The 116356-nt window shown below is 60.2% G+C and overlaps 1 protein-coding gene across 1 annotated transcript; it reads right to left on the reverse strand.

The window, feature by feature from the left end:
- Nucleotides 1-10027: 10027 nt before the first annotated feature.
- BMP7 (bone morphogenetic protein 7) lies at nt 10028-78222 on the reverse strand. Its single transcript, XM_028524116.2, has 7 exons — nt 77246-78222; nt 49403-49595; nt 30255-30403; nt 18476-18673; nt 15228-15304; nt 14907-15017; nt 10028-12096 (listed from the first exon to the last, which is right to left on the reverse strand). The coding sequence occupies exons 1-7, from the start codon at nt 77661-77663 to the stop codon at nt 11947-11949; spliced, it is 1296 nt and encodes a 431-aa protein (XP_028379917.1). The 5' UTR covers nt 77664-78222; the 3' UTR covers nt 10028-11946.
- Between the last annotated feature and the right edge of the window lie 38134 nt (nt 78223-116356).

A 116356-nucleotide genomic window follows, 5' to 3' on the forward strand; every position in this document is an offset into this window, starting at 1 on the left:
GGGCGCACCCGGCGTTCGGGGAGTTAATGCCCCGGAAGCTCTCCCCCTGTGATGGGTGGGGTGGGTGGATAAACATCTTGCCTCTCTGGAGTCCCAGCTCCACGCTGTCCCCCAGGGTCCCCACCAAACTGAGGCACAGAGCTGTCCCTCTGCTGGCTGCCTCCCCCTCTGTTCCCTGCCTGAAGCCCCCCTCCCCCGCCCCAGCCCAAGCTCCCCACGCAGGGTCCCGTGTCTCTACTTCTGCCCCGTGAAGGACAGCGATGGCAGCCGCCCTCGAGTTAGTGGTCCATCTCGGTACGTTCTGCGGGCGGCGGGTGTAGCCTAGGCCCTGCCCAGGGGAGCAGGGACCAAGTGTTAGCTGCTGTCACCGCAGCCAGAGCCTGGGGTAGCATCCCGGTGACAGAGCTGTGCAGTCACGCCGGTCCCCTCCTCCGGTTTATGCTCTGCTATCCCTGTCTTGACATCCTTTCTTTTTAAAAAAAATTTTTATTTATTTATTTTTAGACAGAAGGGAAGGGAGGGAGAAAGAGAGGGAGAGAAACATCAATGAGTGGCTGCCTCTCACGGGCCCCCCACTGGGACCCGGCCCACAACCCAGGTGTGTGCCCTGACTGGGAATCGAACCAGCGACAGTTTGGTTCGCAGGCTGGCACTCACTCCACTGAGCCGCACCAGCCAGGGCTGTCTTGATATGCTTCATGCTTTTTGAACAAAGAGCCACATTTCCACTGTGCTCGGTTAAGACCGCCTGGACCTCGCTGTCCGGTCCGGAGGATGTGCGCCACCAGCCTCCTGGTGCTGCTGGTGCCATCCAACTAGGGCGGTGGCCACCTGCGGCAGGTGCGGGTCATCTCCACCAGCAGTCAGGTGGGCCCCTTGAAAAACGGCAAAACAAGCCTGATGACTCTAATCACAGTGATGATAACAAGTCCTCGTGCACTCGTTTTGTTCCTTATTATCATAATGAGCTACACACGTGATATTTCTTTTTATTCTTCACAACAGCCGTGGGAGGAGGGGCTGTAATTATACCCATTTTGCTGATAAGGAGACAGAGGCCCAGGGAGGCCGAATGACGCAGCCAGTAAATGAGTGGGAGTGGGACTTAGCCCGAGGGGGCAGCGTCCAGTCCACGCACGTGTCCCTTGAACCGACAGGCTCCCCCCTGCCTCTGGCGACTGCCTCGTCCTGGGCTTCCCTCCCTCTTGGTGTAAACTAATTTATTCTAAAGTGGGAGTGACTGCTGAGCTCAGCTCCTCCTAAAAATATTTGCCTCTTTCTTGAAGTGCTGGTTCATCCACACACACAGCTTCATTGGTGGGGGTGCAGAGAGATGTCACCCAAATCAGGGTGCCTCCCTTATGCGCCCCCATCCCCCACAGGGCAGACTGGGGGGTGCTGAGGGGGACCCACTGACTCCCCTTCCGTCTACAAACCCCCGTGGCAACAGAGACGGTGAGAGTATCACCCGCAGCCGGGCTCTGGGCCATGAGCAAGTCCTTCTGGGCCCTTCCACGGAGGCCATCCATCCCCAGCCCCGACGCCCGGCCCGCTCCCTGCATGTCCAGGCCTTGTTTGGGCTGGAAGCATTTAAAGCGCTTTCTTATAATTACAGAGGCGGCGCGGGCGCGGGCGGGGGCCCCGCGGGCGGGAGGCCACTGGACATGCATGTCTCCGAGGCAGCCAGCAATTTCAGTAATGATAGCCGTGCACGCCGTTTATCTTTGGGGTTTCCAGAAATACAGGGACTTTTCCAGACGCTGTGAGTGTCTGTGAGGGGAGTCGGGCCGCGCCACTTGCCAAGGCTGGGAGGGCTCGCTCCCGGGACCAGGGGGGTCCCGACTGCAGAGGCCGCAAAGGAGTCTCCGAAGGGACAGCTGGGGGAAGAGGCTTCACCAGGACTGGGAGGGGCTTCCGGGGACGTGGGACTCCAGTTTCAGAACCAAGACTGTCCCGGACAAGCCAGGGCGTGTGGGTCACCCTGCTCCTGGTGAAGCTACACGGAAGGCTTGCGTTTCTCTTTGCTGCACCCCGAGGCCCTTGGGAAAAGGGAACACGTGAACTTGTCAGTAAGGACATACACCCCAAGAGCAAGAGGGATGGAAGAGGGGACACCAGCACATGAGGGGGCCCACGGGTGGGAGAAGGAAATGACCCGGATGCGGACAATCCCCGGAGCCCAGCAGAAAGGGGGCCTGGAAGGGGCATTCATGGGGGGAGGGGCACGGGCCCCCGAACTCCATCGCCTGCCCGGCTGGAACACGGGAGGTCGAAGAGACGAAGCCCAAGTCGCTCCAGAGGCAAGGACGGACAGACAGACGGACAGGGCAACCCTGCTGTCGAAACTGGACTCCTGCGTCCAGGTGCGTGAGGGCGGTGGGGAGGCCCCGCCCTCGGGCCATGGCAAGGACCCACCCCCACGGCCAGGCCAGGAGCAGAAACGCCGGAACGAAACCCACAGAACGTGGGAAACGAAGACAGAGCAGAGAGCAAAAGACAAAAACCACGGTTAGGAGCCTCACAGAGACAGAAGGTTAAATTTGTGAAACAAAAAGAAAATGCTATCTGTAAAAAAAAAAAGAGGAACCGCCCTGGCTGGCGTAGCTCAGTGGATTGAGCGCGGGCTGAAAACCAAAGCTTCGCAGGTTCAATTCCCAGTCAGGGCACATGCCTGGGTTTCAGGCCACGACCCCCAGCAACCGCACATTGATGTGTGTGTCTCTCTCTCTTTCTCCCTCCCTTCCCTTGAAAGAAAAGGAAAGGAAAGGAAAGGAAAGAAAGAAAGAAAGAAAGAAAGAAAGAAAGAAAGAAAGAAAGAAAGAAAAGGTTCTAAAAAAAAAAAAAGAGGAACCTTCAAGAAGCAAGAATGGAGTCTTACAAAACAGCGATGAGCCAGTAGAATAACTGAGATCAAGGTGAAGAGGGGTCCCCAGATTTGGCATAAAAACCAGGAGATGGAAAACTAGAAGGAAGAGGTAAGAAAACAGGAGGTTCCATCCTGGGACACAGCTTCCAACTAGCGGGAGTTTTAGAAAGAAAATCGAAATGAGGGAGAAGTTAGCATAGCATTAAAAAAATAACGGGAGACTGGAAATAAAAAGGACACACGTGTTTGAGGGGTTTTTTTTTAAGATTTTATTTATTTACTTTTAGAGAGGGAAGTGAGGGAGATGGAGAGAGAGAAACATCAATGTGTGGTTGCTGGGGGTCATGGCCTGCAACCCAGGCATGTGCCTTGACTGGGAATCGAACCTGCGACGCTTTGGTTCGCAGCCTGCACAGCTTCATTCTTTATTTACCGCTGCACAAATAAAGATTAAACCTGAAAGGTAAGAAAAGGACAGTTTCCTATGGGGAAGAAGAAAGGAGCAAGGGGAATTCGCTGGCGCACACGTCTGTGATGCCTCGGGCGGCCAGCCCTCAGAGACAGCTGGGTGCAGCGGCTCAAGGGCATCGCCAAGGGCGGGAGTGGCCGCCCCGCCCCAGGCGGCCTGGGGCTTTCTCAGCATCAGCACAGCAGTGTCCGCACTCCGAGGAGACCCGTTGGTCGGTCCCGGGCGAACCAGGACAGCGGGTCACCCTAGCAAGGGGCCAGCTTTGCTGTCTCTCTGGCCTGCCTCCCCTGGGGTGGGCGCCGTATCCCCCAGGCGGCCCCTGGAGCACGCGTGGTTGTCCCAGCCCAGGCACCCGACACTAACTCCCTGATCCCCTTTTCTTCTAAAGGGTTATTTATTTTTAGAGAGAGGGAAAGGGAAGGAGAAAGAGAGGGAGAGAAGCATCAATGTGTGGTTGCCTCTCATGTGGTCCCCACTGGGGACCTGACCCGAAACCCAGGCATGTGCCCTGACTGGGAATTGAACTGGTGACCCTTTGGTTCGCAGGCCAGTGCTCAGTCCATGGAGCCACAAGAGCCAGGGTCCTGATCCCTTTTCAAAAGCCCTTACTCCGATTTTATTTGCGATCTCCCTGGTTTTCACGTGTTTGAGTTTCCTGTGAGGCCTCCCACAGAACCTTTGGTGGGGCAAGCAGTCCGTCTCTTATCCCAAATAAAGAAATGCATCGCTGTCCTCCCCACAGCGGTCCTGGCATCGGCAGCCAGCCGCGGCCCCCTCCCCACATGCCCCGAGGAGTCGGGATCCGTGGGGCAAAGGGACTCCTTTAGCCTGAACGTGGGGCTGGGGCCTGCTCCTGCAGAGGGGCTCGTGGGCGGAGCCACTGCTGGTCCTCCCCCCCACCCCCCCACCCCCCCCCCCACCCCCCCGCTGCGCTCGGTGGGCGAGCCATGAGCTCACTTGTTTTTGTTTTCCTTCGTCCACGTACAGGTTCAGGCAAGAAGCCGTTTGCCTGGGTGCCGGTTCAGGTTGGTAGATGGTGGGCGCCCGCGTTGGTGAGGTTCAAGGTCTGGGGCAGGGGCCAAGGAACAAGAGGCCGTCGCTGGTCTGTGGCAGACGAGTCAGCCTGGTCTCCCCCAACCTGGGCAGCAGGCAGCACCTCGTGGGCAAAATAGCGCTGGGATAGGAGCAGGGTGGGTGTGGGAAGGCCCCGGGTTCAAATCCCTGCTCCTCACAAGTCGCTCTCTCTGGGCCTTTTCTCCTGGGTTCTCTCTCCGCCTGCCCAGGGCCTCCGTGTGCGTGGGGAAGAGGTGGCCTTGGGTACATGGGGCTCACTCAGAGCTTGGGTGACAACCACAGCGCCCCCTACGGATGGACCAGGTCAGGGATGGAAATGCCCAGACCAGCCCCCCTGGCCCACAGGGGATTGCTGTGCATGGACCCCCAACGGGGGGGGGGGGAGAGATTCCTCTGGTCTGTGTCTGGTCCTGACCTTGTCCCCAAGCCCCATCATGCGGTTGTGGATCCGCCTCAATAAAGGGGCGTTAAATGACAGAATTCAAACTTCAGTCGAGTAACGCACCAGACCCTGTGGAGGCAAAGAGACCGGCCGTGTCACATTCTGGTGAGGAAGAGGCGGGGCCCACGGGACCCTCGTCTGGGGAGCGTGTGGGCTTCAGCCGCCTCGGAGCCCCGTTCGGTAGTGTCTACTCGAGGGGACAGCTCACATGCCCTGTGACGAGGCCACGCTGTCCGCTCCCAGGAGGGGACCCCACGAAGGCGCCTCCGTGTGCTCACCGAGACACGGGCGAGGGCACGGGCAGTGGCACGCGCCCGTGAGGCAGGACCCGGGAACTGCCCAGCGCCCATCGACGGAGCGCAGGGCAGCCCGTGGGCGGCATCTACAGAGCAGAATTCGACATGGCAACCAGAACGAATGGGGTGCCACCAAACCCAACGAGACGGCGAAATCTCGCCAACGTGGCTTGGGGAAGAGGTCCGACCTCCATGAACGCGTACACCCCTGCTCGGTGGCGCAGCTTTCTGAAACAGAAAACAACCCGCGGGGTGGGAGTGCAGGGCACTGGCTACCCCGGGCCGGGGTGGCAGCTGGGAGGGGGCACAGGGGACCCCCGGGGACTGCGATGCTGCTTCTCCATTTACTCCAGGGGCAGAGTCCGGCATTCCAGACTTACTCTGTGAGTGTTCACTCTTACACGCCTGTGCCTGTTCTGCACGGGTATTGTTGCTCGGTGGAAAACAAAAAGTAGCCCTGGCTGGCGTGGCTCTGTGGACTGAGTGCCGGCCTGAGAACCAAAGGGTCGCCGGTTCGATTCCCAGTCAGGGCACAGGCCTGGGTTGTGGGTCAGGTCCCCAGGTGGGGGCGCATGAGAGGCAACCACACATCGATGTTTCTCTCCCTCTCTTCCTCCCTCTGTTCCCCTCTCTCTAAAAATAAATAAATAAAATCTTTTTTAAAAAGTAAATGGTCACACAGTCTTGACCAGAGGAGCTGCCCCTGGAAACTCATTCTGAAGCAGCCACGGGCACCGCCACACCTTCGGGGACTCATCGCTTGTCCCTGTCATCTGCCGTCTGTCTCCCCTACCCGCCATCTTCTCCCCTTGATGGGTGTCGCATGCTCGCTGGGTTCCTTTGGTTGGCTGTGTCTAGTCTCTTGCCGGGGGCACGGGAGAGCCTGCCAGTCTTGCTCCCTGCTGCGTGCGCCCCGTTTCTGGAACGGGGCTGGGGGCCGTCCGAGCTGAAGTCCGTGAGAGGCCCGGTCCTGTGCGTGGTGTTTACACCCGGTGAGGGGACGAGGTTGGATTCCTGGGGAGCGCTTTACCTTTTCCTGTGCGTGTGTGTGTGTGTGTGTGTGTGTGTCGGTCCTTATCTCTGAATCTGGGCTCAGGAGTCATCGGTGCTCCTCAGGGGAGCGTCCGGGTGACGAGCCAGACCGGGGCTGGGGACCTGACAGTGACGGACGGTGCGCACCCCACAGCCGACGGCAGGCTCAGGGGGGCACAGCTGGGCCGAGCCTGGAGAGGAATGTCGAGGCGAGTCCACTGGTGGCCCCCCCCCGCCCCCCTGCCACTCACAAGCCCCCCCCGGCGGAGGACACTCGGCAGGAGCAGTGGCAGGACCCTGTGCACACGGGAGAGTCAGCGGGTGTGCAGGACCGGGTGTGCCCGGCCCCGCCACTCACGTCACACCTGCACACTCAGGCTTGCAGTCCTCGGGCTATTTATACCCCCGGCACGTCACCGGGACCCTTGCACGGTGCGAGCGCCCGGCCCCCTGTCTCTTCTGGGCGTCGGCGGCACGTGCTCAGTGTTATCAGCGGGCGGGCTCTGCAGATAAGGAGTCTCCGCGGGGCCCCACTAATGGTGTTATTTTAGGGACCACTCAGGAGGGCCGGCGCGGGTGGGGGCTCGGGTCGCCTGTCACCCTTTCCTTCGTCAGCACACTCAGCGAGGGCCGGACAAAGGCCAGCGCCCGCTTGGAGGGCCGGAGAGGCCCCGTGGCGCCGGAAGGCCATTCTCCCCAACGGTGGCCAGGGAGGGGTGCGCTCAGAGGACTGTCCCCACCCCCTCTTGGCCGCCCCACACCCAGCTCACCCCCCACCCATGGGCCGAGGTGTGGGGTCAGGGAGAGGGTCAGAGCCCTTGCTGTGCAACTCTGCCCTCAGCGAGGGGGCGGGGTGACATCTGCTAAAACCTCCTAAAATAGAGAGCTCCTGCGTCTGGATCCACTTACAGAGGGTCAGAGCTCAAATGTGTGATTTCTCTGCTGGCGTTAGCGACTGCAACCATTTTTATGTGGCGTTCTGTAACTTAATTAAGTTGGATATGCACCCCTGGGGGTCAAGGACAAGGGCAGGGGCCTCTGAGCACAGGGCGGCCAACGTCAGCATCCCCCGCTCGTCCCTCACTCCCCGCCCCGACACACACGAACTTTCCCTGTGGCATTAGGTAAGGATGCGCTTCGGGGAGAACACGGGTCTGGTGTCAGCCCCATCGCCTCCAGTCCCCCCCCAGCCGCGTCCCTGCCTGGATCAGGAACTGAAACGTGGAGGAGGCAGCTGCCGGTTCCGGGGGTCTGGGGGTCCGGGGTGAGAGTCAGCAGCCGGTCAGCAGTCAGCACCTGCCACGTTCTCCACCTGGGAACCTGGGTCCCTGGGGGTCCGAAGGCACCGCCCGGGGGAGCCAGCAGAGAGCCCCCAACTCTGCCTGCGATGCGGGACCGGGACGGGGTGGGGGGGGGGGGCGCAGGCCCCTCCGAGGACGTTCACCCCCCCGCAAGGCAGGGCCCAGGTCTCCCGATTCGGGGCCGTTAGTAACGGGAAGGACCCTTCCCGTCAGGCTTGTGGAGGGAGCGCTGCTGTGGGCGGGCCCTGGGGGCAGCACGGGGCCAACACAGGCGAGAGCTCCCGTTCCCTGCAGGGCGGGGCGGGCCCCAGCCCCATCAGTGGGTGAAACGTTCCGTCCTGGGGGTGGCGGTGAGCACGGTGGAGAGAAGGCAAGGGGAGTGAGGGCAGGGACTGCCGGGCAGGGACACCATTAGCAGCGGGGGCCAGAGGACACGCCCACAGGGCCCGCCGCTGCCGCCGAGGGAACGCCCGCGGCTGTCTGGAGGCACAGCGCTCCTGGCGAGGGGCAGGGCACGTGCACAGGCCCCGCGGCGGGAGGGTGCGGGGGTGGGGGGAGCAGCGCGGAGGGGCGCGGCTGGAGTCGAGTGCGCGGGAGAGGAGAGCGGCCTCGTTGCCTTGAGTTCGGTCTCGATTGCGGGTTCTCAACTGAGAGCGACTGTGCCCCCCTCCGCGGGGACAGGTGGCGATGTGAGTGGCTGTCACCATGGAGGGGCGCTGCTGGCACTTAGTGGGCAGAGGCCAGGATGGCTGTATAGTCTACAATGCATAGCACCCCTCGTGACGAAGGTTTACCTGACCCCGAATGTCTGAGTGTCACGTCTGAGAGCCCCTCTAACTGACCACCCTTTGCCGGTGACAGTCCCCTGCTGGCCTTGATGCTGTCCCTGGGTGGCTGTCCTCAGCCCTGCGGGCCCGGCTGTGACACAGGGGACTTCTGAGCACTCTGCCCTGCTCCTTCCCAACACCCTCCTCAGCCAGCCCTGACGGGTGCCTCCCGTCTCCTCCGGGCCCTGGGTTCACCCCCTCCCCAGCTCCACAGGGTGCCCCCCCTCTGGGACGGCTTGCGGGCTCGCCCGCTCTGCCTGGGGTTGGACATGCACCCGAGACAGCGGGGCCTCCCCTGTCCCTTGGTCACAGTGTGTCTTCTGTGCCCAGAACACTGTTTGCAGGGCGTAGGTGCCCCAAACGGCCAGCGGTGACATGGGGCCGCATGGTGGGAGCAGTGATCCCTGATGCAGGTTCTCTGGGAGCCGTGCGAGAGAGGCGGCAATGAAAAAGGTGCTGGCCATGAGCAAGAGACAGGGACAGCAGCAGGCGGAGGGGTGGCGGGCAGAAGATGGGGCTGGCCTGTGGTGCTGCAGCCACAGTCCCAACGGCCCACGGGAGCCTGGCTGGGTGTTAAAGGGGGAGGGAGCCGGGGCGAACGGGCCGGGCTTGTTGTCAGCCCATCTCCTTGCGTGTGTGGGCCTCTTGGTCTGGCTTTCACTCTCCTCCTCTTAGGAGGGACAAATAAATAGGTATCGACAATTTTTAACATAGCAACTGACATTTGCACCTTTGTGAGAGGCAATAGGGAGTAGTGGAGACTGCGGCAAGAACTGTTCTCCGGCTCCAGCCCAGAGGTTCCATGCAGGAAAGGGGCCCAGCATGGCCAGATGTGCCAATATCTCGAGAGAAGCCAGAATTTGGGATTTTTTCCCTTACCCCAATCTTCTTGTTTTCTAAAGCATGTTGGCAATGAACTCGCTTTTTAGAAAAGATGTGTAAACACCAGGCAGGGCCGCATCTGGCCCTCTGGTGTGCACTCTGGGCCTGAGCCTGGAAACAGGACAAAAGCAAATTGTGTGTCAGGACGATGACAGGCGGGTTTGGAAATCCCAGGCGCTGGGACTTGTTAAGAGCCGCTGCGGGTTTGAGGCACCAGGGAAGGGAGAGCGGCCTGGCCAAGGAATGGCCGGCATCCTAACACCCATCAGGTGACCTTAGTGGACACTTCTCAGTGAGGAGGAGCCCGGAGGCGGTCTGACGCCGTGTGGCCGCTCTGTGCGTGCCGTCAGGGCCGTCCTCGGCTGGGGCCTGGAACACGCAGCCCCCAACCCGCCGCAGTGGACAGTGTCGGCTCTGGGGCCTGTGTTGCTTTAAAGTTTTGGGTGTACCCTCCCCTCCCACCTTTTTTTCTTTCCTCCTTGTGCCTCTGTTTTATTGGGATGACTAAACCTTTCAACTATGTTCGCAGTAAACAGAGCTAATTTACCCCCCGCCTCTCCGAAACAGCTGCTGACAGCTGCACTCTGGGTAACCCAGGCAAGGACCTTTGTAGTCGAGCCTACTGAGTCCATGTTGGTTGTTGGGCCCCATCGCTCCTGCCCCGAGCCCCACACAGCTGCACCGCATACTCACGCGTGCCCATCGCCCCGGGGCCCGGAGGGTAAACAGCGTGTGAACGGCGGGGGCCAGGCAGAGGGCTCTCAGCAGCCCGAGGGAACGCCAGTGTCCGGAGTTGAGGGAGAAAAACAACACACAGAGACGTACACAGGCCCAAGAAGCAGAACCAAATGCCTCCTTTTATTGCAAAGTCAAAACCCTTTTTATTTCGTCTATTTATACAGAATTCTCGCTGAGGACCGCTCTATGCAACAGCTGGAGGTACACCGGTCCGATCGTTAATAAATAGTCTTAAATAAGAACATAAGCAGGTTGGGGGGAAGCAAAAGCATCGTCCCAAACAGGCGACTGGTGGAGGGTCTAGAAGGAGCTTCCGATGGACATAAATAACTTCTTTGCTTTATAACAACTATTTACACATTTCAATGTACAAACGATGCTAACCAGAGGCTGTTCGGCATAACGGGGGAGCAAACTTGCACCAAGGGGGGATCGCACCCACAGGGAATCACAGGAAAATCCTCAGATCTGCCAACAGACAAAGCACAATGTAACCCAAACCGCAACTCTGCCCTGTGGGCCAGGCAGAGGGAGGCGGCAGCCCACGCTACTGGAGAAGAAAACACAAAAGGGAGTAACAAACGTTTCCCCAAAGTTTCCAGCGACCCACTGAGTCATGAAGGGACAACGGTTCCCACTACGGCAGGCTCCTGGGACCTGCTGGGGAACCCTGGCCTTTGTTCACAGGCAGCCCCCTGTGCTGCCAGCCCTGCGCTGGGGCTGGGGGCAGAGTGGGGTGCGCACAATTTAGGGGGCCCACTGGCCAAGGGGAGGAAGGCCCTTGCCAGGAGCCACGCCAGAAACGGCACCTTTAAAGCAGGACACTAGATTAGGACATCACTCTCAAACTGCTTCTAGGTCCTTCCGTCTGAGATTCACACCCAGCACACCCGACACCTAGCATCCTTCCCACGAGGCTTCAAGGAGCCCACTGCGTGCAGAACCCACAGTAGGGGTCCTCCAATGGAAAGAGGGGTCCTCGCAGGCGCAGTCCAAACCCAGACTTCAGAACACGGCCAGGAACAAACCACAGACGAGCCTCCTTAGGGCACGGAGGGCAGCCCTAGCGAGAGCTAGGTTTCCTTGGTGCTTCTTTAAACAGGGCCACATGGGCCAGTCAGTGGTCAGGGTCAAGTTGCAGGTTCTGGCTGAACGCTGCCCTTCACACTGACGTCCTGGCGTGGAGGGGTGCGGGAGAACCGCTTGCAAACATCTTCCGGGGCTTCAGTGTCTATTTTTAGTTTCTGCCACCCCACACCCCGCTGGATGACCAAACGGGTTTCCTTCAAGGCCAACACGCCCCTGCCTCTGAGCAGAAATTTGCCCTTTCCCTCCCCAGCCCCGTCTTGGGTCTGGGCGAGTCCACGTGCACCCCGGGTCTCTGGAAACCTCAGACGAAACCCAAGTGGGATAAAGAGGGGGGCCTCTCCCCACGCCCTCCGCCGGCCACGGCTTCTGTTTACGAAATCAGAGCAAACCAAGAAATGGCAATCAATTGTTTAGGAAAATATATCTGTAACATCCTAACCATTTTCATTCATTCGTTTTATTGGGACATTTATTACAGGAGCTTCCGCGTCGCGCTTCCTTCGGCACCGACGCCCGCGGGCCCACCCCCTCGCCACGCCCCCTTCCGCCGCTGCGGCGCGGCCTGGCCAATGGGCGCCCTCAGTCACCCGGGGGGCGGGGCGGCTCCCGGCCAGGCGTCTCCGCCCACGACCCTGCCCCCTGGCGGGCAGTTTCTCTTCCGGCATTTTTCTCCCTGTTGGGTTTGGCCTGCAGCAGCTGGAAGGACCTTGTCCACGGGGTGACGAGGAAACACCGATCAAAAGTCACTTGCGGCCCCAAGTCCCTGATGCTTCCGCTCCGTCCAAGTCAAGTCGGCGCGGCCGACGGGAGGGTGCGGCAAAGGGCGGCCGGTCTGCTGGCTCCTCGCCGCAGTGGGGCGGTGGGGCCGTGGGGCGGTGAGATGCGGGGCCCAGGAAAACGCGGCCCCACGGGGCCTCACATCCGGTGGGGCTAGTGGCAGCCGCAGGCCCGCACGACCATGTTGCGGTATTTCTTCAGGATGACGTTGGAGCTGTCGTCGAAGTAGAGCACCGAGATGGCGTTGAGCTGGGTCGGGGCGCAGCAGGGCTTGGGCACCGTGTCGGGGTTGATGAAGTGGACCTGGAAGACACACCGGGGTGTCGGCGGCGGCGAGACGCGGCCCCTCCCCGTGCCTCTCTGGCTTCCTTACGTCTACAGGGGGCGGGTACTGCAGCTTGGGTGAAGGACCTCGGCGACACTCACTGAGCGTGCGCAGAGCCGGTGCTGTCTCGGGGTGGGGGAGGGGTGGCACTGCCCTGGGCACTGCAGGGTGTCAACAGCACCCTGGGCCCCAGAGTCCAAAACACGCCACCCCAGCCCCACTCATGACGTCCAAAAGGGCGGCTAGAGGTCAAATATCCCTGAGGGACAAAACTGCCCTCCCGTGGGGAGCCACTGGGCTGGGCCAGGGTCAGCCTTCGGGCCCAGCCCTGCCCTGCTCCCGGGTTTTGTGAATAAAGCTTTATCGGCACCCGGCCACGCCCATTCTCACAGGTGCGTCTGGGTTCGAGGGCAGAGGGGAGCAGCGGCAACTTGCGACTCTCAAAGTCAAAATAGTTACTCTCTGGCCCTTTTCAGAAAGGGGTTGCTGCTCCTGCTCAAGAAAAACGTAATGCAAATCCCACAGGTAATTTTCAAAGTGCTCGCAGCCACAGTTAAACATGTGGGGAAGAAACAGGTGAGATTCGTTTAAATATCACACAGGCCAAGGCTCGGGAGCTGTGTGTGAACTGGCCACTGAGTTGGATGGCGCCGGCCTAGACCCCACTAGGCTACTCTGCCTCCTGAATGACAGCAATAGGAGGAACGGCAGGTGGGCAAACACCAGGGAGATGCCCATGAGGATGGGGCAGGTGCTGAGGCAGGAATGGAGAAAGGGGCTGGCCAACTACTTGGGTTTGCTGCTCTGTCTCACCCCGGGGCTCTACGAGCCTCATGGAGGATGACCAGGGCCCGGGGCCCACAAACTCTATGCCTCCAGGGGCCTTAGGGACGTTGCTGAGGAGTGAATGAGGCCGGGAGTGAGACGACAGGGAAGAGTGAGGACTGGGGCAAACTAAAGCTCTTTCTTCTTCGGCCACAGACCGACCCAGGCTGGCCGAAGCAACCAAAGCCCATGCGATCAGACAGGCTGGGGGATGCGGCTGTTTGGTTTCCAGGGGAAAGGCCTGGGTTTCCAAAACACACCACGTGCGCCCAGTGGGAGCGCTCAGCTCACCGGCCTCGGCCTGGGGCCTCTGACTCAGACCCGCACGCCTTCTGAACGTTTTGTCGCGGACAGTTTCACAGCCTAACATCGAAACCTCCCCCCAGCCTTTCCACCCGGAATAATTCTGAAGCAAACCCCGGATGTCGGCTCATTTTGCTTGTATTTTGCTGGGGATCCCTGGAAGATAAGGAGTCGCCCCCTTTGAAAATACGATCCTTGTTTTGGAATAATCGAGGGATCCAGTCTGACTCTGGGGGTCTCCGGTGGAACTCGGATTGAGTGGGTGGTCACAAGCCCACGAAGGCGGGGTCAGAGTGTAGAGGGCTGCCTGCCCTTGGCAGCCTGGGAGACACTCCCTTCACCTCCCGGGGTCCTCAGAGCGGGACCTGAGTGAGGGGGGGGGGACAGGGGAGTCGATCCAAGCCACAGAGCAGGCCGGGCAACTGTTCATTTCTGGTGCAGGGTCTTGCCACCCTAAATAAGCTTCGGAGTTTGCTGCTGGGGGACGGGGGGAGGGGCTGGAAGAGCAACGTGAGAGAGAGAGAGGGACCCTCCCTCCAAGGGTGGGGCCGGTCCAAATGCCAGGACCAGAGGGGCTCTTCCTGCGAGACAGGACCCAGGGGCAGGGATCGGGGGGAGGGAGGCTGATGACCACACAGAAGCAGCACAGAGCTCCGTGACACACTGGGCCATGGGACAGAGGGGTGGCCCTGGGCAGTGAGCTGCCTGTCCTCAGGAGCGTGCAAGCCAGCGAGGATCACCAGTGGTCAGGAAAGGCCCAGACAGTGTTCGTGGCGGGGAGCCAGGTAACCGGGAACCTTGAACCTCAGATTCGAAGCTGGAGGACGAAGCCCCGAGCTCAGACTGCCGTTATGGCCGGTGGGGCAGGAAGAGTCGCCCCTGCTGTGTGTCCTCGGTGCTGGGCGCCCTGCAAAGAGCTGTGATCTCATCGCCACACTGACCCCTCCCAGGACCCCATGAGGCCCCACCTGGAGCAGCCAGCCCGGGCTCCCCGGCCCTTCTCTTTAAAATCCTGGTACCCTCCTGGCACCTTCCGGCCCTCCCTCCCTCTCTGGTTTCCTCACCTGTTCACCGATCGTTTCCCCCCTTGGAAAACCAGGCCCAGAGGCCACATCAGTCCGTGCGGTCGCTGCACTGTCCCCTGCTGCCCAGGCCATCCCCACAGACGAGACCCTCCACAGGCAGTGAACACCCCTGCAGGACTGAACTGCAACATGCAAGGCCAGGAGGTGGACACAGGAGCCGTGGTGGGGTCAGGTGGGGGGCCAAGCCCTCAAGCCCCCCACCCAGGGGGGGAAACCAGGCACCATGGGGCAGGGACAGGCCTACCGACAGGGAGCAGACAGACTGACAGCCCAGCACGTGTCCCCCAGACAGGCAGGGCCGGGGCCACTGCTCCAGCAGGCGCAGGGACAGCTGCCCACCAAGCGGTGCTAATTTCTTTTAAAATTAGAAGAAATAGATAAACTCTAGGGACCTTGGGGTCAAAAATCAAACACATCTTTGTGTCAACACAGCAGTAAAAAATAACGGTCAACCCTTCTTTAACGGAGGAAGGGCCCTTGAGATCTCCCCCGGGCCCAGACAGAAGGAGCCGCGGAAGGGCGTGGCGGCCCCGCCCCCCGGCCCCCCCGCCCCCGCCCCCAGCGGCCGCTCTCACCAGGGTCTGCACGATGGCGTGGTTGGTGGCGTTCATGTAGGAGTTCAGGGGGAAGGCGCACTCCCCCTCGCAGTAGTAGGCCGCGTAGCCCTCGGGCGCGATGATCCAGTCCTGCGGGGGGCGGGGGGAGGGCAGCGCGTGGGGCTGTGGGGGCCGCGGATCCGTACCCTAGATGCCCCACCCTGGTTAGGACCCTGGACGCCGGAGTCCTAACTGACCTGGATGCAGGGGAAAGGCGACTCCCTGCACATCGGGGTGCAGCCCACAGCCTTGGGGGGGCCGGGGTGGTGGGGGGCAGGGGGGGGTGGGGGGACCACTGACCTGCCAGCCCAGGTCGCGGAAACTGACGTACAGCTCGTGCTTCTTGCAGGCCTGCCGCTGGTCGGCGCTGCTGTTCTCTGCTCCGCGGGGCGGGCGCGGAGAGGGGCAGGAACCACACGGGCGTTAGTCTCCTCGCAGCCCAACCCCCATAGCTGCGGGGCAGCTTTTCAGCCATAAAGGCCTTCAAATGCATTTTCCCTCCCCCCGCCCCCACAATGGTCCCTCAAGGGAGGTGCCAATGCCCCCTCCCGCCCGCACAGCCTCCTCCGCTCACAGAGCCCTCGGGACCCTTCTGAGGACACTGGTTTCTTTTGTACACAATGTGGTTCAGACGCTGACAGCTGCCCGGATTCCGCGAGGGCGGCAAAGCCATCCACCTCCCAGGCCGGCTGCCCAGAGGGGTTTGGACCCACCTCGCTGTGGGAGGCCAGCACCCCCCCCCCCCCCCCAGCACAACGCCCACAGAGGGTACCAACAGGGCCTGGGACAAAGCCCCCGTCACCACTACCACCGAGAGCGAACCGAGGGCACCAAGTCAGATCCCACCGACCTTCCAGAAAAACCCAGAGCTGAGGTCTCCGAGGCGTGAAAAGGATGCCCTGGGCCTTTCCAGAAGTGTGTGCGGTTTGCAGACTTTGGGGCTGGGGACTGAGCGTTTGTAAACGTGTCGATATTTCTCTCTCTGTCTCTCAGACCCCCCCCCCCCCGCCCCGACACACACACACTCAGCTACCCTGGGCCTCTGGGCCTTGGGTTTCCACGTGAGCCCAATATCGCAGCTTTGCTTTAAGACAGGGCTGGAGAGCCACGCTCAGGCCGCTGCCTGCCCCGCCTCTGCTCCCGGCAGACATCGCTAATCAATTGCCGCACGTTCTGCTCCCCGAGCCCTCCTACAGCTCTGGATCCTTCTTTACATGGTGCCAGCACCAGGCAGCTGGTGCTGCTGGTGCAGAAAGGGAAGGAAAGGGACGCTCAAGAAGTAGGCCCCAGCGCCGCTGCCCCTCCAGTCCTGCCCCTCCCGCCCCAAAGGCCGGGGCCAGCGGGCCAGGGGAGGCGAGGCTGCTGTTTCCTCCGCCCCCGGAGCCCCGGCCTGAGCAGCCAACAAGCTGTAACTGGTGCTGGGGCTCAGCCTGCGCCCCAAGGGTCCCCTGGTGAAAAGGGCCAATTACCAGGGAGCTGGGGCCAAACGTGGGCGGGGAAGGGGGGCAGCAAACCCAGTTTCTCCGCCCCAAACCACAGCCTGTGCGGAGCCCTGGACGGCCTGGGGGTGGGGGAGCCCGAGGGAAAGAGCTTCCGGGAGCGGGGGCAGCACGCCCCAGCTTGTCTCCCTCCAGCGCACAAAGGGCTGGCTGCCTCGAGGGCGGGGCCGACGTGTGTGGCCTGCAGCGGGACTCCCAGCTTTTCACGCAGGCAAAGCCCTTCACACGGGCATGTGCGTGCACGCGTGTGCAAGCACACGCAGGGTCTGCCTTACTGAGCCCGTGGCGGGGGGGGGGGGGGGGGGGGGCAGGCCTCCGTATTCCTTTCCTATTAAACTTCCAGGCAGGGTCTCGGTGAAGGTCAAACAGGGCCGGGAAGCAGAAATCCACAGGAAGGAGGCAGATGCCAGGCAAGGAAGAGCAGCTGCCCTGTGAGGTAGTGAGAGACCCGTCCTGGGGGTGATGTAAATGGAGACTGGCCAGGGGGTTGGTGAGGATGTGGTGGGAGAACTGGGTCTTGAATCCTAAGTCTTTGAGGAAGCCCTGACGGAACCCCAGGACCCGGAGTCCTTGCTGGGGTGGGATTCACCAGCACTTCCTGCCTGGCCGACAGGGAAAGACCCTCCCCGCCCTGCTCCCCACTGTTCTCGGAGCAGCGGAAGGAGCGAAGGATGGTCTGACCACCCACACCCCACACCATAGCTTGAAACTTGGCAAAGGCTTCCAAATTTGCTTTGGATGAAGTTCAAGCTCAAGATGTGGCTCTCAAGAAGACACTCCCATGTGCTCCTCTCACCATCCCGCCCCGCCCCTTGTCCCAGCAGCCGCCACGCCCTTCTCCTCGCCCCTCACAGGTGCCGCGCGACCTCCCACCACAGGTGTGCGCACCCACAGAGCCTGCAGTCTTGAGCCCTGCTGGGGAGCCGACCCAGCCTGGCCTCCTGGGCACCCGCCCGCCCCGAGCTCTGAGCTGGGATGTCTTCTCTGAGCCCCCAAACTGTGAGTTCCTAGTCACCACCCCCCAACTCTCAGGCCTGTCAGCAGTGTGGCCGTCAATGACGGCCACCTCCCGTGGTCCACCGTCCCCAGGGCACCACGGCTGGCTTTCACCGTTCAAGCCCAGCTCCCAAGAGCCTTGCACGGAGAAGGTGCCCAACTGAGTCAGGGTTCGGTTGGTTTCAATGTGTGGGGGGGTCCGCAGACCCCTTTGAGAAAGGGATGACGCACCTGCCAGAGAAGAACCCCTGCAGGGCCCTGCGCACCAACCCTGAACCCCCACACCCACTGAGCTCCACCCACCCGGGCCCCTGGGGGCCAGGGACTCCCGGCAACCTCCCCACCCACAGCGACTAACTTCCCTCTCCCTCGAAGAGGAAAATGAGCAGGAAGTTCAAAATCAGCTAGGTGAGGCAAGGGAAGCTGCGGACAACCTAAGGCAGATTCGGGGGGTGCGGCTGCTTTGCATAATCTAGATATGCCCACGGCCCCCTTCTGTGCTCCCTGGGACCCACCCCAGGCCTGGGAGCCAGGAGAGCGGGTAAGCTCTACGGTGACCTCCCAGCGCTGGGACACGGGGACTCCGGCTGGGGAAAAACACGTATGTAACAAGTATCCCAATTTGCCAGGAGTCTCCAATGTTTTTCCCTTTAAGAAATAAAGTTAAAGACACAGCACAGGCCCCCACTTTTCCTGCTCCCCACGGGGCTGGCGGCAGCAGCCTGCCTCCATGGGGGCTGGCGTGGTGTCTTCCCACCCCTTCGCCCGATCCCCGCCACTCATCTGCAGCCACTGGTGCATCAGTTTGGAAGCACCGGTGGGCGCCCTGTCACGCTCCCGTTTTGGTGCTTGCATTTCTGAGTGAATGTATGACATGTGCACGGTTCAGAGGGTGCACTCTGGGCAGCAGTGGGGGTCTGTGGGTTTTGCCTCCTGCTGCATTGTTCCAGAGCCATCTGCGGAGCGCGTGACTTTGGGTCACTCCTCGCTGGGCTCCCCCCCCACCCCCGGGTCCCTGGAGTCAGTGGTTGGACCCTCCCGCCCCGGGCATACCTGCCACGTTGGCCATGCGCAGGGCCTCCTGGTTCTTGGGCGTCTTGGAGCGGCTCTGGCCGCGCTGCCTGCCCCCCGTGGAGCGGGTGCTGCGGAGGTGGACCTCGGTGGCCTTGAAGAAGGCCACCATGAAGGGCTGCTTGTTCTGGGGCCCGTGCCGCCCGATCAGGCCCGCCAGCTTGGGGTTGATGCTCTGCCCTAGACCGGAAGCAGCCAGATGCGTAGGAGACGTGGTTAGCGGGGGTCTGGTGTGCGCCTCACACCTCATTGTCCATCCACCCAGCCCCGGCTCTGTGCCCGGTTGTGCTAGGAGCTCAGGACACAGTGGGGGACCCCACAGAGAAAACTCCCTGGCCCGGGGGCAGGCTGGCAGGAAACCACCAGGGTCCCATGGTGAAAATTGGAAGCAGGGGAGGGCGGGGAGCTGGGCTGGGGTCTGCAGAGGGTCTCGGGCTGGAGGAAGTCCCACTCACATCTCCACGGGCAAAGCGAGTCACGTGACCCACCTAACATCTAGAGGTGGGGCCGTCCTAGGCCGGGCCAGGGAGGGCGGGAATGGCCCCAGGCTGCCCTCGCATCTACCACCCTCTGCACGAAGGGGCCCCTTGAGCCGAGAACTGGGTAACCGAGGAGGGGTGTCACGTGGCTATTTGGGGAGAGGCCATTCCAGGCAGGGCACGTTGGGAAGGCGAAGGCTCGGAGCTGGGAGCCTGGGGGGCGGGGGCGTGTTCCACAAGACTGGCCCCTGGTTGGAGCAGAGACTGGGGGTGGGAGGGTAGCAGGGGGAGGTCATTGACTGGGTTGAACAGTGTCTCCTCCAGAGCCTCGGGGTGTGACCTCATTTGGAAAGAGCATCTATGCAGATGAAGTCGGTCAAGACTAGTTCACACTGGATTAGGAAGGGCCCTAAGCCAATGACTGGTGTGCTTAGAGGAAGGCCATGTGAAGGCAGGCAGACACACACACACACACACACACACACACGAGAGATGGCCAAGGAACGCTAAAGAACTCCAGGAGCCACCAGGAGCTGAGAGAGGCAAGGCAGGACGCTTCCCCGGAGCCTTGGAAGGAGCAGTCCGGGGACACCTTGACATTGGACTTCCAGCCGGTGAGGGACTGGAGCTCTGTGGTTCTAAGCCCCCCAGTGTGTGGTGTTTTGTTACTGCGGCCGCAGGGTACTCATACATCCCCATGCGGTGGCAACCACGGGCGTGCGGGGCCTGAGGAGTGGGGAGCCGGAGCTATTGGCCAAAGGCCACCTCAGGCTGCCCCGGAAGCTGCGCTGTGGGGTCCAGAACCAAAGCCGGAGGGCGACCAGGGCCAGGTGTCCTGGACGGGGGCAGATGGGGAGCCAGAGGGGGTCAGATCTTCCATAATTTGTTTGTAACGCCGTCTTCAGAACGCATTTTTAATGTCTCGTTTTGAAAGAATTACGGAGTCACAGAAGTTGTAAAAACAAAAAAAGGCTTTAGGGAGGTCCCGTGTACCTTTCCCTCGGTGTCACCCGAGGGTCCTACCACTGGAGTCCAACGCCCCCACCTGGAAAACGACCAGTCTCGGGTCTGTTTTGAGAGGAGAATGGAGGGAACTAGCCGAGGAATCGGATGTAAGAGGTGAGAAAGGGAGGTGTCATACCTGACTTCCGAGCTCGGGGCCTGGGCACCTGGAAGACGGGTGGGGCCCTTTACTGAGGAGGGGAAACCGAGGCAGGGGTGGTGGGGAGCACAGAACAAGCCGGGAGGGGAGGGTGGGTGGCGGCGGGGCACTGCAGCTGGGTTTGGCTCGGTAGCCAGGGGAGACCGACTTGGGGTCAGGCCCCGCTCTGGCCCGGTACCAGCCTTCCCGGGCTCACATCCTGTCTCCGCCGGCGGTGATAAGGTTCCGGAGAAAGGGGAAGCCAGAGACAGGACAAAGAAAGCCTGTCCTCGGAGAGACACGAGAGCCCGCGCAAGGACGCATCACCCCTGGACCAGGTGCGGCTGCCCAGCCACCGCGGACGGGGCGCCCCCTCCCCGGGCGGCTGGGGTCCGAGGCGGCGGAGTCGGTGCCCCAGGATCCCTGGGCCCGTGCACATCTGGAACCAACTTCACCCGGAGCCCCCCGGACGGGTGGAAGCCAGGGAACCTGGCCTCCCAAGGACCGGGCCAGCTCCAGGGGTCCGCTTTGGTTTTTTTAACAAGCAGCGTTTCAAAGACCAAACTCCCCGTCCACCACTGTTTCCCCCTAAATTAACCCCTTTCACGCTCGCCCTCCTGCATTCTTGAGCGGGGTTTCCCCGAGTTCACCGGCTATAATTGGAGCGGTTCTGCAAAGAGAGCCATTAAAGCTGAGCCCCTAGGATCTGCGCTCCCCCCTGGAAGGCTTTTAAGGGCAAAATAAAAATGCTTCGTCTGCGAACGCTGCTTTGGATGCAGCAACCCTACCCTTGCAGCGGTGGCCGGGGGTGGGGGCGGGCCGGCAGCGGTCAGGATGGCCAGGGCCGGGGGCCCACGGCCTTGGCGGGGAAGTGGGCAACAGGGCAGAACGAGGAGGGTCTCCAGGCCTCTGCACCCACCCCCGCCGCCTACCAGCCCGTGCAGGGCAGACAGGTGAGGGTGCGCGCTGGGCACAGAGACAGGCATGGGGAGTTCGGGCTCTCCGGGGGCCGCAGGGGTGTTGTAGGGTGTGCAGCAGCATTTCTGGGTGGTCCCAGAAATGTATCCAAGTGTCCCCTGGGGGGCACAACGTTCCAGGGGGAGAGCCACGGCTTTCCTGTACCCTCCCCAAGGTAAGCCGGGCCACAGGGCCGCGCACAGGTGCGTCGCTGTGGCCAGGTCTCTCCCGGCAAAGCCTGATGTCATTAACTCGGGATAACTCAGTCCGGGGGCACGGCTGCCCGGGCGCCTGAAGGGATCTCAGTGCAAGTATCCCGGGCACTGTGTCGGGCCAGCACTGCCCTGCGCCCTGTGGGTCGGTGGCCCTGGGAACCCGCAGGCCCAGGCTCTTGGGGGCCCACAGAAGGACGGGCCCCCCAGGTCCTCCCCAGAGGGAGAGGCCAAACATGATACAGTGTGATTTACAAGTGGGAGGAAAGACATTTGAAGCCCCTACGAACATATGTGGGTTCGTTCGTGCATAAAGTTCACTTTTATTGTAAAATCCCCCCAAAAAGGGTCGGGAAGGATTATCCTGGGGGAGAGGACATGTGGGCTGGCTGGGAGAGGAATTCCTTTTCATTTTACGATATTACATATCAAGGTTTTACTTTGCACGTGCAAATGTTCATTTGGATTGTTTGGATTTAATGTCCAGGGCAGCCCTGACCGGTGTGGCTCAGTGGGTTGGGTGTCACCTTGCAAAGCCAAAGGTTGCTGGTTCGGTTCCCAGTCAGGGCACGTGCCTGGGTTGCGGGTTCGGTCCCTGCCATCGGGGCGCGTATGAGAGGCAACCAGTCAATGTTTCTCTCTTACGTTAATGTTTCTCTCCCTCTTTTTCTCCTTCCCTTCCCCTCTCTCTAAAAATAAATAATAAAATATTTGAAAATAAATGTCCAGGGCAAGTCACACTCAGTAAGGAGCCAGGACAAATGTCTTAGGCAGATAGACTGAGGGGACTGAATTAATTGGAAAAAAAACCCGAAAACAAAAAAATATGCATGCTATTTTAACAAAGGTCTGTGTCTTTAGCAAAGCTGAAAAAGATTTATATTACAGCCCAAGGGTTAATAGACTTTTTTTTTTTAAACCTGAAGATTTTTCCAAGAATAGGGTTGTCAGGTTTCCCAAATAAAAATACAGGACACCCAGTTAAATTTGAATTTCAGATAAAAGAATAATGTTTGCAATATGTGAGATGTACTTTTATTAAGCAATTACCTGTGGTTCAGCTGAAATTCAAGTTTAACAGGGCATCCCACCGGTAAGCGAGGATGGAGAGGTTTACCAGGTGGACGGTTCCAGCCGATGCTCTGCAGGCAGCAGCCCGGAGTGGGGGACGGGGGTTGGGGTCCCTGGATCCCCTGGTTTCTTCTTCAGAGCCCGGGGCCTGCCTCTCTCTGCTGTGTTTTGCTTCTTTTGCATTTTGCCTTTTTAAATTTTTACTTTTTAAATGAACACACAGTGAAGTCAACTTTGTACACAGATTTATCATTTTTTTAACCCGTGTGGATTCATACAATCCCCTCTTCCACCAGAGCACAGTGCAGCCCCAGCACCCCTGAAAGGACCCCCTTCTTCTGCCTTTTCTCTCAGTGCGTCCAGCCCAGGGTCACCCCCTGCTCCCCAGGGGACCGGTGGCAGTGTCTGGGGACATTTTTGTTGTCACAACCTGGGGACGGTGCTCCCGGCATCCAGGGGGTGGAGACTAGGGGATTTCACACACAGGACAGTCACCACCACAGAGAGAGCTCCGGTCCGAGACGTCAGCCGAGGGGCACAGCCTCTGCTCGCCACGCCACCCCCCTCCGCCAGCCTGTCCGGCAACTGCTGACCCGGCCTCATCCCTCTAGCTCTGCACCTTCCCGGTGTTTCGTGCACAGGCATCCCAGGCTTGTGCTTCGGCTTATTTTAGTCTGCAAGCCTTTGAGGTTCACCTGCGGGGTCCCGGGTCTCAGCCGTGCATCCCTGTCGTTCACAGGCTGTTGATCTGTCCGCCCCCCACCTGGTAAAGGACCTCAGAGAGGAGCCAGCTTCCAGGAATACCATGAGAAACGCCCAGGACAGGGTTTTGTGCGGCCCGTAGTTTCATTTCTGCGACCAAAGCAGAGAGAAGCCCATCGTGGGGCCGATCCCCCACTGCACGCTCGGGTGTCCGCCTGCCCCAGAGCCAGCACTCCTGCTCCCTCCCTGCAGGGCCCAGGCAGCCGCTCCAGAGCTGAGCGGGCAGGGCCCGCCCCAGGAGCTTACAGCGAGGCAGCGGCCGCCGGGGCAGGCCCACCGCCGCGCGCAGAGCCCTTGTCCCTGGTCCTCCACCCAAGGAGGCGGCCGCTCGGACCCTTCCCAGCCTCACCTGCAGCTCCTTCCGGGATGGCTGCGGCAGGCACGAGGAGAGAACATCCTCCCTCCACCCTCAAGGACGCGGACACCGTCAGCAAGGCCGTGATGAGCCTCAGGCCACAACGCCAGCGCTCGCCGCGTGCAGGCCCAAGAGGAGAAGTCCGCACTGTGCCGACCCTCTAACCCGGCGGGGGGGGGGGGGGGCCGTCTGCAAACTGTAGCCCCCGCCCCCAGCAAACCCAGCCCACCAGCTGTTTCTGCAAACGGTCTTATGGGAGCCCCGCCACGTGCGGTCCCCCACACGGCCTGCCTGCTCTCACACGTGGCCGCAGACGGCGGGGCTGCTGCAGACAGTGCGGGACCCGCGACGCCCAAACACTCACTCGCTGGCTCTGGACCCGGAAAGTGTGCCGGCCGCTGCTCTCACCAACCCCAGTGCTTCCGGGCTCGTGCAGAAAACCACGCGTCTCCCCAGGAGACAACACATCCCCGTCTACTCCTTGACGCGGAAAGTATTCCCGACGGAGCTGGCTCTCTCTCCGTGACGGGTTCTCAGCCAAGACAAGAAACAACCATTTCGGAGCATCTGCTCTGAGCCCAGCTCCGCGCCGAACCCGTTCCGCGGGCACGACTCCTCCGCCCGCACTTACAGCGCAGGAAGGTGAGGTCTCAGGCATGAAGCCACCCACCGGGGACCCACCGCCAGGGAGGGCAGAGACGGAGTCACACCGCGGCCTGGCTGACGCAAGCCTGAGCACTCCGCCACTGAGCCACGGCCGACCCCGGTGGATGCCCAGGCAAACTCGGTCAGGGGAGTCTGCCGGGCATGGCTGTGGGCCGCCACGGGTGCCTGCGAGGGCAGGAAGGGCTCCCTGAAGCACAGGGAGGAAGGCCTTCCACGAGGCGACCCAGATGGGTGGTGGTGTGGGTGCAGGACTCTGGGAAGGAACTGATGGCAGGGACTGGTGACAGGAGTAGAATCAGCAGGCCCAGCCCAGAGAGCACTAGCCCGGGGGCAGCACGGAGCACAAGGGGGGGGGCTCTCAGGAAAGGGGGGGCACAACCCGCCCACGGGCAGGGTGGCGCCTTGGTTCCCTTGTGGCATCTTTGTTTTCCAGGCCCAAGGACATTGGCTGCCCCCAGGAGGCCCACAGCGCAAGAATGTTCCCTGTTAATTGTGCAAAACATTAATTCCAGCCACTTGTCTCGATGGACCGAGGCCCAAGTGACAAGCGGGGCCACAGTTAACACTGGTGACATCTGCTTGGCCCCGTCCCGTCCCGTCGTCCCCGCCACGACGCCCGCCCCAGCTCCGGGAGGGCCCGCCCCAGCCTCTGGGGCGTCGGGCCTCCTCGCCTCCCTCCCACTGCAGCTTCTGCACAAACAGGATGTGAAGCAATCGCCAGGGCGCAGGCACCTCGGGGGCAGCTGCTCGGGGGGCAGGATGCTCGCCAGCCTCGGCTGTGCCGGGCTTCGCCTCCGCGGCTGCCGTGGGCGAGCGGCTCACCCCCCGGGCCGTCCCCAGCTATTGCTGGGGCTTGACATGGCCCCTCAGCAGCAGAGGCACTCGGTTCCTTGAGGGCCCTGCGGTCCCATCTGGTGCCACCTGGGGTGATGAAGAAGAGGGACCTGGGCCCTCGCACACGAGGAGAGAAGCAGAAGATCGTTGCACGCAGACACCCGGAATGCGTCCAACTCCAGGGGGCAGAGACGGGCCGGTGGGGAGGCGTGGGGCCCTCCTGGGGTCGGGGCGCAGGGCATGGCAGGCAGCGGCGGGAGGTCCGCTGCAGGAAGTGTGAGACGGAGAAACGAGGCCACCAGATGGTATTCTGGGATCCAAGAGGTGGGGCTGATCCAACGCTGCCCTCCTGGGCCTCCCGGTTGTTTCTGCTGTGGTCAAGGGGGCGGCGGGGCGGGGTGGGGAGACCCCGTGAACTCGGCCAAGACGCCAAGTCCTCACGTCGGGCACAAATGGCCAGATGCTTCCGCGTCCGTGAGGAAGAAAGAGTCCCCAGCCCGGGGCAGCGTGGGGAATGCTGAGCGTGTGGACCTGGAGGGCTGCCGGGAGCCCTCCTGGCTCGTCCTCACCTCACAGGCTCGCCCTGACCTCCGGCACGTGGTCCCCCCACCCTCGGCCTCTTCCTGCGAGAATCAGAACGACCGGACAGCAAAGCCTCCTGCTGTCTGGGCCGTGGCCCGGGGCCGGTGGCTGGCCCTGGCTCACTGCAGGTACCAGCCAGTGTTGGCTGCGTGGATAAATGTGCTTCCTCGGCTGGCGAGGACGCTGCTGACCACGGGAAGCCGGTCCTACCAGCCAGGGCTGGGGCGGGGGGAGGCCAGCATCCCTGCCCGGCCTGGGGTGCGGGGCCCAGGGCCAGCTGGTCCTTCAGGCACGGTGCCCAGGCCCACGGCTCTTGTAGGGGCTCGTGAAAATGTTTGAGTGTCTCTTAAAATCAGAAGACAAAATATGAACTGTTTAGGGTCAGAGAAAATGTTTTCATTTTTAATCCAGCCAGGATTATATTTGTTTTTATATCAACTCGGTCATAAACTATAACTTCCAGTATTTCTTTTATGGAAAGGGGAGCCGGTGAGTGTCAGGCGCGGCCCCGGCCACCTCCGCATCGCGGCTGCTTTGGTTGGTCCTGCCGGACGTCCGCTGGCTCCTGGCTCCTTTTCCGAACTCCGTCCTTCCCCGGCAAGCGGATGCGGCAAGAGCAGCCAGGCAGGGGCCGGGGTGCCCTAGGGTCCCGCCCAGCCATGCACCCTAGGGCTCATCACACCTGGCCTGGTCCCTGGTGACCACATTCCTCGGAAGGCTTTCTAGCAAAGAGCGAGTCAGAATCCACGGTGACACGTAGGGGTCCCTACAGCTGAGGGACTTCAGTCTAGTTGCTTGGCCTTCTCACTTCGGTTTCTCGCCTGTAAGAGGTGTCAATGACAACGGTGCTCCCTGGGCAGGGTCACTGGGAGAATGTGACATAGCAACAACCACAGGACAATATCTAACACCCAGGAGCACAGAGGGGCTGCTGGGCCCAGGACCCAGCATTCTGCATGAATTCACTCTTGTCTTCTTCCCAACCGTTACGATGAAGCCCGTGGAGCAGATGACGGGACCAGGCGCCTCGAGGCTGGACCAGCAGCCCAGGCTCCCACGGGGCTGCCTGCAGGGGCACCGGTGTCCGTCCCACTTCCTGTCCCGTGCAGGAGCCCGGCCCGGGGCCTGGCCTGCAGTGGGAGCTCGGCTCTCCGCAGCAGCGCCCGGACAGCCCTCTCCTCGGGGGCACGCTGCCCACTCCAGCGGGGCCCTCGTGTGCCAGGACCCCCGCTCGGGGGTGCGAGTGCAGCCCGTGTGCTCGGACCAGGAGGGGCTGCCTTTCCCCCTCGCTTCTGTGCAAAGGGACAGACGAGCAGATGCCAGCCCTCCCTCCGGCCGCGTCCTGTCCTGGAGAGGAGATGACACTCCCAGTTGGCTCCCGATGAGCCACAGGTGCCCGGGAGTTTACAGGCTCCACGCCCCCCCACCCCGGCGCCCCCCCGGAGCCGAGGCCCAGCTGTGCCGCTGCAGGGGGGACGGGACTGACAGGAGGACCGCAGCCACAGGAAGCGGCAGCAGGCGCGCGCTGCCTGGGTGGTCTCCGGCGACATTTGGAGAGCAGGTGGGCAGGCGGCTCACCTCGCGCCGACACAGGGCTTCTGAGAAGAGGTTTGCGCCCCCTTAGGGTGGAAGGGAGCCCGCCTGCATCGCTGTCCCCGACAGCCCCTGCGTGGGTAGGAAATGGAGGCCCCGCCAGGTGACAGGGCTGCCTGGTGGCTGCAAGATGCCAGCTAGGTCTGGACAAGGATTAGCTGCTCTACCCCCGACTCGGTGGCCCGTCTCCTCCCCTCCTTGTTGGGGACAGGAACTGGGCACCCAGAGACGTGGTTTCTCCAGGCGCTGCCCGAGGCAGCGGTGCCCATGGCGTCCCTGTGCATGCCGGTGGGTGGTCCCAGGGCCGGGTCCGGGCTGTCGCTGCCGGCAGCCCAGGCTGGCACACATGTGGTGGGCACCAGACTGCCCAGCACATAAACTCTGGAACCCACAGGCTCTGCAGCGGGCCCTGCGGAGCTTTGGCCAGTACAGACATCTAACAGGGGAAGGCGGAGACCCAGAACCGGAAGGAAGCCCATCAGCCCGTCTTATTAGTGAGAGCACCCCAGAACCCAGGGCACAACTTCAGCTGAGTGTCATCACGGACCCAGGCTCCAAGTCACTTGAGGAGCTTGTGGAAAAGGCAGATTCCCAGGCCCACCCTCAGGGACGCGGCATCAACTGGCCTGGGGTGGAGCCCAGGAATCTGTATATTCACCATGCCGCCCCCGGAATCCTGGTGGGTGCCGTGCTGCACGAACTCCACGGAAGGGAGAGGAAGAATTTCACAGCTGCGAGCCTGTGGTCCTGGAGACGCTGGGCTCACTTGCTTCTTATCTTATTCCCCAGAGGTCCCAACACTCACATGCCTCGCTGGTCAGACTGGCCAGCTGGAAAACTTTGCCCTCTCCCTGACCCCGGCAGCCGCACCAAACAGCATGCCCAGCACCTGGACGGGTGAGTCCCAGGGAGGGGCGCTGGGCCGGGGGACAGCGCCCAACCCTTGCCCCAGCTCTAGGCAGCGTGTTGCGAACACCCGGCGACACTCCCCTTGGCCCCTGATAGGAAGGGAACCGGGCAGAGCCCAGGCGGGGTAAAGGGAAAGGTCATACAACTCAGTGACATGGTCTAAATCCACTTGGCAAGACCCAGCATTAACCCCAATAAAAAGAAACACGACAAACAGGGAAACTATTTGCAGCTCAAGTTGCAAAGGGCCACCTGACTCCAGAGTATAAAGAAGACAAAGACCAGCACCTCGTGACAGAGAGGAGCAAAGCGAACCCGCGAGATCCCGCCCGTCATCGGCTGGATTAGCAAGCGTGGTGGTGGAGGAGAACCCGTGCTGGCAGGGACGGGAAGCAGGGGCCCTGGGGGGGTGCTGCTGGGGTGCCGACGGAACGACCCCGACGCAGGGCGAACTGACAGGATCTATCAAACCCACAAACGGATGCCACTTGCAGGCATCCGTCCTGGAGCCGCACTCCCTGGGGGGGCCACACCATGTGCACTGAGGTTTTCCACCGCGGCCCTGCCTGTACGAGCGAGCAAAAGACCAGAGAACAGCCAGCCAGTCACCCCTCCCAGGGGGCTGGGTAAGTCACTCTCGGTAGCAATGGCAACTATAATAATAATAATAATAATAACTGCTCTCATCCAGGGCGAGGACCGGGAGTCCAGTCCTGTTCCCAGCCCTGCATAATTAAAAGCCCCGCCCAGGGACCAGCAGCCTCTCCATCGCCTGGGGGCTGGTTGGACATGCAGACTCCCAGGCTCCGCCCAGACCTGCTGAATCAGAATCTGCATTTGAACAAGATGCCCGGTGCAGGGGGGTGGTTCCCTGCATGTTAAGACACTGCATGTTAAGACACTGTTTTTAAACCCTTCCTACACTAATTCCTTTAATCTCGGAGCAACGGAACAACCCAAGGGCCCAGGCCCTCACTGCCTGCCTGCTGGGGTAAGTCCCACGGCGAGTGAGAGGCAGAGACACGCCCCACACACGTGCAAACACACACCAGCCTCTAGCGAGCGGGGAAGCTCTCGAATCGCTGAAAAGGACTAACCTTCAAGGTTAAGTTGCCAGATGAAAAAAAAAAAAAAGCAAGGTGAAGACACTGTATACACTCTGCCACTGCTTGTAGGGGAAAGATGAAAAAGGAAAGCAGAATTTATAGGTAATTGCTGAAATACCCAGAGAGCGTCTCTGAAGAGATACCCAAACGTGTGAAATCAGCAGTTGCTTCTGGGAGGTGGAACTCAGCAGCTGGGGGAAGGCAGCCCGGGGGGCACTATTCACTGGGGCACACATCTGCAACCACTGAATTGGGAGCCAGGGGCATGTGTTAACCTACTTTGCAGTAAGTGTTTTTTTGTTTTTTTTTTCTTAAAACTGGTGCAGGAAGAAGCTACACACCCCACACCATCCCCACTTAATAAGAAATACACTTTGGGGAAGAAGAAATCGGCACAGCCGGGCCCACCCCAGCTCCCCACTCACCCTCCCGTCTGCCCTTCTTGGAGGAGACGGATGTGTGGAGGGGAGTGAATGGTGCTGGGGGCGGGGGGAGGCGAACAGCGAATTCTCCAAGTATCTGTGACTCGACCACGTGTACAGTTTCTTGGAAGGGGCGTAATGCCCTGCACCAGCCAGTGCAGTGGTCCTTAACCAGGGGCGATTGTGAAACGTCGGGAGACGTGTTTGGATGTCACAACTGGGAGCGGCTATGGGCTCTGGGTGGGTAGAGACCAGGGATGCTGTGAAGCACCCTGCAGTGCATAGGACAGCCCAGGAAGTCCTGTGCCCTGAGGTGCCGGAGGCGCGTCAGTGTGTCGCAAGCTGTCGTGTGATCACCAGGGGCTCTCGTTCAAGTGCAGGTTCTAATGCCGCAGCCCTGGGGTGCGCGAGAGTCGGCACGCCGAACCCTGCTGGGGTGGGACCACACAGAGCAAAGAGGCCTGACCCCACACAGCAGGGGCCTACCCTGTAATCATCACATGGGGGCGGGGAGGGGGGCGGCTAGTGGCTGCTTTCTGTCGGGACCAAAAGGCTGGACAGTGAGGACTGGCTGGGGAGGGCCAGGGGCAGCGGAGCATGGTGGAGACCCTGCATGGGTCCAGGATCCACAGGCTGCCCTGGAACCAGCAGGGGAGGTGGCTGGGGACTCACCATCCAAGGTCTCCACGGAGAGCTGCAGGCCCAGGTTGTGCCGGGGGTTGACCACCCAGTGGTTGCTGGTGGCCGTGATGTCGAACACCAGCCAGCCCTCCTCCGAGGCCCAGAGGGTGCGGCTGTCGAGCAGGAACAGGTCCGAGTCCCTACGAGAGAGGAGGAGGCGCAGGCGCTGGGTCAGCAGGTCACGGCTCAGTCACCCCGTGATCCAGCCAGATATTGATGGAGACGAGGACCATGCAGGGTGGGGAGGCAGGGGGAGGGCTGCTGGTCCCCAGAGCTGGGTGCATCAGACCAAGACCCAGGCATGGAGACCCCTCGGTAGCTGTGGTGGGAAAAGGGACCGCGGGAGAGGTGCAAAGGGATGCACACAGTGCACACGGGGCGGGTACGAGGCAAGGTCGCCATTGAAATCTGTGAGTGGGGTGCCAGGAAGGCAGGAATCAGGCAACCTCTGTGCTGCTGGGTGCCACAGGGACAGGACTTCCCACTTGCCGAATGACTCGCCGCTGGCCAGGTGACAACTGTCCCAAGCGGTCTACACACATTCTCTCATTCGTTTCTCTCAGCCCCAAGGTGCAGGGACATTATCATCTCTGTCCAGTATGAGGTCAAACCATGACTTGCCCCAGGAAACTGGGCTCCAGCACAGACTCCCTTCACTTCCAGGCTACGTCGCCTCTTCCGAGACCACCCGACGTTAGGCGGTGGACCCCCAGACTGGTGTCCCTGATGGGGGCAGCCCTGTAATTCTCTCTTCCTCACACGCTGCGGCGGCAAGATGGGTCGGACCCGACTGACCTTGTAGGGATGGAGGGTGGACAGACGGATGGACGACAGATGGACGAGTGGGCGGGTGGGTGGATTTTACACTCCTAGACAGAATTCTAGTGCATAGAGTGTCACGACATCTCTTTTGTGCTTTTAACTATAAGGATTCCAGGTTTCAGTATGTTGAAGTCTCTAGATCGTCAATGAAAACAGTGAGCCCCTGCACCGGGCCAGGCACTGGGGTTACAATGAGGGACGACACCCGACCAGCCCCTGCCGTGGGCCATCTCTGGCTCCTCACCTGGAGTGACCTAGCTTTCCCGGAGGTGAGGCTGAACGTTCCCTGCTCACCGATGAAGCCGTCGCACGTAACAACTTTCACTGAGTGCTCACCGCGTGCCAGGCCCCGTGTGCCTGAGTCCTCACAGCAACCACGTGAGGTGGATACGCTCCCCGGGCCATTGTGCAGACCTCCACGTGGGCTCACAAAGGCAGAGCCGCTCTCCCGGTTACAGCGCTAGGAAGTCGAGGCAGGACTGGAACCCGCCCAGGCCACCTGTAAGCCCGAGTTTGCGACCACCACACAGGAGGACAGGTCTTCTGGCCACGACCTTTGCTCGGGGGTAGTTGACGGCCACTCAGCCCTCGGCTGGAGCTGCGGGGCAGGTGCCCCTTTAGATGAGGCCCGTGTCTCCCACTGGCCCCGTCCCCCACTCTCCCTTCTGAAACGACGGCCAGCCATCCCCACTCACCTCCCCCGTGCGGCCTGGGGACCGCAGGGTGCGGGGTTGGCCGCATGACGAGTGCGCTGCGTGCCGGACACATCAGGCCTCGCCGGGCGCGTCAGCCAGCACTCGGCTCACGGGGAGCCGCCCAGACACTCGGCCCGTGGTGTCTGCCTGTGTCTCGAACCCCCGCTGGAAGTGCAGCAGGGAGGGGACAGGTCCCTTGGGGAAGCCGACACAGGGTGGAGAGCCGGGCTCGGAGATAGACAGCAGCTGGGGCCCGCGCGAGGGTGCGGGCGGGCGCATCGCGACGGCCGGAGGATGAACTCGAGCTGCACCTCCCCCTGCGCATCTCTCCCCCCAACGGTCTGGAGGCCCCCGGGGAGTCTACTTGGCCTAGTCAAGTCCATGCCCGGCCCTTGGCCACGGGAGGGCGGGACACTCCACAGTGACGGCAGCATCACCAAAGCCACAGGACAGGAACGGGGGGCGGGGTTATCCCTACCACAGGCTCCCCGAAATCCCCATCTTTAAGCGAGGCTCACCCACGTCCAGAACCCAATTCAGAAAACGCTGATGTACACGATGCACGATCTATGGAATGGGATATAATGACTGAAATAGGCCTTCCGATCCGAGACCGAGGAAACGTGGCCACAATAGAAGCTAGTGATTGCACCGTCTCGCAGCCAGCCCAGCCGAAGTCCTCTCTCTGACGCAGAGACAGGGTAGAAGCAAAGGAGCGTTTTCAGCCCTGGCTGGCGTAGCTCAGTGGATTGAGCGTGGGCTGCAAACCAAAGCATCACAGGTTGGATTCCCAGTCAGGGCACATGCCTGGGTTGCAGGCCATGGCCCCCAGCAACCACACGTGGATGTTTCTCTCTCTCTTTCTCCCCCCATTCCCTCTCTAAATATAAGTGAATAAAATCTTAAAAAAAAAGAAGTGTTTTCAGAGACACAAGGGGTTTTGAAGCCCCTAAGTTTGACTTGCATGTCCGAACTGAATAAAAACAAGGAGACGATCTCCCTAACCCATCCCCTGACCCCCTTCGCAGCAGCAGCCTCCCAGAGGCGGTGGCAGCGCCGGCCTGAGGGGTGGCCGCCCAGACTGGACACCGCACAGGAACGTCCTGCCGGCTTCGTCGCCGATCCGCCCCGATGACTTTCCTGGCCACAGAGGGCCCCCAAGGTTGTCAAGAAGCCGGTCAGTTGTCCTCAACAGCCCGATGAGAGGAGACACGGCACTCGGAACCAAAACAATCCCCCTCCTGAGTCAGGCTCCCGGGGCCCCTGTGCAAACACCCACACCACCTGGGTGGTGACTCTGCTGGGAAATTGTTCTTTGTAGGAAAATGTGACCAGCTCTCCGGACGGGCCCTTCTGGGCAGCGGAACAATAAATAGTGACTTACGGAACAGGACCAGGCCTTTGATGAGCGGAGGCCCTGCCAAGCGATACTCAGCGTTCTCTCGTTACAGGCCGTGACTCCGAGGGCCAGCTGTTTCGGGCTGGCGTTGACTCACCCGTGAGTCAACACGGACGCCCCGGCTCGCCTCCTCCGAGCTGCACAGTTTGCGCTTTGTTGCGGTCAGGCCTGGGAGGGCCAGGCCTCCCTTTGGAGGCACCAGGCCAGGGGAGCCTCGTTGCGGCGGGGAGAGTGAGGTGCCGACACCGGCTTTGCTTTCCCAGGGAAGGACCCGGCGAAAGGTGGGCCCACGTGGACGGGATCACGGAGAAACTGCCCAGCAGCCAAGTCCAGACAGACAGGTGGCGAAGTGGGATTTGCTAGCTGCCACCTGGAGCATCTTGTTGGAACACAGTATGTCTGAGATGCAGGGACTGAACAAGCCCTCTGTGACACGTGTATTTACCTTGAACGCACTGGCTGCCCCGACCCAGCCCGGGGGAGGGCCGAGGGGGGAAAGGCTCCGCCCGGCCCACTGCTCAAATCCTAGGGGCTTTCCTGGCCCCGGGTCCCTGGAACTCCCCAGCAGTGAGATCACCGCCCCCGTTTCACAGACGAGCAGAGCGAAGTGCGGAGGTGAGGCCGCTGGTCCATGTCCGTAGACCTTGTACGTGATCTCGACGCTCGAGCACTGAAGCCCCTCCCCTCCCCAGCTCCCCTCTCCCCAAGGGACGAGAGACACAGGGAGCTGTTGGGTCCTGCTGTGCACATTCTTGTCTCGATAGTGCATGAGGCCGAGAAAGTTCTAGAGGGGATGGGAAAATTCCAGGTGGAGGGAAATAGAGAAGGCAGGCAGGTCAAGCCAGCTGCCCCCTGCGCCTCAGTTTCCTCCTCTGTAAGGTGAGAATAATGCCACCTTCCCCAGCGACCGGCACGAGACAAGTGGGGACCAGCCGGGGCACAGACGGTCCGGGCTCCCTGGGGTCCTCTGCAGCCCCGACCAGTCACGTGGGGGTTGGCGCGAGTTCCCGCAGGGACTGCAGGAAGCTCTGGGGACGCGTCTGTCTCAGGCTGGGCGTTATGTGACTTCCAAAGGCCCCCGAGTCAACAGACTGTACATCCATTCAAAGGAGGGTCTTCGACCCCAACATTCGCCAGACAAGTGTATCCGCACGTCCACAGCCGTAGCTTTTCTGCAGCTCCGACCGCTAATGACCCCGGCCGTCGCCGGGCCGCACGCAGCCCTGCCATACACCGGCCCCGTCTGCGCCACCTCTGACGTCTGGGCGGGCCGTACCGCTTGCTGTGACCGGTTGAGCCCGTGGAAGGGGGCCCCGCCACGTCCAGGGCTGGAGTGGACGGGGCTCAGCCCTTCTCTCCGGGAAGCCAGCCGCCGGGTGAAGGGTCTGACCATGCCACTGCGGACCCGGACCGCAGGGAGGGGAAGGAGGGGCCACCTTGGGCGCTCCAGCCACCCCCCCCCCCACCGAGCGCCCCACTTCACTGGTGACGCAGCAGCCACCGCAGAGTAGGACTGCCCGGAGGGAGACTCAGCAGGTGCCCTTCTCCCTGCCTGGAACGTGGGTTCCCCCGAAGCCCTGCTCTCTGTGAGGCACCAGAGACCCCGAGGCCATGGCGCTGGGGGGTGCTCATCTTTAACCACTCGCCTGAGGACGGCGTGTGTCCGGGGCCTGCAGACTCCTCCTCCCAGGGACACCATGAGGCCCGGTGGGACCTCCCCCACAGGGAGCAGGAGGGCCACAGGTGTCACCGGGGCTGGCTTCCACCCCAAGTCTCAGCCCATCTTCCCCGGAAAGTGCTACCACGATGGAAAAAAGTGGGTATTTTAAAACCTCTGACGTGGGAAGGCGGAAAGTGGTTCTTCTCCCCCTCTGGCTCCTTAGAGACTATTTGGAGACCATGATCTCAGGGGCCCTACCCAGGGTCCGCTCCAGGGGCAGGAAGACCCCCAAGTGGGACGCAGGGTGGGCGTCACGCCCTGGACCCGGGCCTTGGAGACAGGACGGCTCTGCACACACACACACACACACACACACACACACGGCCCCAGGGAATCCAGCCCTGAGGCAGCAAAGCGGGGCTGAGAGGGACGTCTGAGTGTCGCTCCGGTCCTGGGGCCCTCCAGACGGGAGCCAGGGGACCCACGGGCTCCAGCTGGGCCAGCCAGTGCCCCTGCCTCTGCACCTGGGACAGCCTCTGTGCAGTCCCAAGGGCTACCCCCGCCTGGCCCCAGCAGAGGGAGGGACATGAACTCCAGACGCTGTGGTCGGCAGAGTAACAACCCCCGCCCCGAGACCCCGAGTCCTGACCCCGGAACCTGGGACCCTCGTGCTTTCCGTGGCACAGGGACTGGGTGGGTGTGACTGAGCTGAGGATTTCTGAGGGGGAAGACGGCCTGGGACCACCCAGACGGGCCCCAAGTCATCACGCGGGTCCTTATGCGTGGAAGAGGGAGACAGGAGGGTCAGAGACGGGGCCGTGAGGACAGAAGCAGGGGTCAGAGTGACAACCCTGCTGTGGGGGGTGGGGGGGCAGGAGCCCAGGACTGCAGGCAGCTCTGGAAAATGGAAAGGACGAGGGCACAGACACCCCCCCACACCCCCCCAGGGACCCCAGGAAGAATGCAGTCTGGGGACGCCCTGACATGGGTCTGAGAAGATCCGCCAGGACTTGTGGCCTCCAGGGTGGTCAGGCAGCCCACCTGGGCTGCCCGAAACCGCTAAGTGTCTGGTCGTGTGTCACAGCAGCAGGCGGGGACGAGTGGAGTCGGAGTCCCGAAATCCCCGGAGCGCCTCTCGTGTCTCGGGCGTTCTGCTAGAGTGGGGGCCACGGCCGCCGGAGACGGAGCCCCGGTCCAGTGGCTGTGGGTGTGCCTCAAAGCAAGGGTCACTGAGCCCTGACTCGGGGCCGGACGGAGAGGGATGGGTCCCCTGGGCCAGCGGACGGGGGAAAGAACTGGGTGTTGGGGGTGGGGGTGTTCAGGGAGAACACCCCTCAGGGGGGTCCCCTGAGGGAGGTCACCGGGATGAGCAGGGCTGAGGCAGCCAGGAGGGCAGGAAGGGCGTTCCGGTGTAGTGGGCGGGGCTGCCGGGGCGAGGGAGCCGGTGCACGGAGAATGCGGCGGGGGTGCTGGCTGGAGCCTGCAAGGCCTCTCTGGCCACGGGAAGGTTCTGGCCCTAAGAGAACTGGGGCCTGGGGAGAGCATTGGGCAGGGGTTAGAACCCTCCCCTCCCCCCACGGGGATTGGCCACCACTCAGGGCCACCCCTGCTCTGACCCCTCGCCCTCACCCTGTGGCTCTCTGCAAAACCGCGCGCCTGGACGTTTTCAAGCAGCGCGGCTGTGAGCCCGCCGCACGCTCGTCAGAAGGCAGAGAGCGGGGGGGACAGAGCTCGGGAGAAGCCAGAGCTTCCCAGGCTGCTACCATGATGTCACGGAGGAGGGCGGGCTGTGCTGCCGCCCCGGGTGAGTCAGGCTGGGGAGCCAGCACCGTGCACCTGGAGGCAGACCAGCCCGCGAACACCGGCCCTGCAGGGCAGCCGGCCAGCCAGGGAGGAGATCAAAGCGGCCCGGGAGGAAGTGGGTCCAGGCAGGGCCCCTCCTGAGCCCCAGGCTGGGGAGGGCCCAGCCCTGGCCCCAGCACCCCAGCTCGGGCTTCAGGGAGCGCCCTGCCCCTGCCTTTGTGCCCCAAAGCCAAACAGTCCCTGGCGTCCACCGGGCGGGAAGATGAAGTCAGGGAGGTCCAAAGCTTTTTTTAAACGCACTTGAAGACGGCATATCCAGGAAGACTAAAATTAAGTCGTCGGGGAGAAAGGTGGAAAAACACACAGACACATGGAATCCTCCTCCCACGGGCCGGCGGCCCACGGCTTCCCTGCCCCGTGACCCTCCGTCTACCCGTCTCCCTCCTGCCTCCCACCCCCGCGCCTGGGCATTCGCAGAAGGTCAAGTACACGCCTGTCCTGGCTCCGGGAAGCCCCTGCGGTCAAGGTCAGAGAGCGAGTGAGCAGCCATCAAGGTCCGGGCTTCAGTTTCCCCATCTGCACGGAAGGATTGGACGTTTATCGAGGTCTCGAAAACCGCCTCCCCGAGAAAGGACAAACAAGAGAAGAAACTGAGAGGGTGGAAAATCCAACAAAATGCTCTGTATTTCACCCCGGCTGGTGTGGCTCAGTGGGATGAGCTCCGACCTGCACAATGAGAAGTCACCGGTTCAATTTCCAGTCAGGGCATGGGCCTGGGTTGCGGGCCAGGTCCCCATTTGAGAGGCAACCGATCCGTGTTTCTCTCCCTCTCTTTCCCCCTCCCTTCCTCTCGCTCTAAAAAATAAATAAAATCTTTACCAAAAAAGAGAGAAAGATCTCTGTATGTAAGTAAGGCTGGGAAGCACCCCACGATCTCTGCTCCTTAGAAATAGCACCGTGCACACTCGCTCCTTCAAGCCTCTGGGAAGTCCTGCCACAAAGAAATGTCCACCCCGGCAACGGCGAGTGAAGAGGCTCCTGAACTTGTGGGTCCACGGGGCCCGCAGGGGCTGGCGGGGAGAGGGAGGAGGAGGAGCACAGCGGGAGGTGGAAGGCGCTCCCCCATCGGGGTGCCCCGACCCGCAGGAGAACGCAGCCTGGGGGTCTGGGCGGAGCACAGGATCCTCTTTGTGAGGACGGCCCCAGGGTGGTCCTGGGTCCCACTTCGGGGTGGTCAGGAGTGGAGGCGTTACCACACAGGGCTCCGGGTCCTCCGGAAGTTACAGTACAATGGGTCCCAGGGGAGGGGCCCTGGGCCAGCCCACCTCTGTCCTGGAGGTTCTTTGGTCTGTCTAGTGAATGGGGTGCTGCAGGGAGACGCCAGCACAGGGCCCGGCCTCGGGCTGTGGGCTGGAGCAGACCCCGGCGTCAGCCTGGACCTGCTCCCACTGAGCTGCAGCTGCCCAGATGCTGAGCAAGGAGCGCACAACCGGGCCGGGCGACCCTCCTCCAGGACACGGCATCCTAGCACAGGCCTGGCTCCCTGCCATGGAGAGAGCTCGCGGAAGCCCACGGCACCTGGAGGGGGGTGTTTCTGCTCCGTCTCGGTGGGGGGAGGGGGTGGAGAGGGGTTCAGAGCAGCCTGCAGGTGCTCCCGCGGCGGAGGGAGAGCTGCCGCCTCCCGCCCCGTGCACCCCACCCCCAGCAGCCCGCTCCCAGCTTTCAGACCCTCAGATCTGAGCAGGTAACTGCCCCGCCTTAACCCCTGATTAGCTCTTAGGATAAAAAGCCCAAATGCCCTAAAGTCTTCCGTGACATGTAACCGAAGGTCTGAAGTGGGAAACTTTTGGGAGAGGAAGGAGGCACTATTTTAACTCCAGGGGGGGGCATCCTCCCTCTAAGGCCCTGGGTGGCCCACCCCCCAACACCCTTCTCACGCCCCTCTCCTCCCACTGCAGCTTCCTTTCAGACGGTCAGCTGCCCCGACTCCAGCCGACCACAGGCCTTTGCACATGCTGTTCCCGCTACCTGGAACACTGTTCCCTAACCCTCTCCCTCTGTCACACCTGTTCGCCCTTCAGCTCCCCAGGGAAGCTTCCTCCAATGCCCTGATGGGCAAATCCTCATTGGCAGCTGGCCCTCTGAGACCCTCCTTCCTGGCACTCGGGCTGGTGTTTGAAGGGGCTTGCACGGTTCTCTGGGTTTTCCTTTTCCCCACGAGATGTTAAACCCCTCCTGGGCAGGAACCCGTCCTACTTGGCTCGCTGCTGTCCTAGCCCAGCGCCTAGCAAACAGCACAGCCTGCAGTGGGTGTGAAGTTCATGGTGAGCGGACACGCCGGCGTCCTCAGAGCATTCTGACCGGCCGAGGAGGTCTCCTGGCGTCACGGTCTGTAGCTCGTCTTGGTGAAAGGGGAAGGACGAATGAAGGACGAATGTTCTTCCAGAGCCCTCGGGTGCCTCCAATTCCCTGGGGCCTCAGCCCACCGCCCCGGTCTGTGCCCACGGGTCACAGACACTGGCCACCGTGCGGGCACCTCCACGCCCCCTCTTCCACCGGCCTGCTTGTGCAATCAGGGGTCTGCCACGTGACCCCCAGCAGAACCCCCAGTGGGAAGTTGCCAGCTGTGTGGGGTTCACCTGGGCCACTCTCATGCTGGCCCAGCCTCAACGCCAGCTCCTCATCCACGCGTGTCAGGAGGAACCCAGAGGGCGCGACAACAGGGAACTGAGGCTGGGGAGAAACGCCAATCTCGGATCTGCTTTTGAACCCAACTCCCATCCCCCCCCCCCTTGCTTACAAGCCCCAGGACTGGGCCCCAGAGTTCCTAGAAGCTGGGGGCCCTGTCTCCCTCGCCCGACCTCCCGAGTGAGGAGCGCTGGTGAGTCACGCAGGGGGCGGCAGTGCTGGGAGACAGGTCTGTGGTGACACGGAAAGACCTCCGGGGTCCCCCTGGGAAAAAAACGGGCCTTGTGGGGAGCCCTGCAGAGCTCCCGAGGCAGCTCTGGAAACCCCAGGCTGCTGGGCAGCTGCGTGCGGCTGGCACGGCGGCGGCGGGCGGGCGGGCTGCCAGGGACAGAGACTCATCTCCGAGACTTTCCCTGGTTGCCCCACTTCCTCCTGCCTCCAGCGCCGGCCCGAAATAGAACGAGGTAAATTCAGGCTCTTCACGCACATTCAAGGAATAAACAAACCAACACAGGCACAGTTATCGGGCCGGGGCATCTTTCCTACCTTTTTTTTTTTTTTTTAAAGAACCACAGGCTGCTTTAGGAGCCCAAACCAGAGGCAGCAAAGGGAAGAGCAGCGGCCGGCAGACGGGGGGGGAGGAAATGAACTTAACAGCGGCGCTTGCAGACAGCAGCATGTGTCTCGATGACCAGGTTCAAGGTTTCCGAGAGCCCAGGCGGATCAGAAGGACGCGAGGTGCGGTCAGAGGGGTGTCTGACTCATCCGGGCCGTGGCCGCACAGACCGGAGCGCGGTGGCGAGGGACAGGAGAGGCAGGGGCCACGGCCCCCTCAGGAAGCGAGCCAGGTGCCACGCCTCCTCCTGCCACCCCCGGCCCGCCACAGGCCTTCCTGGTGGACGCTCGTTTTCCGTCGTCCTTCGGGGAACCCCAGGCCCAGACTCCGAGTGTAGAGCTTGAACGCCCGCAGTCTGTCTGAGAGGTGACCCCGAGGGCCACCGGGAGGGGGGGCAGGGATGGAAAACAGACAGACAAGGACACCGTGGGCATCTGGACTCAGCCTGGTGCGGGAATGCCTGGGCCACAGGCCTCGCCGAGTCCTCCCCTGGGCACTCAGGGCTTGTGCACACGTAACGAACGGCCCAGGAGGGTCCCCATTTCCTCTCCTGGGAGGATGACGATGGGTTTCTCGGGGAACCCCTCTTTCTAACCCAGCCCCATCAGCAACGCTGACTCTCACACCACCAGGCCTCCCTCTCACGGCCCCGAGCCGTGGGCCCAACCCCAGGAACGAGGGGGGGGCCCAGAGCCGCAACCCTCGGCGTCGAGGGAAGAAGGAAGCCTCCTGCGGACCCAAGCGAGAGTCCCCGGGGAAGAGCCGGTTCTTGCTCCGGAAGCCCAGCCCGTGGGGCCCCGGGAAGCCGGGGAGCGGTGTTTCAGGGGGTGCAGTGCGGGAGCCACACAGGCGGGAGGGCAGGAGGACGCAGGGATGGTGGAGCAGGGGCAGGGCCCGCAGCCGTCCCCGGGGCTCGTCCAGGAGGGCAGCACCTCCACTTCTCCTGCCTGGCCCTCAGGTGCCAGCCCCCACGTCACCTGAGAGCATCCGGGGATCCACACCTGTCCCTCCACCCCCGTAGGGGAGGTTCTGCCTCCCGGGGCGCAGCTGGCAGTGTCTGCAGACGCCCTGAGTCTCCGAAACTGGCCGCATCGTCTCGTGCGTGGAGGCCGGGGATGTGCTCAGGCCCCTGCCGAGAAAGCCCCTTGGGAGGAGGGGGCCTAAGTCACCCTCCGGGGGCTCCGAGTAGCCTGGCCCCCTTGCCTGGCTGCCAGCCCTTGCCTGGCACTCTTCCCCGTGCTCTGCCCTTTATCAGGAAACATTTCCTGGCCAGTCCCTTGCAGACGCAGCCCTCCGCTCAGGGTCAGCTCCAGGGACACCTGACCTGAGCCCGGAGGCCAGCAGGGTCCCCTCGAGGGCAACCACGCTCGGTGGTGCGGCTGCGGCCGCGTCCAGGTCTGGCGGGAAGGAGTGCTGCAATCCATTAGCGATGCCTGCCGCGGGTCCCAGGCGGGAAGCGATAGTGCAGTGCGCTGGAATGCAGGCCAGGGGTCGGCTTTCCTCCCGACACCCTGGATGGGCAGAAGGCAGAGCCGTGGGTATTGTGTGTGGAGGGGGGGGGGGGTGCAGGGGAGAAAAGGGAAGAAAGAAAAAGCTCCGGCAGAGGCTGGCGGCGGGGAGACAAAGGGAGGGCCGGTGCCGGGACGACCCGGGAGCGGTTGGTTACCCAGAGGCCTGCCCCTGCTCTGCCCTGAACTGGAGATGACCAAGCACTTCCTTCCCCGGGGTGGACTCCTGTAAAACATTATCTTCTGGGGGAGCCTGCATTCCCCCATCCCCGCCGAGAGCATGTGTGAGCAGCGCTTTCCTCCCCGGCCACAGATGACCGCCCGTGACCAAATTGAAAAATATTAATTCTCTTTGTCTCCTGCCAAAAAGGCTAAAGCAATTACAGGCCCTGATATGAAACACAGATGTTAATACATTTGGAAAAACAGGCTCCTATAGGCGAACGCAGGTCCAAGAATGAAGTGCTCTTGGACTCAAAGCCCCGGATCGAGTTATACGGCCCGCCCCCCAGTGCCGACGCCCATTCCCCCCAAATTCGTCCCAGCGCAGGGGACCTGGGGCCATGGCCCAGGCAACGCTCCCCCTGTTTGCAGACCAGAACCAATCCACCCTCGGGTACCCACGGGCACACTAGCTCTAAATAATGTAATTATAATCATCACAGGGAAACGGCCCTAAGATCGAAAAGTATTATAATTACGGGCAATTTTCACTTGTTGGAAATGGGGCTCAGATGCCGGAGAAAAGACCGAAAACCAGGCGTGCTCAGGTTTCAGTTCTGGAGGAGAGGACACCGGGACGGGACGGACCGGCCCCGGGCGGGAGGTGCCGGGAGGGCGAGGGGCAGGGCCCGGCGCTCCCTGGCCCTCCCTGGCCGACAGGTACCTGCCGTGCACGCACCTGTGCCGGGCACCAGAAGGTGGTGGGTGCTGGAAGAGCCTGGGTGGACTCAGGAGGCCCAAGCTGGAAGGCCAGGTCCTTCCTCCGTCTGTTCACGCACGTGTGCTTTGCAAAGTGCCTACTGTGCGCCAGGCTCCAGGGACAAAAGAGGCGCCAGCACTGCTGGGACGAGCCTCGCAGGCCTTTAGTCTTCTCTGCCTCAGTTTCCTTGGGCAGGAAAGACGTGTCCCCGCCGGTGCCGATCCCCGGGGTGCGTTAGGGGAGTGAACATACATGTCCACCCGCCGAGGGTGGCAAACGAATGGGCCTGGGGCGGGGGGTGGGGGGTGTCCGCTTCCTGCCCTGAGCCCCTCCCGCTGTGATCGTGTGCCTCGGTTTCCTCGTCGGCGGAGCGAGGTGGGTGAAGGCGCCCCCCCACCCCGGGGGGGGGCGCTGGGCTGGGGAGGACCACAGAGTGTCTGCTCACTACATGGGGAGTGCTCGCTACAGCCGCCTCTGCCCCTGTCGCCGTTCACGAAGGCAGCCCTCTCCTCGCCAGGGTCCGGGGAGGTGGTGCCGAAAAAGAGGGGGTGACGATCACACGGCGAATTCGGGGGACGGCGGCCAAATCAACTGAGAGGTAAAAGGAGCAGCCCTTTCCCACCGGGCGGGCCTGCAAGGGGACTGTTGCTTCCTGGGGACACGGCTCACCGTGGCCTTCGTGGTCGAGCGCTCGATCCACGAGAGGGATGGGCGCAGAGCGGACACGGAGGAGGCGAGCCCAGTACACGCACTTGGTGCCACCCCTTCCAGAAACACATCCAGACCCCCATCCGCTCACCGTGGGGAGTCCCGGCCCCCCCCAGCGCTGTCCGCCTGCACAGTCCCAGGAGGAGTCTCAGGGGAGGCGTCTCCCGCCCTATGAAAGGGGTGAAGGGACCCATCCAAGGTCCCCCAGATCCTGGAAGGAGGAGAACAGAGCAGCAAGGGTGTCCGCTCTGGGAGTTTTAAAAGTCCTCAGGGCCAAGGTGGTTCCGGGACCAATGCACCCCAGTTCCGAAGTTCTACTTCTTAACTGGTTTTGAACTTGACCTCCAGCCCGTGGCCTCGGGAGGGTCACCTGACTGCTCTGTGCCCCAGTGGCCTCACCCACAAATCGGGGGAAAACGGACTTCCCGAGGCCGTTGGGAGGAATGCGACAGGGCGTGTGCCCCTTGCTGAGCACCGGCCTGCTCCTGGCGAGGTCTCAGCGAATCAGATCTGTCACCACTGACTCCCTGAGCCCCCCACCCCCCCATTCTCCCCTGGCAGCCAGGCTGGGGACGGCTTATGGAAGGAAATAAACGGCACAAAAATCAAAAACCACCAAGCCCCCCACGCCCCGCCGGCCTCAGCCCGCAGGACAGGAAGCCAAGGGGCCATTGGCCCCGGGGTGCCAAGCATGGCAGGCCGGCTGCGCTGTGACCAGCACTAACTGGACTGGACACAGGGTTGCCACCGCGGCCAGCGACAGGCCCAGAGCAGCAGCCCCAGAGCAGCAGCCCCCTGCGGACTGGTGACAGGACCCCACTGGGGACCGAGAGACGCCCTCAGCCCTCGGCCGCTGCTCCAGCTGCTCCGGCTGCTCCGGGCGGGGTCTGGAGTGGGGCCCAGGGGCGGGCAGCAGGGAAGCGGGCCGGGGCGCCCCTGATCCGGAGACTGCTCCCTGGCGCGCTCTCCTCGGACCTTCCAGGCCGTTCCGGCGGGGCCCTGGCAGCCGCCCCCCCCCCCTCCCAACCCAAGGAAAGGCTACTGGGGAGCTGTCCGGGAAACTCCTTCGGAAGCGGCTCCAACCCAGAGCTCACACCCTGGGGCTGAGGTGTGCTGGCGAGAGACAGAGGCCAGGAGGCATGGAACTGGGCACGTAGGCCTTCGGGGACAGCAAGAAGGCTCCAGAAGCTTCCAGAAGCCTCCAGAACCAAAACCCGTAGGGCCCTGGTGCCCTCAGCCGCCACCTCCCCGTGCCGTTCAGACTGCCAGTCGGGGCCTGGGCCACAGCTGGGGCTCAGCCCTGCGGGGGGAGAACAGTCACCTTTGGGAGACCAGGCCGAAGGGCGCCTGGGGGCCTGTTACTGGGAGAAATGGCTCCCCTGCCATCTCGTGGGCACAGGACGGCTCCCCGAGGAGGGAGAGGAGGGACCCTAGCCACCTGTCCCTGGCCCTGGCCACCCAGGAAATCACCTGGGAGCTGTAACAACACCGACGCCCAGGCCCACCCCCAGCCTGCGCTGGGTGGGGCGGGGAGAGGGGCACCCACCTGCTGCCCTGCAGGAGTGCCGGGGAGGAAACCGGCACCAGGGGGCAGAGAACAGGAGCCCGGAATCCGGGACCCAAGCTCCCGTCCCGACTCGGCCCCTCGCTAGCTGCGCGACCTCCGCTGAGTGACTTCCCCTCTCGGAGCAGCCGCCACACCTGGGAGTGAGAGGACAGGTCTCCGTAGGGTCACTGACAAGGGGCACACAGCCAAGGTGCAGCGTCCAGCAGGACGCGTGAGGATGAGCCCAGGGCCTGGGGCGGGCAGGCGGTGGGGGTGCTCTGGAGGGTGAGCGTGTCCCTCGGCCCAGACATGCCCATGGGGCCAGGTGTGAGGCCCTGCCGCCTCGGGGCTGCCCTGGGGGACACTGCAGGGTCAGCAACACCCTCCCAGCGACCATCCTCCACACCCAGCGCCCCTGAACCTTCTCCCTGTCCCCTCGGACCTAACCCTGAGGACATCCCCGGGCGGTGGGGGCAGAAAGGCCAAAGCTCAGGCGCCACCCCAGCCAGCTGACCCCAAACCACATTTCCCCCTGACCCCCCAGAGCCACGCGGCTGAGCTGAGCTGTTAGGTGGCAAGGATGTCCCCAGACTAGGCTCCCCAGGGTGAGGGGCACTGCTGAGGAGCCCAGTGACGCCTCTTCCTTGTTGGGGGAGCTAAGAGCCTGGGCTGGGCTGCGGGGGGCTGCCCGTGGCAGAGCCCCCCACCACCCTGGGCAGCACAGGGGCCCAGGGCTTGCCTCCTCACTCCTCAGGGCCTGGGGGCTACCTTCCGGGCTGCAGGCAGCCGGCAAGCCTGCACCGGGCCCCTCCCAGCCCGTTGCAGGGACAGCTCTCTCGTCCCCACAGTGACTCAGGCTGCCACCAATCCCATCTTGGCCCCGGAGACCACTCTGAGGTCACCCTCCTGGCAGCCAAAGTCCCTGGGATGGACCACGGGACATTTTTTCATCCAGCTGCCCACATTCTCTAGACCTGGGCAGTGGCCACCGCCCGGTGGGAGGGTCCTGCTGCCCTGAAGGCCTGTGCCGGCCTCCAGGGTGTATCTCCCAGTGAAACCAGATCCCCTACAGACAGGGCGGGGGGGGGGGGGGGGGGTGGAGAATGGGAAGTGCAAAGTCTAGTTTCCAGGAATGAAACCAGTTGTTAACGTGTGCAACCCTGGCCCCCAAACACCCTCACCTCCAGCTGAAACTGAAGTTTAAGCCAATGGGGACAGACAGGCAAGTGAGCCCAGCTCCAAGACTCAGGGCCCCGGCTGGCCAGGTCCTGGGCGTGGGGACCGGAAAAGGAGGGCAACACTCAGATGCCTTGGCCCCTGGTGCCCCCCCGCCCCACAAGGCCACTGGAGCTGAGGGCACGGACCTCAGACCTGCCTCTCAGCCTCCCCCCCGCCCGGCCCACAGCCCGCCAAGGGCGGTCCCAGCTGTCTGGGGCCATGCTGCACGCCGGGCCCAAGGGCCGTGGAAGGCCTCCAGCTCGGCTCATTGTTGGAATTTGATCTGGATTCCGAGAGATCAAGAGGCCTCGGTGGAAAGTGGCTGTCACAAGGGGAGAGACTCGGAGGCCAACCCACGCCAGCTAATCCCCGGCACCCTGGGGCTTTCCTGGAGCTCAGGCTGCGGCTCACCAGAGAGCCAGATGTCACAGCTCCGCACAGCTGGGCAGCCGCGGCGAGCAGGCCACACAGCAGGGCGGCCGGCGGGCAGGGTCCTGGCTCCTCCCTGGGGATCACCAGATCAGCCACAAGCCCTTCGGCTTACGGGCTGAGGAAGCACAGACAAGGGAGTCACCCCCACACAAACCCAGGCCTTTGTCCCCACGGAGGGTTAGCACAGGGGGGAGGCAGGGCCACAGCTCTCCACGTGCCTAAGGAGGTCTCTGCACTCCTGGGATGATGGCAGTGATGGTGATGGTGGTGGTGATGGTGGTGATGGTGATGGTGATGGTGGTGGTGGTGATGGTGGTGGTGATGGTGGTGATGGTGGTGGTGATAGTGATGGTGATGGCAGTGACGGTGGTAAAGGTGGTGATGATGGTGATGGTGATGATGGCAATGATGGTGGTGATGATGACAATAGTGATGATCCTAATATTAGTGTAACTTTACTGAGCAGTTGTTATGTTATGAAGATATTGACCTGCTTTATCCTCACCACAGCGCTGGGGGGTGGATGCAGTCACGATCCCTGCCGTAGAGAGGAGCCAACCGAGGCTCCAAGGGGCCGGGGCTTCCCAAGACCGCACTGGCGCGGAGTGTTGGGACTCACGCCCACACTCTTACTGGCTGGGCTATGCCACCTGGGGAACTACCTGGTTGGATGGTCTTACTTCTGGAATAAAAAACAAAACAACCCACTATGGAAAAACACTAATTGTTTTTTTTTTATTTATTTTTAGAGAGGGAAGGGAGGGAGAAAGAGAGAGAGAGAGAGAGAGAGAGAGAGAAATATCCATGTGCGGTTGCTGGGGGTCATGGCCTGCAACCCAGGCATGTGCCCTGACTGGGAATCGAACCTGTGACGCTTTGGTTTGCAGCCCGCGCTCAATCCACTGAGCTACGCCAGCCAGGGCTAACTGTTTTTGTTGTTGTTGTTGTTGTTGTTGTTGTTTGTTTGTTTGTTTTTAAATGCAACATTTTAATGCTACTGAATGAGGGCCTTGCTCCCTTCTTTCACGAGAGAAGGGAAATTTAGAAATCCACAGGGAGCCGCCCCTTCTCCCTACCCCCTGCACTGCCTCTCCCTGCACCCCCCACTCCATACTCTGCACCCATCATGTCACTTTCTGGCCTTGGACGTGAGCCCCTGGAGGGCCAGGACTGGCTCCGTGGTGCATGGTATGCAGCAGGTGCTCAAACCATGGCTGACAATGGACTTGGCCTCCCAGCAGGCACGGAGAGCTCAGTGGCTGCTGCACCAACAACCCACAGGTCTGCCCTGCTTCCCTCCATGGGCAGTGGCCTCTGCCCTCCGTCTTGCCCACCTCGGGGGTTCTGGCGCTCTTCCCAGTGCGAGGACCAGAGTGGGTGTGCCCAGGGGCCGTGGGCCCTACGGGCTTGGCGCCCCTCCCACCCAGAGCGCCCACTTGCGGCACGAGGGGACAGTGCCAGCTGCACCCGGGCCGACCCCGGCGCCCCATCGACCAGCGACCACTGGCCAGGAAGGGAACCCAAGGCTGCCTGGAGAGCTTGCAGGAGGAGCGGCCCAGGTGACACCAGGTCTGTTCGGCCGGCCCCAGTCGGGGCGGCCACGTTCCTGAGGGCAAGCCCCCTGGTAAAGTTTTGGAGGCAGGTGTGGGAGCCTGCCAGGGCCCGGGAGTGAGCAGGGCTCCGGGTTTGCCCAAGTGCTACCGACAAACAGCTTTGGGCACCGGGTTTGCTCCCCCCCCCCCCTTTAATCTGCCCTCATGAGAAAGGTCAGACACAGGTTCTGGGTCAAGAGTCCCTGGAGATTTGTCAGAGCACAGAGCACACATATGGCAACGCCCCCCGCCCCCGCGGGTAAGGGGGGCACCTGAGTATTTTAGTAAAAAAATTCGGGGGCAGCTGCCGCCTCCCCTGCACCCACACCCAGGTTCCAGTACCGCAGGGGGCTGCTCCAAAACGCCAGGTTCACCCAGTGAGGTCCCATTTGTCACCCGTCAGACTGATACAAAGGTCAGAACGGTTGGACGCGAGACCTGTGGGTGAGCACGGGCGGGGGGCGGAGCAAGCCTTCTCCGTGGCGGCTGCTGGGACCGTACGTCGTCACAGCCCCACGGACGGCCGTCAGCCCCTGTCAGCGTCGCCTCTGCGGGGTCCGCCCTAAGGGCTGCGCAGACATGGAACGAGCCAACACACGCGAGACCCGGGAAACACCCGAGACAGGTGTGGTTCTCTCAGTATTTAAGGCGACCCCCCACCCGGCGGCGGCCGGCAGGCAAGGTGCTAACGGTCCCCACAGCCCTGCTGGGGTAACAGGTCCCCCTCCCGACTGGAGACGCTAGAGCACCCCCCATCAGGAGATGCCCACCACCCCGCCTTCCAGTAATTTCCGAGGAACAGGGTGCCGAGGTGGGGGTGCAAGTCTGATCCCTGGGATGCCCCCCAAACCCAGCCGATGGCTGGGACGACCTTGGCCTTGTGCTCCGCGGGACTGAAGAAAGCACTTGTTACGTACGTGGTCCAGCCCACCTGGACCTTAGCCTTCGTACCTCGAGGAAGACCACGAAACTAAAGAGGCTCAAGACATGAATGTCTTCCAACGCCAGCTTTCGGTCCCTGGCCTGGCTGGCGGAAGGAAGGCTGAGAGTCCTCTGTTTCTTTTTGGTTTGGGGGTTTCAACACCCTCACCCCATTCCACACGGCCACTCCGGCTGGCTGCCTGACATCTCATGCTGGGGCACAGGGTGAGGAATGGGAGAGAGGTAGACCTTCAAAAATGGTCCTTCCTCTTCCTCATCCACCCCACCCCCCCCCCCCCCGCCACTTCCAGGCCCCTAAAACGCACCAGGCCCAGGCCACCCAGGAATAATACCCCCAAGGGGCTACCCAACCTCAGGCTCAACCTGGCCATCCCGGTTCCGCACAGGATTCGTGGATGGGGATGGTTTTAAGTACCAAAGGCACGCACCACAGGCCTTCTGGAACGGAGAAACTCAGTCCCGGGCCTAGCCCACGGGGGGTGCTTCTGGGGGCGCGCAGCCATGACTGCCCCCGCCCGTCCCCACCCGGCCCCACCCAGGGCTGCCGCGCCCTCCCTCCTCTGCGCGGGGAGGCGGCGCCGCACCCACCTGCTCGAGTGCTCCTGCAGCACCTGGTACACGCGGATGCGAAAGGTCTCGTTGTCGAAGCGCTCCCGGATGTAGTCCTTGTAGATGCGGAACTCCGCCGCCGTCACGGCTTCCCCCTCGGGGATCTTGGACAGGTCGAACCGGAACTCCCGGTGGTGGTAGCGCGGGTGGAAGAACTCTTTGTCGTGCTCCACTGGGGAGGGGAGAGAACACACACGGGCCCCGGGGGCGCGTCAGTGCCTGGGGGTCCCCCTCCCGGCTCGGAGCCCAAGCGCGCGGACGAGGCCGCGGGGGGAGGCGCCTAACTGCCCATCCCTCGCTGACCCGTGGCGGGCGGGCGCGCCCCAGGCTCAGACCCCGTGGTCGCCTGGGAAACAAGGGCAGTGACTCCGCACCCACCCTGAGGGGTACAGGGGGGCCCCCGGCCTCTGCTATCCCAGAGGCCCTGCACAGACTCGGGTCCCGGGAGGCCGGGCCCCGGTTGGAATCCAGGCCCGGCCACCGACGCGCTGAACGGCCAGGACAAGGAACCCAGGAAGCTCCATTTCCCCATCTGAAAAATGGGGTAACAATCCTCCTCCGTTCGCTGCCGTCTGAGGTAAGTGATGTGATTCACAGAAGCAGCTTGACCTCGGGGAGGGCTGGCGGACCGCCGGCCGAGCTGTTAGGAGTGACCATCAGCCTGGCCCCGCCCCGCGGTGCCTGCCTGTGCCAATCACCCGGCAGCAGCGCTGGGAAAGCGCTGGTGCCCTGGGCCCCTCGGGGGGCTGGCACGCATTTCCCGACCGGCTCTCCGGGCCCCTGTCTGCAGTGTCTGCCCGTTTCCACCTGGGCGGACCTCCGCTGCCCTAAGCGGGTGTGGGCCAGCGGGCACCCGGGGCGCTGGTGGCCTGCGGTCCTCACCCCCCACTCTGCGCCAGCCGCACCGGCATCGCTGGGGAGGGGTTCGGACACCTGCATGTTTTAAAGCACCCAGATGTTTCCCATAGCAGCCGGGGTTTACACCCACCATTTTGGACTAAAAGCAGGAGAAGGGATGGGCGGGTCTCGGGGCGGCGGGGAGCTTTGGGAAAGGACCTCAACGCGAACTGAAGCACAGAACCTCAGTGCGTCTCCCTGACGTGGGCGGTGAGCCTAGGCTGAGATCCCGTGAGACGGGCACACGCCCAGGAACAGGTTTCCGGGCGTGGACCTGGGGTTCCCGAGGGCCCTGCGTCCTCTGGACCAGAACGGAGCAGGAGTGAGGCTGGGACTCATCAACTGCAGGGAGGATGCAGCCAGGGGGCCAGGCCCCGGGGCTGGCAGCATCTGCAGCTCCTTTCATCTCCTGGGAGACGCGGCCCGTCTGCACTTCCCGCCTGGGGGCGGGGGCTGGCTCGGCCTGGGGCGAGGAGCAGCAGCACCCACGAGGAAGGAGGGACCCGGCACCAGGGGCCCCTATGGGTCTCCGAGGGAAAGATACTGGGGTGAGGGCAGCGGGCACTGGAGAAGGGTCCACTCATCGGGCTGTTCCCTCCTGGGCAGAGGGGCAGGTGGCATCCTCATGGCTAGGGGACCTGGCTGGGCACAGGCGTGCCCCTGCCTCTGGGACCCTGGGCTCCACAGGAGAGCTGGCTGGATGTGCAGCCAGACTGCAGCTGTGCTCACACACTCACACACTCACACACTCACGCTCACACACACACACCCCTTTATATCCACAGGGAACACTTCTCTTCTGACCCCGTCTAAGAAAAAGGCCAGGCTGAACCCGAGGGAGGGCAGAAAATGGCCATGGGGACCCTGGTTTATGAAGACGGAGGAGGAGGGAGGGGGTCTTTGGCAGCAGCTTCCAGGGAGTGCACACAGTGGGGGGATCAGGTGAGCCTCGGGAGGGGACCCCGGGATGCGGGGGTAGGCACAGCAGAACGCCCGGAGCCAGCCCTCTGCGCCCCTCGAGCTCACTCCACCTGCAGGTTGGGAGGGGGCGCCCCTGAGACCCCGGAGCAGTGGCGTGGCCTGTCCGGAGTCAGGGAGGAGCTGGGACTCCCATCCAGTGCTGCCCCCACTGGGAGGGGGGCCTCAGGGCACTAACAGCTGGGCCATGAGCCCCTGTGCTGGTTTGTCAGAGCTTTTCCACGTGTTACGGCACACACGCCGCGTGCACGCAAACCAGATGTGCGCCATGCGGTGCATCCGTGCAGAGTGAACCCCCCCACCCCGTGGAGCCCCCTCCCAATGAAGAAACAGACCGAGGCCGTCCGTGCTCCTCCCCCGACCTCCCCAACAGCGTCCCCAGCCCTAGGTCAGCGGTGCTCGCCGATGAGCTCTCTAAACAGGGGCGAGTGCGGGACCTTCTGTGCCCGCCTCCTTCCCTCCGCAGGGCGGGTGGGACCCGCCCACACCGCTGTGGGCGCCCACTCGTGCTCACCACTGTGGATGAGGCCGGTGTGGCTGTACCACGGTTGTGTCCCTCCCCCTGCCCGTGGGCGTCTCTCTGGGTGGTCCGCAGTCCGCGGCTGCCACGAGCATCCGGGCCCTTTATTTCGGCGCGTCTCCTGGATACGCAGCCCGAGATGCGGGCCTGTGTGTGCTCAGCTCTGGCCACACTGCCAGGCTGTCCCCCCAGACAGTGTGCCCGAGAGACTCCCACGGGCGTGCCAGGAGGAGACCACACGTCTGTCTAGGGCGGGACGGGCATCACCTGGGCAGGATGTGTGCATGCCCCCACCCAGGTGCTTTTCTGCGGGGGGGGGGCTGGGAGGGGGGCAGCGAGGCAACAGACAGCCCTTGGAGAGTATCCTGGACCCCCAGTGAACGGTGAAGTGCACCCAGGCAGCCCCCACCCCTTTGCTGTGACCTCTCAGGTCCCCCCGCCCACCTGACCCCTCCGGCCACCCCTTGAAACCTGCCGTTAGATACCCCCCTGTGCGGGGGGTGACACAGAGCTGCAGGACGGCACCAGGGAGAGCCAGTCCCCTGTTCCCTGGCCCCACGCCACCGACAGAGCGTACAGACAGTCTCCGCTTCCAGCCGCCTTCCTCCCCTCGCCCAGCAGAGCCCACCCCCCAAGGGCCAGAAAGACCCTGGTCGGTTTGCAGTGACGACGGACGAAGAACCCAGAGGAGCAAAAAAAAAAAAAAAAAGGATGCAGTTTCATGAGTGCTTGCTCTGTGGCGGGTCCCAAGGTGAGGACTCTGCACCAGTCTGATGGACCCCAGTGAGGCAGGACCGGTCTCCACTTTACAGACGGGGACACTGAGGCAGCCAGGTAGGTGACTTGGCCAAGGTAAAAGTTAGGTGAGAGGCGGAACTCCAAAACCCACACTCTTGACGTTCACATGATCTGGAGCCAGGTGGCAGGAGTTCCAGTCTCAGCCGTGCCCCTTACCAGCTGCATGGCCTCGGCTGGCTTAACCTCCGTGTGCGTCCCCTTCCTCTGAGACACTAGCAGTGGCCCTTTCTCGGCGGGTCGCCGGGAGGACAATAGGAGCCCGGCACATGGAAAGCACTCCGTGTTGGCCGTGGTTACAGGGTCTCCGGAACAAGGAGCCAGGAGAACGGCCACCCGTGCAGCAGCAGGAGTTCGTGTGTGAGCATTTACGTAGTGCCAAGATAACTGCATTTGGGGCAAAAGTGCCATCGCGCCAACAATACAGAAACGTTTGAATGAGCATGACATTCACACAGGTGCGCTTGCTGAAGCCGCACACCCGATGGAGAAAGGAAACACTGATACCTAATCACAGATACAAAGTTTATTGTAGCAGGTCTATATGTAACCATTTCAGTATGTAAGATTAAATTGTATCTTAACTGGGAAGACCCTTTAGATATCAGACAATTAAGAGAGCAGGCTTATAAAGCTTCTCTTTTAAAAAGGGTACGTGAACAAAGTGTCCAACCGAACTTCTTGCCACATTGGACCACAGACGAGCCAGTGAAGGGCAAGGACTTGGGAAGGGGTGTCCCCGGGAGCTGGGGATGCCCAGCAGACCACCGCTGGCAGGTGTGACACCGCAGGGACAGCTCTGCAGGGGACGTGGAGGGAAGGGAACACAGGTGGCCGTGGACCGGTTACACTTGGGGTGAACAGTGAGCAGCCCGAGGGGAAAGCTGGAGTGGACGGTGGAACAGAGAGAGGTCTGGAACCCTGGCGAGAAGCCCAGCGTGGGGCTGCTGGGCCGGGCTGATGGCTGACATTTCGTGGAGAAAACGCACAGGTGATGAGAGAGCCCAGCAAAGCCTCGGGTGGACAGGCGGGGGCTGCAGGGGGATGGGGAACGTGCCCCACCCCGCCCCGGAGAACGTGGCCCGGGGGAAGGAGCAGGACCCAGGACCCGCAAGATAAGATGACCTGGTGGCGGCCAGATTCAGATCTGAAAGGATGGGGAGACCATTCCCTGGGTTTGGTCATCGGCGGCTTCACAGACCTCATGGGGAGTAACTCTCCTGGGGAGTAGCTCTCCTGGGGAGTAACTCTCCTGGGGGAGTAACTCTCCTGGGGGAGTAACTAACTCTCACGGGGACATCCGGGCAGAAGAGACACCTGCAGAGCGAGACAGGGGCCACTGGCCGACAAGCCATCCGCACCGGGGTGGGGGGGCGGCGGTCAGCCACACAGAGCTGCCTTCCCTCTCCCCCAAGCCCGCTCTTGGCCCAGCGAGGCGAGGTGAGTCAGTCGACGGGTGGTGGCCAGCGTCCCCGCCCAGCAGCTCCTTCCAAAACCGTGTGGTTTCCAGAAAGAGGCTGGTTAACCCTGGGACCATGCGGTCTGCCCCAAGGATGCCGCTAAGCTGTGAGATGGGACCAGATGTTTTATGGGCCAAGGCACGCTTCCCGGGGAAACCTGCAAGCCCGGCGCCGGGACTCTGCTCCTGACTCGGAGACTGGTTTCTGGGAGCTCAAGCTGCACGGAGGAGCCCCGGTGACGGCTGGGACAGACCCCCGAACCCCTTTAATGAGGCTAAAGCTCTGGGACCCCACAGAACCCGCCGACGTCCACCACGTAACCGGCAGCTCGAAATGAGTTTCCGAGGACCCTTGCCTGCTGAGGAGCCCCCACCCCCAATTAACTCTGCCACCTGCAACCCAGACCCTGCCCCTTCCCGCAGGGGACACCTTCCTCCGAAAGGTGCCGGCACAGGCCAGCCTTCACCGGGGCTGAGGTCCCCGAGGCTGCCGTCAGGAGGGACGCCCAGCCCCGCGGCGCTGGGACGCGGGACCCGATGATGATGACGACGACCGTGGTGAGAGGAAGGCCCTTGAACGGCCGCCGGAGTCCTGCCGTAACCTAGGCGTCCTCGAGGGAGGAGCAGACACACCCAGCGACTCGACCAGGGACACGGTCTCTTCGTGACGTGAGCGCTGGTACAGGGCACTTGCAGCAGAAGGAGGGGGCGGTCCTGACCCCAGAGGCAAGGCAGGGAACGCTGCACACGGGTCTAAAGCGACAGCCGCTGTCGAGAGAATATCTCGCGTCTCCTGGCACCCCAGTGTCCTCGCCGACAAGCACTGACGGTCCCGGAGCGCCCCGCGCGGGTGTGCGAGGGTCCCCCTCTGTCCTGCCAGAGGACGGCGCTGATAAGAAGCCCAGTTACGTTGCCGTGGTCACGCACCTGACCCCCAAACTGCCAGGTCACAGCCGCCATGTTTAAAGTTTTTTTTTAAGATTTTATTTTTATTTATTTTTAGAGAGGGAAGGGAGGGAGAAAGAGAGAGAGAGAGAGAGAAACATCAATGTGTGGTTGCTGGGGGCCGTGGCCTGCAACCCAGGCATGTGCCCTGACTGGGAATCGAACCTGCGATGCTTTGGTTCGCAGCCCGAGCTCAATCCACTGAGCTATGCCAGCCAGGGCTTAAAGTTTTATTTTTAATTGTGGTAAAATTCCCATAACATAAAATCGATCATCTTAGCCATCCTGATGTGTACAGTCCATTCACGAGGCTGTGCCAGCAGTGTGCAGAGCGCGTGTGATCTGTCAAAGCTGCAAGTCTGTCCCCGTTAAACCAGCGCCCGCTCCCCAGTCACCCCCAGCCCCTGGTGCCCCGCATTCCCCTTTCTGTCCCCGTGAAGTGGGTGACCCCGGTGCCTCCTGTCGGTGGGCGTGTGCAGTCTTTGCTACTTGCTGGCTGACTGACTCCACTCCATGTCCCCGAGGCCCGCCCCTGCTGTAGCGTGCACCGGAGTTTCCTTCCAAGGCCGACTGGTGTTCCGCTGTGCTGAGGGGCCGCATTTTGTGTGTCCGTCCACCCGTCCACCCGTCCATGGGCACTGGGGTTGCACCCACCTCCTGGCAGCTGCGAAGGACGCTGCTCTGGATACGGGTGTGCGAGTATCTCTTCAAAGCCTTGCTTTTAATTCTTGTGGACAGAGACCCAGGAGCAGAATGGCTGGATTGCGTGGTGGTTCTGTTTGTGATTTTTTGAGGAACTGTCACCCCGTTCTCCCTCGAGGCTGCACCGTGTGACAGTCCCGCCCACAGTACACGAGGCTTCCGGTTGCTCCACATCCCGGCTGCCACTCGCTCTTTTCTGAGGTTTCGTTTCGAGAGTGGCCACCCTGCTGGTGGGGGGCGGACGGTCACCATGACCAAGGCCCGCCCACCGGCCTGGATGCCCTGTCCTCAGTGTCACACACCCCATGTCATGGGACCCCTGCACACGGGGAGCACGCACGCCGGGCCCATTTTACAGATGAGGACATCGAGGCTCGGAGAGGCCAAGTCACTCGCCCACAGCTGTACAGCTTATCTGAGTCCCCACGTGGCCTTCAGCACTCAGCCGCACTCTCTCCCTCAAACCGGGAACCGCCCGACCTTGAACCTGTGAAGACGATCACACACGGACGGCTCCGATGAAGGCCAAGCTCCTGGCCCACGTGACGCGTCACAGCATTCGTCCCCTTAGAAATGGAGCCCAGAGACCGAAGACTGGGCCGCCCGCTCGGGTGTCTCCCTGGCCTGTAGGTTCTGCTCTGGCCCCATGCCAGAGTCGCCCCTGAGCGAGGCTGACAGCTGGAAGATTCTGTAGCATTAACCCATCTCCCCATCAGCACCCCCCCAGCCCCCCAAATCGGGGGCCAGGGCCCTGCCTGGGGGAGGGCACACAAGAGGCATTGTCTCCCCAGCCCCCCGGACTGCTGCTGCTGCCTCAACGCTGCAACTTCCCTCCCGATGCTCGGGCGGCCGGCAGGACCACCGGGGGTCCCAGGGCCGGGCGCTCCGAGAGGGTCTTCCGAGACACTGCCTCCTTGTTAGCGGCCGGGGGCCGCGTCCTGAGACGCAGGTGCGTGGGCAAGAGCTCCGGCGGCCGGGCTTTGTGTCCCCGGGGCTGCAGGCCGCCCAGATGTGGGGCGGGGGTGGGGCCCGGAGAAGGACTGCCCCGCCAGATTAAACACTTCGGTGTCAACATGTGCGAGGTGTTGCTCGAACAATGTTATCATTGTGAATTGAATGGACCGAAGGGTTTAGGGGCTGGGGCGGGGAGAGGGGAACAAAGATGGGTTTAATTATCTCCAGGGCCGGAGCCAGCCGTTCGCCTAAAGAGACCCAGACGCTCGCTCGCTCGCGGGGAAGAAAAACGGGCTGTAAGTGCCTGTCAGTGTTTCCGACAGAAACCGGGGCCGCGGGCCCTCACCCACAGGCGCCCCACCTCCTCGGGGCAGGAACTCGGCCCCCAGGGGCCTCTGGGGCCCAACCCCATCCTTGGCTAACTGAAAAGTGAGGGGGGAAATGGGCACTAGTTACAATTTTCAGCTAAAGCAGCCACTGTCCACCAGGGGCAATGGTGGCCTCGCCCTCCCCCGTCAAGGGACACAGGGCACTGCCTGGGTTCAGGGGGTGGCTTTGTGCTACCAGCGTCCGGTGGCGGGGGATGTGGCTCAACGCCCTGCCCGGGACAGCCTCACGGCAGGGAGCGGCCCAGCTCACTGTCCCCCGGGCCGAGGTCAGGGTCCCCGAGCTCACAGGCAAACCGCAGGGGAGTCGGAAACCCTGGGTGGTGGTCCCCCCTCTGGGCTCTCGGCTTGTGGCAGGGGACCCCGGGCTCTCCGGGTCTCTCAGCTTTCCCCTCTGCAACAACGGGGTGGGTTTCACCAGTGTGAAATCCTTTCTCCTCTCATAGGTTGTGCCTGATACAGTCGCCAACCGATGTCGCCATACACACACACACACACACACACACACACACACACACACATATGGTCAGGCTGGCACTTCCGAGTTTGAGTTCTGCATCTGTGCCAGCCACTAGGGCTGCCCCGAGCCACGTGAGTCCACCGAGCCCCGGCCGTGGGGCCGGCGTGGCTGGGAACTCAGCATTCCCACTCATTTCCGTGCGTGGCGTTAAATCTACACAGCCCCTCGGGCCCCGGGGCTCCTGTCCTGGACGGCACGGACGCCGAGGCCTGGCAGCGTCCCAGAAAGCCCCGTCTCGCAGTGCCGCCCTGCGGAGTCAGCGCGCTGACGTAAAGGCGGCCCGGAGCCACGCCAGGACGCACAGACCTTCTTGCCAGCCAGCGCCCGAGAGTAGGTTCTCCGGGAGGGACGAGCAGCGATCCCCTCGGGGAGAGGCGCTCCACGGAAGGGGGGAGAAGTCAATTCCGGATTGTGCGCCAGGCCCGGGGTGGACACAGGCAGCTCCGTGGGTCTCGGTTCTGCCTGAGAAACAGGCACGAGGACCCAAGCTTGTCGCTGGGGGAAGGACACCACCCTGGACAACCATCAGACCCACCAAGTTCAGGGGCGCCAGGGGCAGGGGCTTGGCTCCAGGACTTGGGCCCTGTGGCCCCTTGCACTTGGTGGAGGTGGGCTCAGCTGGGTGGTCACAGCCCCCAGCCTCCCCACAGCCTCCCAGCCCCTCTCCTGTCCCTCCTGGAACTACCGCGACTCTCGTCGTTTCACTGGTGGGGCTGCAGAACTGTCTTCCAGGTTTTACCTCCGACAGTGAGACCCGAGTGGGGAGGGGACACACACAAACACGGCCATCCACCGTGGGGCGGGGCTCGGGTGGGGCGTGGGTCCCCACCTCCCCACCCTCCCGCCCACCTGGCGCTCAGCGAATCACTCCTCATCCGTAAACACGGGAGGGTCATGAGAACGGCACCGGCTCTGGCAGGTCGCTTCCCGGTGTTTTTAATGAGGGAGGCCTAGGATCATGGGTGTCTCACATGTGTGCGGGAGACACCCCTGCTGCCCGTCGGGTCCCCACTCAGAGGACCGCTGGCACGGAGGATGCCTGCACAGCATCGGCGCACAGTGGTGGCCGTCACTGCTGTGCCATTCTGCACGGCACCATCCACGCACTCCCGGGCCCGGCGCGGGCAGGGCCCCAAGGATCCCAGTGAAGAGATCTGGAAACGTGCCCCTCGGGGCAGAGAAGGGCCGGGGGACTGACCTACAGCCCGGGTTGGAGTGCAGGCTTGCCCATCACCACCAGCGACTCGGGACAAGGTAAGCCACCCCTGGGAGGCTCAGCGCTCCCCACTCCAAAAGATGGGGGCATTCACAGGCCCAGGTAAGGTGGCTATTGTGCAAATTCAAGGAGACAGAGGCTGGCCACCATGGGGCCCTGGGAGCAGCCGGGGTGGGCAGAGGGGCTGCTACGGTGACCCCCTTTCCCAGGACGGGAGGGCGCCTGCCCGGCCCCTCCCCCACAGCAGCCAGAGCCCTGGGTCAGCTGGGCAGGCACAGCTGGTTTCAGGTACTTTAGAAGCAAATCAAATCAAATGAGAATTTATAATCCTTCCTGAGGTCTGGGTTCCATCAACCTAAACTCATTAGGCCCCGGCGGTGCAGGTGCAGCAAAGGAAAAGGTTGTTCTGCGTTCCCTTCGAGCCGGGCTCCCGTCTCCCTTTCAAAATAAGAGTCTTCGAGAGCCTCGTCCGTGCTGCGGTCACAGTTCTAAGAACCTACGCTTGAACTCCCCGGCTGAACAATCACAACACCCTCAAAACTGCACTGTCGTCCTTCGAACCTAGTTCTGGCAAAGGACGAGGAATCCGAGAGCAAACCAAAGACTGGTTTTGAAATGACACTTGGGGGTCCTCGGCTGAATGCCCCCAGCAGAGTGGCCAACAGACCTCCCGTCTGGGCTGAGGTCATCCGTCCAAATCATTGGAAGTGATCAGCAGTGATTTCAGCAAGTTCCTGTGCAGGGAGACCTACACAGGGTTTTACAGCAGGCGGGGCTAACCCACGGATTCAGAACACAGGGCGGCCATCGCCCTGGGGTGAGGGTGGGAGGGGCTTCTGGGAGGTCGGGGTCCCTGGTGGGGGGGCACCGGTTACCCAGATGTGTTCACGCGGCCAACACCCCTCGCTGTTCCCAACTTGTGCACGGCTCTGCACGCCCATCACACTCCAATCGACAGTCTGATTGCTAATAAACGAAGGCTGGCTCGCCCCGTGTCCAGCTCTACCCAAGGGGTCCTCGTTTCCTTATCTCCTCCAGCAGAGGAGCTGCAGCCAATGCAGGGAGCGCTCTGTGGGGGGAGGACACCTCCACCGTCACCAGTGTGACATCTTGGTTCCAGGACCTCAGATACTCAAGGAAACGGGGCGTGATGCCTAAAGCGTGTCGCTATGAAACCTTCATGAGGACCCCTTGGGTAGAGCACAGGACCCCCCCCTTGAGAAGCCTGTTTACTAACCTGCTCCAAACCCCTCCTCCTCCAAGGAGCCAGTCCAAGAGGGAGGGACCAGTAATGACACCCCTGAGTTCAAACACACTCCCTGGCTCTCCTGGGCCAGCTTCTCTGTGCTCATGCTTTCTGGTCCATAAAATAGGTAGGGTAATACTAGCCCCCACCTGAATGGTTGTCATGGAAATTATTAATTAATTATCATGAGAATGGCTAGCTATATTAGAATGGCACAGCTATAACTGGATAGTTGGCACTCCCCTCCCCCACCCTAGCCCCATCTACAGGAGGCCAGAAGCGGACCCCCCGCAACATTGTCCATGTAGCTTGATCTGCCTTCTGGACCCCACTGACCCACGGGTGAGCACGTGATTCAGGCTGCCTACAAGTCTCTCCCCAGGAATTTTAGTTGGGTGCGGTAGCTCGACCGTGTCTTCAAGAACTCGAGTGTCTTCTGTGTTTTGGTTCTGCTATTGTCCGCACATTGGTGCTCAATCCTCGGGTTTGTTGCCTCGTGGTCACAAAATGGCTGCCGTGGCTCCGAACGTCACAGAACCGCATTCAAGGTAGGAACAAGGGGGAAAGGAGAGACGGTTCTGTTTGCTCAGCTGTCTTGCATCAGGAAGCAAAGCGTTCAGAGCCACCTCGCACCCCATTCTGCCCCTAGCAGACCGCCTCGTGGGTCTCACCGGCTATAACAGCACCCGTGGCTGCTCCAACCAGCTAGGGAAGCGGGGAAAGCGGGCTGGCGGCTAGCCAGATTGCCGGTGGGTCTGGACGGCTGACTCTCTCCCAGTGCGGCAGAGAGGTGAGGGGGGCGCTGTTTGGTGCAGAGCTGAGAGATGTGGAGAGAAGAACCCCTGGACCCTCTAAGGACCTTCCAGTTGCTGGTGAGTCTTTTCCCAAGGCTTGGGAATGCATTGTTTTTCCTCCTTAAAGTAGTTTGAATGTATTTGTTTTGCTTACAACCATCAAATTCTGTGCACGGATTTGGTTCATGCAAACAAGCCCTGAGAGTAGCTTCTACCGCCTCTCCCCCGGACCATCGCTTCCAACCAGCGGGCCTAAGGACACAGCAGACACTTGGGTGGCAGTGCTTCTTGCAGACAAGCCTGAGTAACCCGGGCGCCCAGGCCCCACAGACCGGAAAGGTCCTTCCAGGCTGCTGCTGGGCCTACGCGGCTCCCCCGGGGCAGGCCTTTCTCCCCCAAGCAGCTCTCCGCCCTCGGGGAGCAAACAATGGCGCAGATTCTTAAAATGCCTGGAGTGCCTTGATCTGTTCATCCTCTCCCCAGCGGGAAGCGGGAGCCACCTGTCTGTCCCTCAAGCAGGACTCAGACCACGCCCCGCCCTGGCGTCTGCTTCTTCCCAGGGGACCGTGATGCGTGACCCGCTCGGGTCATTTCCAAGAACTTCTGCCCCTTAACTAAGGAGATCGGGAGAGGTCCGTAAACACAGCCAAGTTTGTTTTCAGCAAGCACCTGGCTGCCGGCCGGAGTCCCACTCGCGCTGCAAAGTTAGGGTTAAAGCTGTGCCTACTCGCAGGTTTGCGTTTAAAGAGAAACGAAAGTCTCTCTCCAGGGTGCAGAGGGCCTGGCTGCACTGAGGTCGACACGCCACCGTTCTTCTGCACGGATTCTCACTGGCACAGTTACCTGGGCACTTGGGAAACTAGAATGGGGCCTCTATTTACCTGGGCAGAGAGTTGAGCCAAAATACATGTGCAAATAACTTCTAGAAACCCAGCTACAGGTCCCATAGACAACAACAAGAAGGAGGGGGAGAGAACGATACACCATTTGAATGTGGCTGCCTAGCAACCACTTCCAGCACGCTTCCCTCCTCCGCCTCCCCCTGTGGTGGCCACGGGTCAGTTTCGTACCTTCCCGCCCTTCCTTGCAGCAAGACCTGGCCTTATGGACCAGTCTGGCCCGTGGGACTTAAGGAGTCTCCTAAAGAACTTCTAGGAAACCAAGGGATAGATAAGCAAGGAGAAGTCTTTGGATACTTCCCTTTGTTCTGCCTTAACTATGAGGCTGTATGAGGCAGTGATGATGTGTGGGGCTGTGGCAGCCGTCTCGCAACCATGAGGTAACGGGCATGAGGAATTTCAGGATCATGGAGGGAAGCTGGAAAGATCATGGATAACTGGATGATATTACTGGGCTGCTGTCCCAAACTTGGGATGACCTCCCCGAGGGCTTGCCGTTATGGGGGATAATGACACGTTTTTGGTGCTTCGGTGGGTGTTCTGTGACTTAGAACAAGTTGTAAATGAGACATCCTTCCTCTCCGTGGGAGCAGGGAGCATGCCTCGGGGGTATTTGTCTCGCAGCACCTCTGCCCCTGAGGGTGGTGCTGGTGTCTAAAGACAAGCATTTTGGTACAATATGGGCCCTAGACTCAGACCAATTATTCCGTCTCGCGTGCCAAGGGGGAAGCAGCAATCCACCCCAGCGCGGGAGGAACACCGGCGGCGGGGACCCACCCCAGAGACAGAGCGTCTCCGTCCAACAGGTAGCTCCCGCAGGGATTTCAAAGGTGGTTTCCTCTGCGCCCACTCTCTGCCCTGGCCCTGGCCCCTGTCTTCAGCCCAGCCCCGAGGGAGGGACGGCGACACCTCACTCATTGTTTGCCAGTGTCCAGGCCTCTTGTCAGAATCTGTCGTGAGAGTTGAGTGAATAGCACAAACATCATTTTTTAATGGGAAGCAACTTAGGGAAATGCAGTCTTGAATACGAGGGCCCGAGCTGGACTTAGGGCGGGACGTCTGGGCACCCCCATGACTTGCAACTGGCAGAGTGACCGGGACACCAGGCAAGAGTCCACTGTCATGGCCACAGAAGGTACTAGAAGACGCTGTGCAGCCAGAGGGGGGACCCTAGGTGCAGCCTCCATTTACGAGAGCTCCCTGCCATGATCTCATTGACCCTGGCCACCCTGGGCCCTGAGCCACCCCTCTTAGAGGGGAACTGGAACAGACTGAATTACGTCCCCCCAAAATCCATGTGCTGGATGGAGCTCTGCCCCCCGACATAGCTGGCATTTGGAGATGAGGCCTTCGGGAGACCCTAGGGTGAGACGAGGTCATCAGGGCGGAGTCCCTGCCAGGGAACTCGCTCCCTTATAAGGAGAGGAAGAGGTCAGAGACCACCCCGCCCCCATCGCTCCCTGGCAGCCCCCGCCCCCAGCAAGGACACCACCGCAAGGATGTGTCCGATCTGCAACCAGGTGGAGAGAAACAGACCCGACCCGGCTGGGACCCCAATCTGGGACTCCCAGCCTCCAGAAGGGGAGAAATGAGTGTCCGTGGTTGAGCCCACCCAGGCTGGGGGGTTCTGTTGTGGTGGCCACCTGGGCTGCCCAGCACGGAGGCCACCAAGGGCCAGAGTGTTTCAGAACCTGCAGTGACTTGCCCGAGGTCACACACCAGTGACCTGGGACTCAAGGCCAGACCTGGTGTGCACAAAGCTGGGCAAGGTCCCGGGTTTCCCACGTGTAAAAGCAGAGGCAGGACTCACGCTATTGGGTGAATGGCTGGTGTAAGTGGGTCGTCACTTGAGATGGAAAGACGTCAGTGGTCCACACCAAAATGAGGGGGGTGCAGGGAGGCGGGAATGTCGCCGTACTGAGTCTACCAAACAGCAGGGTTTAGGAAAGAGAGACAGAGGACAATGTCACCGTGACTGATTGATTGATTGATTGCTGTTAAGAGTGGGCCAGCCCACAGTCAAGGGCCTGAATCTGAGGGGGGCGTTTGTGCCCTGAGCTGACAGGCACGCCCAGGTCCCTGCCACTCAGCGTTTACTTAAAACCGATGGACACAGCTGTGAGTCGGCACCAGGCAGCTTTCTAGAGCAGCAGGGTCGGTGACAACAAAACCAGCTTCCTGGTGCGTCCTGCCCTTGATCAACACATCTGGGCCCCCCCCCCACTTCGGCAGGGGTACCAGCCTGACCCACACCCCTGCTCTGGTCCCGGAACGAGTGGACAGCGGATCCCGCCGCCCCGCATGCCAAGACGGCAGTGGCCCTTGGGACCCACACGGGCAGGCTGGCCCCGGAGTGGCCCATGTTTGGCCTGGCCGGTGCCTGTCTCGGCCAGCAGCTGACCTTACGGGAGCCCGATGCCATGCAGTGGGAGTATCTCGGGAGAATGTTTTGCCAACAGACACGGGTGGGGACTGCCGGGACGAGGGGAGCGGAGGAAGAGGCGTGCACAGTTCTCCGGGCCTCGACGGGGGTTCACAGTGCGGGTCCCACACCAAAGACGCCGAGAAGTCTGCAGAAAGACCCGTTGAAACCAGAGTTTTCTCAACTAGCAGCAGCTCCTCTGGCCATCGGGGAGGAGACAGGGTGTCTGCGTGTCCCTGGGTGTCTCAGAGGGACACAGGGGCAGATGAAACGCAGGCTTTTTAAAAGTATTAAAGTGTTTTTTACCCTTTCCCAGGTAAGGGGTACAGACCGCCTAAAGCAGGAGGGGTCAGCGAACTTCTGGAATGGGCCACAGAGGACACATTCTGGCCCCTGGAGGACGTATAGTCTCCATGGCGACACCGCCCCATCCCTGAAGTGTGAGAGTGCCCAGGCGCTGCGCCCACGCCCACTGGTGAGCATATTCCGACAAAGCTCCACAGACGTGGGGCCCGTGAAAAACTGTTGTTCTTTCGATTAGGAATCACCTTTCCAAAGGTGCAACAGGGCTTCTCGCCAACACAGACCGCAGGCAGGGACCCTGCTGGGGTGCCCTCCACGCTGCAGGGGGGCTCAGGGAAGGCAGCCGCCCCGCCCACCCTCCTTCGCCCCACCCAGGGACCGGCGGGGGAGGGAAGCAGGTGAGAGGGGTTTTGCCCTGTGTCCTCCCGAGGAAGGCTGGGGGTGGGGGAGCGCCCGTTCCGAGGGTGTGTTTAGTGATCTCTCGGTGTCATCGGGCCAAAGGCACCGTGAGAACGCTCTGCTCCCTGGGAGGATGCGGCCCTTCAGGGCTGTGCCCTCCACATCTGTCCCCAGGGCGTGGGACTCGCAGGCAGGGCAGGGGTGAGCTGTGATAACCATCGGGGCTCCCTTCAACCGGAAAATAGCCCCTGCGCCTGGAAATGCCGCTTTCTCCACTCGCCACCCTCCATGGGCCAGTGGGTTTGAAGCAAAGGCGCTCCGATCCGTCTCCGAGTTTGAGGAAAGTGACTTTACACCAGGGGCTCTCAATGTGGGGCGGCGGGCCCCCCCCCCAGGGACGCCCCTGGCATCTGGTGGGCAGAGGCCAAGGAGCCGATACCCTGAAAACCCAGAAGGCCCCCCAGCCGAGAAATGCCAGGCTAAATAAACACGTCGGTAGCGCCAAGGCCGGGAGACCCTGTCCTAAACCTGCCTAAAAACGGCACTTCCAAACTTCTGGGGTGTTTGGGCCGCGAGATCCCTGGAGATTTCTCGATCCCCTTTCTCCCCCCTCCCTGCCCAACCCTGCCCAACCCCCACCCCCAGCAGATTAAGACAATGAGGCGCTCAGGGTTGGGGTAGGTATAAGCAAGTAGCTTCATTTATTGTTTCCTCCTAAAGGAAATGACCAACCCGCACCTCCACCCTATAAACATTTACTAGCCCCGGAAGGTTCTGAGGCCCCACTGCCATTTTTAAAGGGCTCCTCTCTCCACCAGTGTTAGGTCAAGTTAGTCAGCAGTGGAACCTGAGAAGGGGGAAGCCGGTGGGGGGCATTTTACGAAGTTCAGGACCAAGAGGAAAACCGAAAACCCCGAAACGACCCCCACACCCCTCTCTTTCTCGCTCGTAAACCAACGACTGCTTTATAAGGGGCTTCTTATGAACAGAAACGGAGTTTTAAAGGTCTCAGGGCACAGCCGCGCAGGGTTTGCTGGCTGAGGCCCCATCATGTTCGTGGGTCTGTGGATGGATGCGTTACTGGCCTTTGGGGTGTGGTGCCCTGAACGCACGTGAAGGCCGGCCCTCCGGGATCCAAGCTTTGGAAACGGGGGCACCACCGATAGCCAGCATCCCTCCCTCCCTGCCTCCCTCCAGCAGGGGGGCTTTCTGGGTTGCGGGGGCTCGGAGGAATGCAATCACAAAGAATGCAGACAAAAATGCAACCAACATCCAGCTACCCACACTAACGATTAACGAGGCTTAATATAGTGGTTGCTTTTTTTTTTTTCCTCCTAAGGAAGCCTTTTATTTTAGAATAACTTCCGATTCACAGCAAAATTACAAAGATAGTTCCGAGTTCCCGAGTACCCCGGCCCAGCTTCCCCCCGACGTAAACATCTTCCACGACCAGGAGAGACTTGTCAAAACTAAGAAACTAACACCCGTGGGCCACTGTTAACCAAACTCTAGATGTTTTCGGGCTGCCCCAGTTTTCGCCGCCAATGCTGTCGTTCTGCTCCAAGATCCGGTCCGGAAGCCGACACGGCACTTCCTGATGGTTTCCTGTGGTTCCGAGGAAGAAAACTGGACAGGAACAGCGGGCGTGTGTTTGAAGGATGTCCCCAGCCCCAGCCCTCGCCTGCCTCCCCTCCCCGGGGGGCAGCTGGTGCGGGTCCACAGGCTCGCTGCGTGTGTGGGTGGGAACCCGCCAACCACATCCAGGATCCTGTGGTGCCCCTGTGCGTGTGCTCTGACCGGGGACAGACGGTGACACCCTAAACCTCCTTCTGCAACGGGCTGTCTGCTTTGAGTCTGTGTGGACCCATAAAAAGGCAGAGCTTGTGTGCCCTTCCGGCCATTCCCGGTGGCTGCGTAAACTCATGACACGCTTACTTCTCCGATCCCCTGCCTGTGGGACGTTTAGGCTGCAGCTGACGTTGTGCTGTTACAGACAGTGTGCGGCACTTACTCCAGGACACGTGGCGCACGCCATCCCCAGGGTCTTTTCTAGACAGCGTCTGGAGGTATTGCTATTAAAGCATCCGCCTCTAGCCCTGGCCGGTGTGGCTCAGTGGACTGAGAGCAGGCTGCAAACCGAATGGTCGCTGGTTCGATTCCTGGTCAGGGCACATGTCTGGAGTGCGGGCCAGGTCCCCAGTGGGGGGCACGTGAGAGGCCACCACACATTGATGTTTCTCTCCCTCTCTCTCTCCTTCCTTACCCCTCTCTCTAAATATAAATCTTTAAAAAATTTTTTTAGACAAACAAAAAGAAATCCACCTCTGGGAAAAAAAAACATCCCCCTCTGGCTGCCCCCGGACTCTCCCCACCCAGGGTGTGGGAGCACGTGGGAGCCCCAGAGCACGGGCACGCAGGGCCCTCTGCCCCGACGGTTACATCGCGCCGCAGAAGCCGAGGGGAGGGAGGGAGGGGCCGAGGAGAGGGAGGCTGTCGCCATGAGCAGGTGGATAACAAAGAGGAAGGTCTGAGCTGCATGTCTGGATCTTACTCTTCAGGGCACCCACCCACCAAGGCAACACCCAGGGTTCAGCGTCTGTCCCGGGGACCCCCTACCCCGCTCGCGTACCCCGCTCACGGGGCCAGGAGGAAAGAGGGGATGGCTTTGCATTCCACAAGAGCCGGATCCCAAAGCCAACCCGCCGCCTCCTGGCTCTGCAAGGGCGGGGCCGACCATCTGCTCACCCCCCAGACGGGAACAGCGCTTGTTCTGCAGGGCGTGGGGGGAAGAGGTGAGGGGCCGGACGAAGAAGGCGGTGGGAATCCATTACTGCTACAGAGGGGTCTCGACTCGCCCCTCCCACCGGGTCACTGGCATTTCGCACGGTGATGCACCTAGATAATGAAGGAGTCTCGGAGTCTGGTGTCTAGGTCCAGCCATGCAAGGTCCTGCCGGGACTGGGAAGTGCCCCCAAGGTCCCCGGGGGGGGAAGACACGGGTCCGAGAACGCAGCCACACCCTGCTCAGGCGGACCCGCGCCAACCGGGACAAGCGCCCGCAGCGGTACCGGCACCGGAGTCAGGCCCCTGACCTCTCCGGGTCGCGGAGCAGCAAACTGAAGCTAAAGCTCACTGTTGCTGAAAGACCAGTCCTGAAGAGGCAGGACATTTTACAAGCGGGGCCGGAGAGAAGTGGTTATTCTTGCTGAACCACGAGAATAGCTCAGTGCTGCAGGAGCTCCTGGAAACCCTGGTCTCCAAAGTGGGGTGCAAGCAAGCACCAGGGAGAGGCCGGAGGGATCGGTCAGGACACGGGGGGGGGGGGGGACTACCACAATTACAACTAAGTGAACCTCAAGGACCGCCGGGCGTCAGGGAAGGTGGAAACGGGCAAGCTGAGCTTCGAGGACAATCTCCGCTTTACCGGGGAGCGAGGTTTAAAAGCAAGGATCTCGTTTCAGTCACGAAAGCGACAGCTCCCTGGTTCCATTCCCACCTCTTAATCCGGTGAGACGGCCTTCACTTGGGGGAGTGTGGGAGTCACTAGCGCTCTCCAAGCCAGGGGTGGACCTGTAACCTCCTACCCACTTTGGGTCCGGTTGAGCCCTGTGACTGGCTCCGACCAACGAAATGTGAGAAGCGTTGGGTCACTTCCAGGCAAAAAGCTCAGAGGCGCCCCCCCACCCCCCACGCACAACACACACGGTCTGCTCCCTCTGGCGTAATAATCGGTGACCTTCAAAAGGGATCCGAGCGCCTTCCCAACCCACGGCGGAGCTGTAATTTAGTATACAAGGGCAACAAGCCTACTGAGATCGCGGAGTTCACTGTCATCACATAATAAATCCGTTTATGTTGACGAGACAAAGGAAGGACCAAAAGGATCAGACTTTCAGACCCGACCTTGAGCTCGCTGACCCCAAGCTGCCGAACCAGGACTCTGAAAGACCCGACTGGGTCGATGCCGACAGCTTCAGCGATGGCGAGATGAGTGACCTGTCCCCGGGATTACAATGAGAATCTGCATTCACGAATGATCAACGAGTTAAAATGTGTATTGGGTAGCATTAGAGTTTTGGGTTGTTTTTATGAGTGCCTCCCGGTTAGATTTTCTGTTTTTGTCTTTGTGTTATTGAGAACAAGCTATCGTAACGGCTATACTTTCAGGGATCATGTCTACAGTTCGTTACTAGGACAAGCCGTCGTAAACCAAGAGTGGTACAACGTATTCCGATTTGGAGTGTGTACTCAAAAACTTAGCCCTGGCTGGTGCGGCTCAGTGGATTGAGCGCAGGCTGTGAACCAAAGGGTCGCTGGTTGGATTCCCAGTCGGGGCACATGCCTGGGTTGCAGGCCAGGTCCCCAGTAGGGGGCGCACAAGAGGCAGCCACACACTGATGTTTCTCTCCCTCTCTTTCTCTCTCCCTTCCCCCTCTCTAAAAATAAATACCTAACATGAAAAAAAATTATTAGCGGGGATGCCACGTTGAAAACCATCTAGCAAGAATGTCTTAGAACGTCTCTGCGTCCACACGCAGCCGCGGTCTGGACACCTCCTATGCCGTGAGAATTCTGCGAGGCACAGCCAGCCCAGGAGAGGACGCATGTCTGAAAACACAGTCAAGGGAGAGAAAAAAAGTCCTTTATCAAAGGCCAAAACACAAGTCATGGAAACCGCAGAATAACTCGCCTGCCTTTGTGCATATTGTTCAATTGCTGGGCAGATGAGCGCGCCGGAGGCCGCCTGTCATGCTAAGTGCTTAGATTTTTTTCTTCTTCTTCTTCAAACTACATGAAAGCGAGACAGAGGCTGACGTTACAAGACAGCACAGGCCTAACTCCAATGCTTCAAAACATGCAAGCCCTCGGTTCGGGGAAACAGCGCCAGTTTTTATTCACAGCCAAATTTAATTAAGCCAGACAACAAAAGATGGAAACTTGAAAGCGACTCCGGGGAGATAAAGACGTGAAAGAACAACACGTGACCGCTAAGATGCAGCGAAACGTAATCCTCGCTAAGTCAGACTTCTCAAACCGTCCAGAGAGAGCCGATGGGGGTGGGGTGGGGGTGGGGGGGGATGTGTGGGAACTCGGGGAGAGAGAGAGAGCCCACCAGCTGGCTCAGGCCCTGGAGACGGGGTCTCCGTGCTCTGGTCTCCAGAGGCTCCTAAAGGCCCTGAGCCCGTTCCACGGGCCTTGTCACCGCCTGGCCGCAGCTGGGGGCGGGGGGCAGCCCTGCACCTGCTCCCATAAAAAGTTGGGGGGAAGTTGTGTGCCGGTCTGTTCATGAACGCCGTGGGCTCGTCACTCCCTTGAAGGAAAAGACAATTTGTGCTCTGACCGCCTTCCAGCCAAGGGGTGGGAAGAAATACTTCGGCGAGGCGGCTTTTTGAAAGTAAAGCTTCTTTTTATTTGGGAAGAATGTTGGGTGTAGAGAAAAGTGGCAAGACGGTCCAGAGTTCCTGTGTAGCCTTCACGCCAAGGCCCGTTTCCCAAGGCGTGAGGGTTTTCCGACAGCCACTGATGCCGCAAGGGCGAGAAAGAGTTCGCACTGCACACCCCTTACCCTCTTTTGAGTCCCGTGTGCTCACGCGTGTGTCACTGATCTCTGAGTGAGGAGGGGAACGCATGTGCGCACACATCTTTGGGGCCCTGTTCTTGCCATCCTTCAAGTGGCATGGGTGGCTTCGTCTCAGCATTCTAAGGTTCAGTCCGTAAAAACTGAAGTTTGGACTGATGGACCGAAGCGAATAGTGATCTGGCCACACCACAACAAACACCAGAGCTACCATTTACTGTGCACCTACTGTGTGCCAGGCCTCTACACACAGACGTGATACAGGGTTTGTCTCGTCGTGAGGATCTGTGGAGGAGGGGACCGTCCCCCAGCTTTAGAAAACTCGGGGACGTTGAGTGCCTTGCCCAAGGCTGTGCAGCTAAGACGCAGCCCCGGGAAACAGACATGTGGGATTAAGCTGTGTCGAAAGAGAATCACTGTGGATGCCGTGCCACTCTCCCGGGCCAAGTCACACCCTCCGCTGTCACCGAGAACTTCCGTTACACGGCAGGAAAAGCCCCCCAGCCCCCCACCCCATAGATCATCCAGAATTAGCTGCAAAGTGTCAGGGAACTGGGCCAGGCAGCCCCGAGCATGGCGAGTGCTGGAAGGCTTCACCGTGAGGCCCTTTATAGAAAGCCGCAGTTGGCAGCCCCCCGCTCCTGCATGGGAACAAATTAACATTGGCATTCCAAACACAGGAAAGGAAGGAAATTGGAAACACAGTTTGTACTTGGCCAGCCCTTTGAAATACTGTACCAGGCTACCGACATCAATTAATGAAAAGCAAGGCTGTGCTGAGAGGTTCTGGTTTGGAAATGCATTAACACACGTTAAACATGTTTGTACAGGAACCGGATTATAAGCGCCCTGGCTCCAAAACAATAAAGCAATTACCCTAAAACTGGTGCTCTCGGAGTTGTCATTAATTCAATCCACTCCACGCGGATCAGCACGGGCTTTGCGCGGCTCCCAACGCCGCCGCCCGACACGAATGTTGAAAGGACGGCATCGCACGTGCTGGTCGGGGGTTGCACATAAGTAAGTGTCAAACTCCATACGCGCCTAATGTCCCCCGAATCATAAACACTCCGCTCCGGGGGCGGGGGAGCCGTGCACCGCGGCGGCGCTGGTGTGCGTCCGCGCGGCCCTCTCCCATCGGGTTTGCGTCATTTTTTTTCTTCACCGGGGAAGGTTCACTATGAAATATCTGTTCCATATTAAGAAATACCAAGCCCCATTTTTGTCAAATGTTATTTGTCAAATGCCATTTGCTGCGAAGCCCGGAATTCGACGGCAGCCTGAACACGCAGCTCACGGTGGATGGTTCGCGTAATCGCCGCGCCCGCCCACCGCACGGTCTGCAGGGCGCGCGCCCTCCCCGCGTCAACCGTTTCGGCAACTGGCAGCAAGAAAAGCCTCCTCCGGAGCTCTGGAATAAATAAAGCGCCGTGCCTCGGGCGGCCCGCGCGGAGGACCCAGCGTGCTGGGAGAACAGATCAAAACCGCCCGAGAAGCGAGCGCCTGCTTCCCAATTGTGAAGGACCGGCTCCAGAGGAACGAGTTTAGATGCGATGTGAGTGGGTCTCAACGCGTCTGGCGGGCAATGAAAGAACCGGCCGGGTTCTTGAAAGACCAGCGCCCTGGGGCGCTCCACCCACAGCTCTCCCCACCTGCACCTGGTGCACCCAGGGGTCCAAGCGACAAACGTCCCTGAGGTCACCCACCACCCTGCTCCGTCGCCCCGGTGACGTCACCCCCCCAGCAACGCCTCGCGGATCTGGGATCCATCAAGTCGGGGCAATTTGGGTGTGTAAAGCTAAATGTGTTATCATTTTCACCACAAATTAACAGTTTCTATGTAAATATTGGTATTTCCTCACCCCATGAAGGCGCGAGGCGGCGAATGGCACCGGCGCACTTGATTTAAACTAATTAAAAGCAGAGGGTCATGCAATTCAATATATTGATTTTACCAGAGGGACTTAAATCTTTTATAATAAGTGTACACAGCTGCAGGCCTCCCCCACCACCACGCTTGAAAGGCTAATCCTCGCATTCCTTCTGACAATACATGACAGGTCCCACACATCCCCGCCCGTGCCCTCGCCCCCGGTGACAGGGCCAGAGTGCGTTAAGGCGAAACGGTTGCAACTTGCAAAAGGAAAAAAAAAAAGAAAGAAAGAAAGAACCAGAGTGTGTCAACAGCCCCCAGCTAGGTCTAAAGAGCGACTGCAGGGAAATGAACGTGGAGCCGTTTCGTGCAAAGGCCTCCCCATGGAAAGTGCTCAGCTGGTGCAGCGGGTGGGCAGGGTGCGGCGGGGTGGGGCCCGGGGGAGGGCTAGGACACTCTGCGTGTCTTGCAACGGGCCAAATATGACCTTACCCAACAAGGGGAGAAATAGTCAAGTGATAGGGGCGATCAATCAGCTCGGAGGGGACTCTCCCTGGAATGAAGTCATCACTTGTCTCCGAGTGCAGCGGCCACGTGACACTGGCTCACGTCGCAGGCATGCCGGCGGCGCTCGGGGACTCGCACTCCAGCTGGGTTTCTCTGCGCGGTGGCGCGAGGCCCCAGACCCGCAGCGCGCCGGAGCCGCGGCCCGGAAGCGGCTGCTTCTCTCCGTGCGTCCAGAGCGCGGCGTCCCTTCGCCGCCACCGCCCCTGAAATCGATTTGTAGTATCTGGGCCGCCTCCCTTACCCTTCCGATGGGCCACTCCCCAACCAAATGACAAGCCTGGAATAAAGACTAAAAATAGCCACCCGAGCTGGCATCCAGGGCTCAGCCTTAACCTGCTCTCTGGTTCCAGAGGAGAAATTCAAAGAAGATCCAAAAAGTTCAAATCTAGGTCACATAATATCCTTGGGAGAGGGCGGTGGTGGGTGGTGGCGGCGGCGGTGGGGGGGGGGGGAGATCTTTGATTTATAGAAGCAGGAAAACGAGGTTTAAGAGGAGCGATGCGGAAAGGGTTACTGAGCACACGGCCCGCCGCTGGCGCGCTCCTGGGGCGAGGGCGCGCACGCGGCGGGGAGAGGGAGAAGGGACACAGCCTGTGTGACATCTACATTAACCTCTGGCTGCTCACCAGTGAGGGCCGCGCTCCGCGCCCTGGAATGCGGGACGGCCCTTCCAAATCTTAACACAAGCCAGGTTACAGCTGCAGATGCCTGCGGCCCGTGCTCCCTTCCCGGAGCACTCCCTGAAGGAAATTTTTTAAACTGTAACAGAATCTTTCTCTAATACTCTACAGTGGTAGGGCCTGTTCGGAAGGGGCAAAAGGAGAGATCTTAATGCCAAACACTTGTCAGCACAAAAAGGGTCGCCAGATGGTACAAAGGAGAAGTCAAGCAGCCCGAGCCCTCGCCCCTCCTCCGCTGCACCCACAAAAGCCACTTTTATACGCGGAGCCCGATAATGATAGGTTTCCAACTTTCTCTCTCTCTCTCTCTCTTTTTTTTTTAATTTAGCTTCAAAGATTAAACAAAGTGGGTTCCTCCAGAGCCTGAACCGGAGATAAACATGCATTGCACACCCCTCATGGAGGCAGGCTTCTTTCGCCGGATTTCTCCAAAGAAAGAATGGTGGGGGGCGGCGGGGGGAGGTAGGATTTCTGGATTCCGGCGGCAGAATTCACGTTGCTTGGGGACTATTGAAGAGGAGGTAGCCTGTTTCGAATTCCAAAAATTAAGCCTGCACAGGGGAGCCCGGGGCATGTTAATCCAAACCAGTTTACAAGTCCCGCCTTTGAACTCCGAGGGCTCAGGTTGGGACGATGGGAGTGTCCGCCCGGCATCTCCAGCGGGGTCCCCCCGGGCTTCCCCGTGCAGGCCGGTCTTTGTCCCAAGGTGCGGCCTGAAGTCCTCTCTCCCGGCACCTGGTTTTGTCATAAATGCTCCTCCGGTTCCCTCTCCAGTGCAGATCCCACTCGGCCTGGCAAAAAGCTTGAATTCCGCGGACTTACAGGAACAAAACCCAGTCTGGCTGCAGACAGAAGGAAGAACACACGCACCAGGTCTGCAAAAGCCTTCAGAGCCCAGGCAGAGGTCTCCCGAGCCCTGCAGGACAGCACGGTATGCAGTGCTGAGAGGAGGAGGGTCAGCCTCCCCTGCCCCCCTCCCCCGCAAGATCTCCATCAACAGCCCCCCAGAATCCCCCCAGGCCCCCTCACATGATAACAACTAGTGGTTTGATATGGACAAATGACATTTTCTCACTCTTAGGTAAAGTGTGAGACTAAACACACCTTCGGAAAACTTGCTACGTTACAGATCAATGGTTTGCAACTCAAGGAAAAATCGAGTGTTTTCTCAGCAAACTCAACTCCCAGGCAAGTTTCCTGCACGCACCCCCCCCCCCCACACACACACCCGCCCCTGCCCGCACCTCCAACCTCCCCCAAGCCCCTCCTGGGGAGAAATTCCAGGACCGAGGCAGATTGGAAGGGACAGGCAGTTTATCCCCTTGCTGAGCAGAAACAGGTCAAGCTTAGAAGCGGCTACGGAAGAGTCCTGCCAAACTGCACTCCAGGTTTTCACCCCACTAATCACCTCGCGTTTTGGGGGCAGAGAAAGAAAGAAAACAAGGTCAGCGCGCTCTGTGAAAAAAAAAAAAAAGCCGCTCTGCCTTCTAATTTGGAGGGATGTTCCAGAAAGCAGGACCCGAGAAAGTCAGGGCTGTCCCACAAAGCCCCGAGCCAGCCCAGCTGATTAAGAGGCTCAGACAAGCCCGTCTTTGTCCTTTCAAGATGAAAGCAATGGAGCTAACGGGGTTGAAAGGTGTGTGTACAGCCAGGAGAGGAAAACCACCCGGCTGTGGCCTTCCCAGGCAAGTCCCAGCTTGCTCCCCCACCATCAAGGGGAAAAACAGCCATGCCCCAAGATCCCCAGGGGCACCCACTTGGCAACCCAGTCCTTCTCCAGGGGAAGGGGGGTGGGGCGCCTGGGTCTGGCCCGGCTACTGGTCCGCAAGCAGCAGGGGTACTTTGTGCATGGAATTCTCAAAGCCAGGGCTTACAAATACCTTTTTAATGACCCCAGCCAGGCTCCGAAGGCAGCCACCACGACCTGCCTGCATCCGCTGGGAGCCACGGGTACCCAGCCCCACGGCGGGGCCGTAAACCCCGGCCAGAGGGAGGGCCCTGCTTCACCCCCAGCCTCCGAACAGAAACAGAGGTCTGCTTTAATTTACTTATTTCTAGGCAGTTGGGGTTGTTTTTTTTTTCTTTAGTTTCTGGTGTAGGTCGTAAATACACATTGTTAGAGAAAAAGCCACACGGACCAAAGTGCAGACGATGAAAGATCAGACCCCGAGCTCCCATTCCCTAAGCACCCCACCCCGCCCCCAGTTCCGCCCCTCTCCACGGGAAAACCTATTTCCAGGTCCCGGGGTCTTCTTCCCGTGGGAAGGGGTGATGCACCGGCACACAGACCCTCACTGGTCTGCACCTTGCTCTTCCCCACCTCATGCATCTCGGAGACTGCCCTCAGTCAGGACATACCGGGAGCTGCCCCGTTCTCACAGGCTGCTTAGTATAAGTTAAACTTTCTCGAAGTTCCTTAGACCTCTAAGCCTCCCAGCCCTTGCTCGCTGAAGCTCATTTCACTAGTGGATTGTTCGGCTGTTATGAAGGGCAGACAATGGCATCTCGGGCACTGCAGGGACCTTATCTGGAGCCGGAAGCATGGAGGTGGATCCCGGCGTCCCCGCGCCCTCCATCCAGGGCCCCCCCCCCCCCCCGCAGTGCCCAGTGGGGGGCTGGGGGATCATTGTTTCCGTGTTGACACAGCGCCCGTAGGCGTCGAGCTGGCGGTCCTGACTCCGTTCAGATTTTCGCAGCAAGTTACACGTGTAGAAGGAAAGCGGCTCAGGGCACGGCGCTATCGGGCGTGTTATCTCGGAAACCAAATATTTGGTCATCAGCCCTACGCAGCGCTGCCGGGGGTGAGCGGGAGCGAGTCTGGCGAGTGTGCGTGCAGGGATGCAGGCGGCGGCGGCGGCAACCCCTCCGCCGCCCCAGCCTCGCGCCTCCCGGGCCGTCGCGGCTCCAGTCCCGAGCCGGGTCCCCCCAGCCGCCCCCGGTGGCGCCTGCTCGCAGATCCCGCGCCACCCAATCGCCAAAAGCCGTGGTTTGCACGCCACATGTGATAAACGCTGAAAATGGATTCTGCCCGCCCGGGACCTATCATTAAATATTTAAAATAGAAAGCTCGCAATGGCAACGTTTCTTCCCCAGCTCCAGCCAGGAGAGCTCAGAGCGAGGGGGCGCCCGGCGGCCAGGAGAGGGGCCCCGAGGCGCTCGCGGCGCACGGCAAGCTAGGGCGGGCGCTTCGAGAGCGGACAGGTAGGGCTCACCAGGCGGGGGATGGGGAGGGACGCCCGCAACGCCGGGGCCGGGCAGGGCCGAGAGGGACCCAGAAAGGGCGGGAAGGCAGTTTCGCCGAGCAGGGCCCTTTAAATCCAGGTAGAGCGGACGCCCCGGCAGGGCACAGCTCACATGACCAAGTTCCGCGCTTTGAACTGAGCCGCGGCCCGCCTGGCGTCTCCAGCTCCAGAGGTGCGGCAGCCAACTTAGCCCGGAGGGGCCTTCAGACCAGCCCTTCCCTCCCCCAAACTCCCACAGGCAAATGAGCCTGGCTCCCTCTACCTGGGGCGCGCACAACGTGGGGTCCACTGGGACCCTGGGGTAGGGGAGCCTTGGCCAGGCACTACTGGCGAAAACGGCCAGAGTGGGCTGGATGTGAGAGGCGCCCGCCCCCCCCCGCCCTTCGCCGTTCCAAAGCGCCTTCCGAAAAGCGAGACGGTCACCCCCGCCCTCCTGCCCTCACTCACCGAGGTTGACGAAGCTCATGACCATGTCCGCGTCGGTGAGGAAGTGGCTATCTTGCAGGCTGGCCAGAGGGGGGCCCTGGGTGCTGAAGACCGCCTTGTAGGGGTAGGAGAAGCCCTGGCCGTCGGGTCCGCCGCCCTCCTCCACCGCCATGGCATTGTACAGGTCCAGCATGAACATAGGCGCCGAGTTGTGCTTGCCCTGGAGGTGGGGGCGCGGGCGGTGGGGCAAGCCCAAGATGGAGAGGATCTCGCGCTGCATCTCCCGCCGCTCCTGGCTGCGGAGGCTCCGGTGGATGAAGCTCGAGTGCACCTCGTTGTCCAGGCTGAAGTCGGCCAGGGCGGCGCGCAGCAGGAACAGGGGCGCCCAGAGCGCCACGAAGCTGTGGGGCGCCGCGGCGAGCAGGGAGCGCACGTGCATCGCGCCGGCTCTACGCGCCACCCGGGCTCTGGGCACCCGGGACCCGGGCCCGCGCCGCCCCAGGTGGCGAGGGGGACAGGCAGCGGTCCACGCCGCTCGGTCACTTGCAGCAGATGGGCCCCGCGGCGCCCGCGCCGGACATGGCCCCTCCCGGGCCCGCTGCTCTCTGCCGGGACCCCCCCCTCCGGCTCGGTTCTGGCCAGGGGGCCCCTCGCCCCGCACTGGCCCCGGGCGCACCCCTAGGCTTGGAAACCCGCTCGAAAGAGCGAGCGAGCGAGCAAGAAGGCGGACGCGGGTGGGAGGAGCAGCCAGCAAACCTAGGAGCCGGGAGAGCGAGCGCCGGGGAGGCAGCGAGGCGGCGGCGGGCGGGCGCTCCTTCTGCTCGCTGCTCTGGCGCTCTGGCCCTCGGGCGGCGGCGAACCACCCTCTTCCGAACTCCCGCGCCGAGAGCGGGGGCCCCGGGTCGCTCTCCAGGGCCTGCGCGCCCTCGATCGCACGAGAGGCCGCCACGGGAGCCCCAGAGTGGTGCGCGCCGGGGCCGGGGAGGAGGAGGAAGAGGAGGAGGAGGACGGACTTCCAGGGGCCCCTCCCGCGCCCGCGGCCTCCCACCTGCCCTCGGCCCCGCCCTCCCCCTAGCTGCGCCCAATGGGTTCATTCATTCCTTAGAGCGAGCTCTGCAAATATTTGTCGAGTGCCCACGGGGTGCCCAGCGCCTGGCCGGCCGCCGCGGGGGTGCGGAGGGAGGAATCCGTGGCGGCCTCCCCTCCCCTCCCCGGACTGGCAGTGCGGACCGGGAGGGAGGCCAGAGCGCGACCCTGGAGATTCGGTCGCGGTGCAGGACGCCGGGGGAGTGCCTAAGGTGCGCCGGAACCTAAGGCTTCCCAAAGGAGGCGACCCCTCGCCCCTCTCGACGCTCTGCCCGGCTTTACCCCAGCCGCTCTGACCCCTCGGCGCCTTCCCAACTCCTCACCCGCGAGTCTTTTTGCACGTGCCATTCTCTCTGCCCGGAACCCTCCCCCCTCCCTGGATCCCTCCCCCACCACCTCCATCAGTGCTGAGGCTGACCGACCCTCCCCCAGCCCAAGGCGCCACTCAGGTGCCCCTTCCTCCTGGAGGCCTTCCCAGACCAGCACCGCTGGAGCCACTGCTCTGCCTCACCCCTCACACACTTGTTTTATTTTCTGTAACTCCTCTCGCTGTCTGCAATTACCGTCCGCGCTCGTCTTGCTTTCCTTGTTGCCTTGTCTCCCTCACTGGAAGGGGACCGACCGCTGGGGCCAGGGGGTGGGGTGGGGTGGGGTGGGGGAGAAGCCAAGCTGGTGCTTTTCTTGGTTGCCCTGGACCCGCAGGGACTTGAGCCTAGGGCCTGGCAGCCACGGCGGCTGCACAATCACTTGTGTAACACGCAAACGAAAGCGTGCAAGCTGGAGAATTCCTCCCTGGCTCCTCCCCCTCGGGGCTCTGTTTATTTCCAGCCACACCCCCGCCTGAGACCAGAGACCCGAGCCCACGGCTCTCTGACCTTCCCCACCAGCCCCTGCCCAGCACCCGGTGTGCACCCGGTGCACCTCGGAGGGTCTGTGTCTGGGGCCTCACTGGACAGATGGCCGCTCCGGGCCTCCCCTCTCCCCTCCGCTCACTTGTTCATCCCACTCACAACGGTGAAGCACCCTCCCGGATGGAGCCCAGTGCGCACCGGGCCTGCGCACCGGCTGCCGGAGAGCCCCGAGCCTGCAGGCGGTGCCTTAAGTGAGTTGCTGCTGCTCTGAGCCTTGGTCCCTTCGTCTACATACATGCGACCCCTCGCCCAGGTGGCAGCGAGCACAGTGGCGTGAGTATTCAGCTGTGCCTCCTCCCGTCGTGGGGCCACCCTGTCCCACGGAAGCGAGCCCACAGCCAGTGGATTGCACAGGAGGGGCGGGGCAGGGTGTCAGCTCTGGGCCTTTGGGACAAAGGGCTGGATGGGCGGCTGGGGTCTCCTTGGGGACCGGGTGTGGCTCAGCCTCACCCGCAGGGGAGTCCCGTCTCCTAGCTTTCCTGGAGCACAGGTGGTTCTGCCAGGCACCCCTTGGGGGCCTTGGGGAAGGGTAGCAGCCTGAGGGCCCACAGGGGGGCCCAAAAGCCAGGCAAGGAGAAGAGAATGCAAGGCCGCGAGTGCAGGTCCCCGCCATTCAGATCTCGTAGGCAGGCCCCGCGTCATCCAGCACCCGGGGCTGGGCTTCTGCCCACCTGCCTGTCACTCAAAGGGCTGTGAACGCACCCTCCACCTGCCCTTCATCCACTACCTCCTTCCCTCAGCAAAGGTTTGTTGAGTGCTCACTGGGCGTCCGGCAGGGCAGGCCTCAGGAGTGTGCCACCAATGCAGGTGGCCAGGCCCCCTCCCTCAGAAGGACCCCACACTTGGCTTGACGCCCTGCTGTTGCCACGTTACATTTCTTAATGGTCTATGCAGAAAGGGCCCCCGTTCTCATTCTGTGCTGCACCCTGAGAATCGTGTGGCACATCCGGGTGCCGAGCACAGTGCCGGGCTGGAGGGCAGAGCAGTGGGTGAGCCCACATGGTGGCCGCCCACACGAAGCTGGCTTTCAGGCCGGGGGACAAAGCGAGATCCTTGCGTACAGTGTGGGGTAGGAGGGGAGGCTGTGGTTCTGTGTGGATTTTCTCAGGCAAGGCCACGGCGTGCTCCACTGCCGGAACCAGGGGAGCGGGGCATGCAGGAGGGTCGGGGGAGCGACCAGGGACAGGCGCTGTGGATGACGGGAAACTGACACGGGCTACCAAGGTGGGCGGAGGAGGAGTGCTGACCGGCGCCCAGTGTCCACTGGAGAGTGTGCACCCCGGACCGGGTCAGCCTGTGGCAAGGGACGGGACAAGATGACCCAGTGACGTGGTGGGAGGCAGGAACGGGATCTCCTGGAAGAGGTGCCATTGACCTGAGTCCCGGGCGGAGGGTGAAGAGGAGGCTCTCCCGGGAAGGATGGCAGGCAGCGAGTGCCCTGCAGGGCGGGCAGCGGGAACCCAGCTGCCCAGGGCCGCCGTGCCCCCCCCCCATGCGGGCCTTCCTGCCAGAGGCCAAGCCGCTGCACGGCCCTGCCGCCTCCAATGCCAGCTGGGACGAAGGCGCTCGCTCCTTCCAAAGCTAAAATGCTACTCCTGTGAGTTCTAATCCACTCCCAGATCTTCTGGGAAGATTGTAACCAGCAAGTAAGGCTGGGGTGGGGGCCACCCCAACTTGCATATGACAACTGATTGGTCAGCCTCTGTGCGGCCCGCCCCCCTCCAGCCATGGGAAGGCCCTGCAGGAAGGCTTACGGGCTACCCCTCTGTGCGTCTCACCTGAGCCCACCTGAGGCTGGCGTACTGCCGGTGCTCGGGAAGTACCTGCTGAATGACTAGTAGTGAGCACAGCTCATCTTAGGAGCCCGGCGGACTGCCCCCCGGTCAGGCGCCTCCCAGACCCCTTGCCCCGCCCCCCTTGCTCTGGGAGGCCATCTTTTCTCAGGCGGGACGCAAAGACGACAGGCTCTCCACATCCAAGACCTGGAAGAGATAAGGTTCCCTCTGAGCTCCCACAGCCCCGATTTAACCTTATCTTTCCTGTGACTCGTGCCGGGAGGGGGGCTCTTTATTTCCCCTGCTTTCTCCCCCAGAGGAGACCCCCAGACGGCACCAGGCCCTCAGTGAATGCTTGCTGAATGAATGAATGAATGAGTGAGTGAGTGAATGCAAACAGGCAGGCAGGAAGTATCTGGCCGGGGTTTCATCAGGTGCTGTCTCAGAGCAGAGGCCACCGGCAAAGGCTCCGTGACTGTTGGGAGAAAGTCTTGGGTGGGAGGCAGCAGCCCGCCCTTCACACTCCAGCCTCGGCACTTGCAATTGTGTGCCAAGGGTTTAACCTCTCCGTGCCTCAGCTCCCCCATCTGCACCCTGGGGGCCTCAGCTCCCCCATCTGCACCCTGGGGGCCTCAGCTCCCCCATCTGCACCCTGGGGGCCCTCAGGTTCCCCATCTGCACCACGGGGGCCCAAGCCTGTCCCCTCGGGTTGCCATGAGGATTCACGTGAAGGACTTTGCAGGGTGCCTGGGGCCCAGAGAAAGCGCCGGACAAACTGCTAGCTACCATCTGGAGGAAAAGAAAAACGTGTTCACAGGAAAGCCTCCTGAGTTCACCAATAACAACAGAAGCCTGAGGACAGTCTGCGTTCTGGCCAAACAGACGAGCCCATTCATCCCGACTCAGGGACCCAGCCCGGGAAGGAGCAGCGAGTGAGCAGAGTGGCAGAGTGGTTCGAAGGTGAAAGGCAAGTCCTTGAACTCTGTCCTCTCATTGTGTCTCCCCCCCAGCCTGTCCCCCCAAGCTCTCCAGGGCCCAGGAACTCCCCGGGGGCCTATCCCGTTTCCCCCAGCAGCCAGCCAGCCTCCCGCCCACCCACCCCTGGGCGGGCTCCCCAGGCGCAGGCAGGCACCCATCCCCAGACTCCCAGGCCGTAACCCGATCTGCCCGTCTGCTCCGCACCTGGGGCCCGCTCCCCTGGATGAAAGACGGCCTGGAAATGTGAGGGTGTTATTGTGTCTGGCCCGCCCGGCCGAGGGCCCGCACCCCTCGCCCGCCTGCCCGTGCGGGGCGAGGAGTTTTCATTGCCTAGGCCGTCAGTCACGTCTTGCCGCGGCGATTTTGACCAATTCAGCATCCGTCTCCAAGGCATTAAGAAGAGAAGAGGATTGTGCTGACACACACATTCAGCGGGAGGTAGGGACCTCCTCTTCAATGGCAGAGCCCCTCTGCCATCTGCCCGGAGGAAGCTCGGCCCGCCTGGGGCTCCTGGGGGGCACGCTGCCCAGCCCTGGGGGCTAGAGGGCTGTGCCCTCCATCCACCCACCTGGCCAAGGCAGGCTCGATGACCTGGGCCCCAGACCCCAGCGAGGAAGAGGAGGCCAAGGGCTTCCTCGTGCACAGACTTTAAAATCCTCGTCTGCAAAGAGATCCACCACCCCGGAGAGGAAATGGTTGTAGCACACCTGTGAGGAAATGTCGCTTCCCCCGAGGCTCTTTCGTTGCGCTGGAGGCAGGCTCGCTGCTGGCTCGCTCTGGGCTTTCTCTGTGCAGTCCAGAAGCAGAGCAGCGAGACACCGAACGGCTTCTGTCTGTCTCAAGCACACAGGGCAGCGGCCACAGCTCTGAATGGGAAACACAGACAGACACACACACACACTCCGGGGCAAGCCCCCGGCTGCCAAGGCGGGCTTTCCAGGGTCTCCCAGACAGCTAAGGGGAAGCTGCGGTTTTGTTTATTACTGTTATTTCTTCCTTGGCGGGAGGAAATCTGGTTTGGTTTTGAGCGTTACTGCTCCTGCTCCGGCTTCGGCGGGAGCAGAGCGGCTGACAAAAGTCCGAAGCCCTTCCCACCCACCAGCCACGAGCCCTTGCGCCGCCCACTCGGACCCCAGAGAGGGAGACAGAAGTCACACACGGCTCGTGTGTGGGGACACCATCACCCAAAGTCACATCGGCCGCCGCAGCCCGGGCTCCTCACCACCGCGGGTGTAGGGGTCTAGGGGAAGGTCTCCGCCCCTCGGCGGGACCCTAGGGCAGCGCTTCCCCACCCTGGCTATGCAGGTGAGTTCCCGGGGAGCTGTCAAAATGCAGCCCCCCGCAGCCGGCCGGGGGGGGGGGGGGGGGTCTGCGACCATGCACTCTGACCCGGGTCCAGGGGCGCGGAAGGACGCTGCTTGTCCGAACCGAGGGCTGGCTGCGGAACGGCCAGTCCCTGCATCCCTGAAGGGACCGCCGACTGTTCGAGGCTCCGAGTGAAAACTTAGATACCTGCCAGGTGCTGTTCCGAGGGACAGCCCTAGGAGATGTGCATTGTTATCATCCCCATTTCACAGACGAGGAAATGGGGACTCACATACCTCAGGGAGCCTGCTCCCAGCCACACAGCTGGTGGCGGAGCCGGGAGGTCAGAATTCAAATGCGGGCATGCCCCCGGGAGGGTCTGTCTCCATCCTGTCTGAATGTCCCGGGGCCAGTAGAGGCCTGGCCCGCAGTGGGTGGCTAATCGGTGTGGATAAATGCACAGAGCACCTCTGAGCTCCTCTTCAGCTGCTTGTTTCTGCACTTACAGTGCCGACAGGTACCAGCGGGGGATGTAAATTCCCAGGTGCAGGGCCTGTGGCGGGAGGCCCAAGGAGCACTTACCTTCTACATGATTTCACCAGTGGGGACCGCGAGTGCTGACGCAGTGACAGGTGGACCCGGGGCCCAGACGCAGCAGGGAGAGGCAGGGACCAGGGCGGGCCGGAAACCACCTCGCCATGGGTGATGCGCTCCAGGAACTGGACGCCGGTGCTACCAGATAGTTCTAATTTCCAAGAGAAGCTGGAAATTTGGGTTTACATGTGACGGCTTTCAATGGGCGTTTGTCGCCAGATAATTCACTTTGGCTTTTAACCGTGAGGCCAAAGAAAACCCGTCTGCCAGGCAGATGCTGTGAAACCAGCTTACCGCTGGCCTTGCAGAGGCCTTCGGGGGGGTTTGGGGGGACACGCCGGCCGCCCCGACCCGAACCGGAGAACCGCCGAGGTTTGATGTGCTGCATGCATTTCCGTCCGATTCGCTATTTGAGGAACACTCGTGAGGGGTCCGAAAAACTCGCCCCACCCTGGCCAAATCAGACCCTAACTCTTCTCTCCTCCCTCACTGTGTTAATGTGTTTTTTTAAATTCCTTGTTCTACTTTGGGTTCGATCTTTATTTCCTCCGCCTTCCAAACCCCACACCGAGTGAGACCAGTAGACCCGAGCCCACCTTGCACGCGCTGCAAAGACAAGAGAGGGCATCATCCGTGCCGCAGCCCCCTGACGGGGGACCCCTTGCAGGCTTTCCTGAGTGGGCTCGCTGCCCTACGATGAGATGCCGGGTCTCCCGTTTCACAGAGGAAGATATGGAGGCATGCAGGTCAAGGAGTTTGGCCAGGCCCTGGTTGGAGGATCGTCCCAAAATCCAAAAGGTCACGGGTTCGATTCCCGGTCAGGGCCCATGCTTGTGTTGCAGTCTTGGTCCCCAGGGGTGGGGGCATGTGTGAGAAGCAACCCACCCATGTTTCTCTCTCGCATTGATGTTTCTCTGTCTCTCCCTCTCTCTCTCTTCCTTTCCCCTCTCTCGAAAAATCAATAAGCTCATCCTCAGGTGAGGATTAAAAAAAAGAAGGAGAATTTAGCCAAGACTGCACAGCCAAGGGAAGGGAACCCGGTGTTCAGGCCCTGGGCAGTCTGATCCTGGCTCCGTCATTTCTTCCGGCCGTGCCCCCCACGAAGCCGGCCCACCACTTTTCCTTCCACGGCTCCCACGATGACTGACCACTGAGTAAGGTTACCGGAGTTAGCAAATAAAAACACAGGACACCCGGTTACATTAGACTTTCCAATAAACAATGACTAAGTTTTCGGATAAGTACGTCCCATGCCATTTAAGACACATATATTTAAAAATTAGTCATTGTTTACCTGAAATTCGAATTTAACTGGGCGTCCTGTATTTTATAACCAGCAATTCTACACTCACGGGCTTCTCTGGGCAGAGCAAGATGCTTCTGCTCCGTCCTAGGCTCTGTCCTGCGGTTAAATGCCCACCTGAGGGCCTCGGTACCTGCCGCGCGTCTGCCTGGAAGGTTCTTCTGCTGGTGCCTACACGGCCTCCTCCTTCACCTCCTTAAGTCTCTGCTCAAGTGTCATTTCACCAGCGAAGCCTTCCCTGACCACCGACCAAACACCGGCCTTCCCTGTCCTCCTGGCCACGTTTCCTCTTTGTCTGTGACATGTGACATTGTTTACTGTCTCCCACCCCCACTGCCCCGTGGGCATGGATTTGTTCCCCACCATAAACAGAGGCCGGAACAGCACCCAGCATGTAGTAGACACTCAACAAATACTGGCGGGGTGAATTCCCCGATGGTGCGTCTCGGTTTCCGACTGACTCAGAATCAGGAGCTGGGACTGTCACTGGCTCCCTGTCCCCGAGGCGCTGAGAGATGGCTCAGCATCGTGCAGCCCAGCCTGGGCAGGGAGACCAGGTGACAATACGGCCTTGGCAGCTGGAGACAGATGGCAATGGCCACGCGTTCAGGTATTCAAGGGGGGCTTCCTTTTCTCCCTCAGGGACTCAGGCCCCCAGAGGACGAGTCCCGGGGACATGAACCCCCAAAGCCAGCCACCCCCATTTCTACCCACTGCTCGGGGCGAGCGCCTTCCCCGACCCCCATGCCAGTCGGGCCGCGAGGGGAAGCTCTTCTGTGAAGGGAAACACGCTGACGGGCGTCGTGATCAATGAGGCTGACGGTCCAGGCCTCCACACGCGTCATCCACATCGTCCGCACGACCCCGTTCAACCCTCACAACTCTGCCAACGGCATTGTTTTTATGCCCATTTTACAGATGAGGAAACCGAGGTCCGGAGCGACGGCGCTGTTTTCCCAGGGTTACACTACGACAAAGCGACGGAATCGAGTCCAAGCGCAGACAGCCCCGTGTCAGTCCCCAGGCCCGTCCCCTCACCTGTCAGCCAGGTGTGAGGGCAGCGCGGCCTGGCTGGGATGTGGTGTGAGGTGCCCGCCTGGGCTTGGGCCAGGGCGGGTGCCCCCACTAGCAACCCAGTCCCCTCTGGAGCAGAGACGATTAGACGATTCCGTTCAGAGAAGGTCACCTGATGGCCGCCACTTCAAGCTGGCCAGAGGGACCGACACCACGGCCTGGAGCAAGACGACTCGCCAGGCCTCTCGGATTCGTTTCCTTGGGAATCTGAAGTAGAAAATTCTGGGGAAATGCAGCTCCTCACGAGGCAACGGGGTTCGGGCTGGGCCAGAGGCAGAAAGTGACCGATTAGGAGCAAGCTGGCATTGCAGAGGCGCCCGCCCGGGCCACCGTGTGCAGCGCTGCCCCGGGTCACCATCCCCACCCTGGTCCTCGAGAGCGGCGGTCTCCAGAGTCTTGCACGGTGGGCGCGCCCCGAGGGGCCGCACCTGGCAACGCTGGGCCTTGACGTGCTCCCGGACTCAGCCACGTTCATTTGTTCAGTTTCCACCAGGTGACAGTCCCTCGGCCTTGAGACAGCAACGGGGGACAGACGCTCCAAGTCCCTCATGTACTAGTGCGGGGAGAAAGATGAGAAAGAGAATGAGTGGCAAATGCCGCGGAGGAAAGGAAAGCCGAGAACGGCGGAGAGTGACAGGTAGGGGAGGCGCCCCTGGAAAGATGACACCTGCAAGGGCACTGGGTGCATGGCTAGGCGAGAAAGGGTGTCCTAGTGGGGGCATCGGCACCTGCCCAGACCCTGAGGCCAAGCCCAAGGGCATGTGGGCTGCCTGGCCTCCTAACGCCAGCTGTTCCTGAAGCCTGATGCGTCCCTGTGCCCAGATCCCCGGACACAGATGTCTTGATGACACCACCCCCTCTCTGAGGGTGGCTTGACTGGGTCCCTAATTCTTACAGCCAGAGGAACTCAGCCCCAACGTCCAGCCGGGGCCCCTGTCCGCCTGCCAGCAGAGTCCACATGCGGGTGTTGCTGGGCGCTGGGCCGCCTCTCCTGGTAGGAGGCTCAGCACCCTCACGAGCCAGGTCCTGCCCCGCCGCCTCTGGCGGGTGTGCTCCCAGGAAATTGTCTGCAGTTGCCACGCCAGGAAGCACAGTGTCCCCGGACGTCAAAGAGGTCGCCATGATTGTGGTCACCTTGAACCCAGACCTCAGCTGCTGCTGAGGTCCCAGGTCCGAGGCTGCTCCCTGCAACCGAGGCCTTCCATGAAGGGCAGGAGCTGCCAACACCTCCAGCCATGCTGCCCCCACCCTGACCCCCAGCCCAATGCCATCATCTGTGGCTCCCCGGCCCCTCCACAGCTCTGGCACTATGGCCCTGGTTTGGTTTTCATGGGGTAAACTTCTTTGATTCCCAAATGCCTGGAGGGAATGTGCTGGCGGTGGGAGGTGGGGACCGGAAAAACAAAAAGATACTTTACAGGGGTTCAGAAGCCTCTTTATGACCAGAAAACTTAATTTACAGACATTTTGTCCTTTTATTTCCATTTTTGAAGGAGGAAGAAAAACAAACTCAGTTGAGAGTGGCCGCACTGAGTCCCCTTGCTCAGGGGTTAGCTCGCATCCTCTGGGGCTGCAGGAAGTCCTGGCGTTAAGCAGTCAACAGGCCAAGCAGATAAAACCATCCCGTGTTTAAAGGGCGGGTCTGTCTCCGAGGCAGAACTTTTACAGGTAAAATGCCAGAACAGAACGCGGAGGAGTCCTGGGTGGAGATGGCCCCATGTGGACAGGGACCCCTCCGGGAGCCGAGTCTCCGGCAGAAAGGAAGGTTCCGGGGCCTGGGTCCGGCCCTGCTTCCAGGCAGCCTCCCCCGGAAGCCGCACTTTCCAGGTGAGTTTGGTGCTGGCAGACGCCTCCACGCCGCGGCGGAGCCGTCACCTGGCATGCCCTCTCTCCTCTCCCCAGTCATTACAACTTTGCAAAGGACTTCCTGGGAAGCAGGACTTCCTTCCTGGCCACGTAGGTTTAGGGAACAAGGAGCTCCAGAGAGAGAAACAGGTTTCGTCACCGCAGGTCTTCTCCGTGTCTAATTAGAGGGCCGCGTTCCCCTGGGCTGTCACACTAAGTCAGCCGTCCGGCAAGTGCCTGTGATACAAGCCCTGGTCAATGAGGGGGAGGCACTGTCCCAGGCGCAGGGCTGGGTGTGGCTGGGCCCCCGGGCTCACACGGGGACCTCCTCCCCCTGGCTCTGCTGCTCTCCATCTCTGGCTCTATCTTCCAGTGTGGCATCTGCTTGAATGTCGGCTTCATTATTTCCTCCCACACACAGGGTCCCTCTGTGGGCAAGAGGACCTGGTGGCTGACCACCCCAGACACACAGCGTCAGCAGGTGGCCCTGGGGGAGGTGGGGTGCTTCTCAATTTCCCTTACTCTCAGGAGAGGACATCTTGGTCTTGGCTCACTTCTTGGACCAGGGGACCGAACGCCTGGATCTCCTGGCTAGGTCACCTGCCCACCCCTGTGTCAAGGTGGGGGTCAGGATACTGGGTCAGCCTCACCTGAGACCCATGCCATGGGGCAGGAGCACTTCTGGCCAGGCAGGGGGCTGCTGTCGCCAGAAAAAGGGGGGCAGGGCATGCTGGGTGGCCAAATCAGCAGATGCCAGCACCAGGTCCAATCAAAGGAGCCCCTATCTGACAAGCATCCGGATGCCCCGGGAACTGGCGGTTATCACGGCCCCAGAAGAAGTTATCACAGCCTCATTTGACACGACAAAGAGATGCTTCTATCGAACTGGTCCCATGTCGCTTTCTGGCTAGTCGTTGGGGGTTGGTGTGTGAGGGTCCCCCTCAGACCCTAGCAGGCACATCCTCCCCAGTGCTGAGTCCAAATGGGGGGGACCTGTCCCTCCGCCTGCCTTCATTTAGACCTGCTCCGGAGCCCGAGAGAAAACTGCTCTAGGCTGCGTCAGGCCCTGCAGAGTGAAAGCGACCCGCAGCCCCCGCGGGCTGACCCTCCTGGAGATCTGGACCAGGAGCCCAGAGGTCAACCCAGGTAAGCTTCTTCCACCCTAAAACTTCCTCTTTGCCAATACAGAAAAAAAATTAAAAACTAATTTTAAAAAACCCCAAAATTTAAAAATAACTTTTTTAGGCTGTCTATTCTAAGGGATCAGCGGCACTGAACTCATGCAATATCCAGAAAGCTAACCACAAAAGTCCGTTCTCCGTGACACACCAGCAGCTCCGCTTTGGGGCAATTCTCTCTGTTTCCGGAAGGTTCTGGAGGTTTACCACAAACGCCCCTGCCTGTGTGGGGCTTCTCAGCAGCAGAGAATCACCAACAACCACAAAGCTTCCAGGGCAGGCGTTTAAAATCAGCCCAAAGACACGCCCCTTTCCCGTGCCCCGCCCCCCTCTGGTCCTTCGCAGCCCACTCCACGCACACCGGTCCTCGCGGTCAGGATTCGCACCCAGCCCAGGCGTTCTTTCGAGCGGCCCTGTGTGCATAAACATGATCACCTTGAGCTCATGCAGGACGAAGAGAGCTCCAGTTACCAGGGGCTTCTGAAGGCTTTTAATGGGAAACATTCGGGCCAAATAAAAAGGCCTCTCCTTGTGTTTGGCTCTCGCTGTAAATTATCTGCTCCGAGGATGCATCCGGGAATCTCGGCGGAGGGCGAGCTCTGCGGCGTGGCTGGATCCGGATCTGCTGCTCGCTGCAGATAGATTTTCAGCCGCTGCGTCCAAACGGCCACCGGGGGGACAATAAGAACAGAACTTCTTTTGTTCTGATTAAACTGTTTTTAATGGTCCCTTCTAGCCGGGGCCCTGGTGGAAGTCTCAACAAGGCCACTCATTGAGACGGCCTTGAAAGAGCCAAGTGGAGCAGAGCGCGAGGGGGGGAGCCCTCGGGAGGAGGGGCTGGCCGCTCTTTGCTCAGCCTTGGTGGTCCCGCCGCAAAGAAGAACGAGGCTATTTTATTTGTTGTCTGAGAGAGAAAGGGGGCGGGGGCTGTCGAGAGCAGGACTGTCCCACAAATTTCCATAATTAGCACCTGCCAAGTGTTAGGGACACACACACACACACACACACAGTGACATCAAAGGCCATCCTGAAGGGACAGGGGTTCCTAAGATCTGAACCCCAGAAGCTGGTAAAGCCAATCCACTCAATGGAACGTGTACCCCAGAATTTGGACCTCTTTTTTAAAAGATTTTATTTATTTATTGTTAGAGAGGGGAGGGAGGTAGAGAGAGAGAGAGAGAAACATCAGTATGTGGTTGCTGGGGGTCATGGCCTGCAACCCAGGCACGTACCCTGGCTGGGAATCGAACCTGCGACACTTTGGTTCGACGTCTTTAAAGGAGCCCCATTTCTGAGCATTTGGCTTTTCTTCGGGAAGTCCTGGCCGTCCCTTTGGTTCTCGCAGACTCCGGAACACGGAAGGGAAGAAACGGACTGAAACGTACCAGCCACTCACAGCGCGCTGCCCGAGCGTGACACCCCTGGGAAAACCTGAGGTCCGCAGTGCCCATCCTCCAAGGGTGTCCCAGGTGGCGGCCGAAGGATGTTTTCTCTGCAATGACGAGAGAAGAACAGCTGTGATTTTTCCCCTCGGAGAAAGTTCCCCCACGTTCCACTGGGCACGTGCAAGCGGGACTTGTCAATGGGCTCATCTGTTCTTTTCTAAAGAACACACTTTGGTGCCCACCATGTCCCCTATCGGTGACATCCACATCCGTGGTCCTCAGCCAGGGGCAATCGGCTGCCCAGGGAACAGGTGTCATTATCTGGGGACGTGTTTAATGATCGCAGCTTGTGAGGGGCTCGTGCTGTTGGCGTCTGGGGGGCAGAAGAAGCCGGGGATGCTGATCAACACCCCACAGTGTGCAGGACACCACAGGGAGGGGCCCGAGCCAGCGTCCGCAGGACCGAGGCTGAGACACCCAGCAGAGCCCCCGCCCAGCGCCACGTTGGGAAGGAACCGGATGCTCGCTGGGTTGCAGGTCAGCGAAGATGGAGTTGCTTTCTGACACAGTCCCCCCTTCCCGGTGCGTTACAACCAGGGGGACTTGGGCTCTTTGAAGCAAGGGCTTCGGGGTGAATCTCTACCTGGCTCTAAATCATCTTAAACTGCATGGGAAATGGAATACAATTCAAGTCGTATTACTAATCAGCCTTTCAGTGGAATAAATCACGTGCAATGATACTCTATTAAATCTGTAAGTAATTAAAGGTCAGTCAGACTTCGTGGGGGGACGTGGGGGCTTTCACCACGTTCCCCTCCGGCTCACCTCCTCCCCGAAAAAAACACACCTGCTTCTACCGCAGGGGACTGTCCGGAGGGGGCGCGCGCTTGTTCTTCGACATATTGATTTATTAGTCATGTTTCTTTTCCTCCGAGAAGTCATGAGAAGGGGCTGTTATCAGAGAACTTGGAACAGGGAGAAGGGTGAAGTCTGGGGTCCCCGTCCCGAGGTTTGGGCCTTGGCTCTGCCAGCTGTGTGTCCCGGGGTAACCTGACTCCCCTTCTCAACCCCCAACCCCCGGTTGTCTCACTGGTGAAAGGGGAATAATACGGGTTTCGTCCTCACAGGGCTCTTACCGAGACTGAAACGCGATCACGGATGTAAACTGCTCACTCCCTCCAGGATCTGGGAGGTGGTTGGGAAACGCTGGCTGTGTTTACCGGCCAGCCGTGTCCCACTGCAGGTTGGGGACAGCCTGGAGCAATGAGGTCCCCCTGCCATGTGTCCTTGGGGCCCCCCGATGCCCTGAACCCACGTACTTATATGGTCTCTGATGACGTTTCTGATTGGAGTCTGTCTTCCCCGTGAGAACGTGAGCTCCGTGAGCACAGCGGGTCTGTCTGGGCCCCTGGCACGGGGGCGCAGCTACCCCTCAGTCAGTGCTCACACAGCAAATGAGTGCCAAAGAGAACATTTGATCGACGGCTACAGCCTGGACTCCTAGTCCTTTCTCTACAACTCTCTCGCTGTGGACTCGGAGTAACAAAGACAGCTGCTTTCTCCTGCCCTTCTGCACACCTAAGCCATCCGCGGGGCCTGCCACCCGGGCCTCGGGGGTGGAGTCAGCTCTAGCCCTTTCTCCCACGGGCACCTGCACCCAGGCATCCCTGCCGCCTGCACCGGCAGCCCGAGCCTCAGTCCACAGCTGCCCACCCTTCTGGCCATCTGCCTGATGCTCCAGTCCCCTAGCCTCTTCTTCAAGCATCACCACCCAGCTCACCCCACCAAAACAGCCCCTTTTTCTCTTCAGCACTGGGCACTGAGGACCCTGCCTTAGTCTCTCAAGGTGTATTTCAGCAAAGGTTCTTCAGGAAGTTGCGGATACCACCCCACACAATAAGGTCGTTCCTTTGCACAGTACCCCCAGATCTTTGGCTCCACCCTCCCCTCACAGGTACTAGCTTCTGGTGTTGAGAGGTCTTAGGGGTGCTCTCGCTGCTCCCCCACTGTTTTCCCCTGTGTGGGCGGCTTTGAGGCCAGTGGCCAGGCCCAGATGGGCTGAAATCTGAGCATTGTCCAGCCTCAAGGTCCAACCCAGCATTCCCTTCTAATGTCACTTCAGGTATTGCATATAACAATGGCTAACAGGTGACATGCTTGCTTTCCCATTAGCTTACAGTTCCTTGGGCACCCCATACACCAGCTCCCAGGAGCTCATCCAGCTCTGCGTCCCATCGGTGACTTGCGCCTCTGTTGCTGATCATGGCACGGCTGCCGCTCCACGCCAGGGTGACCGCGCGGCCACCCACGAATCCAAAGTCCCTCGTGTCCTGCCGTTTCATCCTTTCTCTTCTCAAGCCACGAGTTCCTGTGAGCCAGGGCTGTCCTGGCAAATCCCACCTCTGACACCAACTCCGATCTCTTTCTCCTCCAGGTCTGTGTGAGCTTTGCTCTACACCGGCCATTTCCCCAGCTCTCTGGACGCCGACTGGGGGACCTACCGTTGCTCCAGTTCTGGCACTGACTGCCTGGAGCTAAGGAGACCCCACGGGTTAAGGGCTCCGTCCCCAAAGACCACCCCACCGTCAGATGCCAGCAGCAAGTCCCGGGCCTCTCGTACTTCTGACCGGCCAGCTATAAATCGGGGGTTCCCAAGACCCCCTCCTCACATTCAACACTTTGCTGTAATGGATCACAGAACTCCGGGAAAGAGCTGCTAACACCCACTGATTTATTATAAAGGATGTCATAAAACACGCAAGTGATCGGCCAGATGAAGAGGCACAGAGGGAAAGGTCCCGGAGGGTCCCTGAGTGAGAAGCCCCTGTGTCTGTGGAGTTGGGGAGCATCACTGTCCCAGCAGGCACATGTGCTCGCCCGCCCAGAAGCTCCCCGAACACCATCATGGTTCAGAGTTTATGTATTTATTTATGTATTTATTATTTTAAAATATATTTTATTGATTATGCTATTATAACTGTCCTATTCCCTCCTTTATTCCCTCCACCATGCACACCCCCTCCCACCCGCATTCCCCCACTTTAGTTCATGTCCATGGGTTGTACATATAAGTTTTTTGGCTTCTACATTTCCCATACTATTCTTACCTTCCCCCTGTCTGTTTTCTACCTACCATTGATGCTGCTTATTCTCTGTGCCTTTTCCCCCTCTCTCCCCCTCCCACTCCCTCACTGATAACCCTCCGTGTGGTCTCCATTTCTGTGATTCTGGTCCTGTTTCTAGCTGTTTGCTTAGGTTGTTTTTGTTTATGTTTTGGGTTTGGTTGTTAATAATTGTTTGTTTTAATTTTACTCTTCATATTTTTTATCTTCTTTTTCTTAGATAAATCCCTTTAACATTTCATATAATAAGGGCTTGGTGATGATGAATTCCTTTAACTTGACCTTATCTGGGAAGCACTTTATCTGCCCTTCCATTCTAAATGAGAGCTTTGCTGGATAGAGTCATCTTGGATGTAGGTCCTTGCCTTTCATGACTTGGAATACTTCTTTCCAGCCCCTTCTTGCCTGCAAGGTTTCTTTTGACAAATCGGCTGACAGTCTGATGGGAACTCCTTTGTAGGTAACTGTCTCCTTTTCTCTTGCTGCTTTTAAGATCCTCTCCTTATCTTTAATCTTGGCTAATGTAATATGATGTACCTTGGTGTGCTCCTCCTTGGGCCCAACTTCTTTGGGACTCTCTGAGCTTCCTGGACTTCCTGAAAGTCTATTTCCTTTGCCAGATTAGGGAAGTTCTCCTTCACTATTTTTTCAAATAGGTTTTCAATTTCTTGCTCTTCCTCTTCTCCTTCTGGCATCCCTATGATTCCGATGTTGGAATGTTTAAAGATGTCCTGGAAGTTCCTAAGCCTCTCTGCATTTTTTTGAATTCTTATTTCTTCATTCTGCTCTGGTTGAATGTTTATTTCTTCCTTCTGCTCCAAACTACGGATTTGAGTCCCGGTTTCCTTCCCATCACTGTTGGTTCTCTGTACATTTTGCTTTATTTCACTTTGGGTGGCCACTTGTTCCTTCATTTTGTAACCAGTTCACTCAGTTCTGTGAGCATCCTGATCACCAGTGTTTGAACTGTGCATCTGATAGGTTGGCTATCTTTTCATCGCTTAGTTGTATTCTTCCTGGAATTTTGATCTATTCTTTCATTTGGGCCATTTTTTTTGGTCTCCACAAGCCTGTTACATAGTAAGGGGCGGAGCCTTAGGTATTCACCAGGGTGGGGCAACCCACGTGGCTGCGTTGTGACACTGTATGTGGGGGAGGGACCCAAGAGAAAACAGTGCTGCTTGCTGTGCTCTCGGCGGGTTTTCAGCCACTTCCCCCACTAGCCACAGTCAAATTGGGCCCTTCTGGTGCTGGTTCCTAGTGAGCGTTCTAGGACCCTGTGGGTCTCTCCAGTGAACTCTCCTGTGAGGCTGGGAGCTTCTCCCGCTGCTGCCGCAACCCCCACAGGTTTTTACAGTCAGAGGATTTGAGGCTTTATCTCCCGGCACTGGAACCCTGGGTTGTGCGGTCTGTCTTGCTCCCCAGGTGGTCCTCCTCATTTATCTGCACGCAAATGTGGGACTGCCTGGTCCTCCAGCCGCCGCCTTGCTCGGCCCTCCAGCTGCTGCCTTGCCAAGAGTCCTCTCCGCCTGGCTGCCCATCTCCGCCCCTCCTACTGGTCTGGGTGAGTGTTTCTTCTTTAACTCCTTGGTTGTCAGACTTCCATACAGTTTGATTTTCTGTCAGTTCTGGTTGTTTCTGTTTTATAAATTTGTTGTCCTTCTTTTGGTTGTGCAAGTGTGTCTACCTACACCTCCATATTGGCTGGAAGTCTCTCATGTAGAGTTTTTAATGGAGGTTTCACCACATAGGTAGGATCAGTGAACTCAATCTCCAGTCCTTTCTTCCCCTGAGATTGGGGGATGGGACTGAAAGTTCCAAGCTTCTAATTGAGATTTGGTGTTTCCTGGGACCAACCCCCACCACGAAGCTATTTAGGAGTCTGCCCAGAGCTGCCTCGGTAGAAGAGTTTCCCATCACTCACACTCACACGGTTCCGGAGGGTTCAGGAGCTCCGTCCCGGGTGCGGAAGGCAAAGCCCAGAGATCATAACAAAAGACGCAGCTCTCACCTCTATCGTCACTCAGGACGTTCCACAGGCTCCAGGAGCTCCGTGCCGGGAGCTGGGGATGAAGACCACAGGCGTGTTTCTTATTCCATTACAGCCTTGCCACCCCCACCCTTGTCTTCCCCCCTGCTGGTACCATTATCTGTGATAGTTTCACTCATCTGCTGTGTGTCGGCGTCTTGTCTTTCTCTTTCCCTGGGAGCAGGCACTTTAGCTGCCTTATCGCTGTATTCCTAATGCCTAGAAGAGTGCCTGGACAATTTAAAACAAAACTCAGTAAGGATCTATTGAGTGGACAGGTTAATTTAAGTAATTGGTGATCCATTAATGCACAGAGAAGAGTCTGGGCTCTGAAGCCAGACGGCCCGGGGTTCAAATCCTGATAGCCGCCCTTCCCAGTCCAATGGTCCAGGGTGTTGACTGTGGCCCCGTGAGCCTCCATTTCTTTGTCCGAGACACAAGGAGCCACTGTGGCCCTCCCCGGTGTCAGGGCCTGGATGCAGCAGTATCTACAGTACACGCCAACTCAGCCCCGGGCAGGCGTCCTGGGGGGGACAGTGACTGCTTGTGAAGTGCGTTTGCGTATTGTATTCGTACAGCACTTACTCATTTTCAGTACATTCCCATGCTCTTTCCTTCTGACTGATTCGTGCAGAGGAACCTTATGGAGTTATGACTGTCAGCCACTGTGGACCTACTAGGATGGCGATTTCGTAGGGGCCAGTCTAAACAGGGGGGCAGGAGAAGGGTGTTCCTGAGTGTGTTTTGCAGTAAACAGAACGTAAAATCACAGCCAAGCAAAAGCCAGGGGTCTGTCCCCCGGCCACACCACCGGGAAACACAGGAGCCAGGCTCGAACCCAGAACTCCTGCTCAGGGTTCCAACGCGGACCCTTTGGGCCTTTCGAGAAGCTGGCGTATGATGCCAAGAGAACTAACTTCTGAATCCCTTTGCTCTCCCCTGCCTGCAGGAAGGAGGCATCTGCCAAAGCAGAGGGGCTGGCAAAGGGCGGGGCCCCAGGGGGAGGGCAGTGGCAGGGGCCACTTCCCAGCTGAGCAGGAAATGAACTCATTTTGCGATAAGAGGATAGGCTCCTACCCAGCCCCCAGGAGAGCCCCATCCTGTAAGCACATCACACGGTTTCTTTCCCTCCCTCCCCCTCCGTCTTCCCTCCTTCCCCTCCTCCTCCCTCCCTCCCTCCCTCCCTCCCTCCCTCCCTCCCTCCCTTCCTTCCTTCCTTCCTTCCTTCCTTCTTTCTTTCCTTCCTTCTTTCTTTCCTTCTCTTCTTTCTTTTCTTCGTTTTTTTTTTTAATTAAACAATGACAGGATTCCTTTCCAGCAGTTTCCCAAGGGGTGAAATCACTTAGCAACCTTAATTATTTTCAACTTAATACCTTCCTGGGCTAGGGGGAGAGACGGGGCCCCCAGTGGGTGGAATGCCTTGCTGGCTAAGCCGCTCAGAGGCGGGCTCTGGAGCAACGGAGCGTCTGACCGAATGCTTCTCATATTTTCCCTCTCCCTGGTAAGCGTCTTTGTTTGGAGTGAACCTTTTTTCTCCCCCGATAAACATGAGTGACTACGGTGGACTATAGTTGTTTTTTTTTTTTTTTTCAGCTGGCTGTAGCTTCAAAGGTTTGAAGGTTTTGAATTCCAGGCTTTTAAATTACTTAAAAAAAATTTTTGTTTGCTCTCAGACACACCTATAGCAGATAGTAGAAATATGAATTGCATCTTCACATAAAAGGGAACCTCGAGGTGCACTGGAGGGAGTGTCCAGTTGCCGGTGGGGTCGGATTGGCGTGGCCGGTTTCCAGCGGATCCCCGCCATGCACCCAGTGACGGAGACAGGTGGACGCTGCCAGAGGCGGGCCCCCTGCTGCCCAATCCCTGCAGGAAACGAGGGCCAGGCCCTGACGGGGAGCCCCTCACGGATACACAAGGTCATGACACTCAAACCACCCCAGGAGGTGCATGTCAGGATTACTAGGGGAGAAGCTGAGGCACAGAGAGGCTCGGCCACTTAGCCTGGGTCACACAGCTCCGTGGGCGAAGCTGACTCCAGATGCGGTTTGCCTCCAACGCCTGCCCGCCTCCCCAGAGCCGAGTGCCTCCTTGTGCCAAGGACTAACGCCCTGTGAGCCAGCAGCTATAAATCAAGACCCATAAAATACCTGCTTTGAAGTGATTCAGTGAGATAAAGGGCATGAGATTCTGGTAACCGATTCCTTAAGAAACACTGGCCCATTTCCTGCCTCTCCCAGCTGGCAAGACACGTTTCTAAATACCAGAGACAGAAAGAGTCTGACAGATTGGGGTTCACACGGAGCACTCCTCTTGCTTGTGGGTCACGTGATCTTCGGTGAGTCACTTCGCCACCGGTCTCACTTTCCCTTGCCTAGGACACAGAGCGGGTGGCAGGCAGCACCCACGAGGCTGTGCTGGGAATTAAGGGAGGAAGACAAGGGCACGCTGGATAAATGCTGTGTATAATTTTCTATTTCTATTTTTTATTTATTTATTTATTTATTTATTTTTAGACAGAGGGAAAGGGAGGGAGAGAGGGAGATAAACATCCGTGTGTGGTTGCCTCTCACATGCCCCCCTCCCCCCCCCCCGGGAACCTGGCCCGCGACCCAGGCATGTGCCCTGACTGGGAATCGAACCGGCGACACTTTGTGTCACAGGCCGGTGCTCCATCCACTGAGCCACACCAGCCAGGCCCATCCATGGTTTTTCAGAGAACAGTAACGAGCCGGCGGGACTGCAGAGGCTGGGGGGACTGGACGGGAACTTGCCGGCACGGTCCCAGGGTTACTTTGCCCGGCATTTGCTTTGCCCCAGGCTGAGGCCGAGCTCTGCCCACAAGCTCACCCAAGGACTTAGCTGAGATTCTCTCCCTTGACCATCACCACGACCCTTAGAATAGGCCCAGGTATGAGCTCCGTCCGAGAGACAAGGAAACTGAGGCTCAGAGAGGAGACATCGTTCCTTCAAAGTCACACAGCAAGGGCGTGGCAGAGTGATCACTGAAACCCCGGCCGGGGCCAAGGCCCCCTCCCCACTGGCAACCCCAGCTGTCCCTCCCTCCGCTGCAGTTGCATTCCGCCGCTGGTCTGTGCGTTAAAGGTTTACTGTGCACGCTTTCGCTTCCGCGTCAGCAGCTGAGTGACAGCGCTGACATCCCCGCCATCCCCGCCTGCCCCCTTTGCTGGTCAGAAATGACTGAACACGGAGAAGACTGAGAAGAGACCCCTGAGATAATTTTATCGGCCCCCCCTTCACCATGCAGCTTGCAATGCTGCTGTCCGAGGGGAAGGAGGGGGACAGGGTTCTTTCAAAAACCCCAGATCCCAAAAAGCAGCCAGACTGCAGCCGGCCCAGACAGGCCCCCCACGCCCCCCCCCCCCCAGGGCAGAAGCCGCTGCCCAATTCTTGCCGCCCCCTCCCGGGAGAGAGAGCGCTGCTGCTCTGGTGGGACGTTCCAGCCTCAGTGGTGTCGGAACGCCCAGGGGGGGTTCTTTGTCATGTTAATGAATCATTTTAATAGAGGGTTTCAGCGGAAACATTCATCACCTTTTGTGCAACCAGGCTTCTCTTTTTTGTTTGAATTAATGGTTAAGTGGGTAATAAAAGCCTATCAGCTCAGGCCCACCACTGTGCAATACTGCTGTCCCCCCGCCCCCCCAACCGTAAATCATCCCCGAGGTTATTACTGTCCCGGTAAATTTACACGGAGGAAACTGGGCAGCCGGGGTTCGGGTCCCGAGGGAGCGAGGAAGGACAGCTGGCTCTCTCTGAGCCCGGGTCTCCGCTGACCAGCGCGGGCCTGGTGGGAGGAGGCCAGCTCACTCCCGCCCACCTAGCTGTGCAGCACCCTCATCGCCAAGGTCAGAGGGAGCTCGAGCTGGCACAGGTTCCAGTGCATCCTGGTAGCCTCCAGCGTGGCGTATGGGCTCCGGCACACTCCTGCTGTCCCCCCTTCCATCCCCCTTCCTTTCCCAACTGTCTGCCCTCCAGACTGCAAAGGTCCCCCTGCTGCTCCCTCCTTCCCGCCTCCTGAGGCCCCTGCACCACCCCTGCCCCCTTCGGGGGACGGCCCCTGGGCCTCTCCGCCTGCAGGAGCAGGAAGCAGACAGCACCTGGTTGTGGACACTCAGCAGCCCTTAGCCAATGACCTCCGAGTGCCACTCACACTCCAGGGCTCCCTGCAGGGCCCTGAGCCTGGCATTGGGCCTGAGGCCACCCCTAGCCTGCCCTCCCGCCCGCCCTGTCCAGCTGCCCCCGGGCACACAGCCTCCGTAAACACAGACATCAGGGGGTGGCTCGGTGCGAGCCAGCACGACGGGGTCTGCCGCAGGGGCCACTCTGACAGCGGCACTTAGCCAAGTGGCTTCAAACCGCAGGTTTGGGGTCAAACGGATGATGTCACAGTTTTGAGAAGCCGACCCCAGGGGTTATCCATGCACCTGCATGTGCATTTCAAGCAGCTTCTCCCTCAGGCCGTGCTTTGTGTTAGTGGGGGCCACTCGGGGCCGGAGGGCTGGCACAGGAGACGCCTTGACCCGAGGGGCCAGGAGGTGCGCTCACACAGGCCGCCCTGCCCATGGGACAGGTGGGGCCCGAGCCCACCAGACCGTCGGGAGCAGTGGGCGCCTTTCCTTGGTGTGGACGTGGTTTTACAGTTGCAGTGAAGGCACACACACAGCTCAGGGTTCCGGGGTGTCCCTCACCCAGCCTCCCCTAGTGGCAGCATCTCACGCCCACAGCTCAGGGCGCCTCTTACAAATCCACATTGTGGAGGTGCCCACCACTAGCGGCTGTGCTGCACCCACAGGGAGTGGGTGAGACGGGCGATGTGGCCGCTGGAAGGGGCGACTCAACCTCGTCCAGGGGAGAGGTGTCCCGGGCGGAAGGGAAGGCCGGAGGAAGCATGAGGCCTGGCGGGGTGCAGCTAGAGGCTGGGCTGCGAGGCGGCTGCAGGGAGGCAGGAGGCGGAAGAGCTGTCAGCTCTAGGCTGGAGAGTGGAGGAGAGGGAGCAGGCAGGCAGGGGGCAGAGACGTGCCGGAGAGGGCCACCAGGAATCCTCGCAGAAGCTGGCTGCTGTCCCCTGGGACAGGACTGCATTCTAACTGGGACAGCCACAGGCCTTTTGGTGTAGTGAAGGTCGTGACCTTGTCACTTGAGGGCTTTGCAGGCCACTGGGGGGCCCACACCACCCCCCCCGCCAGCCGGCACCTTCCTCCCCACCACCCCTCTCCCACCCCCACCCCCCCAATGGCCTTGTAAGCGGCCAGGAAACAGCCCCTGTCCCCAGGAGCTCCGGAAGCGGGGCAGGGAGTCTCCGTGTTCATCACTGAGTCACCTGCTCAGCCTCAGGCGGCCTTCCCTTCCCGCAGAAAGAGGCCTGTCTCCTTCCCGATAAGCCCTGGGGGGACGTCTGGGCACCTCTGAGACAAGGTGCTGAGCTAGGAGTCTGAGTGAAGCCGTTGACACGGAGATGCGAACGCCTGATAGGCCTGCCTGGAAGTGGAGGTTTGCAGACCGGGAGGGAAGGAGGGCCGAGGAGTCCAGACCGGAGTGCCCTGGGGGCACTGAGCGGGGGAGGGAGCGAAGGTGGCTGGGAAACTGCAGAAGGGACCCACCTGCAGTCACCTGGGAGTGGAAGGGTGCAGACTCTCGGTCCCCACCCCCTTCCTGCTAAGGGACGCCGAAGCCTGGCCCCGGGAGGCCTGCCTGACTGCTGATGGAACTTGGTCACGCTCTGTGCCCAAAGCGTCCCTGGCTGTCCCTGGAGACCTCCAAAGTCACTTTCACTGCCGTCCGCCAAGTACCCCAACGCCACCACGGACGTACACAGGAAACGACCGGGGAGGAGGCCCCCCGAGCAGTCCAGGAACGCCTCGGGCGGCCATGGAATTCTTAAGACCACGTTCACGTGAATTTTCTTTAATTTGAAAAATTGCGTGGAAGACGTAATCTGAAATCCCTCCCCACCCCCCTCGTACCAGCTAGCGATTTTAAGCCAGCGTCCCCCCTCCACGGGGCCCTGGCTCCCCACCAGTGAAGTGGGGCGGTAAGAGCTCCCTCCTCACAGCGGCGGGGGTAGCGACCACAGGAGCTCGCCCGGAGCACTTAGGAAGCATGCATCGTGCGCTGTGGTCCTCAGCATCCTGCTCTGCCGTGGAGCGGGAGGCAGGCCCGGCCCAGGGGCACACTTACAGACAGTGTCATCAGGGTCCATATGGAACGCGGCTTGAAATGCAAAACATGCCTTCTACTAGCTGTGTGGTCTCATTCCCGTCGCCCCTCTGTGCCTCGGTTTCCACACCTGTCAACTGCGGTCAGAGGGTCGGCTCCCTAGGCTGCTGGTAAGGATTAAGTTAATTCAGTGGAAGGCACTTTCGACAATGCCTGGGACCTAGTAAGTGCTTGGTTATTACGACTGTTATTCGACCCAGGATTCTACTTTTCTAATTCCAATTCTAATTCCAGTGTTTAATTTTATGATTCCTCAAGTGTCATGCCATGCATGCAGAAGTCCTTGTCCTGGCAAAGAGCTGAGAACTACCGAAATGTCTGCCCACAGCGGGGGGGGGGGGGGGGGTGTGCAGGGGGAGGTACCGCAGACCCTCCAGAAGCAGGCCCTTCACAGGTGTGGTCGCAGGGTGACTTGACCTGGAGCCGTGTTTGAGGCGCCGCCTGAAGTGGAACACAAGGGCAGTGACTAGGCAGTATGGGCAAAGTTACTCCATTTTGGTTTTAGAAAGATTGTCCAGATAGGCAACAAACATCTAAAGAGATTTTCACAAACCTTTCATTTCTGGGAAAAGGGGTTTCCTTTTCACATGCATGTTTCGATGTTTGGACGATGGGTGTACGGGACTTATGTAATCTGAAAATCACAGTGTCACAATACAGGCGCACTGACGCGAGAATGGCCGTGACCGGGCTCCTCGGAGCAGAGCGGAGGCTGAGCTGCTCAGCGGGGGTGGGAGCGCACCGGCCTGGGTAGAGTCTGCCTCTGGGAAGGGGGAGAGCCCGGCCCCAGGGGTCAAATTCCGCTGCAGTGACCTGGAAAGGGCTGTCACAGTGCTTTGCGAAAGGAGCCTCCGTGCATCAAGTGTGACTCTGACGCAGGAAGGAGATCTTTGCTACTCAGATGGAGGTGCAGCCAGGCAAGGAATAGGACCCACAGCGCCCTGGGCCAGCCCCCTGGGCCCCCACTCCGCAGGGACTGCCTGGCTCTGCAGACCAGGGAGGCTTTGGGGCCCCAGCTGGCAGACACGGCTCCTCCCCCTGGGGGCGTGGCTGCTTCCAGGTGGGAGAGGAGAGCGGAGGGAAAGGCCAAGGGAGTCCTACTCTTTCCTTCCTTCCCATCTCCATCAGACACACCTCTGTCGGCCACTCAGAAGTCACGAGATGGCACAGGCGTGCCCGGGCCAAGGTGCAGCTGAAGCGAGCGTTGTCACGGGCTTTCTGCAGGCAGGCACCGTGTGCAAAGCGCCTTTTAAGGCCCACTCTGCCCCCGAAAGAGCCTGCTGGTCAGGGCATCATCCCACCTTTACACAGGCAAGAACCTGAGGCTCAGATATTGACCAGCTAGGCTGAAAAGTCCGTGACGTTTTTTCCGTAAACTAAAAGACACATTTTTCATTTTCACCACTATCTTTATTGATTTGGATCCTTTGAGTATGTCAGCTGTTTCCCGCTATTGGCTTCCAGTGGGCAGAGGCCAGGGGTGCTGCTCAACATCCTCCAATGCATGAGACAGCCCCACAGCAGAGAATCATTTGGCTAAAATGTCAATAGTATACCAACAAACTTCGCAAAGCACTTTTGACATGTTCGATCAGTCACAGCACCATCTCCATACACTGCATGAGTCTTTTTTTGCATTTCAGTTGCATTTTTACCTTTCTTGGAATAATAAAGCAAATACACTGAAAAAGTTGAGTATCTTCTTCCATCTTTAATATTAAAATGGCTGCACAAAAATTCACCAATTTTGATGTGTTTTTTTAATGCACACTGATGTGACCACTGTTAAATACTACCTAATAAAATTGTTTCAAATGAAGTTAAAGACAACTAAGGGCTACTGGAGCCATCAGAGAGAAAAAAACATAACAGACACTTTTTGGCCAACCCAATAGTTTCTCCCAAATCACTCATCTTCTAAGTGACAGAATTTACACATTTGTGACATGCACATCTTTTTGTACAAGTCACTCTTTTTACAAATTGCAAAAGCTGGAATTTCTACTCATTACATTTTGAAACCGTCACAAAGCAATAATTAAAACAGGCAAAATTCAAGCATGACATTGCCAGCAAGTTCTTTAGAGATTCTTTCTGTTGTCCAAAAAATATATATGTGCTGAGCATCTTCGGTGTACGACACACTGTTCAGCTGCTCTAGTCAGGGGTGCCTGTGGGTCCTCAGACAGTGCCTGCTGCCTGAACGGACCTCGACCTGTATTTCTGGATGGCAATTTTCTGGCATAGGCCTGTCCTTTGAAAAGGTCCGGCTATTGTTAATGTAACAAGAATAGTTTGTGTGAAATCTGTGTTACCTGGAAGCCAAGGAGAGTGGACTGGAATGCACATGTGTGAACAATGACGACTTCACTGTACTGGTCAGTGGGGGCGGTAGACACCATTGAGTGAGCGTGTGTGCTGTGTGGCCGTCACATTCAAAATGACTGAGCGAGAAGAGCAATAAACCTGCATTAGATTTTGCATTATGCTTGAACATTCCTCCACAGACACTATTCGGATGATTCAGAGGCTGCAGCTACGGGCAGCTGGTGACTGGCAGCTTCGTCACGACAATGTGCCCGCTCATGCATCATGTCTGGTGCAGAGTTTTTTGGCACAACATCAAATCACCCAGGTGTTTCAGCACACCTACAGCCCAGATTTGGTGCCCTGAGACTTCTGGCTTTTCCCAAAACTAAAATCACCTTTGAAACGAAAGAGATTCAGACTGCCTTTGAGATTCAGGAAAACATGTCGGGGTGCCGATGGCGATTGGGAGAACTGGGTGAGGCCCCAAGGTGCCTACTTTGAAGGGGACTGAGGCACCCTTGTCCCGTGTACAGTGTTTCTCGTCTCTTGTGTCTTCTTCAGCAGATGTCTATGTTTTTCGTATTACATGGCTGGATACCTTCTGGACAGACCTCGTGTGCTTTTACCATTGAAACGTAACTGAAATTCCTGGGTCTGGAACCTGGCAAACGCACCCCTTGGATGAACTAGGAGACAGGCTTGCCCTAGAAGACAATGACAACACACTTAAAAACATGCGAACAAGCGGATGGTACCACTGTCCACCCCGGTCCTATAAGAAAGCCTAACATTTAGACACGGGCTTCTTTATACTAATGCCTGCAACTTACTTTGAAATAATTCCAAAAATGTACATAGAGCGATGGGTGGAAAGAAGGATGGAGAGAGAGGCAGGTATGCGAAAAAGAAAGTTGAGCAACATGCTGATTATAGAACCTAGGCCACGGGGATATGAGCGTTCACTGTATAATTTTCCCACTTTTCTGTATCTGAAAATTTTCATAATAAAAAGGAAAAAAAACTAGGCTTTCTTATGCAAAAGCCTCTTAAGGAGTGTTCCTGCAATTACTCATGCAGATGTCTATCTTTTAATAAGCTAACTGATCATAAAATCTATTTTTTATCTTGTGACTCAAACGAGCGCATGAACTAAGAATTTCAAAAATCCGTCGGGCTGGCTGAAGCCAGGTCCAGGCGTTCGTGTGAAGGCAATCAGTTGTGCTGCTCATGGAGGCTCGGTCAACGCTCCGCGTTTCGTGGGCAGCTGGGAGGAGGGCGGGCACGGCCGGGGAGACCCTGGCATAGGTCACCTTCTCGTCCTGGACTTGCAGCAGCCTAGGGGTGTTCCTGTGGGGCGCCAAGGTCAGCGGACAGGAACTTCATCTCTATGGCAGTTGGGAGGGCTTGGAGGGGGAGCTTCGTGCCCCATGTTGACGGGGGAGTCCAGCAAGAGGAACTGGTACTCATGGCTCTCCCAGCTTCCTCTTCTCTGGACTTGCACTTGGTTCTCCATCAGACCGCACATTCTTTGTTGCTCCCAAATAAACTCATCCTGACGGAGCACTATCTGGCTGTCCATGTGTGTATGATTGACAGGGAGCACAAGGCCAGGGAGGAGCGTGGGAGGCCCTCAGCGCGCAGCCTCCTGCCCCTGGATGCAACGGGGTGCACGAAGACCTTTTCTGTTCTCCAAACTCCCCCTCTAAAGAGATTGGCACCTCCCGTTCCCCAAGGTCAGAAATATTTAACCAAGAAGTTCTTCTGTTCGCCTGCCCTGCGTCGTCAATGCCGGGGTGCGGGTGGCTGGCCCTAAGATGGCCCCCAAGGGTCCCTGACTTCTGAGAGTCACGCCTTTGTGTAGCGCTTCTCCTTGAGCGTGGGCTGGCCTGTGACTTGCTTCTAACCAGAAGGTTGTGGCAAAGATGAAATGAGGCCTACCCCAGGGAAAACGCCTGCTTGCCCAGCCAGGTTTTAAGAAAGTAAACACCACCATCGGCAAGATTCAAAGGCCAGGGCCAGGTAAGGACTACTCCTCCAAGGCAGGTCCCGGCTTGCTACGCAGGACACCGGGCTCCTCTTAGGAGTGGCTGTAGCCAACAGGCTTCCCTGGCAGGGAACATTTCATCTCAGCCTGCGGAATAAGGAGCAATGGAAACCGTGCTGTCTTCTCAGCTCCTGGGTTCAAAGCTCTCAAGGCAGAGATGGAGCCCAGTCAATGAGTGGGTAGGAGCTGGAGGATGCTGGGAAACGTCATCCCTGAACGCTCCCTGGGGATGAACTAGAGCCGCACGCCTGCCCTGCACCGTCGCTGGGGGCACTGCTGGGCCGCGGTGTGTGTTACTACAGCTTTCCCCGGTCACGGAGCACTCTTCAAACACCCTGCTGCTTGTGTAAAATGCTTACCACCACATGACACTGAGGTCACACCCCAGCTCATGCCCTTGCATAACTGGGGATTTTCTTGGAATGACATGGAAGTCAGGCCAAGGCGTTCTGGAAGTCACGAAATACAGTTCTGTGAGCTGGGTGTAGGCTCTGGAATCGTGCCTCCTGCCAGGAACGGGATCCCAGTGGCAGGGAGGAACCGCACTGCCTGCGGTTGCCTTTTGGGGACGATGCCCCGCACAGCAGGGTTCCTGGCGCCGCTGTCTTCGCCTCCACGTCAAATTGCCAGGCCCTTGAGTACGGGGTGGGTCTTGCTCAGCTCCGTCCACGCACAAGCTTCCTTCGTTTCTGGTCTCCTAACTGCGGATCCTAAAGGTTCCTGCTTGGTGGGTGGCTGGGAAGGTTGGTAACGCTGCCTTTGCTGAAGCTGTATCCCTCACAGGGCATCCTTCTTTTTTAAAAAATGGATTTTACCTTTTTTTTTTTTTTAGAGAGAGAGAGGGGAAGCAGGGGAGAAAGAGAGGGAGAGAAATACTGATGCGTGAGGGAAATATTGATCGATTTACTCTCATACACCAACCAGCAACTGAGGACCCGGCCCACAACCCAGGCATGAGCCCTGACCTGGAATCGAACTGGCGATCTTCAGGTTTGAGGAACGATGCCCAGCCCACTGAGCCATACCACCCAGGGCAGGACATCCTTCTAAGTGTGCTACGTGCATTACCTCACTTAACCTGGGCGACATCCGGTGAAACAGGCACTAATATTATCCCCATTGTCCAGGTGAGGAAATTGACGCAGAGGGAGCCTGAGCCATTTGTCCAAGTTTGCAGATCTAGCAAGTGCCGGGGACAGAATGGAGCCCAGGCTGGGGGACGGCAGGGCCCAGCTTTCTGACCACATACCCCGCCATTTCTGGGTCAGCACAGTAATGGATGTGGCACATGCGCATGACACAGCATCGACACCCAGCAGTCCGTGAACTGTGGCATTTGATCATTATCCGTGCCCCCCGTGGTCCTCACACACATCACAGGACCCCCACTAACTCATATTTGGTGAATGAATTAATGCATCTGAACAAGTACCGGCTGAGTTCCTGCGATGCCCTGGGTGTTAATCTAGACACGGGGGTGAAGCAGCCACAAGACTCGCAAGGCCTCTGGGCTCCTGGAACTTTTGTCCCGGTGGTGGGGGGCCAGCAGCCAGCTCAGGGTCGGGTGCGGTGTCAGGTACAACATCAAAGATGGTGGTAAGAAGACGAAAAGCAGCCCAGAGGGAAAAGGACGGACAAGAGCTGAAATGATTTATCTTTTGTTTGAAAATGTGGAGTTTTTGGAACGGGAGGGTCAGGGAGAACAGTCCCGAAGGGAGTATGTATGGTGACTTCGCTCCACTTTGGCTGTGTGAAGCGCTATCACGCAGCGCTGAAATAGCAAGAGAGACACGGCAGATGAGAAGGAGAAGCCTTCCCCACCCCCCCGCCTCCCACTGGCTTTCAGAGCCCAGGGCACAGCGTGAGCACAGGGACCAGGCCCCAGCAGAAACTGTCGCACCCGACCAGCCGGCCCAGCGGACCTGGCGAGGGCCCTCTGGAATCTGCCCGCCCGTGGGTGAGCGGCAGAAACACCGGCACACGTCCAAAATCCAGTGTCATTCGTCTGTGGCCGGCACGTGAGACCCCAGAACGGGGCCGAGTGGAAATGCGGTCCCCCCAGGTGCAGTGGCCGGACACAGAGTTGAAGCTCATTGAGACGGGGGTTTACAGGCACGTGCCCACGTGGGCAGCTTCCCTGGCTGCAAATCACGCGAAGGAGGGTGGGCGTCCAGGGCTGCAGAGAGGAGGACAGGGAGGGAAAGAAGGCCTGTCTGTATGCCGTCCTCCCCGGCCCCGGGGCCAGGAGGCGCACGAGCCGCGTCCTGCAGGGGGGCCCGGCTCTGCGCGCTGATGGAACTCAGCTGCAGCCTCCCAGCTGCTCCCCCTGCTTTGGAGCCCCCAGGGAGGTCGGTGGTGACTTCGTTAATGTCCAGCTCTGGCGCTCCGCAGGGACTCAGCTGTGCGGTGTCCAGGTCGGGTTTGGCCAGGGAAATCCGAAGAGAGAGAGCCAGGAACGGAACTTAAAAGCAAACAGAAACAGCCACTTCTGGCCCAGGGTTTCCCCCACGGTCTGGGATTCCGTGGAGCAGGGTGATGGCTGAATAGGGGAGCCACGAAGACCACCAGGACCACCCCCACACAGACCAGCGCTCACTCTCCCCTGGGAGGGCTGACCAGATGGGGGACCCCCACAGCAGGTGGGGCTGTCACCCCACGGGCTGTCCCAGCCGCAGGGGCCTTGCTCTGAGCTCGGCCTCGGCAGAACGGGAGGGAGTGACAGAAACACGGGAGGGAAGCCCAGAGTTATCAAAAATTATCAAAAGTCCCCCCGATCAAGTCGGATTTGGCGTGCCAATAACAGGCCCCTCTTCACACGCCAGGGGCCCAGAAAGGAAGCGCCAGCCGCCGTGGCCGAGTCCCCGACGGCCCGTCACACCAGCGCTGGGCCTCCAGCAGCTGAGCGCGTGGCCGGCTCGGCCGTGCCCGGGAGGAACCCATCCTGAGAGAACGTTCTCATTTTGTGAGCCGGGGCTGCTGGCTCTTCCCCACCCCCCAGGACCAGCCAGTGCACAGGGAGGGGGGATGTAACCCAAGGCCCTGAGCTGGGACCTCCGGGCCGAGGGAAACACCGCTCTGCAGGGCTCGCTGGCGGAGCAACAGCGCATCTGCCTGGCGCGTGCAGTGGCAGGGCCGCTGTCCTGGGAGAAACGGGCTTGTGCAGCGGAGGAACCCTGCAGCACGGGCAACAGGCCTGGAGCTGAGCCCCAAGTCCCCCACTTTCTGCTTGGGGCCCCGGGGCACGTTCCGTCACCTCTCTGAGCCTCGGCTTCCTGCTGCACAAAATGGAGATAACAAAAGCACCAGCCCCCCTCCCCCCACGTTGACTCAGGCAGACCATGCACACAGAGTGCCAGCCGGAACCTCAGGTGGCGCACGTGCTCCGGGAGCGCCTCCCGTTGGCCGTGGGCTGCGCTGCGGTTGCCAAGGTGAGGGGCTTCTCCGTGCCAGCAGCCGAGGGGGGGCACTTACCCAGTGCCCCTGGGCACCGGGTCCTGTGCCGAGTGCGGTACCAACATCATCACCTCCTTTAATTCTTGCGGCCAGCCCAGGACACGGGCACTATTGTCGTGTCCCAATATGTCAACAGCAGGCCACGGGGCAGTTGATTAAAAGTGCATTGAACCACGAGGAAAACAGGTTTTCCTCCCCAAATTCAACGTCTACTGGTGGGCGGTCCCAGTCGGGACCGGTGCCCCCGTGAACTCTCGGAGGACCCAGGCTCCTTCCGTCGTCTTTCTCCCCCGTCTCCTGCAGGCCGGCTTGTCAGGCCACGGCCACGAGATGCCGCCGCAGTGCTGTGTGTCACACGCAGATGTGACAGCACCCTGGTGGACAGCGTTTGCTCCAGTCCGGCTCTCTCCATGAAGGGGGGGGTACCTTCCCCCTAAGCCAACGGCACACGGGCCTTGGGGTCAGCTGACAAGACTAGGGCTTAAGCCTCCACTGTGCCCCCATTCTCTGGCGGGGAGCTGGCTGGAGGCTTCATCTTCCATTGCCCAGGGGAGAACTGGGAGAGAGAGAGGCCGGTGGTAGCTCCTTCTACTTCGATAAAATGCTAACCCGCCCCCTGCAAGGAGCAAACCGAGGCACAGAGAGATGAGGCAGCTCACCCCGCATCACACTGCCGGCAGGTCCCGGGGCGGTTCCAGGCCCACAGCCCGCCTCCCCACTATTTCCTTTCCAGAATCTGCCTTGTCTGGGCCACACGCTAACAAGCTAGCTAAGGAGGTCTGAACTGACGGCAGCATTTCTGGGTAAAACCCACTTGTGCGATTGATAGAAAAGCTGGCACGGGCGAATAAGCCTGAGCCCCAGGCCCATGCAGGGATGCTGAGGGGCAATGCAATAACTCCACTCACGGGGCTGCCCCGCCCCCAGCAGCACCTCCCCGCGTGGGACGGACAGCGCAGTCCCAGAGCAGGCGGGCGTGGTCTTCAAGGCCGTCCAGAGAGACCAGCACGTGAGGCAGGAAAGATGCTGCGTCATCCGCTGCTACCTCCACGTGGGGGCTGGGGGCCGGGGTTAGCATCCTCACTTACGGGAGGAAATAAAGTGGCACCTTCTGGCCCAGAAAACGGGAACGGAAGTGACAGAGGTCACATCCGCATGGAACTGCAGAGCCACTGCGTGATCTGTCAGACCCCCTGCCCAGCACCGCTGCGACCTGGAGAACATGGACGGAGAGGGAGCCTCGGTTGGCCTGGGCCTCTGAGGGGCCGTCAGAGCCCCCCCGGGGCAGCGACACCAGATGAGGGCGTGAGATGCAAACCTTCACCCGCACAGACAAAGAGAGTCCGGTTGTTTGCCACTGCCGCCTAGCTGAGCCCGGTGCCGGAGCCCTTTCCCCGAGAGGCACCAAGGCAGGGAAGGAGGGAGCAGCCACACGACTACGGGTGGGAACAGAGCTGCAGGCAGAGGGAGGAGCAGGTGCAAAGACCCCGAGGTGAGGCTGCAGCCAGAGTGCCGGGGTGTCTCAGCAACCGCCAGGGGGAGGCCCGTGCGGCCGGAGCGGCTCCAGTGGGGCCTCGGGAGGGTGTCAAGAGATGGAGTTAGAGGTGCTTGGTGCTGCTGCAGGAGTGGGGGTGGGGGCAGGGGGAGCACGACACTGTCCTCACAGGCCACTGCAAGGCCAAGCACGCCGCCGCCAGACGTGTGGGGAGGGGCAGGTCGGCACACCAGCTGACGCCAGGGAGGAGAGGTGCAGGCAGGGGTGCCCACCCCGCCCTCCACACAGGCCGTGGGCTGAGCCTTCTCCCGGATGGCCCCGCACGCCAGGGTGCCCCTCCTCCCTGGCTAGGGACCTTCCAGCTGGCCTGGGGTTTGGCCGTGGAGTCCCCGTTTGCTCGGGGCCGGGAGCGACTTTCCGAGCCACTCTTGTCACTGTCTGTGTGTTTACGAAGACGACTCTCGCGGGAGCCTCCCAGGGCGGTTCTGCTGACCCAAGCATCTGTGCGGCTGAGCCTCTTTCTCTATTTACTTCCCCAGTAAACAGCCGGGGCAGAGACAGGGGCAGGGCCCTGTGGGATGTCCAGAGCTCCCGCCGCCGGTGCCAAGCCCTAATGGGATGCAGAGACGACACGGGCGAGAGGAGGCCCCGTGATCTGGGCAGCGGAGAAAGAGCGGGAGGCTCTGGGAGCGCAGGCAGGAGCTGCGTCTGTGCCGCAGGCCCACGGCAGCCACGGCGCCAGAGGGGTGGGCGGCACCGGCCACTCGAGTGGCCGTCCGCTGGCTTTGCCCCGCCGGCACCTGGTCCCTCGTTTGCTGCTCACAGCACCCGACTGGCCCCTGAATGGGCCCCAAAGGACTATCCCTCCCCTTTCTCAGTCCAGGGAGTTTCAAGGTAGCCCTGAAGCCCCCTGCTCCGCAGCCCCCACCCCTGCACGCTCATCCAGGTGCAGGGACGTGGCTGAGCCCTGACCACTGGATTTCTTCCACGTCCTCTGGCCTTAACGGTTGGCTTGGCCGCAGTCACGGGACCCCAGGCGGACCAAACGCCGCGGGTCGTGCCACGATGCTCAGGGGAACTGTGCAGAAAGAGCGGGGTCTCTCCGCCCAGACCGCGAAGATGGCAGTGTGAGTGCGCAGCCGCTGCAGACCATCTCGGCCGCCGTGTCAGGAGAAAGCCAAATGGACAAATAGAAAGACCCGTATTTTCTGCAAGTAACAGCTGAGCTCCGACATCCAGCCACGCCCGAAGGCCCTGCCTTTGGGGGCCAAGTAGTTTGTGTGGGCGCCTGTCCCTCGCAATCAGCAGCGCCCCAACCTGTTCACGAGCAGACGTGGGCAGGTCGGGGTCGGGAAGTGGGGCGTGGTGGCGGAGTGAACCCCGGGCAGGACGGACAGCGGGAGAAGGCGAGCGAGTCAGCAGAGGGCAAGGGGGCCTGCGGGGCACTTGCTTGTGTGGCTCTGGGTCCCCCCACAGCCTCCGCAGTCCTGCGGCGTCTGGCTCATGACCTCTTAGGCCTCACCGGCCCCTTCCCTCCCTTGCAGCTTCTGCTCCAGCCACGTAGCCGCTACGCCCGTTTTCTATTCTGAATAATAAACCATACAATTTAGCAGCTTAAGGCAGCACTTATTTATTAGCTCACAGTCCTGCAGGCTGGAAGGCCGGCACAGCGCGGCTGGCTTCTCTGCTCGGGCTGACGTCGAGGTGTCAGCGAGCCGTGTTTCCCCTGCAGCCGAGGCTCTCGCCTGCCCTCACTCCGGCAGTGGGCAGAACTCGGTTCCCTGTGGTTGTGGGACTGCAGCGCTCAGCTCTCCGAGGCCACCTGACCCCATGGCTCTCCCTGTCTTCAACCAGCAGCAGCACATCAAGGGTTTCTCATGCTTCCAGCCGGAGAGAACTCTCTGCTCCTAAAGGGCTCACCTGATTGGGTGAGGCAAGCCCGGCTCGTTTCAGCATCTTCGGGTCAGCTGGCTGGGGGCTCTAGGTACAAAGGCAGGGTCCCTTCGCAGCAGCACCTGGGTTCACGCTTGGAAATAACCGGAGGAGGGGGATCTTGGTGGCCAGCTTTAGAATTCTGCCCGCCCCCCCAGCTTCCTATCCTCCTCCCTCTCAAAGCCTTGTACTTGCTGTCTGCCCCTCCAAGAAAGCTCCGGCTGCAGGCGGCCTCCTGGACCACCCCCCTACTTTGGTCAGGTCTCTGCACAAGTGCCCTGTCCCTGAGTGGCCTCACTGACCACCCAACAGAAACGCTGCCCCCGTTGCTGTCCAGCCCCTTCAGCCTGCTTTGTGTTTTGTTTTGTTTTTTTTTTTCCGAAAGTTTATGTGCTATTGCAGATTGAATACAGACAGCTCCATCTCCCCCGCTGGACTTCATTTTGTTTGCAGGGCCTGGCACCGAGTAGATGCTCAATAAATATTTGTTAAATGAAAGGATGAACATGTTTCTTAAATTTCTTAATGGTCTTAAACATTCCCCCTGGGGGCTTTCGTGTGTGTGTTCATCTGCCAGGCCCGGGCTCCACGGGAGGCAGAGCACAGCTAAGACGGGAGGTCAGGCACCAAGCCAGAGGGACTGAACTCACATCTCGTGGGCCGGCCCTTTACCTCTCCAAGCCTGGCTCTCCGTCTGGAGCACAGGGGGGATGTCAGGACCCACCTGAAAGGGTGTCTGCAGGTGCTGAGTGAAATCATCCAGGTAAAGCACCTGGCATCCAGATCGGAACCCTAAGATGACACCGCTGCCCAACCTGACACAGGCAGAGAGTAAGTAACACCCGCGTCATCACGGGGAGGCGAGGACGGGGCGGCAGGGACGTCTGCTGGGAGGCGCACCATTGCGGTCCCTGTGGAGATGCCTTTGCTGTGTTGCTAACCCTTCTGAGGGACACACGTTTTGATAATAATGCTTATCGAGCATTCGCAACACACCAGACACGTAGGAACTCATTCCCCCTCACAGGGACACTGCGAAGGAGACACTACCGTTACCCCCATTTCACACAGGAGGAGACGGGGCGCTGAGGGGTTCAGAATCTCGCCCAAGATGACGCAGCGAGAAAGCGGCAAAGCCGAGATTGGAACCCAGCTACCTTCACGCTAGAGCACTTATCTCGGTGTGGCTAGCGGACAGCTTTTCCAAAACATGCTGGACCCTGGCTTACTTTAACGGAGAGAATCCCCAAACATCTGCCTCCTCTCCGGGTGTGAGGACCGTGCCCTGGTCGCCCCCCGTCTCGCCACCTCTGTCCTCACTCCCCGCGATCACTCCCCTTTCTCAGCATAGGTCTCGTCACTCTCCGCCAGCCTCCTGCTGCCTGGAGACCAGGCTGTCCCACCCCTGGCGCTGGACACATCTGGGCCCGGCTCATTCCCTGCCGTGGGGCCGCCCGGGGCACTGCAGCCTGTTTCACAGCCATGGCCTCTACCCACCAGATGTCAGCAGGACTCCCTGTCCCCAAGTCGTGGCAGCCGAAAATGTCCCTAGACGTTGCCAAATGTCCCACGGGGACACAACCGTCCCGGCTGGAATCTCTGCCTCGGAGCACAGTCCCCATGCCTCCCCCGGCCCCGGGTGAGAGGGCCCCACGTGGCCCATACAGTCCTCCCCTCCCGCCGCCTGTTGCGCCCACGCCCGCAGCAGCACCCGCCCGCTCTCCGATCTCGACACGCCCCACGACACCCTCCTCGGGGCGTCCCAAGGCTGGCTCTTCCCCGTTCTCACGTTCTCTGCACGCTTCTCTGCTGTTTCCTGTCCATCCACTCGCTCCCCTAACGCCCTGAGCCGTTTTCCCTGTAACAACACGTCCTGAAATTCACTGATGCCGTGTACTCGGTTTTTTCTTTGTAAGCTGACTTCTCCGCCCAAATACCAGCAACGTGCGCACAGGCATTCGGTGGCCCTGGCCTTTGCTGAGTCGCCAGTGCTGGAAGGGCCCCGGCACCAGAGTGGCGCGTGTGTCTGTGTGCCGGATGCAGCGCAGATTCGTCACCTCGTGAATCAGAAAGCCCCTCTGGCGTGTGCCTGTGCACGGGAAAGATGGGGGAGTGGAGGGGAAAACACCTTCGGAGTAGCTTTTTTAAAAGATTTTATTTATTTATTTTTAGAGAGGGAAGGGAGGGAGAGAGAGAGAGAGAGAAACATCAATGTGCAGTTGCTGGGGGCCGTGGCCTGCAACCCAGGCATGTGCCCTGACTGGGAATCGAACCTGCGACACTTTGGTTCGCAGCCCGTGCTCGATCCACTGAGCACGCCAGCCAGGGCACTTACGGTATTTTCGAGTCTCCGTCCATTCGAGCGAGTCTCTGCCCAGAGTCGACGATCCTCAGACGAAGCGCTGACCCGGCTCTGGCGCAGGGCCAGCAGCGTGGTGGCGGGGTGTCTCTAGGTCACGGCGCTAGCAGTTCCAGCGAAGAGGGGGTGGGGGTGGGTGTGGGAAGGGGGAATTAGCAGCCCTGTTGGGGTGTGAAGAAAAGAGAAATAAAAAGCAGACAGGCTGAGTCAGGCTGGTGGCAGGGAGCCACCTGGGGTGCTAGCAGTCAGAGAGGGAGTGCTCCCTGCAGAGCCACAGGAGGGCTCCGAAGCTGTCCCCCGACTTCCTCCGGGGGGTCGGTCTCCTGCGCAGGGTTCTGCTGTGCACAGCTGAACACCCCCCACCCCCCGCCCCTGCCCCAGGCTCGACTGCTCCTCCCGTTAACGAGAGACTCAGACCCGCTCAGAACTTCTCGGCCGGGGGACCCCAGCCACAGAGGCCCTGGAATATTCTACCGGAGGTCGTAAATATTCGAAACCACCTATGAAACATTTTTACTAAAGGAAGAGATATCAAACCAGAAACACTCGAGCCCCTAAATCTAACCACCGATTTACAGGAAATACCGGGGGTGGAAAAGCATGTAAAGCGATACCACGGGACTGCAATTTACAAACTCGTAATTGCACAAAACTCCCTGGGACAAATGCCTCAGTGTCTTCGACATGAACTGCAAGGGAAGAGAAGAGGGGAACTGC

The sequence above is a fragment of the Phyllostomus discolor genome, chromosome 9 (genome assembly GCF_004126475.2).
Source record: "Phyllostomus discolor isolate MPI-MPIP mPhyDis1 chromosome 9, mPhyDis1.pri.v3, whole genome shotgun sequence".
In the NCBI taxonomy this organism is placed as follows: Eukaryota; Metazoa; Chordata; class Mammalia; order Chiroptera; family Phyllostomidae; genus Phyllostomus; species Phyllostomus discolor.

Coding starts and splice junctions, on each gene's coding strand:
- BMP7 (XM_028524116.2), bottom strand. CDS start 77,663: ATGCACGTGCGCTCCCTGCTCGCCGCGGCGCCCCACAGCTTCGTGGCG. Junction 15,018..15,227: donor TCCGCGACCTGGGCTGGCAG/GTCAGTGGTCCC, acceptor CGCCCCCCGCAG/GACTGGATCATCGCGCCCGA. Junction 12,097..14,906: donor ACGCCATCGTGCAGACCCTG/GTGAGAGCGGCC, acceptor TGTGTCTTCCAG/GTCCACTTCATCAACCCCGA.